The sequence below is a fragment of the Drosophila obscura genome, unplaced genomic scaffold (assembly GCF_018151105.1).
Source record: "Drosophila obscura isolate BZ-5 IFL unplaced genomic scaffold, ASM1815110v1 contig_29, whole genome shotgun sequence".
Lineage (NCBI taxonomy): Eukaryota > Metazoa > Arthropoda > Insecta > Diptera > Drosophilidae > Drosophila > Drosophila obscura.
This window is the reverse complement of record NW_024542816.1, coordinates 181,203-303,098: the sequence shown is the minus strand read 5'-3', so window position 1 is coordinate 303,098 and position 121,896 is coordinate 181,203. Positions and strand designations below refer to the sequence as shown.

General features: G+C 48.6%; 7 protein-coding genes and 2 long non-coding RNA genes across 11 annotated transcripts; 4 read left to right on the top strand and 5 right to left on the bottom strand.

Moving 5' to 3' along the window:
- Positions 1-877: 877 nt before the first annotated feature.
- Positions 878-23,086, top strand: LOC111075827. Of its 3 annotated transcripts, none has more exons than XM_022369320.2 (5): positions 878-1,131; positions 1,292-1,350; positions 21,002-22,032; positions 22,097-22,222; positions 22,280-23,086. In XM_022369320.2, the coding sequence occupies exons 2-5, from the start codon at positions 1,330-1,332 to the stop codon at positions 22,530-22,532; spliced, it is 1,431 nt and encodes a 476-aa protein (XP_022225012.2). In that variant the 5' UTR covers positions 878-1,131; positions 1,292-1,329; the 3' UTR covers positions 22,533-23,086. The 3 variants fall into 3 exon arrangements, with proteins under 3 accessions (XP_022225012.2, XP_022225011.2, XP_041450468.1); XM_022369319.2 differs by having other exon boundaries at positions 1,287-1,350; XM_041594534.1 differs by having other exon boundaries at positions 957-971; positions 1,287-1,350.
- On the bottom strand, positions 18,246-18,759 carry LOC121404653. The gene is made up of 2 exons (XR_005968122.1): positions 18,634-18,759; positions 18,246-18,579 (listed from the first exon to the last, which is right to left on the bottom strand). It is a non-coding gene; the product is annotated as an uncharacterized LOC121404653 (long non-coding RNA).
- A 3,765-nt stretch (positions 23,087-26,851) lies between the features above and the next one.
- On the bottom strand, positions 26,852-74,952 carry LOC111075820. The gene is given in 14 exon segments (XM_041594529.1): positions 26,852-27,673; positions 27,734-27,853; positions 27,920-28,103; positions 28,196-28,742; positions 28,744-30,870; positions 31,024-31,192; positions 31,194-31,509; positions 32,183-32,637; positions 32,670-32,887; positions 38,707-38,844; positions 71,944-72,100; positions 73,059-73,433; positions 73,764-73,893; positions 74,153-74,952. Coding segments are annotated over 14 exon segments (5,520 nt in total). The 5' UTR covers positions 74,550-74,952; the 3' UTR covers positions 26,852-27,486.
- Positions 36,407-36,996, top strand: LOC111075823. Its single transcript, XR_002607976.2, has 3 exons — positions 36,407-36,625; positions 36,701-36,845; positions 36,922-36,996. It is a non-coding gene; the product is annotated as an uncharacterized LOC111075823 (long non-coding RNA).
- Positions 62,612-63,569, top strand: LOC111075822 (cuticle protein 2). Its single transcript, XM_022369312.2, has 3 exons — positions 62,612-63,025; positions 63,124-63,357; positions 63,415-63,569. The coding sequence occupies exons 1-3, from the start codon at positions 62,754-62,756 to the stop codon at positions 63,527-63,529; spliced, it is 621 nt and encodes a 206-aa protein (XP_022225004.2). The 5' UTR covers positions 62,612-62,753; the 3' UTR covers positions 63,530-63,569.
- A 6,028-nt stretch (positions 74,953-80,980) lies between the features above and the next one.
- LOC111075828 (loricrin) lies at positions 80,981-89,339 on the bottom strand. Its single transcript, XM_041594533.1, has 3 exons — positions 88,932-89,339; positions 81,963-82,052; positions 80,981-81,583 (listed from the first exon to the last, which is right to left on the bottom strand). The coding sequence occupies exons 1-3, from the start codon at positions 89,248-89,250 to the stop codon at positions 81,066-81,068; spliced, it is 927 nt and encodes a 308-aa protein (XP_041450467.1). The 5' UTR covers positions 89,251-89,339; the 3' UTR covers positions 80,981-81,065.
- A 5,675-nt stretch (positions 89,340-95,014) lies between these two features.
- On the bottom strand, positions 95,015-100,484 carry LOC111075824 (LIM domain kinase 1). Its single transcript, XM_022369316.2, is given in 6 exon segments — positions 95,015-95,456; positions 95,519-97,166; positions 97,235-97,708; positions 97,710-98,541; positions 98,895-99,557; positions 100,260-100,484. Coding segments are annotated over 5 exon segments (3,894 nt in total). The 5' UTR covers positions 99,512-99,557; positions 100,260-100,484; the 3' UTR covers positions 95,015-95,133.
- A 469-nt stretch (positions 100,485-100,953) lies between these two features.
- Positions 100,954-103,885, bottom strand: LOC111075819 (mitochondrial potassium channel ATP-binding subunit). Its single transcript, XM_022369309.2, has 5 exons — positions 103,687-103,885; positions 103,145-103,532; positions 102,057-103,073; positions 101,376-101,981; positions 100,954-101,314 (listed from the first exon to the last, which is right to left on the bottom strand). Exons 1-5 carry the CDS (start codon positions 103,731-103,733, stop codon positions 101,111-101,113), a joined length of 2,262 nt encoding a protein of 753 aa, XP_022225001.2. The 5' UTR covers positions 103,734-103,885; the 3' UTR covers positions 100,954-101,110.
- Positions 103,886-104,049: 164 nt separating this feature from the next.
- Positions 104,050-108,391, top strand: LOC111075829 (pyruvate dehydrogenase phosphatase regulatory subunit, mitochondrial). The gene is made up of 6 exons (XM_022369322.2): positions 104,050-105,927; positions 106,009-106,306; positions 106,394-106,607; positions 106,672-106,825; positions 106,897-107,012; positions 107,086-108,391. The coding sequence occupies exons 1-6, from the start codon at positions 104,367-104,369 to the stop codon at positions 107,554-107,556; spliced, it is 2,814 nt and encodes a 937-aa protein (XP_022225014.2). The 5' UTR covers positions 104,050-104,366; the 3' UTR covers positions 107,557-108,391.
- The last annotated feature ends 13,505 nt before the right edge of the window (positions 108,392-121,896 follow it).

The window sequence follows — 121,896 nt, the reverse complement described above, 5'->3', positions numbered from 1 at the left end:
CAAGGAAAGTAAACAAACTTTGAGACATCAACAGAATTATGCAAGACGACAAGAAAATGGACGAAAGAGAATTGATTCTTATATTTATTTATTATTTTCAGACATTTCTTTGTAGAGCTTGTGGCAGTTCTTCTTAAAATTATGAAAACCATCGAAGTTCGTCTTCAGCAGTGTCATAATGGCATCAGGGGATCACAAAAATGTCGTATGATAATAATACAATCAGTTTCAAGTATTTTATTTCATGATTTTATGTATATTTTCACCTTTTTGCACAACCATTCTTTTTAGCGCCAAAATTGGATTTTTTAACTACAAGTTTTTGTTGTTCTTAGAGGTGATAGGCAGAAAAGTGCAAAAATGTGCAGTTAAGCGCAAAAGCAATTGAATATATCGAATAGACGCACATGAATCAGAGACCGACGCAACTTTTTGCCACCACTAGGGCCCTATGCTTAACCTATGTAAAAAAAACTGCGTCTTTGCCAAGACGCAAAGAAGCATGACGCAGTCCCAATGTAAACAGCCTATTAAACGGAATATCAATATCGAGGAATATCAACGTCGAATTTTTTGAAAAAACAATCGATACTATCGTGATAGTATCGGGCTGAAATAATTATTAAAAAACCATTGAAACCTTTCAGGATCTTGTCCATTGTAAAAATTAGATGCCACCTGTCGATTTTTTTTACAAATTTGTCTTCGTATTTTATAGCAGCCAATCCAAACATATCAAAAGCGCAACGACTGTAGCTCGATACTATCATGATAGTCTCAAACCCGTCGATAGTAGAGGCCATCAGTAAAATATCGATACTATCCATAGTGCCCTCGATGGTTTGACACCTCTTTTTCAAACCATTTTAAAAAAGCCGCGGACACGTTAACAACAGAGAAATAGTGTCGAATTATTTTCTGAAATCCGAAAAGTCCGCTTATTTATATATTTTCAAACAAAAAAATATCAAGTAATTGTATATTGAAAAATATATTGATTGCTATTGCCCTTGCGTGTTGGTCGTGCTCCTCTCGCATTGTTTTGTTTTCTGTTTTCTGCAGCTTTGCGCGCGCGCAACCACGGATCGTCAAAGAGAACTTTTCTCATCAAACAACAGCAATCATTAAATTGTAATAAATAATAAATAATAAACGTTAACTGCTGCCGCGACAGTGAAAGTGCACTAATGCGGCACGGCACACTCGCTTCTTCATTTTTTTTGTCAATTTTGTTTTTGTTGAGTGACTTCTTTCGTACGATTGTAAAATCAACCGTTTTTTTGCAGCGCAGCGCGACACCAAGGAGACAATCAATCAACTTAAACCAAAATGCAGCAAAAGGTGGAAGAGGTTAGTACCCGTAAAGTGATAAGTGCCAAGGAAGAACCCTTCCTGGGGAAACACGCCAGCGGTCTCCTTCCCACCACTTTTGTTCCTTCCGATCCTGTTTTCTTGGCGTCTGTTCCATCAACCTCCTCCGCTGTCCTTCTCCTGGTTCTCCGCCCTCGCGCATTGAACTCTGCAGCACGCCCCCGCATGCTGCCGACGTCGACGCTGAGGCTGAGGCTGAGGCTGCGGCTGCGCTGCTGCTGTTCTTGTGCTTCTGGCGTGACGTTCCACTTACTGATTCTCCACTATTTCAGCCCACAAAAACAACAATAATAGCGTGAAGAAAGGGAAGAAGTAGAGGAGAAACAATAGCAACACCAAAGAGAGAGATAGAGAGAGAAAAAACAACGTCCTCATTGTACATCACATCAAATGATTTTGTTTGGTTTTCCATTTACATGTTTTTGTTGTTCCTTCTCATTTTCTCCTTCTTCTGATGCTGCTTCTTTCCTTTTGGAGCTTTTGGTGCTTTTATGTTATTTGCTCTCTTTCTCCCACTCCACTTCCCCCCCTCTCTGACCACGCGTGTTCAATTGTTGGTTTTGTTTTCGTCTGCTTCTCTGCTTTTTTTTTTGACTCTGCTATTTGCACAGTTGCCATTTCCAGTGCCACCGCGTAGCCCCCATCGGAGTGCGGTGTGCGGTGTGTGGGGATTTTTTTTTGGGTGCCAGCAGCCCAGCCCCATGGCCCCTGGGCGAAGTGCAATCGCCCAGTCATGGCCGCAGCAGTGAAATTTTCTTTTCTATTGTTTCGCTTGCTTGTACCTCCCTCCTCCTGCCTTTGAGAAGATCTGGAAGATCTATTGAGATTGGTTTGCCCCCTTAACCAATCTCAATAGATCTTTCTTCTTGTGGACGGGGGGAACCTCCCATCAAGCCAAAAAGTGTGCCACAAATGTCAAGTTCGATAAACAATCTGTTTCAAAACGATTAAGACAGACGGAACAGCCGAAACAGCAACAAGAGACAGAGAAAAAGTTTCAGAGACGAGGCAGAAGTATTAGATACCCTTACCCATCTAGTTGGATTTTATTTAAAAAAATATGTGTTAGTTTTTCTTACAAGTTCTCGGTTTTCGACAGATTGTTTGCGTGGCAGATCATTGCCGAAACCATTGCCTAAACAACCTTACATCAAATCAAACTGTTTTGATGCTTCTCTGACCAATTGCAAATAGAAAACTTCAACTTCAGCTGCTTGTACACAAACCAAAGTTCTGTGGGATTTACTTTGCATAGATAGAGGTATTACGCGTAGACCGATAGGGACCGATAGGCAATACCCTGAGCAGACTGGGCATGGAAAGTGCTTGACTATCTGATCGGCGGCAAAAACCTTATCCAAACAGGTGACAAGTGACAGCAGAATAACACGACAAGAGACAAAGCCGACAAACGACAGAAAGACAAACAGCGAGACGGCAGCATAAATATAACAGCTGTTTTTACAGCTTAATCAACAGCAAACAGCATGGCCGAAATGAGAGGAGATGAGAACAAGATGAGAAAAAAGAAAAAAAAGTGCAAGAAAACAATTAAAATGAATTTTCGGTTTTGTTTCAAGAGAAGAAACACGGAACCACCAACATGAAAAGATCCAACCAACAGTCAACATTCAGCAGTCAACATTCAATGCCAGTTCAGTTCCCAGTTGCAAGTAAAAGTCGAAAAACCTGTAGAGAACACACTGGGCAGAGGTAGACAGAGTAGAGTGGGGCAGATATGAATGTCCGTGACCCAAATAAATGGAAACGAACGAAAAATGCCTCAAGAATTGCAATGGACAGCGGTTCCAAGATGACGACAGACGGTGGACGATGGACGATGGAGTGGAGTGGAGTCGAGTGCAGTAGTGAGGCAAGGGGCAGGCATGGTCAAGTGATTGAGACCGGCTGATGATTGGCCATGGCAGAAGATTGAGCTTGAGGATCTCGCCAGTGCAATTCAGGCCAAGCTGAAGATCACTTTACGATGAGATCTCGTGGGTTAGCCAGCCAAACGGATGGATAGGTTAGGCCTCAATTCCCTATAAGCTACAATGTACATACATACAAATACGAGAGGCCAAGCCGTGTCCTGCACAACTTTTTCCAGCAATTTGCTTCCCCCAATTTAGAAAACCCCAACTAAAAGCAAGAAAAACGAAAAACCAAAAAAAACGAGAAGGAACGTGTGAGTCGCTTCTGGGGACGCGACTCACTTATACCCGTACTCAGTCAGTATATACATTTTTGAGCTTATGATTTTTAAGAATTTTAGAAAAAAAAAAATTTTACATATTACATTTTTTTGCTACATATGATATCTACATCACATATACAATGTATATTCTACATCTAACATGTAGATTTTACATGTTCCAATTAGATTCTACATCTCCTCCGCTGGGTTGCTCGCGCACTGAACGCGGCAGAATGTGCAGCGAGAAGGAAATGAGATGCGTTGTCGTTGGCGGGAGGGGGAGGGGAAGCAACTGAAAATTAATTTCTTCACTTTGGCTATAATTATGATCCGAGCTGATTCAGATTCGGCAATCTGGTAGATATGGGCATTTTCTACGATACTGCGTTTTTAGTTTTATCGTATCTTTAAAACTGTGCCTGCCACAGATTTTCGACCTTTGTGTGGGCGGAAGGGGGCGGGGCGAAATTTTGAAATACACTTGTAGCAGTGTGATATCACATGAGTCTGGAAACCAAATTTGGTTGCCCTAGCTCTTATAGTCTCTGAGATCTAGGCGCTCAACAAGACAGACAGACAGACAGACAGACAGACAGACAGACGGACAGACAGACATGGCTATATCGACTCGGCTATTGATGCTGATCAAGAATATATATACTTTATGGGGTCGGAAACGTTTCCTTCTCTGCGTTACACACATCCACTTTTACCACAAATCTAATATACCCCTTAACTCTTTTTTGAGTACGGGTATAAAAAACCCCGAAACCGGTTAGAATTTGACGCATCATTTTGTTGCAGTTGTTTTTTGTTAGTCTATTAAAATTTCGCTTTTTTCTGCACTGCCGACATAGCGGACACAGCGGACACAGACATGAGGCGACAACGGCATTTTGTCGTACCTGTGGTAAATGTTCATGTTTTGCAATTGAAAGTAAAATGTTCGGGAAAACCGGTCCATAGAAAATGCAAATAAAATGAACACAAAGAGACACCCAAATGTTGATCCTGAAAGCTGAACGCCTGAAAGCCTGTAAGCCGCTTTGATAAATGCCTAATGAATGGCTTATTTTATTCAATTTTCAATCACACCAATGTAAATCCGACACCAAAAATAATAGCCATAATTATGAAGGAGTGGGTGGGGGGGTACTCACACACACAGACAGACACAACACAGACGGAAGACAGAGCTACCTGCTCTGGCTAGAGCCCCAAAGCGAGAAGATGTTGTGAAGAGCCAAAAGGCGTATCGGATGGCTCCACAGAGAGTGTTCTCTCCCTCCCCTCCCCTCCTCTGACCACCCTTCCGACTCCAGGGCTTCGGGCTGTAATTACATGCATCTAAAAACTGGAGGAATAGATGAATAAACGAGAAGGAACGTGTGAGTCGTTTCTGGGGACACGACTCTACTTATACCCGTACTCAGTCAGTATATACATCACTTTTGAGCTTATGATTTTTTAGATTTTAAAAAAAAAAATTTTACATTTTAAATTTTTTTGCTACATATGTATCTACACTACATATAAAAGTCTATTATACACTAACATGTAGATTGTACAGTTCATTCATATTCTACATCTCCTCCGCTAGGGTTGCCGCTCTGAACGCGGCAGTGTGCGAGCGAGAGGAAAATGAGTTGTGTTGTCTCGGCGGGAGGGGGAGGGGAAGCAACTGAAAATTAATTTCTTCATTCTGGCTATAATTATGATCCGATCTGATTCAGATTCGAGTCTGTAATTGGTCATCTCTACGATACTGCGTTTTTAGTTTTATCGTTTCTTTAAAATTGTGCCTGCCACAATTTCGTCCTTGTGGGGGCGGAAGGAGGCGGGGCGAAATTGAATACACTTATAGCAGGTGATACACATGAGTCTGGAAACCAAATTTGGTTGCCCTAGCTCTTATAGCTCTGAGATCTAGGCGCTCAACAAGACAGACAGACAGACAGACAGACAGACAGACAGACGGCAGACGGACGACAGACATGGCTATACGACTCGGCTATGATGCTGATCAGAATATATATCTTTATGGGGTCGGAAACGTTTCCTTCTCTGCGTTACACACATTCACTTTTACCACAATACCCCTTAACTCTTTTTTGAGTACGGGTGTAAAAACGACGCTCCAGCCAGCCGAACACTGAGACAAACACACGCAGCGCCATTGAAGATACTCTTAAAGCAAACAAAATGAAAAACAAAACAAAACTCGAATTTTGTCGTTAGGCGATGATCGCCGTGGGCCTGGGAGAAGGTGGGGGTCAATGTCTGGGGTCGACGACTCTTGACCTCTGGCAAGCGCTCGAAAGAAAATAATTAACACAGTTACTTGTTACTGGTTGAAGCTTCCAAAACTCTCCCTCCCCACCCCACTCCATCAGCCCCTCTTAACCCCACCAAAACTGAAACCGAAAAATACGAGATCTTTTGGGCCGTGAAACGGGAGCAAAAAGAACTGAGATTTGGGACATTTGGGATGTAGGCAGGAAGACCCACTCTAAGAATCGTCAGAAATCGCTAGCATACTTCAACTAAAGACAGTTTAAAGTTAGTGCATCATTAGAAAATGGGTAGATTCAAAGCAAAATCGAAATAGAAATCGGATAAACAGATGAGGCTCTCCTCTCCGCTTTGCTCCACATTCGGACTGTGCTTCTGGGAACCCCTTGGACTGTTTTCTTGCGGCTTTCTTGGCTTTCTTGGAACTGCATCTCTCTGTGTTATCTACGAAAACCTTTAAGATTTAAACAGAGTGCAGCCCACGAGCATGAACAATGGCAAATAAAACACATATTATGCATCATAAATTTCACCGTCCACCGTCAACGAATCAAACCGAAAAAAAAAAAAAAACCGGTCCAAAAGTCACTCGGTCGATTCTGACAATGAACCCGAAAGGCAAAGACCCAGAGATGGTGATGGGATGGAGATGGATATGGACAGACGGGAGACAAAGAGAGAGAGAAAGAGAGCCAAGAGATTCCGGAGGTGTAAAAGCGAAATGCTTACAACAACAAAAAAAGATTACGAAATCGTTTAAGCCCCACAAATCTGAATAATGATAATAATAAGAGACGAACATAAAGCATTTTATGTCGGATCGAAACTCAAATTCAAATACAAATTCAAATTCAAATGAAGTTTCAGGGTTTCTTATGAAAAGTGAATGGGGAAATGGGGCGAGAGGAGTAACCGTTAGCATTGTGTGTGTGTGTGTGTGTGGTAAGCGATTAAGTGCCCCACAACAATGCAATGTTTTCTTTTAGTTTTTATATTTTTTTGTTGTGTTTGGTGTTTTTTTGTATTTGTGTTTGAAAGTTATCTGAACTATATATTATGCGGTAATCCCCGATGCCCAATGCCCGATGCCCGAACCGAACTGAACCGAAAACCAATGGCGATATGCCGATGGCGATGGCAATGCCGATGCCGATGCATTCGCCCCGTTTCTTAATTAATTGATCTGACGTGGAACGTCGCACCGTGGACGTTGGACGGTGAGCGCGTTTACCGTTGGCTGCCTGATATAATTGCCGGCCGCAACTCGATTTTATAACTCACTCGCAACTCGCATATATAAAGAAATCAATTTGCCATAACCCAAAAACCATGTCAATCAAAGTGGAGGAAGAGGCAAGTCGTCGCAGTGTCGTCGCAGGTGTCGTCGCAGGTGTCGATTATCTCATAGATACACGACGGAAACGGTTGAGCAGGAGGGTGAGGTGGAGCCAGTGTTTCCACTGGTCTCAAACATACTCTCGTAATTGCGCTAATAGATTCTTCGCTATTAGTAAATCAAATTTGATTAGATCTCAGACGGGAGTCTTTAGTTTGTCTGTGCTCCGATTACTTACTTACCGATCCACCGTCGCTGATTGTCTTGGGAAATTGATTTTGCGGATCCGAAAATCTACCTTGAGCTGATAGATTAAATGCAAGTTTCCTCCCCATAATCCCCATTGTCATTCTCGTTCTTTTCTCATGGATCAGATCATGTTTGCGCTGTGTTTCGCTTTGATTCGCTTCGAAAGTTGTTTTTCTCGAGTCAACTTTTCATCTCTTCTGTGGTTCCATCGCAGCGCATCCCCAATCTACGACCCCCCCATCCCGCAAGCCATCTCAAGCCATCGATGAAGAACGTGCAAGAGAAATAATGAGATTTTACATTTTCTTTTTCTAGAAAGTTTCCCTTCCTCGTTTCCCGCTTATTGTTTTTATTGTTGCTGCTCAAAGAGATTTAAATTGTTTTTTCTTTGGATTCAAATTCACATTTCCCGCCAAACGTCGCGTCCCGCCGAAGAAGGAACTTTGGGGGCAAACGAAGCTGCAAGTTCATCATGGGAGAAAGAGAAACTTTGGGATTTCTTAGGGTTTTCCAGGGTTTTCAATTTACCTTTTAGCTGTGGCATGGCAAAGGAAGATTCCCCGATGTGAAAATGGCAATGGAAGCAAGATCTCAGGGTATCCGATCATCTGATCATCAGGGAATTCCATTGGGAGTGAGTACCAGCAGATAAAGATGACAACTGTATTGCATGTTGGCAAGATATTTCACTGGAAAGGCCCTCCGCCCTGGAGGCCAGCACTCCGAAAGGTGTTTGAAAATACTTTGATACATGGTCGTACTCGTACTCCTACTCGTACTCGTGTGTCGAAACTTTCCCCCATTGATGGTGCCATAAAGTGGGGGATGGAGCCCTACATGAACGTGTCCCTCACGTATAGTTCCCTCACTTTCCATACCATCCATACCATTGTGTGGCCCTCTTTTGTATATTGATACTCGAACCCCGTACCCCGTACCACATAGCAGGGGTTCAGCGGGTGGTGGGTGGGTGACCTACGGCAACATTTGGCGGCGTCTCCATCGCGTTTCTGTATCAGTGGCGCTGTGCGGGTTTGCATGTCAACCTTCACCCATTGGCACATATGAACGCACCCCCCCCGCGCTCCGTTCCCACACCCCACACCGACACCGACACCCACTCCACCACTATCCCACCATCGCATAGCTCGCTCCAGTGCACTCTCTCTTTCAATTAGCCATGGCCATGGATCCAATGGATCCAATGCATCCAATGCATGCAATGCATCCAATGGATACTTCGAGCACACCCGCTCCGAGTATCAATTAGCCAGCAGAAGAGCAGCTACATTGAGCTGTCCATCAGGACGGAGTGGCAGAGGTAGAGGTAGAGGTGCTGCTTTCGATTGCATGTTGGATTCCACTGCTCCTCATCCGTCGGAGCGGAGTGGAACCCCTGCGGATGCATTTTGTTCGCTCGACTTGCAAGCATTTTGTGCTACTTTACATTTTTCTCCATTTCCTGCCCCTCCATACCCCATGCCCCATCGCACTCGTGCAACAAATGATGAGGCATTTTTCGCACAGCTCTTTGAGGCATTTTCTATTGGGTTTTGGCCAGCAGCGTTGCCCTGCACTGAAATGAATGAAATTTGAATGAAAGTGACAGCCCCAGCGAGTCAGTCTCAAAGGGGGGTGGGAAGGGGAGGTGCTGCCGCTGGCTGGGCTGCCTCAAAGTGTCAATGGCAGACGATGGCCCGCACCAGCACCAGCACCCAGTCCCAATGTCAATGGCCAATAGAAATGGAAATGCGGCAAAAGCGTGTCGCAATTTTCATCATAATCAGCGTCATCATCAAACGCCACACTAGACAATGGCCACACAGTGTACGTGGGCTGTACTTTCTCCAATTGCAATTGAATTTTGGGCCCGAAGTGCCACCCGAACTGAACTGAACCCCAATGCCACGCCACAACACTCCTTATGTGGCAGTGGCAGTGGCCGTGGCCGTGGCAGTTGCCTGCAATTGCAGCAAAGCTAAGCACACAGCCACAGCACAGCCAGCACTTCTGCCCATATATCACATATAATATAAGTCAAGGTTCTATTGGCTTATTGCGGCTTATTGAATGATAACAGAATGATAACGATGAACCGGCATTATCAGCTCACAAAATTCTAGCGATAAGGTTATTCCCCAACCCGCCCTGCCTATGCCGCCTAGCTGTTACGTGCCTATTACCAACAATATACTATACTATACTATATACTCCATTTACCATATGCCAAAACCATATCGGTGGGATATAACTCTCAGGTAATGCATCATCCAGTCCCAAGCTGGTTGGCTGTGGCTCGTTACCATAATTCCAGGGCAGGGCTCTTGATTAGAGCCATTAGCAGAAGAATGCGGCATTTTATTTGGATGTTTAGAAGTGCAAAACGGGTATACCAGAGCGAAGCTACACTCCCAAAATGGCAAATGGCAAATGACCATAAAGCCGGGGCAGGTATTATGAGTGGGAATCGGCGACTTTATCTAATCGGAACACTGCTCCATTAGTGGAGCAATGAATGTCTTTTCAAACAGCACACACACACACACACACCACAGCAAATAGTCAAAGGGACAGATTTATTGGGCATTAATTATAGTTATGTTATCATCCATTCCATTCGTTTCCATTCCATTCCATTCCATGATTGTGATCATGATGATGTCTTCATCATCGGTGTTACATCAGTAGGTAATACCTCTGCTGACATCAGTAATGGCCTGGAATTGGAAATGTTTTCAGCCTTGTTTGGCCAGACGATGACTCAATTTAAACTGTTAACTGAACTTGAATATAGGCCCGAGTGTGTGTGTGTGTGTGCATACATGTATGTACATCGATAAGGGAATGATAGCAGATAACGCGTATCAGGAGCGCGAATATCACATATATGTACATTCCACATCGCTAGCGTATACCCACCCGATCCGTTGCTGCTGAGGATATGGGCATGTGTATGGGTACTCACGGAGACACCTGCCAGCAGCGCCAAGCACTTGTGGAGCGGTCTCCACAGATACTGCGAGTGCTGCAGCAGGGCTTGTAAGCAGCAGGGTGTACCACGCCCTGGGTGTAACCCCTCCCCTGTTGCTTGCGTACTGGTGGTAGGGGGTGCAAGTGCTGGTGGTGTCATTCTGCTGGTGCTACAAATTAAAACACAAGCATGTCGGCGCAAAGTCGGAGCAAAGGAAACCAGATAAGATTCGACGCTGCCTCAAAAGTAATTGAAAAATACAAAAAACAAAAAGCAAAAAACCCCTCTACTAATTATAAATGGCTGGCGCACAGGGTGACTCAGTCTCAGCGCCGACTACTCGCACCCTTTCGCATTGATACTTCCGCCGCCTCTCGATATACATTTATTCGGTGCTTATATTTACATTTATCGCTGCATTCCCGTCTCTTGTGTGGCATAACAGGTGGCATATACATAGGCATATTGCTTGGCCATTCGCAGCCTTTCGCAGGCCTGTAATGAAGCCATTTTGCAGAGCACTTCCGCTGCCGCCTGCATTTGCACTCGCATGACAATGCATTGGGCGTTTAACGGGCCCCGCATTACCACTAAGTAGCTCCATCATCCGTCACACAAACACAGTAGCATAAATAAGCCGCCGCCGCCAGAGACAGTTGGCCCCCATCCGCCATTCGGCCATGCCATTCAGAGTGGAGTGGAGCACACGAGCACAGCAAAAAACGAGAAGCTGTGAGAAGCGACTCTAAACCCCGTACTCAGTCTGTATAACATTTTTGAGCTAATGATTTTTATTAAAAAAAAAAATTTAATTTTATTTTTTGCTACATTATTACTACACTACAAGTATATCACCTACGTGATTGTACATACTTTACACTCCCGGGGTGAACGCGGCGGGGGGTTGTTGTCGGGGGGGGGGGGGGGCAACTGATTAATCGGCAAGGAAGAGGGGCCACGCCTTGGGGGGGGGGGGGGGTCAGCCAGGTAAACCAATGTTGCCTACACTAGCAGCCGCCCGACCCAGCCCCCCCCCGGCAGAGCGTATATATTAGGGGGAAATCCCTCTTACCCACCACTATATACCCTACTGTACGGGTATAAAAAGAGTCACCATTTGGCTTGGACTCCCCCATCCCCATCCCCATCCCCCACCGTCCGTCCGTCCACTGTTGTCCCTCTCTCTCTTTCCGTCTCTGCATTTGCATTGGAAATTTCTGCCTTTCGCGTAATTTATCTCTGACATGATTTGGCAATTGTCTCCATCTCAGGTCTCTCGTCTCGTCTCAGGTCTCGGGTCTCGGGTCTTGGTTTTAGATTTAGTTTTAGTTTTAGTCTCTCTCCCTCCCTGCCCCTCAAAGTCTCTTAATCTAGCATGACTCGCCAGGAAAGAGCCTCCATTTTGTTCCTAAAGCGTGGGAAAGCACTCTTCACATTTGTTATGCCTGTTATACGCGAGTTGTTATACAAATGTACGAAACTCCGATCCAAAATAAAATAGCGTAAGATATGGCTTTGTTTTGTTTTGTTTGTCTTGCGTTTGCTTTTGTTTATTGTGCAAATTGTGCGAAGGTGTTGGACTGTTTCGCGGTTTTACTTTATTTCGGGCATAAATTTCGCACTGTTATACTACTGTTATACAAGTCTTGCAATGTTTTAAAATTTGTATTCCTGCATTGAAAGTCAATGCATTAAAAATGCCAAAAATCTCACTGTTATAAAAGTGTTATATAACTGTTATAACTGTTATTTTTTTGCATTTCTTTTCGGATCTATTCGCTTATCTATTTACCCTTCGGTGAGTGTTATACATGTGACATTATCTTGTCATTGATATGGCGATGGCAAATGGGGATTGTACCTTGTTCGCGCTTAGCGAATCATCTATCGCGCTCCTCCACCTAACACTACCCCACCCCCACCCCCACCACCATCCCCACACTACTTACCATTATCGGTTCTTCAGAGTTCTTCAGAAGTGCATACTGTTATATGAGCGTTTCTCCCCCCGTCTGCCCACAAGGCCCGCGACGAGAGACTTTCCATTCGACGCGCGACCCATGCCATCCATGCCATCCATGCGGGTGAAAGGCAGCCACACGATGAATTTCCATAGCACTTGGTCTTAATAAGTATGCACAACCTTTCACAAAAAAAGCAACAACAGGTGCATGGAAATAGCCCAACGACGATAATGATAATGATAATTTTTACGATCCCTGGCCATGCTGACGGACAGCGTCGGACAAAATATGACGCTTATAAAGTGCAGTTAGCATGTCTTAAAGACGTCTAAACAGTTTACCGTTGGCTGACTGTCTGGCAGTTGCTGGCAGTTGCTAAGCGGCCGCTAAATGTCATAAATGCGGACAATGGACGACGTCGTAGCACATCTTGAGCAGAAAACCATTGGATCCATTTATGATGATGGACAGCGAAGCATTTCATTTTCATTCACAAAAAAATCAAGGAAAGACGAGAAGGAACGTGTGAGTCGTTTCGGACACATACTCAGTCAGTATATACAGCTTATGTTTTTTAGAATTTTAAAAACAAAAAAAATTTCATTTTCATTTTTTTGCTCATCTGCATATCAATGATTGACGCGGACAGCAGACATGGCTCCATTTGATGCTGATCAAGAATTATACTTTCACTTACCAAATTAATATCCCCTACTTTTTGTAGGGTATAAAAAGAAAATGGGGGAAATACCGCTGGCCTTTCATTCAAGATCAGCTTGTTGGGAGTGTGGGTGAGAGTGGAGTGGGAATGGGAGTGGAGTGGGAGTGAATGGGTAACAGTAAGCTCTAGCGGGAAATTACCAAAAACCGTTGGCCAGGGCACCAGCAACTTGGCACTTTCCCAAAAGCCGAAAGCCTCAGCCTAATGCCGCGCTCTGGGGAGTGTCGGGTGGGGTCGGTCGGTGAAATGGTCTCACTTTTAATCAATTCCAAGTCAAAGCCAAAGTCAAAGCTAATGCCAGGCCATGTCGCGAGGATCCAGACAAGCGCTGGTTACTCGATTGATCTATGGACCAGGGACCAGGGACCAGGGAGTCAGCACCGATGAAGATGAAGATGCCAAAGTAGAGTGGAGTGGAGATGCCAAACAAGTTGAACAAAGCAACTCAATTAACTGTGGCCCGTGTACCGCTGGAGTGTATCTTTAGAAGCAAGATCTGAATCGAGTGTGCTTGTCCGTGTCCGTGTCTCCGTGTCTGTGACTGTGTTCCGTACCCCTGCCGCCAAAACGTTTCGCAAATATTTGCCATTGTTTCGTTGGTTGTACATATTTCAATCAGCCAGCGACAGAAAACAGAAAATATGAAACAGAGTTTCAATTACAACAGCAAACAAGGGGCAGGGGCCGGGGCAGGGGCAGAGGCAGAGGCCCCGAAAAACATGCCAATTACCAGCAGAGAGGGTAAGAGAGGCGAGAGGGATAGAGATACATACATGCATACATAGATACTCGTACTTGTTCGCACAGAAGAAGAAGTATCTGTATCTGTATGTGTATCTGTATCTGTATTTGTATCTTTTACGTGCTTCGTGTAGCGTGGCTTTGGTGCGCCTCAAGTTCAAAATGCAGCGCACTGCTGCGCACGCAACTAGAGCTGCAGATGCAGATGCCGATGCCGATGGAGAGATCCATCAGATGCATGCAGCACTCGCAGTGCCCACTCGTAGCTTGTTCTCTTCTGTGGCGCCGCACACACAGTGCATGTCAATGGCCCAGCCCACCACACCACACCACTAAAAAGTTGCCTCAGAGGTTGTCGCCGATGACATAATGTTTGGTGGTGGTGTGGCCAACCGACTTTGACTCTTTCACTGCGACACTCGACTTGGACTCTGCCACTCGTCTACTCGTCTACTCTTCCACTCTTCTGTTATGTTATGGATACGCGCAGTATAATGCGGTGCACGTTTTGTGGTCACATGGCCAGCCGGCAATCGGCAATTGGCATGCCAGTGCTGCTCTCCTCTCCGCTGCACAGCATTTCAGTGACATAATTTGTCTCTCTGCTTGGCTCGCTCCGGTTGGCTTTTTGTCATTGTTTTTTATCCATCTCAAGGTACGATACGACTGGAGCGACTGGGGACTGGGACTGGGGACTGGTAGGAGAGAGTCGACTGGGTGAGTGGCGAGTGTGTGTGTGTTTCCCCGGGTGGGATTATGTCGCTATGTCGTTTGAATGGCTTGAAACTGCACCTGCCATACAGCTCTGGTGCTGCTTTACCACCTGTGGGTTACTCTCCTCTCGAGATCTATTGGGGATCTGCAGAGGAGTCCTTACCGCCGAACAGAGTGATCCCTCAAGGACATGCTCCACTGAAACTCTTCGGCTACCTACCGTGGAGATTGCTGCCAACAAATGTCAATAACGTTGACTTCATTTATTTCTCATTAACACAGACACATGTTGGGACGAGTTAGAAGGGATCTGAATCATATCTTGGCTTCTGAAATTCTAAACTGTGATCTGCCAAATCCTGCTATGTATTGCCTTATACCTTATAGGTAGAATACTCTTAGCATTTTGGCCTCGTTCGGTGGGTGAGAAGCGGAAAGGTTCGCCTATGTGAATCATGCGTGCCAAATGGACGACTGCTATCTTTTCCGTTGAGCGGTGAACTCCCACTTGCCCGTCAGCGGGCACTTAATTTAATCACTGACTAACAAACTAAACGGCTGTGTTTCCCCCTGTACCAATAAAACCGAGACCGAACCGAACCGAAAGCAGAGCCAACGCCAAATTAATGGCCAAACAATCGGCAATCAAGTTGTGGAAAGTAACGAGCCGAAATTGAAAAAACAAACTGTAGTTCGAGCCCCTGATTTGGCCAGGTCACGCATCGTAACATCCCCCTGCTCCTTAGGAGCCAAAAAGGCGCAGAAACGAGCCAAAATAAATACTCAAATGCAGGGGAAAATTCTCTTCTTCACTTCTCCCAAGTGATCCAATCGATGTGTGTGCTTTTGTGTGTGTGTGTGTGTGTTTTTATCAGCTTTTAGCCCATATTCCTTTGCCCATTGGCTTATCGCGAATTCATTTTCAGTAAATACCCTCCCACCTGCCACCTCCCATCCCCCCCTGCCGACGATAGATAAGGTTCGAATTCAAAGGAAAAGCCACGCGAGCGAACAAATTGCGCAGAATTTCATTTGGCCCAAATACGTTGCTGCTGCTGCTGCTCCTCCTCCTTCTCCTTCTCCTACAATTCCCGCACCATTTCCATTTCGCCATCTCTTCCATCATGTCTTCGCTTTTTGTTTTCGAACAATTTTCGTGGATTTTTCGCTAATGGAGCGCGCCCTGAGCGACCTGAACAAGACGTGACTTTGGCCATAATTCTTTTGGCCAAGATTTGGCATAGCTTGGCATCTAATGACAGACGTCGCTATCGCTGTCCGGTAACGGTCCACTCCATTCCTAATGGCGAATGCGCGAATGGCGAATGGTAAGTGGTAGGAGTATTGCTATTTCTATTGGTATTGGTAATGCTAATGCTAATGCGCCATATCACGCGTCATAATTGACACATGCTTCAAGTGCATCCGCCTTAGATTTCTCCCAACAATTGTCTTCTATTCTACTCTATTCTTCTCTTGTCTTCTCTTGTGTTGTCTTGTTGTTCTGTTGGTGTTTCTGGTGGTCTGTGTAGATCACGACTTGCTATAACTACGGGTAAAAAAAACAAAAACTGGGTCTATCAGATCGTGGCTAAAGCCATGCTCAAGCATTGCTGCTGGCTCTGGGCAACGGTACCGCTCAACGGCATGCAAGTTGGGCAAAAAAGATAATGGCATTGGGGAAATACTTGTACTTGTACTCGTACTCGAACTCGTTCGTACTTGTACTTGCAGATAATTCCATTTTCGAGTTGTGGAACAAATGTTCTGAAGGTATGCATGCCAGTGTCTGCATTGATCGGAATGGTGGGGTTGGGGAGCCCAAGAAAGTATATCAGCGGGTGTTATAACAGCAACAGTATGAGCTCTGACAGTAAGTTAACTGAAAAGAAGTTTACATAGAATTTCTGAGGGCTTAACAGACCCTGTTCAGAACTCATATACAGTATAGTACTCCATACTCCCACACTACAGATTTCTGCAATGAAATATTCTTGGTCAGCTTGTCAGTATAACAGTTGATGTGTGTATAAGATAATATATCAGATAGTATCAGTCTGTACTTTGATTGGCAGAGAGGACACAAAAGCACACACAGTACAGGAAGCGCTTAACGCTGCATTTTAGCCGGGAGCCATGCCCCCAAAATGTATAGAAGTAAGAGTATAACAGTATGGCAGATAATGCCAGCTGCTTGCTGCAGGACATTACACGATCCTCTTCGGGATAACATTTGAACTTTGAGGTTAAGTTGAGGAGGCCCCTCTCCCTTGGGCCCTCTTTTACTTGACGGATGGACGACTCCGCATATTGCCATTTGTTCATTATTTGAGTGCACTTTTTGTTGTTGTTGCTGCAACTGCGCCGGTCACCTGAGGAAAACGCTAAACGGATTGGCCCAAATATGTACATATGTATGAACATATGTACATATGTATGTATGTTCATGATGAACAACAGATCTAGTGGGGCGGTGGGAGGTAGTGCTGATCGCTCGCCTGGAAACGACAGCAGCAGAGCAGCTTTTGTATTTGGATCAGTTGCTAGAGGGAGATAGCCATAGAGAGAGGGAAAGAATTGGAGAGAGCAAGAAAGAGAGAGCGGGGAGCGCGGACAGCGGAGCCCAAGTCACGGTCACGTTTCTTGTCACGTTCTCCCATTGTTGTTGCTGTTCATTTCGTCTTTCGTTTCGTTTCCTTCATTTCTTTTAGTTCTGCTTCGCATTTCATACCCATTAATTCCGCTCAAGAATGAGTAGGTATATGTGTGTGTATGCCCCTTCAGTAACAGAAGGATGAATTACAATAATTATTATACATAGTATGTATGTATGTACATATAGTATGTTTATGTATATCTATGTGTCAGTGTGTTTCATCTTCTCATATTTGCAAGAGAGAGATCTACCAGCACTGGAGTGACGATTCCCATTGCAGGGTATCGTTCAGTCTGGACTCTAGAGTCTAGACACACTCCCAACCAACACACGAACTATCTTGTTTGTTTGTTATTTTCTTTGGATGTTGTTTTGTTGTTGTTCTCTTCTTCGTTTCGTTTCGTTTTGTTTTGCCAATTTGCCTTCGGTGTACTGTGGCGAGTCTTCTGCTGTTGCTGTTGCTGCTGCTGTTGTTGCTGTTCTTTGGCTGCTGATCTTAACAGCAGCAACGGGCAACGGGCAACAGCCAGCAATTTGTGGCCAGGGGTCCCGTGCTCTCTGTAGTACGAGCAGTTGTATCTTGTCTATCTTGTATCGTTCCCTGTTCCCTGTTTTGTTGGCTGCTGCCCCACTGCTTGTTCACGCGACCCATTGCAGGTTTGACCCCGGCGAATGTGGCATGTGGCATGCGGCTCGGGCTCTGACTTCCACTTCCACCTTGACTCCCATTCGCATTTCCAGTTGCGGTACATTTCGACCGGGAAACACAGGCAGAGCGCCCAGCCGAGCCGAGCCGAGCCGAGCTTGCGCGCCAAAAGTGACAGTCAGGCGAGGAGCAGCTGTCAACTTAACTTTAGGCAGCTGCCACCGATGTGGCTGCCACTGATGTTGTTGTTGCTGCTGCTGCTGTTGCTGTTGCGGCTAATGTTGCCGCTGTCATTGCACTTGGACGGCAGCAACAAGTAGCGCCTGTGGCCAACACAAAACGGAAGTTTTGTACAAGTTTTTCGTTGCTTCGTATTGGTTGTTGCTGTTATTTTTTTTTATTTTTTGTGTATATATTTGGTGTGTGTTTTTTATGCACTTGCCAGGGGGTAATATCATGTTACCAACAAGTTATCACACCAGACTCCATGGGGGGAATATACCTGCATATCATGTGTCAATGTATCAGCAACGTGAGCTCCAATTCATCTTCCTTCTGGGGGAACATCAGTGCCCCAGTGCAAGTTCCATAGGTCATACCCTACTGCATGTTCTTGGCTGATCTGCATATGCAACTCCAATCGAGTAGGACTGTCAGCTATCAGTGACATGACCCCTGACAATACCTTCTCAAATTTATGGAAACTACAGCTTTGGTCCGTCTGCAAGTGTATTCAATGGTGCGTGGTGTGGTGGGGGCCTTAAGTCGGACTTACTTTCTGGTTTTCTCCGCTTTTATTTGTTTGCGGCAAGTGAAAACGACGTCGTTAAACGCACATTTCGATTCGATTCGTTGTTTTGTGCTGCTGCTGCTGCTGCTTTGGCCTGTGCTGGCCCCGGCCTGCCCCAAACAATTGAGTGAAAATCTGCATCGAATCGATGGGCCACGGTGGATCGGGGAGGTGACAGGCGCTGTGACAGTGACAGCGACAGCGACAATCACTGCGCCCGCGACTCGAGCAGTCACTGCAGCGGCGGCGGCAGTGACTTTCGGCAGAGACACAACACAGCAACAACAACAACAGCAACAGCAACAAAACGGAACAAAAGAGGCAACAATCGCTCATGGCGGGGCACTTGCCGCGGCACTTTCTAATGTGACGACAACGACGACGACGACGACGGCGACAACGCGGAAGCCACAACGGCGACAACTGGCGACAACGCACCCACATGGAAGAGTCAGAGACCTGGGGAGACCTTAGCGCCCTCAGAACTGCAGAACTGCAAAACTGCAGAACCCCAGTGACGCAGTGACCCGAAAAAGCAGAAAGGCAGGCAGGCAGGCAGACGGGGGACTCCCTATCCACTCCCCCAAGCAACCCCCAGTCCCATTTCTCAGTAGAGACCATGTAAGTGCTTGAATTACGAGTCTGACTGCAGGGGAAGTATTAAGCAATCAAATGTATGCTGATTGCTGTGTGAAAGATGGCTCTTGGGTTGAAGAAGGGCTTAGATGCCACCAAGTACGAGTACTATACATATACGAGAAAGAGAGGAGACAGAGGCAGAGGGAGAGGGAGAGAAACTGTGGTGTAGCTTCACTTGAATTGGAATGGCCTTTTTCCGCAGAAAAGAAAGGATCCTCCCATCCCCCACTCGTTTCACTCGGCACTCCACTCCCCATTTGCTCAATTAAAGTGGCATTCAACAGAAGTACGAGATTAAATACATATGTACAAGTGCCACAAGTACGACAAGTACGAGTATGTGCAGGCGCAGGCATTCCAGCTAATAATTATCACATAATCGATGATTGTTTAGCAATAAATTCTAAGAATCTTAACTTTTGTAGATCTCTTGATTTAAAATAGACTGATTCCTATTGGCAGTTAACAGATAAAGTTAATATAGTTAATGGATTAAAGCTTCTATTACGAGTAGCATTACGAGTACTGCAGCATAGATTCGGAATGTTATATCTTCCCTGTCATGACATTTCATTGAAGAAATCTTTAAGAAAATCGCATTCCATTTGTGGGAGTTTTCAATCTCAATATATGTGTTTCTTGTTTTATTTATCTACTATATTTATGTATATGCATTTATGTATGTTCCCCAGAGATTCCCCAGAAACTATTTCTATGCAACATGCCACGAGTATTTGTTAAAATAGATTATAACAAAATACGTACATATGTGCATACATATTTATGTGTGTATGTATTGGCGAGTATTGTTTTGTATTGTGTGACAAAAACAAATATTGTGTTAATTTGACGGCAAATGAGAAAATTTATGCAACAATGGGAGGCACATAAAAGCACAAACAAAAAACAACAAAAGATAGCAAAGATAAAATAAAAAAGCAATACAAAATGGAAAAATGTAAAAACAAGCCTGAAAGTGAGACTTTCAAACACTTTTAATCTCGATTTTTGTTTGGTTTTGTTAGGGGTTTGGGTTTGGTATTTTGAAACTGATTTTTAGCCACAACGAACGAACGAACGAGCGAGCGAGCTAGCGAACGAGCAACCAACCGGGGAACCTCCCAATTAACCCAACAACATATTCATATTCATCCATCTACCAATCCAACAGTGTCGATGTCACGCATAATAGTCGGTTGGCTTGGGTTACGCTCTACCATCCACCCTAGTGGAGTGGTCCTACACTCCCAATCGCCCCCATACCACTCCATGGCATTGTGGTCTGTGGATTGTGTAAGCATCGGGGATTATTCTCCTCCCATTTCCCGCAAAGAGTTGCAGCCCTAAGACGCGAGGTCGATGCGGGTGCAACATCTTGGGTGTAGCCAAGCCTGAACCATCTGAACTGAATTAAACCGAAAGTGAATGGCGACAGAGAAACGCTCGCCTCTCGATCGGCACTCGTTTGCGTCATATTCGATTACACATCGAATCGAATCGAACCAAATCGATCTCTCCCTAGTTTGGCTAACGGTTAATTCGTTCCGATGCAATCGCATCGGTTCGGATCGGTTCGGATCGGATCGATTCGACCGGTAATCGGATGAGTACTTCCTCCTGCCGGAGGTCGTCGCACATCTCGGGTTTCACCCAACCATGACGAACCGTTGACTAAAGCCTTTTTCTTTGTTTTTGTTTTTTTTGCTGCTTGCAGAAAATCGATCCCCTGACACGCATTCAGGAGGAGATCAAGGAAGTGGTGAGACGCGAAGAGGAGTACCGCCAGCTGGCCACGCTCTCCTCCACTGGGGTGGGCACTGGCACTGCCACTCCGCCCCCCATCCAGGTGGACGAATTCGAGACATACACGATCAATGGCAACGGCAATGGCAACGACTTCGATCAGGATCAGGAGCCACAGGGACAGGAGCAGTTGCTGGATCTGGGCGAGGATGAGGAGGAGCGAGACCAGGGTGTTCTGGTCACGGCCCAACCGGCCTTGGCGGCTGTACAGACGACGGCCCTGCTGTTGCCCATCGACGAGCACTCGAACACACCCTCGCTGGCCTCCAGCGTCAACAGCACCAAGGAGGAGAGCCTCGATGGCCAGCACTCGGACGACTCTGGCATTTCGGCCTCCTCCCAGAGCAACAACAACAATAACAACAATCTGGTGAAGCAGCTGCAGCCGCTCAAGCTGACGGTGGTGAGCCGCCAGGAGCAGCGCTACATCGGTCCAAACTGCTACAACCTGACCCCGGAGCCGCCCCAGCAGAAGCTTATGACCCGCACCATCTCCACGCCGCAGCTGAACGGAGTGCAGCAGAAGCGGCAGTTTGCCTTCAGCGGCTCCACCAAGGGCGTGATGCAGCGCTTCATTGCCTCACACGGCAAGGTGGGGCCCAGCAGCCCCCTGAGCAGCCCCTCCTCCCCCCTGACCCTGGCCAATGGCAGTAGTGGCAACGTGAACGGGAACGTAAGCAGCAGCACTCAGACGACTCTAAAGCTGAACGCCCGCAATGCTCTGGCCTTCCTGGAGACGGGCGGCAACAACTCGCCGACGGTTACCCTGTCGCCGGCGGCCATTGAGCGGGACTCGGAGGGTCGGCCTCTGCGCCGCGGCTATGTGCCCGTGGAGCAGAAGATACAGCGGGAGCTGCAGGACCTCAAGTCGCGGGAGACGGAGCTGAAGCGTCTGCGCAAGCTGAGCAGACAGAACACCCTCAGGGCCTCGCAGGACAAGCTGTGAGTAAACACAGAGACCACTCTTAAGGGATAGATATTCAATCCAATCCAATCCATTTCACAGAATATTGAGCACAGATGATGAGGCCGATGGGGAGGCGGACGACGATGAGGACTCCGAGGAGGAGCACTGCTATGGCCCGGGAAAACTTCGCAATGCCCAGTCCACGCAGGAGCTCGACAGAAATGGGTGAGTAGAGTGCGGTCCATCTTCATCGAGGAATCTAATCGGGTTTTCTTTTTCCAGAAATGAGCAGGAGATTGTCCACAATTCACAAAGAACGGCCTGCGGGTATGCCTACATCATGTCCAATGGAAATGGCATTGGGAATGGGAATGCCAGCTGCAATGGAGGAGGCATGCGTCCGGCCATGTCGTTGGCCCAGCTCTGTGATCTGACGCCGGAGGAGGCCCCCTCGTCGCACCGCCTCATCGCACAGTGGGAGAGCCTGATCAAAAAGAACGCCGAGGGCGGAGCGGCCATCGAGGCGGTTATCTAAGCAGACCAACCACACCACACACCACACACACCAACAATCTGGTGCAGAGCAGACCAAATTATTATTGTAGTGTCCACGTAGCCACATATGGCACTTCTTCCCCCTTTCCCCATCCCCCTTCTGACGATCGTCGGCTAATGCCCCGAACCGCACGTCAATGTCCTACCGCTTGCTTAGCGCCCCACCCCACCCTCTCCCCGTTATCAACGAATTAATCTTAACGCCAACCGATTGAACTTGCAGCTGAAACTTCACCCGAAGCCAGAAATCCTGCACTTAATGCGATTAAAGTGTAATATGTAATTCATTCTGTGTACTGTATACTGTGTACGTAATGTGAATTTTTCGAGAACCTTGTTGTATATAATTCTTCATGTTTCCAGTGCGAGTGCGATTGCGGCAGCGGCTGCGGCTGCAGTCGACTTGCTAATAATTTATTACAAACAAACTTTATATATACAATACCTTATATGAATATATGTAAACAAAACATTAATACGAGTACATGTGTATGTACCTATACATGTACGAAACCAATATGCGAAACGATTCAATAAAATATAAAAAAATACAAACAAAAAAGCTTTTGGGTAAAGATCACGTCCTGCAGAATAGCCTGCAGATAGAACATTTGTATAGCTTTAAAGCTTTGAATTGAACGAAAGGGATTTACGACATAATTTGTGTAGCATACACAACGCATGTCAGCGTTTCATATCAGTCAGCTTTTGTCAGCAAGCAATTCGAATTTTTCGTTTCATATCAGTCAGTTTTTGTCAGCGAGCATTTACTATTTTTCGTTTTAGATCAGCTTTTGTTTATTTTTACATTTTTCATAAATTACAAAATTTTAAATCTCAAGCATCATCGGTTTCGACAGCTAAAAATTATTCTATGCATACAAGCATATATTTTGGAGGTGTTATAGCCTTTTTACACTGGGCGCGTCTTATCGATATCGGAATAGACGCAATGAAGCAGAAAAGGCGTTTACATGGCAGACGTGCGTCTTGAATTTTGTTTTGGGTGCTGATGACAGGAAAGTAAACAAATTTAGAAATCAACAGAATTATGCAAGACGACAAGAAAATGGACGAAAGAGAATTGATTCTTATATTTATTTATTATTTTCCATTCTTTGTAAGCTTGTGGCGTTCTTCTTAAAATTATGAAAACCATCGAAGTTCGTCTCAGCGTCATAATGACATGGGGATCACAAAAGTCGTATGATAATAAAACAACAGTTTCATATTTTATTTCTGATTTTATGTATTTTTCACCTTTTGCACAACCAAAATTGATTTTTTAACTACAGTTTTTGTTGTTCTTAGGTGTAGTTGCGCTGTAGCAGAAACCAAAAAGGGTAACGCAAAGCAACGAATATATCGATGACGCACATGAACAGACCGCCCAACTTTTCCACCACAGGGCCCTGCTTAACCTAAAAGCCCGCCGACGCAAGAAGCATGACGCACCCAAAACAGCCTATTAAACGTACACACGTGCATGCTGGCTGTCCGTCGGCTCGTGTCACGTCAATCCCAGAGTCGAACGCGATCGGCCCCAGAGCCGAAGACTTGGGAACGTACGCTGAAAACTCAGCTGCGTCACTTTCGTTGTATGAACTGGAACATCTATATACTGTACACAGAGCCCAATTCCATATAATTCAGTCCCCATATTATTTTCCAAATTTTGATTTAAAGTTAACTAATTAAACCAGTTAACATAAATTTGTATAATATGTAATGTATCGATCGTGTCGCAATACGCCGAATGAAATGAAAATACGGGCAACAACCAACTCTAGTCTGAGTATATTGCCGCGGCCTAGTCAATTGCTGTTGGAAGAGTCCTGGAAGTCGGTTGGCTTCCGATCGGGAGAGTCCTGCCAATCGATTTGCATCGACTTAATGTTGTTGTTGTGTCAACTTTTTCGGTTTCAGACAACATTACCGACTGATTTACTGCCACTGCCCAATCTTTTGTCGCGGAGCAATGTTAAAGACATTTTACATCTTTATTTATACGTAAAATTAACTAAAACAACAATTTTTTTTTTTTTTTGGAAATTTTTATATTTATATTTATTAAATACATTTTGTTTGTTTCATTTGTGGTTGTTGTTGTTGTGGTTGGTTTACGGTTTCTGTTTGTTAAATTTGTTGCCGTTCAGTGTGTGTCACTAATTGTACTCTGTACTGATTGAATTAATCAGATATCAGATACTATTTGGGTGCCATAGAGAGAGAGATAGATGAATAGATAGATAGTTGGAGTACAAGGCTAAGTACATCATTTATACACAACAGAAACTGAAACGAATGTCTGATCAACACTCGTCAAAGAACAACGTATGTGGATGTGGAAGTGTGCTAGTACTCGTATAAGGTGCACCCTTTGGGGAACCTGTGGGTCCAATACTGTGGTAGAGGTTCTACTAGTATGTATTTATGTATGTATGTATGTCTGGTTGGTGTTGGTTCGATCTTTACTGCTACGGAAGCCTCAAATACATCGCTATGTATGCGTGTGTGTAATGGTATTGGTATTGTTGTGGGGGATGCAAAAGATGGATCAATGCACATGCAGCTCTGTTGCTCTGTTGCACTGTTGCACTGCTACTCGTACTATGTGAAGTTGAAATCTTATTCTTAAAGGATGTATTGCAAATAAAATTGTACTCACTCGCACATGCTTACGATTAATCGTACTTTTATGATTTCGGGTGTATATATGTATGTATGTATTTCTTGTATATGTATTTACAAAAGCCGTTTACAAATTGACTCAGCTTTCATTACCGACACGTACTGTACACACGTTAGCCAGGTGCAAGGGAGTGCGGAAAATATAGGAAAACTATCGCCTCGGAAACAGGAATGTGATCTAAACTCTGCACATATAGTTATGTACTACCCGTACCCGTACACGTACCCGTACACGTACCCGTACTCGTATGAAAAATCGTAAATAAGTTACAAATAAGCCAAAAGATAAACTTATGTATATTGCACTGCATCGAATTGCTTGGGATTAGAAATTAGGCAACAAACAATCAACATATCGAAACATTAGATAAGACTAGCGTCATGCTTTGGCACACATATTTTTGGTATACTCTAACATAGCTCTGACTGGAAAAATAAGTTGTTGCACACATATCATACCACACAATATATAAATAAATACTATATAAATATAAATATAATAATACATATGTATACTCGTAGTGCTCGGCGGTACAAAGGTGGTACAGAAATGAAACTGCCAGAAACAATAATAATAATTAATTAATTATGTAGTTAGATAATGAGTCACACTGGGATCTGTCCCACTGGGATCTGTCCCACTGGGGCCACTGGCCCTGGCACTGGCACTGACACTTTGCTTCTCTTGGAACTGGAACCAAAAAACCATTGACTGCTCTTTAATATCGTGTGTATATGTATATATAGAAATATAAATAGTAAGTATATATATATATACATATAGCATTTGTTAGCTTTCATAATACATATATAAATGTGTATATATGTACATATGTATGCATATAGTTTTGCCCTTCGTTCGCCTTTGCACGCATAAACTCCCCGCAATTACTCAATTAGAAACTAACACTTAAAACCGACTTTTTCATATGCCTTGCTATATCCTTGCCCCGTCCATCCTTAACCCCTCATGCATCATCCATCAACCCTACATTCATTCATCGATTCGATCCAACCGAAAGCGCTTTGAGCGTCCTACTTCCGCGTACAAGAGAGTCCTCTACCTCTGACCTACAGCTAAGACAAAAAAAAATTACACGAAATAGCTCCTCCTCTTTGAATCGTCCTTGCTAAAGTTACACATAGATTTACATATTTAAGATTCGATCTCGCTCTCGTCTTTGCCTTTCCTTTTACTCGTCGTAACATAAAATTAATCAACAAATTTTTAGAGTTGCTTGCTGAAACTTGAAACTGTTTTCATTCTTAGTGTTATCGTGCCCTAAGCGATGACCCGTGCCCCCTGCTGCCTGCCCTACCGTCTGTGGAAATTGCAACCAGAGTGTGGTGTGGCCTTTCGTGGGGGCCTGGGTGTGTGAGTGTAAGAAGTGTGTGTTTGGTGTGGAGTGTGTGTGTGCTACAGAAAGTTTCTTAAGTTGCTTAAGTATCGATCGATAAGTAGTACAATCGATCTGTGTGTTCTACCGTAAACTCTAGCCAAACGTGAATTGCTCTCTGCTTGCTACTTCCTCTGGCAGGAGTAGTCCTATCCTATCCTATCCTATCCTATCCTATCCTATCCTACTCCTACTGCTGCTGCTGCTCACTGTGTAAACACATCTAAAAAAATGTTGTTCTCGTTCTTCTAGTATCGTATCGTATCGTAGTATCGTATCGTATCTATCATGTGTGTCCGTACTGTACTACAAGCAGCAACTGTTGTCAAGTGCTCTCTTTTATATCAATATCAATATATACATATATTTATATATGTATATGTATGTGTATATACTATATATGTTTGCCTGTATATATCATCATATCATCATGCTTGTTGTATATATGCCTTCTATATAAATATCTCGTTTTGTTTTGTCATTTGCTGGTATTGTCTGAATGTGCTACGTACTTTAAACGCTAAACTACAATAGTTCGTGTCTCAGAAGTGGGGGTGTGTATAGTATGTGTGAGTGTGTTTGGAAGGGGGTGTTGGGTATTTCTTTTGCTGCTGTTTTGTAGCTAGCAAAAAAAAAAAAAGTTGGGAAGAAAAAGAATTTGCAAGTTCTGTTTAAAACTATCGCATATACTCGCACATACATATAGTATGTGCATATAACTAGTGCATACGCTATATATATATATATGTATGTATGTATCCTCTATATGCTATTAATATGTAATTCTGTTTGGTTTCCTTCCGATCGCGATGACTGCTGCTCCTCCAGCTGCTGCTGCTGATCCTCCTAGAGCAGCTGCGCAATGACCGGCTCGATCAGACACATGTGCTCGGCACCGCGCACTGGCAGCCGGTTCAGGCAGAAGTGACGGATCATTTCCGGCACTGTATCGAAGGGACGGCTGAACTGCCCCAGGATGTACTGGCCCGCTTCGTTGCGCTGAATCCGCATATGCATGAAGCCCTTGGCTCCCCTGTTGGCACAAACGGAGAACGATTAGCAGTGGAAGTGTACTCGTCGGTCACACACTCACTTGAGAGAGAGCGAGTAATCCTGCTTGGTGGACTCGCAGTTTCGCACCAGAAAGGAGCCCTCCGACAGCGGACGGAGCGTTGTCTCCGCCTCGACGCGCGTAATGGCGCCGTGATACCAACTGAAATGCCACAAAACTCATCGATTAGCCATCTATTAGTTCGACTGACTGACGAGTATCCCTTACCCCTGCCGCTCCAGTGGTATGCTGACATCAATCAGATCCACGGCCGTCACATAGCCCTGGCAGAGATTCATGTTCAGCTCCTTGGCGCTATTGAGGCCCCGCAGGTCGAGGCTTCCGAACTGTTTGGCTGCCTGTCGCGGCTCGTTTAGATTCAGCGTAAGGTTCTGCCGGAATAGGGCTGTATCTGTGCGGGGAGAAGGGGTACAAATGTGTGGAATTAGCGGGATAATTATGTGTGTCCGCTATCGAGGGCTATAGAGGGCTATCGAGGCCTACCTAGCTTGCTGGCCAGCTTCTGATCTTCCCGCATCGAGTGGCTGGAGGAGGCCTGCGAGATGCCACTGGACTCGGTGCTGTGCATCAGCAGGTTGTTGATCTCCGCCTGGTTGGCGCGCAGACGCCGTCGCAGCTTGGGCATGTCGAAGGGCAGCTCGCCGAGGTCCACCGAGGTGGCGCTGCCGGAGGTGCACGCCGCCTCCTGTTGCAGCGTCTTGCGGCGCCGCAGCTTTGGCATGTCGAAGGGCAGGTCCCGCAGCTCCTGCGGTATGCCAACGTTGACCGATCCTGATCCAGATGCTGATCCTCCTCCTCCTCCACCGGTGGTAGTGCCCGTGCCCGAGCTGCCAGCGGCCGAGGATCCGCCGCCTGCGCCCTGGCTGGCGGGCTCTGCCCCAATGAGCTGCAGCTTGGGCAGCGTGAGGCGCTGCAGCGCCAGGGCCGGCGGCGGCTTACCCTCCTCACGCGAGTGCAGCGAGATGCCGCTGTCAGAGCCGAGCAGCTCGTCCGCCAGATGCAGCAGCGCCTTGTTGGGCGCTCGCACCTCCCCCCCGCTGGTTGCGCTGCTGCTTGGACGAGAGCGGAGCGGAGGTGGCGCCGGCGGAGGTGCCCGCCACGAGGACCTGCTCCTGCTCCTCCTGGACTGGGGCCTGCGACTGGGTCTGGCTCTGGGTCTGGGTCTGGGACGGCTGCTGCGACTGTTCGGAGGCGCTGGCCGAGGCCGGCTCCTGCGAGGACTTGTCCGAGATGGGACTGAGGATGTGCAGCTTCGAGTGCAGCAGCAGCGGCGCCGGACGCAGCGGGTAGGCCACGCTGGAGCTGCAGCTGCCGCTCTCCGAGCTGTGCGAGCTGAGGGAGCTCGAGTGGCGCGACTCCGAGCTGGAGGTGCTCCGGTTGCCCTCGCTGGTGCTCGAGCGCAGCGACTCCATGCTGCCCCCGCTGCTCGACGTGGCTATGGACTCCGTGGAGCTGTAGTTGTGCCCCTGCCCCTGTCCCTGGCCTTGGCAGTGGCCATGGCCATGGCGGGTGCGTCGTCCCGCCGATACGCCAGCGGCGTGGTGATGGTGGTGGTGGTGGTGCTGGCGCTGCTGCTGCGGGTGGGGCTGGGCACTGCGCCGCAGCTCCAGGACTCGGCCCGACTCCAGTACGAAGGAGCGCGGACGCCGTGCGGCTGCCGAGGCGGAGGCGGTGACGGACACTGAGGCGGAGGCCGAGGCCGAGGCCCCGGCCGAGGCGGAGTTCGAGTTGGTCGAGGGCGGATTCACGTAGGCGCTGTCGGTGAGGCTGTTGTCGTTGCTGGAGGCGCACATCTGCTGCTGCTGCGGCTGCTGCTGCTGGAGGCGCATCCCGTGGAGGGGCAGGCGCAGGTCGCGCAGCCGCGGATGGGCCGGGTTGGCGGAGGGCAGGTTGGGGGCGCTCTTGATGCTGTTCATGTAGCGCTCCTGCTTTCCGGGGAACTTCATGGGCAGCGGCGCCGTCGAGGGCGGCGAGGGCGTGTAGCCCCGCACCGGCAGCTGCTGCGTGCTGGAGGCACTGGCTCCACTCGTCGCCGCCGCCGCAGCCGCAGCCAGGTTGGTGTTCTGCTTCTGGTTCTGATTCTGATTCTGGTGATCCCCTTCGAGCTGCAGCTTTCCCAGCTCAGCCTGCACCTGGTGCACCTGGACGTGAGCGTGGCCATCGCCGCTCTGCTCCTGTAGGGCCTGGTTCTTCGAGTTCTTTGTTCGCTTGCACTCCAGGCGGCTCTTGGCCTTGGCCGCCGCAGCCGCCGCCGCCGCCGCCGCCGCTGCAACGGTCTCGCTGTTGCCGTTGCTCAGCTGGAGGAGCACCGAATGGTTAGTGATGCGATCCACCTCGTCCAGGTCGTCGTCCGACTTAGCTATTTTGCAGTCGAAGGCCGTCTCGTAGATCTGCCGCCTGCGGCTGGCCATTATGTCCGAGTCGGGGTCGTCCTCCTCCTCGTCGTCGTCGTCGTCGTCCTCCTCCTCGCGCTCGTCGTCCCCGTAGAGATCGAGCGTGTTGATGGACTGCGAAGCTGAGTGTCCGCTCAGTGGCAGCTTCTCGGGACGGGCCAGTGGCAGCTGCAGCGGCAGCGGGATCGGGACTGGGAGCGGGGCGCACTCGGCGCACTCGTGCACGCCATGCGGATGCACGTAGAAGATGCTGCGCGGCCGGAAGTACTCCTCGAGCTCCTCCTCCGGCTCATCGCTCAGTGCACCTCCAGCTCCGGCTGGGGAGGCGGCTACACAGGCTCCGCACACGGCTGCTGGTCCGAGCAGACGGTGCGGTGGCATCGGCGGCGAAGGCTCCGCTGGGGTCGCGGCTGTGGTGCTCTGGGCGTTCGCAGGAGGCGGGGGGCAGCACTTGAGCAGTTCCCCCTCGCCGGCGTCGCAGTGCTGCAGCTGCAGCTGGAGCTCGCTGCCAGTGGATGGTTCGGGATGGGACTGGGACTGTGACTGCGACTGGTGGCGTGGCTGGACGTTGCAGGTCTTGCGGACTAGGGCCAGGGCCCGGGCATGCCACTCGCGTCGCTTAAGGCACTCGCTGCAGTCGGACTCCTCCGAGGTGCTGGTGCTGGGCGTCTCGCACCGGATGATGTGCACCCCCTCCTCCGTGAAGCTGTAGCGCTTGGGCGTCGACTGGTCGCCGCCACCGGGCTCCTCAGACTCCTCCTCCTCCTCCTCGAGACGATCGTTGTCCTCGGTTCGCTCTTCTCCCTCTCCCTCTCGGTCCTGGTCCTGGTCTGGGTCTCCCGCTTCCTTCCACTGACCGTGGTCGGGGTCGTTGTCTTCCTTGTTGTCGTTGTCCTCGTCGCTGTCTCCTACTGCTGCTGCTGGTGTTGGCGGCTCCTCTCCGTTCTCCTGATGGGGCACATCCAAGCTGGAGCTCTTCCGGTAGCCACCTAGGCACGGTAGCTCTGCTCTCTGCTGTGGCGGCTCGCTGGCCGTCGACTGGCGGCACTTCTGCTTGGCCTCCTCCTTGGCCCTGTCCTTGTCCTTTGTCCCTGTCCCTGTCGCGGCTCTTGAGCAGATCGGAGTAGTAGTAGGGCGACGGCTGGCGCTTGCTGTACTCTGCCGCCGGGGCGACGGTTAGCTTGCGTGGACTGCGCTGCAGTTGGGGCGGCAGGGGGCGCACCAGATCGTCCGATATAGAATCCGGCGAATTGAGAACCGCTCCAAGAGCTGTTTCCGCAGCTGCAGCCTGGGACGGTGCCTGCTGTTGTGGCTGCTGTGGCTGCTTTGCCGGCTGCTTCTGGGGCTGATCAGCCTCCTCGTCTATGTCCGCTTCCTCGTCGGAGGACTTGGGCGCCGATGAGTCTGCGGGAATAAAAGAAGAGAAGACGATAAAGTTGGGACACTGCTGACATCGCTGACAGTTTCTAATTAAGTCGCGGTGACACGGAGACCCCTTCGGCCTTCTGCCTTTAGCCTCGAACCACGCAAATGAACAGAGTCGTCGTCCCCGTCGTCGAAGTAGTCTATTTGGCGGTTGGCTGAACCCCGGGACCAGCCGCCAGCCTCTGAGTATCCTTCCATTCTAATGGTAATGCCATTCCCCGACTCTTCGTCTGAGTTCTGCCCCAAGGAGAGAGCAGAGCCTGCCATTTTCCATTTTCCGCTTGGCTAATCGAAGCTGCCGCTGCGGCAAAAGTGTCTGCATCGCAGGCGAGAAACTTGCACCGCATCTTGGGCTCCACTTAATTGCCATCCACTCAAGGTCTCCTGGCCTTCAGGCAGGAGGCTCCTGCTCCTGCTCCTGCTCCCGCCCTTTAACTAGTTAGGCGCCTAATGAACCTCAACAACTTTTGAATTAGTTGCCAATTGCATGGCATGCTCGAAGGAGCTTTGGACGTACATTGCAGGCATATTCAGCAGACAGATATTTTGCTCTTAGAATTAAATGAATGCTGGTCCCCCCTCCCTTTGTCACCTGCGAGTACGCGTATCTTCCGTATCTGCCGCATCTGCCGCGACTCTGTTAAACACTCACCCGAATCGTAGTGGCTGTTCCGCTTATCTTTCCGTTGCTGCTGCTGGTCGTTGTTGTTGTTGTAGGTGGAATGCCGCTGCTGCTGTTGCTGCTGCTTCTGCTGCTTCTGATGCTGGGAGCTGCGTGGCGTGGGCAATGTATGTTGCAAGTTTTTCGGCTGCTGCTGCTGCTGCTGTTGGGGCTGCTGCTGCTGCTGTTGGTGGCGCTTGTGGCTGGGGGCCGTGCGGCGCTTGGCCTTCTTGTGGTAGACCTTCTTGTGGTGGCGCGTGTCCTTCGGATCGGAATAGCCTTCGATCAGCTTCACTGAGGCCTGCTTGATGTTACTGTTGGGCAGCGGCGGATGTTGCAATGTTGCACGCTGCTGTAGCTGCTGCTGCTGGTGCTGCACTTGTTGTGCCCCAACTGGCAACGTGTTGTTGTTGTTGGTGGTTTTGTTGTGCTGCTGGTGGCTGCTGCTCTCTGGTGCACCGATTGGTTACCGATGTGCGTGTTGTTGTTGTTATTGTTCAGCTGCTGCTGCTGCTGGGTTGCTGTTGCTGCTGCTGCTGCTGTTACTGCAGATGCTGTCGCTGCGGTTGCCGCCTGCTGAATGGGCAAAGTGGACAGGGGCACGGGTAGCGGTGGTGCTGGTGCTGGTGCTGCCGCTGCCGCTGCTGCTGCTGCTGCAGGTTGCTGCGTCGCTTGTTGGGCTTCCCCGAATGGCAGCTGTCGGAAATAAAAAGAAGGCGGGGGCAGGCGCCATTAGCATTTGTTTGCAACTAATTTGATTTGCATTTCAGTTTCCAATTTGTTGGCATTTAATTGAAAGGGAAATGGCGATGGAACCAAGGCAAAGGGCAAGGGAAATTCAAATTGGAAACTCGTCTGCGCGTTTGTAGGTTTTCCCATAGTACACACACACCGTACTTATCTATATACATATATATATAATATATGTGTGTGTGTGTGTGCATTGGGGTAGTATTTAAATTAGCCGAAATCATTATCATTGCCGCATGCCTCATATTCCGAATTCATATGCCACTCGGAGCATACAATTGTGGATGGATGAACGGTTGAATGGCTCCCCGTTGCCTCATACTCGTTGAGTCGCTTCTTGTGTAGTTTCCCTGTGGCCAGAGACTCGTTGTTGTCCGGCTGCTCGATCCACTTCCGCTGCCAGCCTGACAAATGGCTGAGCATTACAGAACTGACACTAGCAGGATAACCCCCCCCCCCCCCCCCCCACCGCATCCTATTGTATGGCTCCTGTTCCGTTCCTGTTTCTGTTCATTATATTGAACATAAATTTCCGCTTACACGACCATCCCAGACCACATCCTACATCGTACATCCCACATCCTACATCCCACATCCTACATCCTACAGCCCACATCCTACAGCCCACATTCTACATCCCACATCCACATGTATATGGATATTCCTGTTGAGCGGAAATTGATGTTTGGCCACAGGCGACACAAGAGGCAGCAGCATCCCTGGCAGCAGTTGCATGAATGCAGAAGGAGGGGCAGGAAGGAGGAGCAGGAAGGAGGAGCAGCAGCAGCAGGCAGCCATTGTGCGCCAAAAACATTTTTAATTGAAACTCATAAATAAGGAGCTCTCCTCTATTGAGGAGGCTTCCCAGTGGCAGGGGGGGGCACAGAAGAGGCTGCTTGGATAACAATTTTTAATGAATTTGAACTTGAAACCAAAATGCAATGCAGATAGCTGCTGCCTGCTGCCCCTTTCCCCGTTTCCTTTGGGGCACAAAAGCTGGTTGCCACAGAGACGATGCAAAGGCAAGGCAGATTGATAATGGGGTGGGGTGGGGTGGGGTGGTGTGGTGTGGTGTTGCCTGGGCAGGGGGGGTGGCGTACTTGTTAGGGTTCGTTGGAGCTATTCTTATGTGTGTGTTGTGTGCCTGCCCCCGCCCCTCCCCGCACCAAACTCGTTTAAACGAGTTTTTTTGCCGTTTAAATATTTGCCTTTGATTATCCACATACGATATAAGCAGACACAAACCCATCCACCCATATGCATATACATACACAATATTACATATGTACATTGTATCCCATTTACCATATTTCCATATTCCCATTTACCATTTAAGCATGGATACTCGCTACTCGTTACTCGCTACTGGTACTTGTTTATCCTCATGCACGATTGCCCCCACCAATCAGTGGTGTTGAGGGCCAACACGGGATGTGCGGTGGGGTGGGGTGGGGTGGTGCTGGGCAAATAAAGAAAAACTGTTTGGACTCAGTCTTGCAGTCGGCATGGAATGGAATGGAATGTGCGGTCTGCTGAACGACGCGTCGTTGCCGCAGCAACGTGATTTTTATGCCAACTTTAATGAAAAAAAAATACAAATACAAAATAAATAAAAAGACCAATCCTTATGGTGGCGGCGTACGTGTGCTGCAGGCAGGGGGGGGAGATGTGATGAACAAATGTCTGGCTAAAGACTAATGCTCCTCATCCTGCTACTCCTTCAACTACTCCGTCGACTGTGGGATGCTCCTGCTGTCTGATGGACTTTGTTTCATTCGCATTACTTATCCCGCATTTTGCTTCCTGCCTTTGTACAGCACAAATCAGTCTTCAGGACAATATTTTCAAACGGATTAAGCCACTAAAATCCTCTTCCCTCATTGGCACTTCCCTCTCGTTGCTTTATATCCTTCGAAAGTTTTCATTTGCATCAGTCATCTAAACAATCCCAAGACTATGCATTTGTGGCCTACAGGGTATCACTGCAGTGTCCTGTGTCCTGTATATCATTTATTCAATCATCCATCCTACTCCTGCAGCCAGACAAAGCGACGTACGAGTGATATCTAAGCTGCGGTTCCTCCTCTGCCTTCGCCTCTGCCACTGGCATTTCATTCGGAGTTTCAGTGGGGCGGTGGGCCACATGCCACACAGAGTTGCCAAGTTATTAAAAAATAAACATAAGCCATGCAACACACACACACAGAGCTTAGACACAGAGCTTTTGTGAGTGTTCGGAGTTTTGCTCACTTTTCTTCTTCGTACTTTGTTATCAATAAGGTATTGGTGTAACGCAGGAAGGAAACGTTTCGACCCCAAGTATATTTTTGATCAGCATCAATATACACGCGCCGCCCCCCCCGCCTGGCGCGGCCTGGACTATATTGGTCCAGGCCGGGGGGGGGCCCCGGGGGTTTCCCCCCCCCGACAACGGGGGGGTTTCTTTGTTCCGTTTTTTGTTCGTTTTGTTTTTGCTGAGTTATCGCTGAATATTACTCCACGGAGAGCAATACTAGCAACCCCCCACTCTCCTCGCTCTAGAGACCCCCACCCTCCCATCGCCCCTCTGCCCAAGTGAGGGAAACACTTCAGGAGTCCCAGACTCAACAGCGTTCCACATATCGCAAAACTGTCGCGTCGCGTCGCCCGCTTCTCGTTTTCCATTAAAATGCGAGTTTTTCGCCAAAAAGGAAAAATAGCAACAATGGCACCACACACCAGCACACCCCCACACACACACCAGCACACACACCAACACACACACACACACGCTTAGAGTGAAAGCCCCCATTATGGCATCATCACATGGCTATGGACACGCGTATCTCGTCGTCATGAGGTTATGGGGGTATTCGTATACCCAAAACTCCCCCCCACTCCACCCATTCCTGCTGTTTACGCAACACAAAAGTCAAAACATAAAATTACATTAATAATTGTGCGTGAGGGGGTGGGGAGGGGGAGAGGCGACAAAACGAGCAACGCCACAGATGGAACGGGACAGAGAAAGGAGAACAACCCACAGAAATGATGGAAAGATTGTGCGAGGTTTCCTTTTCGGAATATTTGGGATATTTTTGTTTACGATCTACCAATTTGCCAGATATCGTGCAGATTCCCCCTCTAAAACTCGACTCGAACGCATACCCGAGTACTCCTCCTTCGGAAGGAGAGGCAGAGAGAATTGAAGAGCGCGGACAGCGTAGTAGGCAACGATACGGATGCAGGAAAGAGAGCAAAATCAAGCACGGACTGGATGTGGATGTGGCACTGGGGATAGGGATAGGCACACAAAAGGAGCGCCGCCTACTGTGGGAGGAGCCTTCATCCGAAATATCACAAATATTTTATCCCACTTGAACAAAACAAAACCGAGATAAATACTCGCAGAGTAGGCTGCGGAATCGAGCAAAAGCGAAGACCAAATTCAGGTACGGAAAATATTATGGGAAATATTCAGTCGGTCCCCAGGCCTCGTCTGGGGAACATCAATTTTAACTTTTCGGAAAACAAAAAACAAAAAAAACAAAACAAACGGACTATTCAAAAAAAAAAAAAAAATACAAATACAAAAATAAAATAAATAATACTCAAACAAGAAACAAAATTTGAAAGTGTTGCGATTAACGGTAAACGGTCATCGGTCAAATGACTCAACGGTTAATCGGTAAAACGGTTCTACGCGTACGTGGACAAAATTCAAACTCTGCCGCGACTCTTCAACGTTTCTGATCTCTCGCCTTCGCCTCTCTCCCGCAGGATCTGTCTGTCCCGGGGTAGCGAAATGCATTCTCGCATTTCGATTCGCATGTAACACGACAAAGAGACACGAAGCAACTTGCAGTAAACACACCTGACAGACTGAGCTGGTTCGCTCAATTAGAACCATTTATTATCCGGGCAGGTAAGGATACTCCGGCTGGGATGCGCTGGGCTGGCTGCCCATTAATCCCTTCATTCTGGCTTCATTTCGAATGCAGGATGGCACCGGCCCAATGCAAATGAGATAGCATCCTGCCAAAGCTCTGAAGGAAACGGACCTGCTGGGTGCGGGGCACCCACTCCCATACGCCCATCGAGCATGGAGACGCAGAAGGAGCAACGCGTTCCTGCGTGAGTTGAGACTCTTTTGGAATTGGCCAGTGGATGCTTCTACCTCTACTTCTGCTTTCCAATCACAGGCAAAGTACCCCCTGATGGCACCGACATCGATGGCTTGCGGATGTTCGTGGATCGCATCAATATTATTACCAACACTAAACATTCGAATGGGTGCTGGAGCTCGGTGGCTGTATAGTTGATTGGCGCTAACATTAAAAAGAGTTATCAAATTAAGTAGCGACTTTTCCATTGTTTAGTGTGGGCGGCAGATGCAGAGGTTGCTTGGGGGGGTCTTGCAGTTTCCTGTCAGTTTTCTGTGTTCCGATGTGGCACATAATTCAACTCCTGATTGCCTTCCTTTGTGGCACAAGTGGGCGGTGGAAGGTCGTCGCCGCAAATCTTATGTCGCCATCCCCTCCTGCATTCCTTGCTCGCTCTGCAAAAATCTCCGCAAATCACATTCCATTCGGGGACTAAACAAATTTCAATAAAATGAATTTCAAGTGGCAGGCAGGCAGACCGACTTCTGCTTCTTCTTGCCTGCTGCCTCCACTTTTTTATGTGCCTCATGTGGCGCTGCTTTCATTTTCATTTTCATTTTTAGTGGCAATATGCAAAATGAGAACAAAACACCAAATATTTTTGCATGGGCCATAAAAAACAGAACAGAGTGGAGGGGTCTGGTGTGGTGTGGAGGGGGGTGTGGTGTGGAGGCTTGGAGAAGATTCTTTGTCGTGTATTTGATTTGTGGCACGGGCCGCATTTTCTGCAGCCTGAGGTTGCCTCTCCCTCTCTCTGTTTCCCTTTTTGTCTCTTCCCTAATGCTTTGCCATATCTGTGGCCATTTTTTATGGCCAGCCAGCCATCAAGTCCCGCCGCAGGGCTCCGCTCCACTCCTCTCCGTTTTGTTGCTTGTTGGTTGTTTGCTGTCGATGGCCGCTGCCCGATAGTCTGTGTGTTATTTTTGCGTTCTTTCGTTTTTCCTTTTTGCAATATTTAGCCAATAGTCCGTGCATTGTTTGAGCAATGCTTTGTTTGTCCTGCCACTGCCCCTGTCATTGCAGGATAAGAGTTCGAGTAAGCCAAGCAGTGCGAGGCAGCTGTCATGGGGCAGCAGGCGCACGACTCAGGGAATACCCTTCACTTTTCTGTCAATTGGGACTGGGGCATATCATATATAATATAATTAATATGAAATTATTATATGTGCATATCCAGTGGGATGTGAAAGGTCTTAGGAATAAATTAAATCTACGTGACCATCTCAGGAGTCCCAGGCACCCATTGGATCCTCATTGGAGCCCATTGGAGTGCTGCAACACAGAAGCCAAGGCACTGCTGCGCCTCACCTTCTTCCTCAGCCTCAGAAACGAAATGCAGCCAGCCAGCCCTTATTTCCCCCTCCTGAATCTGAATTTTATAATCTCGGAACTGGGAACTGGGATCTGGGATCTGGTATCTGGTATCTGTGGTATCTGTCGCTGGGTGGTGCATCTGCTGCTGGAGCGTGCAGTTTATCAATTATTTTTATCAATTAGCTGTCCAGAGCAGCTTAATTGCCATTCCATTCGCCCCCACCTAATGATGAAGGACAAAGCATGAAGGATGAGGGATGAGGGATATGGAATGTGGATCTGTTTCGTTGTGTTGAATGATGAACTTACAAACTCCGCTTGCTGGGGACTGGGGATTATCCAGTGCTCGGGATTCGCTGGTATCGCCTCCGCCAGGCACGGATCGAAGCTGGACGGTCGTTTTTTAACAAAGTCTACGGGCAGGCTGTAATCATCACAGATGGCAATCTGCAAAAGAGAGAGACACACAAAGAGAGATAGAGAGATGCATTAGAGTAAGAGAGTGTGGTGGAGGTGGAAGGGGGGGGGCACACATGAGTATGCTAAAAATAAATGTTACATAAAATGCAGGCATCAACATTGAAGCATTGAAGGAGAAGAGGAAAACAACGCCACAAATTGCACGACACGTGCAACGCAGCACAGCACAAAGTGTGTGCCCCTGCCACTGCCCCGCCCACTGCCACAGATTCAGAGTGCTTCAGAGTCTTCTCGAGTGCCGAGTGTCCTGAGCCAGCGAATGTCTGCGTCATCAAAAGTGCACAACAATGGCTAAATTACAGTTAAAATTAAAAATGGCGACGCTACCTTTTGCGCACCCCTCCCAGCCCCTACCCAGCTTCTGCCTCGGCTGCCAGCAGCCATCAGATGCACAAAAATGTGGAATGGAATGGAATGGCATGCAGAATGCCAAAGCCAAAAGGAAAGGAATCCTCGTTAAGTGGAGAAAACAAAGGCGCACCGACGGGCGAACAGAGCAAAGGACAGAATTCAAATGGACTGCGGATTCAACCCAGCAACGGATTGGATTGGATTGGACTTAGCCTTCGGACAATCGGAGATCCTCTGCAGCCAGCAGTCAGCAGCAAGGGCAGATACAGGTACAGTTGCCCCAGCTGGCTGTGCCACCCAGAATTCTGTGCAGCTTTGGAGGCTTCTTTCCCACTCGAACTTCGTGCACAAATAAAAACTATATCTGAAAGCTGAGTGAGAGGAAAACCGAGTCATGACTCATGCAGCTGGCACTGGGTACAGTCGCGTCAAGGTCGCCGGGAAGCAACCACTCAGACGACAACCACTCGACAAATTCAATCAGAGCCCCAAGATGTCCTCTGTCTGCTGCAAATTGCACGACCAAGGGGCAGGCAGGCAGGCAGGTATACCTGCCACCGTCTGCCACCGTCTGGGGGCTCTGTTAAATGTCAAGCTTCCATTACGAGTCGTAAGTCGTACCTCGAAGTACAATTGCAGGCGATAAAGTTGACGACAATTGCGGCAATACCATTCCCATCCACAGCCACAGATGGAGTCGGTGCCGCAGCCCGAGTTCGGGCTGCCAGCACGGATGTGCCGTGGCTCACGCGCCACTGTGGTGTCCCCGGGGACATCGACACATCTGCGGTGGAATCGCTGGGCGCAAGGGCCGGAGCACAGCACAGATGCCGCCTCCTCGCCGGCATTAAAATCAATCCAACAGCGACGACAGAACATGCTGCTAATAATTTCCACGGCTGTCTGCCAGGCTCCTGCCAGACTCCTGCCTCCTAGCTTTGCCTTTGCCTCCGACGACGACACTTAGGAAAATTACAAAAAAACTTCCACCGAAAGACAACGAAAGGAGTAAGACGCGGAGGCGTGCTCAGGTGTTGACATGCGAACGGCGTGCAACGCACTGAGCGGAGAGCACGCAACGGAGAGTAGACCCAGAGCAGAGACATCCCAATGGATGGAGGATGGTGGAGGGAGGAGGGAGAATCCGTAACTTGGGCCAATTTCCAGTCCTTTCATTCCAATGGCCCCTAGGGCTATCGTTCCGCATAGAGTGGCGGATGGGGGGGGGATGGTGTGGGTGGGTTCGTGAGATCCTCTTGGAAGCGGAGCAAAAGGAGGATCCTCTGCTGCAGGCATTCTTACGTATAATGTCTGGGGGATATTCCGTGGAGAAGGAAATGGCAAAAAACCAATACAATGGCAATGTGGCATGCCACCAATCAAATTGTGTCATCTGAAATGTACCTACGCTTTCGGTGCCAGTTTTTACAAGTGAAAGTTGGGTAATACAGCAAACCCCCCCCGCCCCGCACCGCCCGCGCCACCCTTGATGACTCACTAAGCAGCCACTCATGCCCCATGCACCATGTACGACCATGCCACAGACTGTAGTGAGTGCCAAGAGTTGCCAAGAGTCGCATCTCCTTTTGGCCAGCCATAAATGGGGGCGGGGCAGCATCCCGCCTCATTGCCTCATTGCCTCTGTCTGGTTGAGTAAATATCATAAATTTTAAAGGCGGGCATTAATGGGCAGCCACAGAGAGCGGCCACAGTGGCAGGTAGCCTTGAGGCAGGCACAGGCCATCCACAGTTTGGGACACGACGTCTCCTCCATGGCGCATAACCGCAGGCACTTTGGCACAGCGCCCGCCCCGAATACTTGGCTGCAACATCGCATCCGTGCCTCCGTTCCGTTCTGCTGCTGCTGCTGCTGCTGCCACATGTTGCCCTTGCAAGTTGCAACCTCCTGTGTGGCTTTTGTGTGACACATTCTGGCCATTCGGGCAGGAAATGAAGCTGCTGGCTGGCTGGCTGGTTGGCTGCCTGGCATATTGCGGAGATTGCAGTTGCAGCTACAGTGCCACCCCCCCAGTAGCCGCCGGAGGAGAAGGCATAAGGCAGGGCAGGGGCAGGACAGGGCAGGGCAGGGCTGGGCGTCTTTTGTCCGGCTTTGGGTCCTGGCAGGGTTCCTGCTTATTAGAAGAGAGCCACAGAGCAGAGCCAAGCAGAGAGGAGAGGAGTCGTAAGGTAGATGTGGCAGAAGGTGCAGGGATCGGAGTGCTCTGAATTTCTGCTGATTATGCAGAGACAGCCACTGAATCCATCGTCAAGTAACATCCCGCCGTGGCATCTATTTAAAGATGCCCCAACCGAACCTTTCTCTCTCTCCCCCACTACCCCACTTCCCCACTCTCCCATTCTGTGCCGCACTTTTGGGGCATCTGTCCGCTGCTGTCCGCTCGCCTCGTAATCCATGGCCCTAATCCAGATGTTGCCTTCGCTAATTGGCAACAAATCCAGGCCAACTTTGACCTTTGCCATTGCCTACCAGCGCTCCTCCCTCCGCCCCCCAGCCCGCTGGCAGTTTGATGTACTGATTGAGTGATTGATTAATCGATTGGCAGCCCTCCCTCCCTGCCTTCCTCCCTTCCGCTGCTCCACTGCTCCACTTCCACTTCCCCTTGCCCCTTGCCCATTCGTTTGCTGCTGTTTTCGCTGCTCGTCGGCTGTTCGATTGATTGATTAGTCGGCGGTTTGGGGCCATACGGCAAGGGCTAAGGTGTAAGGGCTATGGGCCACTTTCAATTACCAATTACCAACAAGGCTGACACACCACTCGCAACCCCCCCTACCCCATGACCCGCCTGTCCATCAGTGTGGCGGGCCTTTCTGGCCTTTAACGCCCAATTGATTTGTTTGGTTAATGCGTGCCGCATGCCCCATTCCGCCTGCCTCCTGCCTCCTGCCTGCTGCCTTTTGGCTGATTCTCTGTGCTCTGTGTGCCAGTAAGCGCCACTCCACAGTGCCCGACAGTTTTCCCTGTGCCACTCTTCAACTACTCCTACCGCCCTTCCTCCCCCCTGCACTTATCTACTTCTGTACCTCCCTCCCCCTCACTTCTTTTGGCTTTTGGGTAACTTTTTAATAGCTCTTCGGACGGCTCTGGGCGGTATTTGTGCGGCATGTGCGCTGGAAAGTATGCAAAATATTTTTAATTTTTTCTGCCTCTGCCTCTGCTTATGCCCCTGCCACAAGCAACCGCGACCTCTGCTGCAACCGACAGAACCATTAAAAATGGCCGACACGGCCTCGTCAATTGTACATTTTAGAGCAGGGTGGAAGGAAGCTGCTGCTGCTGCTGCTGCTGCTAGGAAGAGGGCATGGAGCGGGGGGGAGAACGGAGCAAAACGGTAAAAAGCAAAGTTTCAAGTGCTCCCCAGAGCTCCCACCCCCCACTTCAGTGGAAGAGAGAGGTTGAGGGAAGTCGCTGAAGGGTGTCATCTCCAAAGCATGCAGCCCGCCGTCCCCGTCCACCCCATCGTCATGACTCCCCAATGAGTGTGCGGAGAGGCGGTGCATGGGTCAGGTGGCACGGGGCATCAGCGGACATCAGCCAAGAGCGGACTGAAGCGGACTGAAACGGACTGAAGGCGGTGGCAGATCCTTCCCTTTCGTTTCCTGTCCCTTTTTCGGGGGGGTTGTACATAAATTTTAATTAAATATTTTGTTGGTATTTCTGACGCTGTTTCTGTTGCTTTTTAAAGGCCCGACACTCGCAGCAGCAGCAGCAGGAGAGAGAGAGTGGGGAGGGGGGTGCATGGGTGTGTGTTGCATGCACCACTTGAAATGCTGTGCCACCTGACAGACACCAGACGCCAGACACCAGACAGCGGCCAAAGGGAGGTGGAGGGTCTATAAATTTCAATGTCGCAACACCCAAACCACTCGTCGATGGCGGCGATGGCTGCGTTGCCTGCGATGCGTGCCAAACAGACAACATTTGACTTTGCCCCAAGAGTCAAGGGTGGCTGGGCAGGGCCAGGTCCCACGACCACGACCAGTAGAGCAGGAAAGCAGAAGAGCAGGAGGCATGAGCAGGCACCACCAGTAGGCAGTGACGGTGGACAAAAGCTGCAGGCGCAGCAACAACAACAGCAACAGCGGCAACCCCCGATGTGCCGCCACATACATTTTTTGGCCAAAATGTAATGAAAATCACACAAAAATCCAGCAAACGGCAACCGGCAGCCAAACGCAACAACAGAAATGCGTGCCACAGCCACGAATCGGGGAGTACCCTGCCCCAATCCATGCACTCCCCTTATTCCTTTCCATACAAGGGATCTCCCTAGGATTATGGCTGGAAAAAGGTAGAGATGGGCTAGATAGTAGCTCTAGTCTCTGCTGCAGGCCACTGAATGCTAGTATTTCGATTATTAATCGATACAATCCCGATATATCGGTCTGCGTAGGGTAAGCCACAGGCAGAGAAGGGAAGGGACAGAAAAATGGGGCCACGGCAGAACAGGAAGAAGAAGAAGGCAGCCGAAGAGCAACCGTAAAATAAATAAATTAATTTGTGGCCGCCCCCGCCCCAGCCCCAGCCCGTTACCGTTGCCTTTGCTCGTTGCTGACCCAAGGCCGGTTGAGTTTTAAATACTACACATGTTGCCACCAAATGCTGTTTTCCACCACTTGCCGTGGCACCCACTCACTCTGCATGGAACTCTGTGGCAGGCGAAGCCAACTTCCTTTTCCTGTTCGTGTTCCGTGTGTCCCTGTGTATCCTTTCTGCACGAGTACGAGTATTTTCTGTGTCCCTGCCACCTTCCCTGCCACGGGCACTGGCACCCTTGCACCCTTCTGTTGCCACCACAGATGAGCGAACATTGGAAATTGTTCTGCTTATGGGAGCAGAAGTTGAGCTGAAGCGGGTGGCTGAACGATGAGAATTGGGGATTGTGTGGGAGTAGTGCCATAGCGGACTCCCCTCCCCTCCCCCCACTTCTGTAGTTTTGTGAACTTTGCAGAAATGCAGTGACCGGAAAGTTGTAATATCCAATCGCCACTTTATTTGCGAACATTTCGGCCTCCGCTGCGCCTCCGCCCCCCCTCCCAGTTATTCCAGTTTTGCTGTTGATTGCTGTGGGTGGTGGGTGGTGCGGTGGGTGGCTGGCTGGTTGTAGTTATTTAAATGGCGATTACGTGGCAAGAGCCAAATGAATTGCCAACAAAGCAAAGTGGCAATAATTGAGACCCCAATGGCCATTTCATATCGGAAATTGCAGCCACAGCCCACAGCCCCCAGCCCCCAGCTCCCAGCCCCCAGTCCTGGATTCTGGCCCTCTGCTGTGGCGGATTGTCGGCTCGATTCAACCTCAAAATGCAATCAGATTCGGCCCCAACCCCCCACGCGGTTTCCACAGGTCAGCAATCGTTGAAAGCCTCCCACATGGAACCTTTGCCCTCCATGGACTCCCCAACACCTCCCAGAGTTGGACCCTTTGGAGCGAATTTGGTGCTGAAACTTCTGTTCTTTCCTTCAGCTCTACACACTGACACATCAACTATTTTGGGTCAACGAACCCACCGTTCACAACCGACGCGCTGGGTAATTAGCTGACCGACCCCCTAGGCCTACGAGCACGCACATTGCGGGACTACCATGGACGGAACAGACCTCCCACCGCCAGCCCGGCCAAGCCGACACAAGGGCCCCCGCCCCGGACCCCGGACCCTGTGGGGGGAAATCCGACATCTGATGGCAGTTTCAGTTCCACTCGCAGGACCCCCAACTATGCCACCCCCAAGCCACCGCAACCACCGAGTGAGCGAATCAAGCAAATCAGCCAAGGAACCAAGAAACCAAGAAACCCAGAAACTACCCAAGAAATGCCCACGTTCCACACCCTCCTCTCCACTCCTCTCCACTCCCCTTCACCCACTCTCCCTCTCTGTTCCTTGATGGCATTCCTTAGCATATGGGTCCAATTACGCAGCATATCCTGTGTATCTTTCTTTTCCCCATGCCATCCCATCCCCCCATCCCTGCCCTCCCTGGCGCTGGCGGCGCATCAACAAACACTTCACGCCTGACATTTGACAAGATGCCGCTGCGCGCCCCAAAGGGGGGAGACGGTGTGGGTGGGGGCACCAGAGGGAGAAGCAAAAGAAATCCAAATGCGAAAAAATGGCAATAATATTTTTATGGGCATAAATAATACAACAGTCAGAGGGGTGGAGGGGGCCCCCACTTCCTTCTCTCTCAGTCTCTTTTTGTGGTGTTTTTGGGGGACGGGCGAGAACTGTTTTTCACGCCATTTTCACGAGGGAGGGTACTTGCCCCTGCCACATGCCACATGCCACTGGGCTGGCTTCTTGGGCTAACCGCACGCATTAAATGTTGGCAAAGTCGATTAAGCCTTGTCCGTTGTGCGGCAGCCACTGAAAGGAGCAGAAAGGACACAGAAAAGGACAGCGTGGCCAGCCAAGGACACACTGAGGGAGTCTCTTCCACTTCCACTGCCACTGCCGAAGCACAGTTAATGTGCTGTCTATGACTCAGCCACAGCCACAGCTGTTGGGGGAAAACGTCTCACCCTCAGTGCCACAGCTCCCACAGCTCACTCTGCTCGTCCTTGTCGTCCTGCGTCATTACTGGTCGAGAGAAAGGGAGTGAGAGAGAGAGAAAGCGAGCGAGCAGCAATTTCCTTGCCACTTTGAATCCCTGAAATTACAATTTGGGAGCAGCAGCAGTGTCCTGTCCTGTCCTGCCCTGCTCAATTGATTTCTGCAAGTAGAATCCTGCAAAGTGATCGAAAGAGATCGGAAACTCTCTTGGGAGAGGCTTATCAGCAGGATCTATGGGGCAAGGGATCCACTAAGGAAACACTGGCGGAAACTTAAGCAAACAAACTCCAATCTCCATCCGCTTGTGGAGGGCCCCCGCTATCCCAGCTATCCCACCAAAAGGTTCAACTTTTCCGTGCCCGCCTCCTAAGCGGATCAACATTTTCCATTTAGCAAAATATTCGAGGAATTTAATTTATGGAATCTCCCCCATCGCGAGGGTTTGCCTTTGGGCAGACGCAGGCAGACGACGCTGGCCGTGGGTGGGGGTGGAGGGGGTTAAACATCAAGAGGCAGCGCATAATGCTAAGCAAATACGATAATATTCCAGAGGATAGCCCAAACCATCCCTTACATTTGTCCCCCATGGCCCTCATAGCCCTCATATCCATCTGCATATTCATGCAGTCGATCCATCCACGAATCCATTCACTCATCCACTTGCCACAAGACAAACACATAATCGCTTAGACGGACGGACTGTCGATGATGGGGAAAATAAGGCAAAGTAAGCAAAAGCAAGCAAAAGTAAGCAAAAGAGAGATATTTGCTGAGCCGCTGATGTGCCGCTGACAGGTGTCTCGCTCTGATGAGTGCCTCCGCCTCAGCCTCAGAAATGCGACGATAAAGTCCCATCCAGACAGGATGCAGGAGGCACAGGAGCCACTTGAATGGGATTTTATCCTCGGCAGCAGGCAGCGGCAGCAGACGAAAGGCGACAGGCACGAGGCTAAAGCCAAAACAAAGCCCCAGAAAATGTTTTCATTTTGCTGTCGAGACGGTAACGGTAACAGTAACAGTAATTTGTCTGCCTGTTTACATAGGTATAGGTGTCTCCCCTGTCTGTGTGTGTGTGTGTGTGGTATCTGGTTGGCGGGGTGAGGGGATATACAGCTCATTAAATACAAATCAGCTTAAGCAGCAGCCACATCGAAGCGAAAGTCCAATGCATTTTGCATACCCTGTACTCCATCAATGGGGGGAAACAAGAACTAAAAGCACTCACAGTTCCGTTTGCTTATGGGAACTTTGTACCACACACACACATGTATGTACAAAGGGAATGCCTAGTGGAACAGATCTACGTACATACGTATGTATGTATGTACTTATATTTAAATGTGGCGTAATGGTAATTCGTCTACGCATATTCGTAGCAGCCAGCACGCCTTGCGAAAGTGGGGAGTACATCCCAGCCCGAAGGCGCCCACCCTGACATACAGCAAGCAGCTTGAATGCAATTAAAGGGGCACTGGCACTCCTCTCCCGTAATCCAGCAGCTGCTGCTGATTCTGCTGCTGCTGCTGCTTGGGGGGATACACATGGGACCGCAACGAAATTTCACTTAAGCCGCAGGTAAGACATGGAAACGCTTATCAGACGTGGTGCAGACAGGGAGGGGGAGTGGGAGGAGGAGGGGAGACAACTCAATTTGGGTGCGCGACCAAAGTCAATTTAAAAAGCAAAAAAAGCAAACATTATATTGAAGCGCCACTCAATCCAGCGAGTCCCCAATTTTCCATCTACCCTGCAGTTAAGCCACATCATCATCATCATCATTGCCAGGATGATGGTCGTCAACGTCCAGACACTAATTAGTAATCCTTGACACGAGTTTCTTTGTCATTAAATATGCTACATGCGGCACAGCACATAGCACACCACACCCCAGTCATCCATCCATCCTCTCAGCTCAGCTCAGCTCTGGCTGTATCCTTGGTTGCAATTTGTCCACAGGTATTACTTGCGATGAAATGGAATAACTTTGCTGTCTGCTGTCTGCCGTCTGCCGTCTGCTGTCGTATCAGGTTTATGGCAGAGTGGGAGTGGCAATGGGCAATGGGGAATGGGCAGCGAAAGCCACCTAATCCTCACTCTGCGCTGGTCTCCACTGTCTCCAGAGCCCCCAACAAATATGAGTCACAACATCAACATCTATGGAGGAGGAGAAGGACTATGGTCCAAGTGGAACAGTCATCATCATGCGTGTATGGGAGATGGAGAATGGGAGGGGGGAGACGTGACTGTACTCGCTTAGATCGATAGCGGAACGAGGCTAAGCCCAGAGGCTAGAGCCAAAGCTCTGGCTTCCGCTCTGGCAATCGCAGCTGGGCCACTCGGCTGGCAGCCATTTCCATAATCTCACCATTTGTAATTCATAGTAAATATGAAAATTTGATGCGAATTTGCAGCGATTTCCTCCAATCTCTGCCCCCCCATGCACACACACACACACACACATCTTAGAGGCACCCCCTCCAAACACCCTCCCAGGACAGCCCCAGACAGCCAGGAGACACTCGTGTGAGGGGCCGGCAAATCCAGCGACATAAATCAGATTTATACTTTTCCTCAATTGTGTATGCTGCCCACTTTGTGAGCTTGTGAGCTGCAGGCCCCACACAGTGGGGCAAAGAGTACGCGTGGATGTGAATATTAGAAATTACCAGCAAAATACTGGAAAATAAAATACAACAAAAAATCTATTGAGTAGCGTAAATTATTAATATCTAACGAGTCTTACTGCACTTTGCATTGGATTCTAATCTAAGTCAGAGGTCTGCAAAAAGCACACATGTGCAGGTCTGTGTGCCGACTGCTGCTTCACTTGCAATAAAATCGTACGAGCTGAGCTTTACTCATTTCCGTCTTTGCTCACAATCAATACGAACGATCACTGCTGAGCCGAAGCAACAGACACCCGAACACCCGAACACCCGAAACACGAACGAGCCAGCCAGAATAAGCGAAGGCACAGCTTGAGCGCGCATGCATGCGCATGCAAGTGCGTGTCCGTCAACGCTGAGTGAGTTTACTGAGTAAAGTTTACTCGGGTGATTTGTATGTGTAAACGTATTTGCAATCAGCCGATTGATCTGATTTGAGTATCTGATTCTAATTCTAATTTGATTCTGATTTGTTGGACCCGGACGAACACTGCGGTGAGATCTGCTATCCTTGATATGGCACTTCCTCTCTCGTTTCGCTCAATTCGCATCCAAATTATGAGGCTTGCACCACTATAAGAGTCTGCCCCCAAGTCGTTAGGGGGAGTGAGATCAGTGGGCAAAAACCAAAGGCAAAGGCAAGGGCAGGGGCAGGGGCAGGGGCAGTACTTTCGTTTCAATTCGATTCTTGGGCTCCTTCTTTGCTTTTTGCCTCTGGCTGTGGATTCTGCTTATTGAAATGCCATCGACGTCCATGGTGGAAGATGAAAGGTGGATGTGGCATGTGGGATGTTGACGCCGTTGCAACGGAAATGTAACTGCAAAAATTCAAACAGGCAGACGCAATTTGTTGCGCACATGTGGCGACGCGACGCATATTCTATGTGTGCGTTGGTGTGTGTGTTGGGGCAGTGGCAGGGGCAGGCGCTGGTGCCGGTAACGATGACGCATAATGTGGCACATGTGGAACCACCTCTCTCTCTCGGGGGGACGGTGTCTGTCTGTCAGCCGCCGCCGCTCCCCTTTTTGTGTGAATATTTTATGAAAACATAAACAGGGGACGGCAGAAAACTAGATTTTTCCACACGTTACAAGTGCGAAACCAAAGAGAGTGGGAGGAGTGGGAGTGGCAGTGGGTGGTATGGGTACAATATATATATTAGCATAATTCACCATTTGAGCACGCTGCTGGCGCATGCTGCCGACTGCCAACTGCCGGCCGAACGGTCAATCGCTGGACCAACCGCACAGCTGCGCCATCTGTTGGCGTGGCGCGTACGTGACAAATCAACGAAAATGACCAACCGACCAAACGCCGATGGATTGCAGGATTCGACAATGCGGGGAGCGGCTGCGGCTGCTGCTACGGTGCGGGTGGTGGTGGTGGGGTAACCGCAACACGAGTTACCATTTTGGCTGGCCTAAAAATACAGCTAAGCGCACTTTACATAACAAATACAACAACGGGATACAACGGGACTGAATGCATAGACATGCAGGATACGACGACAGGAGCAGGGCCCAGGGACCAAGGCCAGGGACCAAAGACCATGAACCCACGGAACAGGCATAAATAAGCAATTTACGCAAACTGTTGCCCGGCTGTCATTAGGCGTTGTTGGGGGAACGCAGAGTGCCACTCCACCTCCCCCCTCCCCACACTTATTACGCGTCCTGTGGTCAGGTGCAGGTTGGTGATGGCATGGGGCATGGGGCATGGAATGGCAGCCTGTCCATAGAAAATTCCATTCCCGGGAATCCAGGGGGCAGTATGGAAATGGGAGGAGGCAGTCCTATTTGTTGCAAGACTTCAAAAACCAACGAGAAGGTTTAAAAAATTTTTTAATAACCGTGGGTGGGGGGGAGTAAACGGGGGGGGGGACCCAGCGAGGGCGCCGCCCGCACCGGCAGAGGAAATATATATTGGGGAACTTTCCCCAACACACACCCAAAAACGGTTAAAAATAAAATATCATTTCATACATTCTCGTATGCCAGTTGCCGATGGGTTGCCGACGGTTGGGGTTGGGTGAGGGAGGGCTATCCAAAAGGATGTTCCTGCCTTTGTCAGTGTGGTTTGCTCCTGTGAGAAGTTTGCTCCTCTTATCAATGAAAGTCACTCCTCCTCACACTCGTATGTACATATGTACATATATGTGTGTGTGTGTGTGTGTCTGAGGCACCTCCTTCCAGCTCTTACTCATGCTATTTTTCTATTTCTACCGTTAGTCATGTCCTGTCCTGCGTCCCTCCTCCCCTCCTTCCTCGTCCGTTTTTCTGCTGTTTACTCGCCTCAACACTTGACACATGACAGGACAAGCAGAACAGCAGCAGAACAGCAGCGGCAGCGGCAGAAGAGCCAAAAGCCAAAACAAAAGAAGTTTCCTGCTGAAGGCGACTCACGTACCCGAAAGGAGATGGTTGCATAAGACCGACCTGCGACCTCTAACCTCTATCCCCCTCCCCACTCCAACACTTTGCCGAAAAGTTTTTTCATTTTGGCGTGAAAATTTGTAAACATCAGCAAAATAAACGGAAACTTACAATGGGAGGAGAAAGGTGGCAGGCAGGTGGCATGTGGCAGGTTGCATGTGGCAGGTGGCAGGATGGAGGGTCCAAGTCGTACCCGCCCTCCCTTTTTCGGCCGAAAAATACAACAACAAAAAGGGGTGAATATTTAATAGAGCTGGCCCCAGACTTTTTCATTCACTGTGATGCTTGCTCCCCCCTCCCCCTCGATTCTTCTTCCATTTTCATTTACCAAATGACAAATTGCGCTGCGCTGGGCAACACGAGCACCCTGCGGAGGAGTGCGAGTAGTAGGAGTATGAGTGGGTGGGGTACGGTGGGTTGGCGAGGGGTTGCCACAAAAGGTGTTTGACTTAACACTTGTTGTTGTTGTTGTTGTTACACATGTTCCAGTGTCGTGCAATTTTTGTGCTTTCATTCCCACATGAAGAAAGTTCTGAGGGCGAGCCCAAGCGAGAGCGAGCGACCTTTCAACGCAATTTCCATTCGATTACACTGGGGAAACATTAGCCAAAGATTTCCCTTTTTCTGCTTCGTGGAGTGGCATGGAGTGGGGCAACAGCAAAGAGAACACAACTCCACTTTGGAGTGTGGACTGAGGAGGACTGTGGAAGAAATGTAATTGAAATGGAAGAAGCTAAAGGTAAAGGTAATGTTTAATGTTCCTCAAATTCGTGTACTCGTATTAACTGCGGAGCTCCGCAGAATATGCTATGAGATCATTTGCCAGGGCAATTTAAAGCTAGCAATTTTGAATTTTTAATCGAAACACCACCCTGCTGCACTCTACCGTATCTGTATCTGTATCTGTTTCGGTATCTGTATTGGCAATGCCATAAAAGCCTTATTTAGTGGAGCCCGAGAAAGAGTACATATGTATTTCAATCGAGGTTTAGCAGAGTCCACCAGAGAGAGTCTTGTTTATTCTGCACCTGAACTCAATTTTAAACGTCTTTCGGGTTTCCGAAAAACCCAGCCATGGGCACACTCCACGTAGTCCACACTTTTGAATCAATCGAAGTGCCTAATCAATCGATTTACTCTCATTTCTTGGCACCTTTTTGGAGTAGCTGTCAGGGATTTGTCGGCATAGTCATCGTTCTGGCTGGAGGAAACATTTTAAAATTCAGTAAACGATTCCGGCCGCACACACTCCACACACCAGCCATGCCTTGTCCTCTTGCCCCTGCGCCTTTATTTATTTTCCTTTTGTCATCCTGTTTATAAAACATAAACTCTCCGCTGCGTGCGTGAACTTGTCAACTTTCAATTGGCTTATCGGCAGCGAAGAGCTTTCCCATTTCCCCCAGCTACATCCATCCCATCTAATTGGGGATCCAAAATGAATGACAGACACTTGCGAACAGCAGTTTACAACACTAAGAAAAAAAACCACTGACGGAACTCAACACTTGATGTGAGGTGTCGAACGAAAGGAAGGACGAAGGAGGGTCTGGTCTGACCTGGCCTCTCTCTCTGCCTCTGTCTCTTTTTTTTTATCTCTCAGCCGATAAGCTGGTTACTCAAGTCTTCTGTCTCCTGTTCCAGTGTCCTGTCTCCTGACAAATGTCAACGCAGCACGCGCCAAATGCATTTGTCAACACTGGCAGCATGGGGCATGGACCCTCGACATCTTCCTCCTGGCAACTGAGATTTGCAACAGCTGCAATCGACAAGTGGCACGCTGAAACGCGAAAGAAGGAGCCAACACCCAAGGTTTCCTTTTGGGGGTGCTGAGAGTTTTGCATTTGTCGCTGCTTTCAGCTTTCAGCCCGCAGGCAAGGGGCAAGGACAACGACGAAGACGAGGACTTACAGGACAGGACGAAAACCATTAATCATTAGTGCAAAAATAAGACTGCCTGTCTATGGAGCAGCCAACAGCCACCATTCTCACAGTCTGCGGGTGGGGGTGGGGGTGTGGGTGAGGCGTGAGTCAGGCCATCATCATCCATGGACTGGCTGCACTGACAGAAATAACGCCGTCTCTCCCTCTCCAAAGATAAACTCTAAATCGATACATTCGAAAATCTGTCGTGCCTTGAGCATGTTCCTTTGGTCATGGCACATTTTAGACGGCGAATAAATGTCATTCCCACAGTTCCACGAATTAAAAAAATACCCAAAAATACCTACTATACGTATTTACGTAACATACTTTACATACATGGATGTTTGCGTATCTGTTTTGGGCAGTGTAGAGTGCGGGACGTCGCGTCGCTAAGCGGCTTGTGTCGCTTTCTTTTTCTGCTGGCCCTTTTCTTTGTAGGCAAAACCCCTCCCACTGCCCACTCCCACTGCCACCCCTTGGCCCATCGCACCTTTCCGACATAACAACAATGGGGGGGGTGCATCATTGTGTGAGGCCTAAAATGTTTTTTATCTCGTGTTCGACAGACGTCTGCCAGGTCCTGGAAAATTGCGGAAAATCACTTCATGAAACACCGACTACAGGCACCGCAGGGCAGGGGGCTACACAGATAATTTATTATTCATGTCCTTATATGCAAAAATTCTCGAGTGAACCCATACTTCCACGTCCACGCCCCCACGCCGCCCCCGCCCGACTGCCACACACTCGCATCCCGCTTCCCGTGTCGTACATTTTTCAGTGAACATTTTTTATTTTGGTGATTGTGAGGCAGGCGCTTATATAATTTGACAGTGGCTGGCATAAGTAATGCGACAGTAGTCGCCTTCCCTTCTTTGGGGCAATTGTTGAACGAACATTAAATAAGCCTCAAATTGATGGCCCTGCCATTTGTTAATATTACGAGGATGTCTGACCAAAAGCCAAGAAAAAGGGCAGCATCCTTTGGCATGCTCTTTGATTACATTTTCTCCTCTTCCCTTCTACTTCTACTTCCTCGATTCGGTTCGGTTCGGTTTTTCTGTTTGTACTGGAAACTCTCTATGGTCCTGTCCCTGACACGCCAGGACCGGAGAGATCCGACCCGGCAACGCCTCCTGCAACCGGAAAAGTTTTCCCTGCCATCTCATTACATTTCATTTCATTTCGTTTCGTTCCATTATATTATAATATATACTCGAATATATGTACGTATGTATATTCTTTTTTGGCTAAATTCATTTGCATATTTTTTTGGTTGTTTGGCGGCTCTTTTCATTAAGTTCGACTGTCAGGCAGGACAGACCTCGAGCTCATTAAAAGGCTTAAAAGTTGACACCGCCTCCTGCCTGCTGCCTCCTGCCTGCTGCCTGCTGCCTCCTGCCATTACCACTGCCCATTACCCCGCCTTGAATACCCATGAAGGCAAAACTGTTTAATAAATAAAAAATTGTATTTAAAGAGACAGAGAGAAACAGAGTTTGAGAGAAAGTTTGACTAATTAAAAGCCTCGAACTAAATTAAAATCATTTGCCGTGGAAGATATTCATACAAAAACAAAGAAATTAACTAGTTAAGAGAAAACCCATATCATTAATTTTTTATGGGAAATAGTTTATTGTATGATTTGTCGCCCTGAATTGTTAGTCAACAAAGTAAATAAATACATAATAATTTCTAAAAATAATAGCAAAAACCGTTGCTAAAGTAAAATAATAGTAAATAATAACAGTAATTGATTCAGGCTCGAGAATATGTTTTCCAAATAAGAGTAATTTTTCAAAAGTCTTCTTTTGATTGTGACATTACGTTAAGTTACCAAAAGCAAAAGTGGATTTTCAGCTTGGGTTACAATATTGCAAAACTTTGCGAATTGGGTTAAACTATCTGCATAACATTTTATGTAAGTACTAATAGAGATTCGGAAAAATGGCTGTGATTTTTTTAATAGTTAGAGAGATAGTTGTGGACGATCTTTCCTAGAGCATCATCTTTCTTACAGTAGATAATTATAGAGGAAAAATAGGAGTAAGAAAAATACTATAAAAATAATGATTTTAATTTTAATCTGTAAATTGGTTAAATTAGTTAACATTTAAACTTAGAAAATAATATGGGGACAGAATTAAATTGAAATGGGTTTTTATTGAATTTTAGTTTTTTTGGCACGGCAATAATTTAAATGTACTATTTGAGATATTGGGAATGGTGAACAGTCTTCAGGTAGACTGGTATATGAGATGTCAAAGCGATACAATCCCAGAGTCAATTAATAATAATACCATTTCATTCTCAAGAAACCAAAGAGCATTCCCATGGAGATCTTACGACTCCTCCGAATAATCTAAACGGTTCTTGCCTTACACAACACCAGCTCTCTCTTCCCCTATCTCTCTCATCGGTCACACAGGCACGCGAGGACACGCACAACAAAACAGAAATAAAACAATCGGCAAAAGGGAAACGCAATTCCAGCACAGGCTCCAGGTCCGCTCCAGCACGCGCTCCCAGCAAAGGTGTGGTTGCCGCAGAGTTGCCAGAGCAAATTAATGGACACAATGGGTCAACTATAAATTACACGCGCTCTAATTTCATGCAACAAAAACAATGGAGTGTGGCGTGTGGCGAGTGGAGAGGCGGCTAATATGCAAAGACAATTTAATTAAATGCGCAAATAACAAAACCAAAGCCGAAGCCGAGAGGTTGCGGTAATAAGAGAGAGATAGATAGGCAGAGCGAGAGAGCAAAGGACGGGCCCATGCAATGGCACGTAGTCAGAAGTCAGAGCAGGCTGGCGAGGAGGCTGGGCGGGTTGGGGCTGGGAGCTCAAGAGAGCTTTCCCCAAAACGATGAGTCATGAAGGTCATGACGACAGAAGCGCGCTGCCAGCGGCAAAAGTCGCTGCCAAAACGAGCCGCTTTGATTAGTCGTCGTAAAAACAAGCGTTTTTTGCAGCACTGGTTGTTGTTGCTGTAGCAGCTTGACGACGCGACTCCCAGACAGTTTGGCGCTCTCTCTCTCTCACTCTCGCAAAAAGAGAGTACAGTGGCAAGGGATATGCAATGGAGGGTAAGGCTTCAACATAAGTTGCATTCCAGGATATTGGTGTTAGGCGGACTGCACACCTCATATTTGATATACTTTGCACAGTACTATGGCAGAGAGAGAGAGAAGCTCTCTTGCTTACCGTTGGAGGGCAAGGAGAGACCAGGGGCAGATGAAAAATCAATTTCGCAATGTTACGACAATTTTGACTTGCGCACATGTTTTGTTTGTGTTTTTGTGTTTTCGTGTGTGTTCGTGCTTCGTGTTCTCGTCACTTATTATCATTATTCTTTCCTATGTATATTTCGGTGCGCCCTAACGCACAAGCATTAACCACTAAGGAGAGCTTAATTATTTTGCTAATCAATGGCCAGTCGCGAGCCCGATTAGCGGTTAAATTAAGCATTTTTGACGCTGTCCTGCACGCTTGTGTTGTTATTGTAACTGTTAATTTGGATAACACTCACTCACCTCTCTCTCCCATGCTCACTCTCACTCTCTTCCACTCTGCTGATATGTGTGTTGTGTGCGGCTACGGTGCACACTGAGAGAAATCACCCGCTTCGCTTTGCCTTCTTCTTCGTCGTGTTATGATTGTTCTTGGGCCGCTGCCTCACTCACTCAATAACAACAACAAAAAAGTATAGAAAATATTAAACAACTTAATGCTTTTGAACTGTTTCTTCCTGAGTCCCTTTTATTTTCGCGCGCTCTGAATTGTCCGTTTCGTTCTGCTAGGGACACACAGTCCACTGTCGCACTGGTTGCCGTTACTGTTACTGTTACTGCTGCTACTGTTTGGTTGCTTTTGAGTTGCCGTCGACGACGGACGGGACAGCGGCGCCCGCGTGACGATGCGCTGGTTGCAAGGGCTGATGCTGAACTGTTCGCGAAAGTGTGACTAGCTGCTGCCACGTCGGCTCTGGGCTCTGTGGAAGCTCTCGCGGCAGCGGCAGCAACCCCCAACGCAGGACAGACGCTTGGCACGTGCGGCACGGCACCCACAACAGAGGAGAGAGCAGAGGAAAGCGATGGCGAAAGCAGAAGAGCAAAGCGGAAATCACAACAGCAGAAGCAACCCTGCGCCGGTCTCTGGCGGCCTGCTGTCGGCGTCTGCGCTAAGAGAGCGCACAATAACGGATCATACAGTCTGGCTGAGAAGTGTGTGAACAGGTTGGGACACATAACGAAGAGGAATTCGGAACTAACAAATATCCTTATTTCCATTGGAAATGTGTAATGTTTACAAAACTTTGCCTCTAGTTACTGTTAGCACACTTAATCTCAGCGGTGCGTTAACTTACCAAGCGCACTGTGGCCAGAGCAGATAGCAATGGAGAGAGAGAGAGCAAGTGGAAGCCATCGCAAAGCCGAAGAAGCGAAACGAACGCTCGAGCATAGAGCGCGAGCGAGAGGATAGCTTACTTTAATGCGGCTCGGGTCTGGCACTTGTGTAATATTAGCAATTAACTAACTGAAAATGGGGTTGATTCCTGAATGACCAACACTGGGGGGCGTCGGGTCGCTGCTGCTGCTGTGTGGCAGTGCGGGGTGGGTGGGGGTCGGAGGGAGCTCCGGTGGATGCTGCTCCGAAATCCGAGTCCGTTGAAATCTTATTACGCCGAACCGTACCGGCCGGTGCAGTGCAGAATGCACAATGCTGCCGGGCTGGGGGTGGGGTGGGGTGCAGTGCGGCGTGCGGTGAGGTGCGGTTCGATTGGTTAATGACTCGAATGCTTCCAGTCAACGCAAATTGGCCAAAAGCAAACGGCAAATGCAATCGGGCTAGCTCTCAAAAGACTGTCAGAGGAGGGGTGTACAGGGGTAGGGGTAGTGGAAAATTCCGTATAACTGCCACATTTCATCTCCAACCCACGCAACGCCCATCGCCCACTGCTGGACAGCAATTAGCACGAAACTGTAGACATAACTTCTGCGATATTCCCACGAACGACTAAGTAAATTTAATGTTAAATCCTCACATAGAAAGTATATCTTAAAGGATGCTACGAGTATTCCCCACTCCCTTAGCGCCCATGTTTCTACCTGGATCATGCCTCCCCCCTCTTTCTCGTCACAGACTGACATGCGTACGTTTCAATTATTTGGTGGCTTCTCACGCGAGATGCTCCAGTTCCACGGTTGCACCAATAAATCATTTGATTTGTACACTTGCCCCAAGGCATTGCCATTGCCATGGGGGGAGAGGGTGGGAGGATGAGCGGGCGAGCGGTAAAGGCGTGGCAACACCAGGGGACCAGTTGTAGGACCTTTGGCGGGGTCGCACGTGATGTGCGTGCCTTCCGGTGCTAAATCAAGGCAAGCGCTTTCCAATTGTCTTATGTACCTTTACCCTGCACAGGTCCCCAGGTCCACATCGAGGTCCAGCTGCCACCCAACTTTACCTTCCACCTGTCCCTTCCCCTGTCCCTGTCCCTTCCCTTCCTTATCATCTCTCCCAACCCACTTTTGACCTGCAGGAAGCAACTGTAGTTAATATTTATGGCGATTTAATCTTCTCACTTGAGCGCTGCTCAGTTAAGTTTGATAGAGACACCACCCCAACCCCAACCCCACCCCCAAGGGGAGTCAGGCCAAATGGAGAATCCAGCCACGAGTATCTGTCTCTCTCTCTGTCTCCCTCTCTCTCTCTAACTAAGAGGCTGACCCTTTTTTTCCTGGTGGCCAGCTCGGAGTTTGTTTTGCGTGTCCATTTAATTTCCGCCTGGAATTGCTTAATCAAACATAGCACTGGGGATAAACTCATCCTCTCCCACCTAAGCCCTAAGCACCCCACCCCCATCCACCCATCCACCCAGCATGTATGTATGTACAACATATCCACCAACCATTCGCCAACTCTATTGAGGCCAACCCCATCCTTGAGTCTGGACAAATCGCTTGAGTTTCATATGGACAAGCGCCAAAGTTGGCTTAATGAGTAGTTTAGCTCATGTTCCCGCTGCCATCCAAGGTCCATGCAGGGGGTTCCATCAGCAGGATATTGGGATGAGGCTGCTAAGGGTAGGGGGCAAGGGCTGGGGCTGGGCCTGGGCCTGGGGCTGCGGCTGCGGCTGGGGCATGTGTGTGTTAAGGAAACAGAAATGTGCATTAGCAACAAATTGTTATTGTTGCCAGGCTGTGGCCGATAAGAGTAAAGTTAAAGTTGCTTCGATGTGGATGTGGAAGTGGAGATTCCAATGGGCAGAGGGGAACGCAAAGCCAACTGCTGAGGTCATTGGTCACTTGGCCACTTGGCGATAGCTAAAAGAGGAGATGAGCCAGCCGTCAAGAGATATTCTATCTGTTTCGGAATCGAGCAAAAGCACACAACAAATCCAGGTGGGGCAAGTATGTTGGGAAATATATTCATTCGGACTTCAGGCCCCTCCCACTGGGGAACATAAATTGAGTGCACAGATGGAGAGGAAAAGAATGGCTTTATATAGTATATCTTCTTGATTTGCGTTAACAGATTTAAATATATTGCAAGTGAGTTCAATGAATGAATGATCGCATAATCCCCTGTCGCAAGGCCTGACTGATGGTGGCTTCTGGGCTGAGATGATGATGATGATGATGATTCGTTCGGCTGAGCATTCAGCCAAGTAGCAAATCGATGCAAAATGGGGGGACGGCACATCGAGCCCTAATTTAAATTAATGACACACAACAATTGGATACGCCCTCTCTTAAAGGCCAGAGGGCATGCTCTAGCTCTAGCTCTTGCTCTTGCTCCTGCTCCTGCTATTTCTGTTCCTGTTTCTCTGTCGTCTTCGTTTTCGCTTTCTTTGCTTTACTTTCAATTAAACAAATAGCTGAATTTGACATTTTTTCCGTTGTCTGTTGTGCGAGCGTAGAAAAGTTCAAAGGGAAAATCATAAACGGAAACAGAAACAACGGGGCAGGTCGATCAGGAGAGGAGCGAGTCCGATAAGAACGCTGACAGCAACAGCATCAAGACAGAACAGGAGAGGAAAACCCCATTAGCCCACCACCCCTGGCAGCTTCTCCTGCTCTGCAAAGCACCCAACCCAACCCAACCCAAAGCAACCCAAAACAACCCAACCCCCCCGCTTGGAAGTCGATGACTACTTGAAGTTCTTATCGCGGCACAGGCATCGAAAGCAGCTATGGGAACTATGGAAGTGGAACAGGCTCCTGCTCCTGCTGCTGCTCCTGCTGCTGGCCTACGCAAATGTTTGCGTTTCTCCAGCTCCCTTCCTGTCTCTCCTTTATCGCTGCATCTCTCTTAAAGGCGATTACTTAAGTTCCAATAGGGAAAATGTGCAAAAAATGAAGAAATTTCTGTTTCATTCATGATTTCATGATTCAATTAGCCACAGACGAGTGCGACTCCGCCCACAATGATGTGTTCTACCTTTCGATCTTCTGCTGCTATGGTTAAAAAATTAAACCAATATTGAATCCCACGACGAATCCTACGAGACTGAACAGAAGCAACTGCTGTGCAAGTGCAACTAACAACTATCGAGCAGCTGTAACGAGCAGCTGTAACGAGCAGCTGTACCGAGCAGCTGTAACCGAACAGATGTACCGAGCAGAGTACTGTCAGCCGTCAGTCGTCAGCCCCGTCAGTGTCAGATGCATTGCACGAGTAAATTACAAGTTCATTTGCGGCTGGCATTACATCCGCTTAAGCGCTTAAGCCGGGGACTCGCAACACGAAAACTTTGCCCCGCTGCTGCATAAATTATGTGAGTAACAGAAGAACACAACAGAACTGTGGAGGAGGAGGAGGAGGAGGAGGATGACAGGTAGATATGCACTCGTATTCCGTATTCCGTATCTGTAGCTGAGGAGGGAACTGAATTGGTGTACAGGTAAGAGGTAAGAGGTAACTGGTAACAGTCACCGTTAATGAAACATAATGAGACGGCATTAGCGAGTGTCGTAGCAGTAACTGTGCATTATACACTTTCAGGCGTCAACGAAGCGTTCAATTTGGGGGCTGACATCTGGGCTTTGGTTAGGGGAGTTGTGGGGCTGCAGCTGGACGCCAACTAGCCGGTGGGGCACAGTAAAACAAAGCCACTAATGATCGATCTTAGCCCGAAGCATCATTAGCATTGAAGCCTCACTTTTCACGCTTTTATTCGATATGTTCATCATTTATTAATATTATTATTAATTAATGAAGCTTTGCCTGCTGCCTGCCGGCCTGCCTGCCAGCTGGCTCTTTGCTTTTGCTGTTTATTCTTAGCTATCAAAATTATTAAGCAGCGCCAGCGAGCAGCAATAACAAATTCACTGCGATCATAATTGATCATCACATCATAATTGCGGATATACATACCAAGCAAGGGAATTGAATTTGGCACCATGGAAAATCCGCAGAATACTCGTACATAACATAACGAGCCATTGGGGCTTGGGCTTGGGGGGAACCAGTTTCTAATTCGAATTCGAATTCTAATTCTGTTTTTGGGTTCAACTGCAGTCCGTCCGCGGGCGGGAGAGCTTCACGATGCTACGCGATGATGTTGCAAAACTATTTTTAAACATTAATCCCCCACCTAATTGGGAATGTCTGGTGTACTGTGTGGATTACTACACACGTAATACGCTTGCCACACAGCAAAAGTAAAAGTTATCCATCGCCACGAACATTTGCGAGTACATTCTGTGTTCGATCTTGAACGCTGACCACCCGCCCCAAGGGGGAATACACCCATTTATCATCATCAGAATATTGAGAATCTCTTGGATGGTGCGGCTACTGTTTCTTTATCTCTATCTTTATCTTTTTTTTCTTTGGGTTTATCATCGCATCCACAACAGATCTTAATCTCCATCATCTGCTCATCAACAGCAACATTAACAGCAGCTCAGCTAAGCCCAGCTCAGACCAGCTCAGACCAGCTCAGCCCATCGTTTATTGTCCAGCTCTCAAGTTGTTTTGATAGAATCCGAGATGGGGCTGCCGCTTGTTGTAAAATGGCCCTCGAGTGTGTGAGGAGGGCACTCGATTCGCTCCATCCACGAACCGGAACTCCGCAAGAGTGTTTTTGTACTCTTCTACTCTTCGCCTTTTTTGATTTCTGCTTATAATAGCAGACAGAAGCGGCCAGTCGGGTGAATGGGGATCAAAGGAAGAGAGAGAGGGAGACTCTTACATGGCAAATGGAATACGAACTTGAACCCCCTCTGCGACTTCTGCGAGACTACGCCACTGACTGGCGGAGTGGCCGAGGGGCAGAGAATGGATGCCATCGCTGCCATTGCTATAATTAGTTTAGGCGCAGCATTTTGACCAAGTTCCAAGTGGCATGTACCGCAACAGCGGGTTGCACTCCAACCTCCGTCCTCCACCTCAGCCGCACCCAAACCGACCCACCAAGGGGTGGGTGGGCCAAGTCCACCCGCGACAAGAGACCCAAGAACAAGACAAAGACACATTCCATGCAGGAGACGACACTCTGAGGAGTGGCAGAGAGAGAGAGGGAGAGAGCGCAGCGAAGCGAAAAACTATTCCAAAAATTGTTCGTTGATGCAGCGGCAGTCGTGTCTGCCTTTTGGGCTAATTAAATGGCCAAAAAACAAACACAAGCCGGCAAAAAAAAAACCGTCCAAGAAGTTGAACAAAAAACAATTAAAATTGAGCACGGATTGCTCCAGTGGCTGTCCCCGTGTCTGTGTGTGTGGTAATGTTTGTTGGCCGGGCCAACATCGTGGTCGAGACTATAAAGCCAAAACGCTTCGACAGAGCCAGCAACAGTCGCCGTTCAAGCGTTCCCCGCGCTCCATCTGCTGCTCTGCCACCTCTGCCACTCGACTCCATTAATTTTGGTGATATTTTTTTTCTTGTGTATTTTTTTGTGTGTGTTTGTTTTGAGCGCGTGCAGCATGTGGCGCTCTCTGCTGACCGTTGCCAGCCTGCTCCTGGCCGCCCCCGCCTCGACCCTGGCCGGACGCCTCAGCCAGCGTTATCTGCCCAGCACCCAGCCCCAGTCCCAGGCCTCGCAGCTCCATTACCACGGCGTCAGTGGCCAGGGACATGGACGCTCTGCCGCCCCTGGAGCTGCTGCCTCGGGCTATCAGCGCCAGCAGCAGCAGCCGCAGATTCCCATCGTGCGGAGCGACTACCAGAGCGACGCCAGCGGCAACTACAACTTTGGGTGCGTACCCCAAGGAGCAAGCGAAACCCACAGATAAAAAAAAAAAAGAAATTTGCTAATCCAAATCCACTACTGGCTCCTCCATCCTCTCTGTACAGCTTCGACACGGGCAACGGCATCCATCGCGATGAGACCGGAGAGTTCCGTGGGGGCTGGCCCCACGGCTCGCTGGGCGTGCGCGGATCCTACTCCTACACGGGCGACGATGGCCAGCAGTACACGGTGAACTACAAGGCGGACAAGGACGGATTCCACGCCGAGGGCGCACATCTGCCTACATCCCCGTCAGTGCCCGCTGCTAACGCTCACGCACCCGCCGGTGGCCCAGCTGGGTGAGTTGCAGCAGCCAGCAGCCTTCAACCCCCTCTCTCAACCTCTCTTATCTACAGACGCGCATCCGGAGGCTCCTATGGCGGCGCCTATAGGGGATCGGCCTCGTCGCATGTCCAGGCACCGAACACGCGGTATCTGCCGCCCGGCTATCGCCAGCGCAGACACTACTAAGGGCGGCCTCCCTTTGCCAATCCCGATCCTTGATCCCCGATCCGATCCGATTCCTTTTTTTGTTGTATATTCCAAATAAATTGACAATAAACTCCCCACACCCCACAAAACACTCGATGCCGCCATTTAATGTGGAATTCCATCAGCAAAATTGTCTGGGAAAGTGGTCTCAAAATCAGGAAACTTCCCAATTGAAAATCCCTGCCTTAGAGCTGGGCAAAGTCCGGCAACTAATTCGATGAGAACTCAGGGTTTATCTTCCAGCTATGCCCCATAATCGAAGCGCATTTTGATCCCCTATTATCCGCCCTTATTACTCCCTTGCCACCCGCACCAGCAAACAGCAGCAGCAACAGAAGCCGCCTTCGTATCTAATTTGGGGTAACAACTTCTTGGCCACGCCCCAGAGTGTTGGGGCATGGGTCCGCCCTTTCGCTGTTCACCTCTTTTTGGCCTTTGACTTTTGCCGAAATAAAAGAAGTTGCCAATACAAACACAGCCACAGCCACAGAAAGGGCAGAGACTGAGGCTAAGACTGAGACAGAGACTGAGAATGAGAGAGACTCAGACTGAGGCCCCAACCCAAGTGCTGATTAATATGCAGTTAAGTTAAGGAGTTTCGAGTCGTAAAGTCTGCAATCAAAACAAGCTCAATCCTTGCCTGCCCACCGCCCACCGCCCACCGCTCACCGCCATCGGCCACTCAGCGCCGCTCAGCGAGGGAAACTTGAACAGGCGACAATGGCATTAATCATAAGTAAAGCCAACTTTTGCCATCGTCTGCGGCTCTGTCGTCTGTCCCCTCAGTGCCCCCCAGTTCCGACCCTCTCCTCACTTCGAGCGGACAACAGCAGCAACAACTGCAAAAGAATAAAAAGAAGAGCAGAGGAAGAGCCATTCAATTCCCTTGCAGATCGCGGTTGGAATTTACTTATTTTATAGAAAATACTTTGCTCCATGGAGAGCCATATCTGGCCATAGTAATTGTTTCTATATCTTTGTGCGAAGGGCATATTTAATTACAACGGCGTTCGGTTCATGTTACCCTGTGCCACCTGTACCCACTGTACTCCCGGCACGGTTAGACCACAGAATAGAAATGTCAACCGCTGAGCCTTTGCAAAAGTCCCATCCCCCATCCCCCATCTCCCATCTCCCTTCCTGTTCTGCTCTTCCCTGCTCTTCCCCTTCTCCTGCTGTCAGGTTTCTTTCTTCCATTGTCTCTAAACTTTCTTCTGCTGTTCTTTTTGTATTGTTTTCGGTTATATTTTCGCTGATTTTGCCGCATTCTGCTGCTTCCTTGAGCTATTCTCGTGTCGCCTTCTCATCGCGTTCTCTGCTCTGCTCTGCTATCTGCTTTTCCCTCTTCTGGGGGGCATTTAGCATTCGCATTCCGTTTTAGCATTAATTAAAATTACACAGAACCGCTTGGGGCAAACGACGGGGCAGGGACTGGGGCAGGATGTTCTCATAAATTAAAGGCGCTTATGAATTTTATAAATTATTTTCCATGTTGCGGCCCCGCTTCGGAAGCTGAACAATTGCTTGGTGGGGGGTGGGGGGATGGATGGGTTCGCTACCATAAGAGAGCGTAGAGTATGTGTGTGTGTGTGCGTGCCTGAAGTTACGCAGCAGCTCCGCTCCCGCCTTCGCCATCGCCTCCCAGGGATCCACTGCAATCATTTGCATGCATGTCTGTGCATGTTTAACTACATGTCGAGTGAACGCTCTCCCCTGTACCACCAACTGCACCCCCCCTGCCTCTCTGCGCTCTTCGATGAACTCACTTAAATTTATGCCAAAACAATGACACGCCATAAATTTAAACGGATTTGGCATTGCGCCTCCGGCGAACAGCGAACGGCAACCCTTAGCTAAGGGATGGCGCCGGGGGCGGTGTACGAGATGGCACGGGGGAGGGGGCTTCGAAGGCAGGCTGACACTCTCTAGCGGCACAAGCTTGTGCCCGCCCATGTGCAACGAGCTCCCCATCGAGGTGGAACACCGCTAGCAGGAATTATCAGAGACTTTGAATGTGGATATCGCTGACCGATGACCGATAAATATCTCTCATCCATCTGCTTAGCGTCGGAGCTGCTTCCAAGGCTCTCCACCATGCGAAAGATCATGAAAGTTCATATTGAGCTACAACTTAAAGCTTCTGGCAACTCATGTGCGTTGCTTGCGTGTGCAAGTCCCTGAGGGGAGAGCCGAGAAGGGTGGCGTGGCGCCACCAGCTGCCAGCTGCCACTTGTCTCAGTCAATTTCAATGTTAATCCACCTGTGCGGAAGCAGGCTGGGATGTACACGGTACACCTCTGAGTGAGCAAGAGCCAGAGCCAGAGCCAGAGAAGTGGAGAGTGCGAGTAGGAGTACGAGTCTGTTGATATTGATATGGCAGTTGCACGCACAAGACGCCGCCACGCACTCGCCCAGTCTGCCCCCTCCAGCTCCCTCTGTTACATTATTTAGCTTTAGCTTTAGCTCTAGCTAAAGCTCTCTCTCTCTCTCTCTCTCCTCTCAGGATGTCTTCATCTCTTGTGGGTTCTGGGCTCTGGGCCCTGGGCTCTGGCTTCTGTGCGTGGTGCTCCGTGCTCCGTGTTCTGGGTGAGTCATCGTCATTGGCAATGCGAGAACGTTGCTACCCGTCCCGGCGGACATCATTTTCATTAAAATTTTAATGGCCCCTTCCCCCGCCAGTGTGTGTGTGCGAGAACCTCTCCTCCACTCACTGTCGGAGTGTATAACACGTAATATTATAAATTTAAGAAGTTATGGCCAAAACTAAAGTGCTCTGGGCACTCTCTGGGAGAGCAAAGGGTTGGGGTTGGGGTTGGGGTGGGGGGTGGGAGGGGGCTACAACTTTGTTTTTAGTTCTTGCATAAGAAATGTGGGAAAAGTCGAGAATGTCGTGATGCAATTGTTAAGGCAGCAACAGCAGCAGGAGCAGGCAGGAACAGACAGGAACAGCAGACAGAGGGAAACTCGTCTAATCAAAAGTTAATTGATTAGCAAGGATGTCGAAGGACACAATGGCCAGGCGGAGCAACTCGGCAAAAGGTAATTGATTAGCAAAGGGAAAGGGGGAAAAAGAGAGAAATAGAGATGGAAGAATACGTTAAGTGGGAGGGCCCAGGCTCAGGCTCAGGCATTGCTCAGTGGAAGCATCGCAGTGGCAGGAACTTCCAGCTTCAGCTGATCAGTTTTGCGACTGAAATTAAACTCCCGCTAAACGCCAACTGACAGTTGACTGACAAACAAATTCAATTAGCCCCCGCAACTATCCCAAGAGCTGAAGTTCCCCGACTGGGACTTAAGGTGAAAATCATTCAGGGAATCGGCTTTAAGTGATTCGAGTTAAAGAAGTTAATGCGATTTGCCTTGCAGATTTATATTCACACACACACACACACACACAAACAATTCGTTTCAGAGCGAAATAAATCGAAGCGAAATGGAAAACAAGAATTTCCAATAAACTAATTTGCACAAAGCGCCAGGGAAACTTTGCCCAGGCAGGGCAGACGACAGTTGACGGGAGGGAGGGAAAGAGACACAGCCCCAGAACCAGGCGGGGATTTTGTAGTGGGACCAACTGGCGCTGAGCAGGGGCTGGGTCTGGGACTGGGTCCGTCTGCTCCACTCAAGCTGGGAGCAGCAGTATGTTCTCGTATTTGTGTATGAATTTTAAGCAGCTGCAACAAATGCCAAGCCAATAAAAGGGATAAAATTGAAAAGCATTCGGGACACACGCAATTGGAAGGAGGAGGAGGAGGACAGCCCCTTGTGTGTTTGTGTGTTGGCCACACTGGGACGTATTAACAACCAACGGTATTCGCTGGCTCGCCTTGCCTCGCCTTGCCACTCCCTCCACTTCGTGAAATATTCACCAGAAAGCGCCCCGACAGCTTGCAGCATCTTGGGTGCGTATTTTGTATAATAAATTAGCATCGCGTCTCGTATTATTGACTGGATTTTGAATAATAACACACAAAGGACCAGGGACCTGCCGCAGCAGAAACGGAAGAAACGGAAAATGCTGAATCCTGAATGCTGAATGCTGAACCGCCCAAGGTGCAGCCTCCGAGGAGAGGCAGCCATGTAACTGTAGCCGCAGCGACAAATGCAGAAATCAGAGCTGAGAGAGAACCCGGGGAGCACCCAACTAGGAGTAATACCAGCAGGCCCCGCGGCACAAAGAAAGGGCCATGTAATGCCATTCGGCATGGAGTGGGTAGGGTAGGGGGGAGCCGTCACACAGAACTCAACACAATTGCGCACATAAATTTAGTGCGGCGTGGCGGGGGGGGTGGCAGGGTGTATGTGGCAGGCACACTCAAGTCTGTTGCACGGCGAGATGGATTAATGCTTGGAATGGAATAGAATGGAATGAACTGCTGAAAGTCACACATTTAGGAACGCGAGCGATGGAACGATAAAACAGCTGATAAATGGCTGGGAACGATGGAAATGAAACGCCGACTGCGTTCCGTTTCAAGCCAAGTTTTATCCACACATTTCGCTCTCAACCAACAACTGCAACCCAATGGATCCTGTGCATGCTTGGTCCAAAAAACTTCTCCGACTTAAATGGAGAGAATTAAATCAAACACTTGATCTGTAGGCATCAGGATCCCCAAAAGCACGCACACTCGACTGCTTGCTTGAAAGTTTTCTTGTTCCACCACTCTGCACCAACTGTACCAAGGGAAGGAACTTAGGGAACTCTTCCCTTGCCCTCTACTCTCCATTATTCAGAATTATTTATTTCCTGTGATTTTGCTCATGTGTAGGGGTGGAGCAAGAAAATCTCATTTGAATGTGAATGTGGAATGTGAATGTGGAAAATGTTGCACAGAAAACGCCTGGAACGAATATTGCCGACATTATTTTTTTTATTTAGAGCGCCAACCGTTTGAAGGATTGGGGCACCCAATCTGTACCTCCAGCACCGTTCCTCCTCCTGCCACCTCTCCGGTGAGTGTTTGATTAAATTTGTAGGCGAAACAGCTGGGGGCTGGAGGTGGCACAAGTTTGGGGGGGCATCGGAAATTAACTCGTTTCATGGTGCTGGTGCCCCTTTGATTGAAACTATTGCAAGACTGGCAGTGGGACTTGAATGGAGAGTGGGGTGGGGGTTACCTCGAGCTACTTAATGCCACGTCCATGGGTCAAAATAGAGACAGCAACGGAGTGGAGGCCAGGCCTTCAGTTCTTGCAGATTGCTGACTGACAAGGCAATTCCACGTTATTGCCAACAATAATTCACACGCAACAAACGGCAGTCAGGCGGCAGATCAGGCTGCGGGGTGCGGGAGCACCAGAAGGGTGGCAATCAACAATTGTTGCATGAATAAAGCGACAAGCGGCCAGGACATTGGGGGCTAATGACAGCCAGCGCACACACAGATCACTGAGCAATCTCCGAGCCAGAGCAGCACCAGGGATGCTCCAAGCTCCCCTCCCTTCCCTTGTCGCCTCTAATGCTCAAAATTGTGCTATCAAAAATAATGCGTAGGCGGGTAATGTCCGCCCCCCGCACCACCCGCCCCCCTTGTAGCCCACAACAAGGACCGACTCGTTGCCGGAAGATAACGCATTAGATGATGGAAATTATCCGGGACAATGGCAGGAGACGAGAGATGGAGCTGCCTGTCGACACTCCATTGTGGCAGGCAGGCGCAGGCAGGCAGGAAGATGGGAGGAGAGTGGGAGGAGAGTGGGAGGAGATGGGCCAAAGGTGAACAGTGACAAATGGAGGGGCTAACGGGGAAGAGAGGGATGGAGCAGAGACGGGGACATGAATGAACCGAAATGGGTGAGAAATGGGCACCCAAAAGATAAGACTTTAAGGGTTTGGGGCATAAAAAATAATATATTACCGCGAATCCATTATCCCCGAGCCAATTTCAATTAATATTCGACAGGGAGGGAACTTCAGCACACACAGAATACGAGTAAGCTCGCATACCCGTATTTGCAATTAAAACCAGAGCAAGCGTAGAGGCAGCAAATGGAGGAGCTGACAAAAGAGAACTCCCAACTCCCAAACAGTGGGGAAAGAAACTGCTGAAAATGATTGGAAATACGAGTATTTATGCAAAGATTATTCAGCATCAGACCGATTTTGCGCTAGCCTGAAAGCCGATTCAATCCGAATTCCAGCCTTAAAGGATCCATCCAGACATTTACGGACACGACATACAAGAATCTCCTTCAAACATTAAATTTTGATTGAATCAATCGCCAATCAAACCTTTGGGGTCAATCTCATTTCAATAATTGCATTCGAGTCGGGAAAAGTGAACCGAAGCCAAAACCAATTCTCCAAACAAGAATCAAAATTCCCCATGCCCCATGAACCGTTGAATTGGGTGATGTGATGTGATGTGATGTGTGCCCTGGCCCTGCCCTGGAAACAATTTTGAAGTTTTTATTAACGTGGCAGTGGAGGGGAGTGGAGGGAAATGGAGTGAAGTGGAGTGGGCGTTGGGTTGAACTACTTAAGCTGCCAGGGAAATTTTCAAGTGCCATTTGTCTTTGTCTCTCTGGTGGTTTTCCAGTTGCCACAGTGTTTGCATTATTTCCTGCTTGTTGTTGGCTTCAGATTTTAGGGGGGAAAATCCAATTGACAGCGACAGCCACAAGTGGCTGGGGATGGGTGGGAGTGCCAAGACTTGGGGCTCGCAGGAGATAGGAGTCCCATGATTAGTGAGAGTGCCCCAACGTGAGCCCCACGTGAGCCCCAACGTGAGTCACGGGATAGTTGTCATTGTGCGTCCTGGAGTACATAAATCAATGCTCTGTGGCTGGGGGCTGGTTGATACGCTTTGCCTGGAACTGCCACACCTGATAAATCCATCAAAATCCAATCCATCCGGAAGTCCCAGCAGTCAGAAAATGATTTGGGAAATGGGGAAATGGACGCCTGTCGGAACAAGAACTTGTCATACCCTGGCTGAGAGTCGTATGTTTGCGATGGCTTAAACTGGCCCAAACTATTGGCATTGATATATATATATGAATATAAATATGGAACATTGTCAGCCCTTTTAGGGTATTTCAGGCTTCGATTCCTCGAGTCCCAGCAGCCCTCGGCTGCTTACTTATTTATTGGGCGAATTGTTGCAGGTGGGGCAACGTTTTGGATTCTGTATCGTGTTCGGTTTCGGTTTGCTGTCCACGCAGCTTATCGAAACGGACAGCTGGCAGTTGTACAAGCTCATCCAAGATGCAGGCGAAGGAGCAGAGCAGAGCAGGAGGAGCAGGGCCTGGACAAGCGTGGCATACGCGATTGGATGATGATGATGATGACGATGAGCCAGCGAGACAGCGATACAGCGATTTGAAGTGCTCTGCAGACAGCAGAAACCGCAGCGTACTTAGACGGCTGATAAATGGTTGCCTGTCACTTAGCCGCGCGTCTTGATGGAGTACTCCATGCCACACACCCACCCAGTCGCCCACCCACCCCAACCTGCAGCGGCAGCAGACAAAGCCGCCTTGAGGCGTGCTAAAAAGTACACAAAAAATATAAGTTTTAAAACGAAAAATGGCATTATCGAAGCAGAAGCTGGAGCGGGAGCTACAGCTAAAGTTTTGTGCCTGGTCTCGGGATAAATGCTGAAAATCGACCATATTCACACCACTGCCTGCCGATGTGCGAGTTACTCCACTGAGTTTAGAATGTCTTTTGGATAGAGATAAGAAAGTATCCCATCCCAGGTATGCGCTTATCGTTGCATGGAATGCCGCAGCTGAAGCCATACGGGTACTTCAGTACGAGTACGTCGCGGGGGAGGGGGCCGGGGCCTTGCCTTAATTGTAATTATACATTTTGCTGGCCTGCCCGGGGCCTGCGTAAGGTTCAATTTCAATTTAACTTTGTTATCGGCTGTGGCCCCCCATCCACCATCCCCCATGGAGTATTTTTGGCTGCCAAATCAAATTCGACGCTCAATTAAAATTCAATTTGTTGCGCGCCCTTAATTAGATTCTCCCACACCCCTGGCACCGTTACTGGCACCGTCACTGGCACTGGCACTAAGTGATGGATGGATGGATGGATGCAGGACGATGCGGATAGGGATAGGGGGATAGGTGGGTAGGGGTATGGGGTCCAAAAGGGAGATTGAACTTTCCTCCGAGACAGACAACGCCACCTGAGACGGAGCCAGCCGGCAGACGCATGCCCCCAGCCCACACTCTTCGGCAAGTGGCAGCAGCCCCACTAATTAGGGCTCTGGGCTCTCTCTTTCTTTTTGGACACTTCAATTAGGTGTAATCTATGCGCATAAATTTGCAGCGCGCAGCGCAGCGACACGATTGATGGCATGCAACATGTGGCGGTCGCAGTTGCCAGCCGCCCTCAGGGCTAATTGTCTTCCACCATGCCGGTCAGTGGCAGTACTCACCTGCTTCTGCAATGTGTTGGAGAGCTCCTCGAGGCACTCCTTGCGCTCGAAGCGCTCAAACTTGAAGCTGTTCGATCGGTAGAGCTCGTTGTCCTCCCGCCTCCGGTTGCGGCACAGGCGGCGCGTGATGATGTTGCCACTGCCACTCAGGCGGGGTCTGTCAAAGGCAATACAATTGTTTCGGATTAGTCAAGTCGTATGGAATGAGCCTGCCGTTCCTTCCTGCCTCAGTCTCTGTATGATTTCTCTATAATTATTTATTTATTTTAGTTATTTCTGTTCGGCTTGCAGAGTTTGAAGCAGGAGAGGAATCTTTAGCATCAGCTGTTTAACATGCAGAGAGGGAAACAAATCCGACTCTGAATGGCATATTAATCCTGTATATAGTTTGTGTCTCTGGCTGAAGAGTTTCCAGCTCAAAACTTTGCTCAGAGCCGAGTGAATCGAGTTAACTGTTCGATGCCCAATTCAGATCCCACACTCAGATCAAATCAGACCAATGAAATTCTCTGAATATATATCCTTATATTGAATCAATATTTTTGCGGGAATTTACTCTGAATTAGTTTTTTTGGCTGAGATTGGATGCTCGTGCTCTGTTTCTCTGTGTTGCTGCTGCATCGTTAGCCCTTCATTACCCACCATAAAAAGTTAAACTACTATCTAAGCCACCCAGATGGGGCAGCAGCCCCAATCCCAGGCCCAGGCCCAGCCACGTACCCGCAGCTCGTTAGCTGGCGCTTCATTAAAATTTCACACATTTGGGGGCCTGCTAAAGAAAACTCTGCTCCACTTACCCCATTGCCAGGCGACGACTACAAGCCGCAGAAAAGTTGAAGGCAGAGAATTTAAAACGGAATGCAGCGGCGACCCACTTTGCATTTGGGTTCATTCAACGCCTGCTGCGGGCTCCGGGCACTTCAATGGAGACCAAGTGAACCCAATCCCAACTCTACCGCAAGGGAAACAAATGAAAAACTAAGGAAACTAAGTGGGGAAAGGGAGGGAACGAGAGGCGGGCTGGGGGCTGCGGCACACAAAAGCACAAGCCACTGGAGCAGACTCAAGTGGCAGCCACTTGGTGGCATCCACTCGTAACTCCAGATGCCACTCACCCGCAAGGCTTGCAGTGCGTCATGTGCAGATCCCAGTTGAGGTGGAAGTTGAACATCCGCAGCTTGGCCACCGCTCGCTGCCGCAAAGAGATGTCCGGCTGGGCCACGGCCCCAGCCCCAGCCACAGCCCCAGCCACAGCACTGGCAACGGCAACGGGTCCAGAGCCAGTTGCAGATGCAGATCCACCGGCCGCTGTTAGGGTGGGTGCTCGCTGCGGATTGGGATACATCATCACGGTGCCGCTGGGCGCCGAGGTGGCAAACAGGCGATGCGAGGAGCCAGACCCTCCAACGCCGACGGCTGCGTGGTGTCCATGGTGTCCGTGTCGATAGTACTGGTGGTGGTCCTTCAGGGTGTAGAAGCCGCCAGAGGATCTGCAACGAGACGAAAATTCAAGGTTCTCTTAGAACTGCAGTCAAGCCTCATTCATGGAGCCACAGAATCAGAGTGCTACTCCCAGAGTAGAAGCAGAGTTTCAATGAAGCTTCAACCATTCAAATGTTAAGGGGAACCTCGGACTGGGCGACCTGTGCAAAGTACAAAGAGGATAAAGCGAATCCCTCGAATGTACTGAGTAACAGTACTCAGTACCTCTTACGGAATACGAGCAATGTAGCATGTAGCATGTAAAATGTAGTTTTGATTATCCCATTGAGTAGATTAAGATCCCAGCCCTGAGTTTGGAGTTGGATTTGGATACTTACGACATATTATCGCCGCTCGGATCGCCGACGCAACTGGTGACGGCGCCCATGCCACCGCCGCGTCGTGGCCGGCTCTTGCGCCTGCGTCGCCGACGCCGTTCCGAGGAGGCGGTCCGCGAATACATAACATACAACGGTCATTGTGGGTTTTTTTTTTCAATTTATAAAAGATTTAAAACTGTAATTAAATTGCCATTTTCACTGCGCATGCTGGCTGAGCTGACTTTGCGTGGCGCCGGATTTGGGAGCGGCGTTTTTTTGGGCCCAAGGGTGGGCATTTTAAGAAAAAGGAAAAATAGCAAAGAAGAATGTAGCATGTAAATTTGGTTTTGGGGGTGAACTGTGTGCCACCGCCGGGGGCTCCTGCGTCGCCGACGGGGGGGCCGCGTGCTGGCTGAGCGACTTGCTGGCGCCGGATACGGGCAGCGTTTGGCCGCTGCTGGCCAGACGCCGCCCAGTGGCATTGCAGCCCCCGGTGGCAGTGACAGGGGCTGTCGTTGCTGTCCCACCAGCGGCGGGTGCCGCTCCTGCGGACGGCGCTGCTGCTGGTGCTGCTGCTGCACTGGGCAATCCCTGAACGGCCACCACCAGCTGCCCATCGCCGAAGCCACCCGCCGAGTTGATGGTATCGGTGGACTGTGGTGTGGCGGCGCTGCCGCCACTGGCTACAGCCCCTGTGGAAGTGGCGGTGGTGCCGCTGGCGCTAGTGGCATTCGGCTGCTGTTGCTGGCCTTGGGATTTGGTGTTGCGCAAGCTGTGGTTGACTTTCCGCCACATTCGCTCCATGTTCCTTGTGTGTGTGTTGTGTGTGTGTGTGTGTGTGTGTGTGTGTGTGTGTGTGTGTGTGTGTGTTTGATTCCCAGAAAGGTCTGGGGCGGGGTTTGGTTTCCTTTTCCTATGCAATTTGAACTAGCTACGAGGATTGGGGCTCTAGGGACCTCCTCCGGCTGCCTTTGCCTTTGCCGTTGCCGTTGCCACCGCCTCTGGCACTCCTCCTTCAGTGGGGCGTATTTTCTGGTGGTGTCTTCTTAACGTGTCGAGGAGATGGCAATTGTTTTGGGCTTCTCGGAATTCATTTACGCTACCTGGCCTCTGCTCCAGCAACATCCTCACTCACTCGCACTCACATACACAGTTACAAAAAAGCTACGTAGCAGGAACTATACATTGTTGTTTTTTGTTTTTGTTTTTGTTTTTGTTCAAATTTGTCTTAGTTGTTTCACGATTGTTGGGGTACTTCCTATGTGGGGGGATCGTTGTTGAGCATTCTCGTGTAACAATTTTGTTTGTTGTTTCGACTTTGTTGTGGAGTTGGAACTATATTTTATTCGTTGGTGCAATTGGTTTTTCGATTTAAGCTGTTGGTGTAGTTTTCAAAATGGTTTGTTGTTGACTTGCTCTAGTTTTGGCTATAATTTCGTTTACTTTTGCGGCTTTTATTTCGTTCTTACTCGTTGGTGTAATTTCAAAATGGATTGTTCTTGAATTTCTGCCATAGTAGTGGGTTTCGATTTGTTATTTTTTTATTGTTATTTCGATATTTGTTTGTTGGCTTAGTTGCAATTTGGATTTTGGCGCTTGTAGATTTAATTTCGATAATTGTTGCTGCAGCTTCGATTTGGGGTTGCCAGCTTCGATTGACGCTGAAAGTGTTTTTTTTTTTTTTCAATATATTTGTTGTATTTTCTCTTCGAATTGTTGTTGTAATTTCGAGTGCAATTTTTTCTTCTTTGTTATTTCGATTTCAGTTTTTGTTGTTGTTGTTGTTGTCTATGGAATAGCGGAAGTAGAAAACAATGAGCCTGAATCGAGTCTAGTTTCCTCTCCCTCTCTATCCCATACCACTCTCTCTGTCTCTGTGCGTGTGTGAGCACCGCATAAAAATCCTTTTGTCATGCACTTTTAGGTTAAGCACGCGATTCACTCATATTTTGTTGTCTTTGTTTTTATTCTTGTTGTTGTTGCTACTGTTGTTATTCTCGTTGCACTTGTGAATGGAATTTTATTGTCAAACCAAACGGGACGACTGAGAGAGAGAGAGAGAGAGCAGCAACTCATTCTCGCGCACACCTTGCGGTGAAGAGCAGGAAATTGCGCACAATATTTGTGTAATTTTGCGTTAATAATAGGCAATATTACGAGCCCCGTTGTCAGGTGTTGCTGCTAGAAATAGTCCGCCCGGTCCAGCTGCTCCCGCTCCCGCTGCTACTGCTGCTGCTGCTGCTGCTCTTGCTCCTGCTTCCGCTGTGGTTAGCGCCCGGCTGGCTGGCTGCTGGCACGTTGACTCAACATGATTTCTGTTCACCAGCACACACGACAAAAAAATAAAATAAAATTGTGCACACTGTGGTGCGAAACGCAGTTCAAACTACAGGAAGAGATTTCAGAAAGCTTTAAGCATCACAGCTGGAGCGAAACAAAGAATCCATTTATATTTAGGAATCTTGCAATTCCTTAACTTCGACTAAAACTTCTTTAAGTTCTTTTAGAAGTCCTCGCTATCAAAACAAGATCTCAAACACTGCAGCAATATTTCATGCCCATCCTGAACTTCCATTCATTACATTTAGAAACCAACTGAACTGGTACCACTGTGCATCCGAGAGCAACCATCGCAAAAAGAGAGACAGCGAGAGCGAGATTGAGAGTGAGCGCGCTCTTCGGGACGTGCGTGGGCGCAAGGCACGGCAGTGGCGCGACAGAGTAATCGTGTCCTGTCAGGGTCCTGTCCTGTGCTGTGCTGTCCTGGAGCACCCGTGCGGTGCCTCGTGTTGCCGTGTCCTGTGTATAACACAAACACGTTGCTCTGCAAAGGAATTCCATGCCATGCCATGAAATGAGGGAGAGGGAGAGCGAGTCGATAACAGCTCACAGGCGCTTCGCAGCCTCAATTCAGGTTTTTGTTGCCTACATTTTGGGACCAGAACACACACGCACACACACACACTGACACAACCACGCAGACCGATGGGCTTAGCGTACTAGAAGCGTAATTGCGAAAAACACTTGGAGTTTTTTCTTTTGTTTAGCTTGGTATTTTAGAGTATAACGGCAAACCAAATTCACATTTTTATCACACAAATCGGCTGCGCCACTTGGCCACAGAGGAGCAGAGCAGAGGCCGCTGCCACTGTGATAAGCTTCAGTTGGCTTACAAATGGCCAACCAGACAGCGGGAATTCTCCGACTCCGACCAGACACAAACCATGGAACGCAGGCGTCGCAGTGCGCCATCTGTGGAGAAACAGCAGTACTTTGCAATTACTGGCAAACCATGTATCGATATATCGGTATCGATATCGAAAGCGGCCGTTATTTTTTGCCTTTTCCCTATTCATGGGATCCTCGTACGAAGCCCCTATGACTCGCAATCCATCCCCTTGGTGGAGGGGAAAATTCTTGCAACTCTTGGAAATCTTCACCAAAAATCCTCACATTGTTTCACCAAATTTGCATGCCATTGAAGACTCCGGTGAGGCCCACCCAGGGATAAAAACTTAAAAGGAAGAAAATATCTTTGATGGTGTTTTTTTCGATTTTGTAAAGTATTTTTAATTGTTTTTCTGTTATCATCATTATCATCATCATCATCGTCAGCCTCAGCTCAGCCGTTCATTCTGGCAGCCAGCCATATCCATATCCATATCCATAGCCATATCCTCTCGCCTTAGTCGTACCACATACACATATCGCTATATATGCATATACGTACATATGTATGTATATAGTCGTTTGTATATGTAGTATGTATGTATGTATTTATGTGTGGTATAAAGATTGATACTCATGCTAAATCGAATCATCGTCGGTTTGCTTCGTCTCAAAAAATGTTGGGCTATTCATTACAATTACATACGTGACTTTAAGTTGACTTTAACATTTAGTTGACATCAAACACACAAATAAATATATTTTATAGTTGGTTTTTGTTTTGTTTTTGTTATATTTTTTTGCCTTTTTTTTCGTTCTTTTGTTGTTTTGTAATATGTATCGTACTTATATAGGGTTGATGCATTATGCGATATATGATCTATATTATATAGCACTACTGTATTACACACACACGCACAGGTTTGTAAACGTTTTTCAATTTTTTTTTTTGGTTTCTTTTGTTTTTTTGTTGTTGTTACAAAGAAAGTTTCGTTTAGTTTCCTTCTTAGACTTAGATTGCTAAAACGTTGGTATTGGCCTATTTTATGATTTATGTACGTACTTTTTTATACCCTAGCAGGGGTATTATTTTCTCTTTCTCTTTTCCTGTTTATAAATGTATATGTATGTATGTATGTACTCGAACGTATTTTTTGTCAATTGCGAATGTGAGATTTGATTCGTTTTGGGGCCGCTGTTCGTAGGAGTGCGGATAGTATTGGGGATCATTTGCCATTGTTTGCCATCAGCACACACATATCTATTGCCTTCACTCGAAATGCCTCTCTCCCTTTCGAAATGGCAGAGCGATAGCATTGATATCCCTCTGGTGTAGTCCACTGTTTCTTGCTATCCTGTTTTTATTCCGTCTATTCCTTCATGTTCTTGCTAGGCTATATCACAAAATGTGTTTTTTTTTGGTTGTTGTAATTTTTTTTAATTTCTTGGTTATACTGAATATAGGGAGGGAAATGGTATCGAAGCAAACGTGCCACTAGAGACGGTTATACAGAGATTGACAGCTACTACTTCATTGCCATAATGGGGCTAAGCCCCGCCTAAACGGGGCCGCAACCGATCTCCATGTTCCGGCCCCGTTAGATGAGTAGCTATGTACCTTGGTATTCCTGAAAGAGTTGGCAGAACGACTCGGTAAAAATCCCCTCGGAATTGCTTTTGTTTCTAAGCTCAATGTAAATCTAAATACCTTTCAGGAATACCGCAAATGTTCCCGCTATATGTAGGTTTATTTATGTATTTTTTGTGCACACGAAAATTGTATATTGATGGATATCCACCCTGTTCCAGAGAATGGCTCCTCACCTGGCACAAGTACACCTTCTTGTTCTCTTTTCCCGTTTTCCCGATTTCCTCCAATGCAGTGCGCTGTACGCTATTCGCTAGTAAAAAACCGCTAGTCGTATGTACTAATTAATGTACTATTATGCGTGTAAATTAGTTTAGTTTGGACTGCAAAAAAGTGCAGTCGCGATCGACTGCACAGTCCCACACAAAACGCAGGCCGTGTACACGGACTTGGACCTGATCAAAAAACACATTTCATTAAACCCTGTTTCAAATATTTATTTTTGGGTCGAAATGTTACCCGATGTGGTTCGGGTTAGGTGTTTGGTCCTGTGCGTTTTCAGTTATCGGCTCCCATATATAGAGCTACAAAATTCGCTTAATCAATCGCTTGGCCAGCGCTAAAACCCCCATTCAACTTCGAAATACATACTTTCCAAAGGGAGCACACACAATGTTGCCAGACTTCTTCTGGTAGGGTAGGCTGAGCGGAAGTCTGGCAACAACGCAACTGCAATTGCGGTGCATGCCTTCCATCTCCGATCCGACAAAAATATGGCTAAAATTCGACTGCCCTGCTGCTGCTTATTTGTGTGTGATTGATTTGATTCATCTGCGCTCCACGGCATTCGCTTAGTTAAAAAATTTGTTTAAAATTTTACTTCGTGGCCAGACAGACAGATGCCCAAGCGCCCATGGTTTCTGTTTCTGTTTGTGGCTCTGGTTCTGGTTCTGGTGTTTTCTTCTCTGGTTTCAACATCAAATATATTTTTAAATATTATTAAATATAGTATTTTTATATTTATATTCCGATTATGGTGTATGCATACGTATGTACAGTTCTCTTTAGCAATAATAATAATTGCTCTTTCTTGTTTCCGTCATTTCGATTTTCTCCATTATGCGTTGCAATTTCTTTTTTTCTTTTCATAATTTTAAATTAGTTAAGAATACAAAAAAAAAAATAATCAAATATCCTATATATGTATGTGTACAAATGTGTAAAAGAATTAAAGTAATATTACAAAAAAAAAAAAATAATAATAATAATATATATTTACTGGGGTTTGTCCCCCTCCCCACCTCGCATGCGGTGGAAAGGTGTAAAGTAAATTAGGCAACGTCTAGTCAAATAAATTAAGTAATTAGTACAAACTAAAGGTAAACTTATGATCGAAATCGCTCTCGATTGAGCCTGCCTACATAACAAAATCTATCATTATCGTATAGTATTTATATGTAGATCTACGTGTATTCAAAAAAAGGAAAGTTATCATCTAATATCTAGCAAGTGTATTTTTCTGTTTTACTGTTTCTATGATCTGTTTTTTAAGTGTATAAGTTGTAGGGTTTTTATTTCTTTCTTCTTTTCGTGATCGAAATATTTCAAATTTTCTTTCGCTTCTCGGGGCTTTTCCTCGTTCTCAGCTCCATTTCTTTTCGTCCACCCATAAGTATGCTACAAAAATGGTTCATCTTATCGTTGATTGTTGGTGTTGTTGGTGTTATCGTTTCACGTTCTACCGCTTCCGCTACCGTTTCCACTTCTGCTTGCGCTTCTGATTTTATTCAATTTTTTCATTTTCATTTTCTTTGGGGATCTTCTGGTGGAACATTCCCCCAGCGGTTCATCAATGCTGCTTACGCCTACAAAATTATGGTTGGTTGATGATTGATCGGCCGGTCGGCCGTCATTGACAAAGACGGAGACAGAGAGAGCTTTTAATGCTGGCTACTCTCCTACCGTTATCGTTACCACCGCCGCCGCAGTCACTGGCTGCGGTTGGCCCAAAAATAAAATGTTGCCTCCTCTCCATCACTCACCTCACATACCCACACAGCGGACTCCAGCGGGAGGACGGCGTGTGCAATGGGTAGGGAGGGAGAGAGACCGAGAGAGAGAGTCTTAGCGAAAGAGTGTGCAAAAGAGAGATATAAAGAGAAGGAGAGATATCGATCACACACACGCACACACAACTCTCTCAAAAGTGCTCCAAAGCTCTGCGCAGCTTTTTACAGTAAAACGGACATTAAGACTCGCGCTCCTTCTTCACCTTCACCTCCTCGCCCAGTATGGTGGTGATCTCGCCCTGCATGAACGCCCACGGTATGGTGGAGTTGGCCAGCGGACAACGGTCCCCGCTAGGACAGTATACCTCGTTGCCAAGTCCCTGAAATAGAGAGAGAGAGAGAAGAGAAAGAATCAGTAAAAATCAGCTCCTTGAAGAGGGTGGAGGGAGACCAGCTCATAAATACTCACATTCTGCCGCTTGATGCTTTCGCGGCTACAGGGGAAACAGAACTTGTGATGATTTACCGACGGACACTGGACAAAGTGTGTGTCCTCTAGTCGCTCCTGGCACAGGGTGCACTTGAGCGTGGCATTCTGGGCGGCCGCAGCCGCTGCCGCCGCTGCTGAATTTGATGCTGCACTGCCGCCCGGCGCCCCACTGATACCGGCACCAGCTCCTCCGCCGCTGCCCATGCCTGGCGTGCCCTGACTGCCGCTGCTCCGGGTCCGGGATTCACTGCTCCGCTGCCATTGCTTCCGGACGGGCCGCCACCGCCAATGCCGGAGCCGCCATTGCTGCCCCCGGCCGAGCTTCCGTCGCCGGCACCCGCGCCAGGCGGCATCGATGAGGGTCCACCGCCGTTGCCAGGTGTGGCACTGCCACCGGACAACTGAGAGTTGCTGCCGCCGCCCGGTACGCTCAAAGAGCTGGCTCCTCCACCGCCGCCACTTCCGCCGCCAAGTCCACCGGGCACGGACGCCTGCCCGGCATTCGCACCGCCCACCTCTGTGCTTGTGACGGTTGTGCTGGACACGTGCCGGGAGCCCGACGAGCGCCGACCCGACGAGGAGCCTGTGTGAAAACGAAAAGAGACGGAACTGGATTAAACATTAGTTTCAGATATGACAATGCTTCTGTTCTGTCCTAGTGATTGGCTAACAAACAAGAAACCCTGCATTCCAATATCCAAATAATTCCAATTCCTGAAATGCTTTTATATGGGAATAAACATAAGTTGGAACGATCTAGTCTCAGTCGATCACTAATTGCTACAAATATCCATGGAGTTCACTTTTTGGTTTCTGATTTGCATCTCAATTCGTCCCATCTCTATATATTATCGTGTCATGCGGCAGCCCTCCTCGGTCGTTTCTGCCTGATGTCGTCTCACAGGATCACTCAACAGCCATGACATGACAACATTACTCGATAAGATAAATGAACAACTAACCCGAACTATTCGGCGAGTGTACGCTGCGTGGGGGCAGCGGTCCCGAGGGCGGGCTAGATCCATTTCGTCGACTGGCCGGGGACAGGTGCTCTGAAATGTACAGCGGATGGGTGTTTGGATTAGGTAAATGTATATTCTGGATGATTATAGATACTGGGGTTTTCTTTTTGTATGTATATTTGTGTGTATGTCTATATAGATGTACAGGTGTAGCACTTTCGTGCTCATTCATTTCCAAAGCAGTCAAGTCCATTGTACAGTGGGGCCTTGGCCCCTCTACGCTATATGTAATTGCATGCGCATGTGAATGTGTGTGCGTTGCCTGTCCACACCCACTGTGGTGGTCATGGGACAACAATGGGACACGCCGACTCGCGGACTGACGGCCTGGCCTGGCACCCGTTTCTGCTTTCGATTTTTTGTCATGCGAATGAATGAAAAATTAAATGAAATTCTCTTTCTCTGATTTGAAGAAACATGCACACGTATGCTGGTTAGTTTTTCTATTTTACTGATATATGGATAGAACTAAGCTGAATATAAATTTTGATCCCCAAATACTACTCTTATAAATCATGGATCGGCCTCAAATCAGGTTTCCTTATGACATTAACTTTCAAAGCAAAAACATTTGCAGGAATACCACTGCTGTTTTCTGTTAGCGTTTTCTTGCGTTCTGCAATGTAATTTTAGAACTTGGCACTAAAATATTTCTATATACAAAGGCACATACAGACATATTTTTATATAACCTGGCAGCGACAGCACCAGTATCAGCAACAACAACAAGTTTCATTCACCAGCAAGCCCCAATACCCCAACCCCATTCAAGATATATGACGTCACAATGGCAGCACACAATTGCGTGTCATTGTGTTGTGTGGATGTTTGCAGTCTGGTTCCACTGTGCAGTTGTGCCGCGCAGTCCCAGCTGGTCTTTTTTTTGTGTGCGTCTGTTTTGTTTTGTTGTTTGTTCTGCTTTTGGCAGCTTCTTCTTCTTCTCCTCCTTCTTTATTCTGCCCATTCTTCTTTTGCTTCGTTTTTGCAAACGTCAACGTCAGTTCAGTTGGCAATGTGCCCAGACGACGCGACACGACACGACATTAACGAAACGAAACGAAATGAAACGAAACAAGCTTTCTGTTGTGGCTCTGCTGCTGCTGCTGCGAATACGTCACAATCACAATGCTGAGGCAGAGACAGAGGCAGCGACAGCGACAGCGGCGGTTTACATGCAACCAAGTGAGAGAGGGAGAGGAAGAACGCGGCAAATTGCAGTTGTTGGCCCGAGCCGGTTTCTCCTTCTCCCTCGTTCTTCTTCTTCTTCTTTCAGCTCCTTTTCGCGTTTATATTTTGCATGCATGACATGCTATACTGTGTATGTATCACAAGTAACACGCACACACACACACTGCCATGCAAAGGCGCGCCCGAATATTATGTATACCCCTTGCAGAAAGTATGATGATTTTTACAACACTTTTGTAAAACAAAGTATTTAAATATTATTCATACTGATCTTGATCATCAAGTCTGCCTTTTTCTATGGAATATAATCCCACAGTTTTTGGGGTATCAAGGGTATCAACAGACTCGAGCCTTAAAGTTAGTCGTCTTTCAGTGTTCAGCTAGTGTTGCTTTAGTTTTGCTGTGACTGTGCTTTGGGTTTTCATTTTTCGTCACGTCGTGACATGACGACGAAGCGTGCAAGTTTTAACAGGCCCCTGCTGCTGCCACATCTGCCTGCTTGTTAGCAGCGCTGTTAAGCTCTGCTCTAGCACGACTCCTACCGCTTTTCGTATGCATTGCACGCGCACGCGTAGCCACAATTTACTTTTGCTGCTGCTGCTACTTGATATTGAAAAAAAGAAGGCAGAGACGGCAGCAGGGCTCTTTAATTTGTATGCCCAACGGGCACGAGCACATGGCTCAAATGTCGACGACGCTGTCAGTTGGAGCCGCCTGGCCGGCAGCCGCACAGTGGGCTGCATACGAAATGGCCAGCGGATCACAGCATTGTGAGTGCTGTTATAATTATTTATTTGAAAGACAAAAAAAACTGTTGCTCTGTGGCTTAACTTCTTACGCGGCAGTGGCTGTGGCAGCGGCAAGGCAACATGGCTACAAAATTGGCAGGGAAAGACGTTGTCGACATGGCCAATTTCGGGGTGTCGCCCATTGTCGTCGTGCATGTTGTGTGGCCTGGCCCGGCCCGGCCCCAACATGTACGCATGAACGTACATACGCATATGTACATGTATGCATGTGTTTGTGGCTGATCGTGTGTTCTGAATGTGTGTGCGTGCGTTGGTATATTTATAGCATTTGTTTATGTTTTGCATGCGAGAGAGTGAAAAGCAACAACTGCAACCATAAATGCCACCGAGATCAATGCAACGGAGCTTCCTCTCTCGACCGAATCTATCACTTTCGCACTCACGCATTTACAAACTCCTTGCAAGACAGAATGAAGAGAAGAGAGCAGAGAAGAACAGCACATGGCCCATTGAGAAGAATGTGCAGATAGTAGAGTGCACGCCAGAGAGGGACAAAATGCCTGCGCATGTTACATACAGTTTCGAGAATGAAGGCAGGCCAGGCCGTGCAGCGGCAGCGGCACAGTGGTCCGCATCCAATTGGTATGCAATCTTTGGAGAAATAATCACGTTTCACTTTCGGCCGCTTCTGGTTGTGTGTCTTCTGTTTATAAAAGTGTTGTTACCCCATGCAGAATCCCAGTTCCCCCAAATCCCACACACTCCACACACCCCATGCCCATGCCCATGCATTTGCATAGAACAAACAGCACACATTTTCGCGATGCCAGTTCTCCGTATCGAATATGATTTCTATTTATAGATCCGTTTTAGTTTTCTGCCCGAAACGACGCACACATTTTGCCTGTCTATGGAACCATATTCCGCGATCGACAAATTCGCACTACGCCCCAGCAGCGGAGCAGCGCAGCAGCAATGATTCACAGTTTACACTTGGATTACGGATTACAGAGTCAGATAGAGCTATGGAGGAGAATCGGGGGCACACAGTATAAACTATTCAATATTTATACAACTTTGTATGGGAATAAAAAGAAACCATATTGTTTATATGAATGGAACACACAACCTCATCATCACACATCGCACATTCCCCCAGATATCTGCCTACTAGCACACCCCTCCAAAGCTCTTTCTCTGTGTTCCGATGGGAGAAGTATGTTATTGTTTATGAGTTGAATTTCGTTGGGCAATTCCAATTATTCGTCTCATGGGCACATACACTGCTATACTTTGATTCGTAGCTTGAAAGCGCTACGATGAAACGGAAAGTTGTCCCAAGTGGGGTTATTTTAAGTGGATTCATCGATTGGTTTTGTTTCCTCTCTCCTAATGCCAAACCACTTCAACAGAGCCCCAACCCTCAGTGGCTCCTCGAATCGATATGAGAACAAATATTTATGCAACGCAAAGGAAAATCATATACAGTACAGACGGAGATCTAATGAAAAATAAACAAATTTCTCTGTCTCACATGGTGTCCAACACCAACACTAACGGCACCGAGAGGCAGAGAGGAAAGACACGACCCGGTACCAGGTTTCGCTATCAGTCAAAGTTGGCCATGGACGATAAGATAGTAGAGGACGTGGATGGGGGAGACCCCGTCGGACAGACCGGCCCGTTCGTCCATCTACTTCACGATTAGATACTACATAAAACAGCTGTGTGTATAGAACCGGGCCGAAAGCAAACGAAAGTGTAATGGAGTGGTGAGTGTATATGTATACCCTGTACTACTGTACCAATCCTCCGATATCCGTTGCTAATATACAGGAGTGGTTCAACGTATCACCAATATATTCAAGAAAAAGATTTTTTTGAGTAGAGATGATCTGAAAGATAGAGCATGAGAAAAGTCAAGCTCCAAAATCGCTCCACGACTCGAGTCTGCGGGAGAGTAGTGGGAAAAAGCTCTACCATGGAGATTTTTGTATTCGTTTTCCGTAAAATAGAATGTGGCGGCATAGGCTGTTAATGCTGCTGAATCATGGAAAGTTCTATTGGGCCACTTATCGATCAGTAATCGATTAGTTATCAGCATCAGTGATATGATATGATATGATATGATATCAGTACCGGTACGTTCCCGTGAGAGCACCGCTGGCTCTTTAGAATATTTGCCTTTCTGGTCGCATGTCATGGGGTTTAGGCCCCTTATCGAGCAGTTTTTTTTTTGCTTATCTAGCCACATGGTCGGCTCCCTGAGATATGATAAGATACATAGACATAAATACATATATATGTACATGTATCGTATGTATGGAACGATAAGGTCGATGGCGCAATCTCATCCCCGATAAGTTGCTTATCTATAACAGCTAAGTGCCACTCGGTTGACACTCTCCCCAGGGAGAATGATGCATACATATATAAAAATAAAACTGTACGAGTATAATAAAAAAATCATTGTCGCTTTCATTCACAGAAAGTCGTTGTAAGGGCGCATGACTGCGGTGCCACTGTGCGAGGCCATCAGTAACAACAGTTGAAATAATGCATCTATCTTATCAGCAGCAGTAGTGCCGCACCGCCCCCCATCAGGCTCAGACTTGTTCACGTGTTTAACGGTTAACAGCGGCCATGCACTCCACTACACTACACTCCACTCTGAGCTCTATCTAGCCATCTCTGTTTCGCACGCCGCTGTGCAGACTGATTTTGATGCTGTTGAAAGAGAAAAAGAATACATACACACAGGTACATACATAAATATGTACATACATAAGCATTGCATGCCTGCCTAATTACGACTCCTCTACCCCCAAACACAACCCCCTTCTTGGCATGCACAGACAAATTCCTGGCGAACGCATTGGAATGGTCAGTCGGTGTACACTGTACACACACAAACACACACACTGGACGCACTCGAACTCGTTAGGAGGGGATACATACACACACATGCACAGAGAGCATACACGAAGCACTGAATGAAGATGAAGTCGGAAAGAAGCCCGAAACGAAAAGGAGGTGGAGCCCATGGGCGGGTGTGGGGATGGCGGGGGCTTGGAAACGAGCGTGCGCACGTTGTACAAGTTTTTTCCTGTATGTACCCGTGGAATTGTTTTGTTATATTTTTAGTATACATCCATGTCATCCAAGTACATGTATACGCGTATACATAGCCGTATAGGGAATTTTGGTCATGAAACACGCACACACACACATACACATAGGAAGAAGTGTAACGTAAATACGTAATAAGCTAATTTAAAAAAAAAAAACTCAAAAAATGACAGTGCTGCAAGTATTGTTTCTTTTTAACAATTACAAATTACTAAAGACATACAAATTGTTGTATCGTTATGCGTACAGATTTTCAGATTTAAATGGAAACCTTTTTTATTTGTTGTTTAAATTATTTTTGTTCTTCTCAAATCATTTCCTATCTTGGCCCACTGTGCGTAGGGCAGATGACGGCATCGGGCTCTGCCTTTTCCCCCGCATTTCGGACTACTCTAGCTGTTGTTGTTGTCGTTTCTCTTTTTTCTTCATCTTTCTCGGTTTTTGTTCTTCTACTAAGTGATTGTTGTCACTGCAGTATTCCCATCCCCTTCTGTCCCCCTTTACGCGTTCCATAGTACGTATACAAACTAAAAAAAATTTATCTATACTCCGGTTATCGCACATAGCGTAAAACAGCACAGAAACGCCGAACAAGACGAAGACGAAATAAAAACCAAAACAAGTTTAATGACGTTTTGCGCGCGCACTAAAAGGAAAAACAAAAATATATACATATATACACACACAACACACATACAGCTATATGTACATATATGCGGATACACACAGAAGACAGAAAACCAGCAGCCGAAACGGGTTTTCGGTCAGCAGCAGCAAGTGAGAAGAAGAAGAAGAAGCAGTGACAGAGAAAGACCGATTGTTGGGAATGGCGGTGTGGGGTGGTTGTCGGGGGCACACACAGTTACATGGGGCAACGTCAGCGTCGACGAATTTTGCACGTCTCTGTTTTTATTACATTCTGCGCGTAGCGTCTCATCGACCGCCCTTTTGAGCGATTACGATTACGTACGTGCATGTGACAATGCTCGTGTATTAGTGTGTTAGAGCTGTGGCGGGAGCCGAGCCGGACGCATACGAATACGTACGTGTACGTGTACGTGTGTACATGTACGTGAACGTGTGTGCATGTTATGTAGTGCGCATGCCAATGGCAAGGGTTTGCAGCCCCATTGCCAGGCGAGGGTTGCATTTTGCTTCTCTGTTAATGTGTGTAGGTGTATGTATTGGATACATACACACATCTGTTGTTGTGGCCCAGAGCCTGGAAAAGCTGGCTGCTGCTGCCTGCGCTTCCAACACACACACACACACACACACATACGCACTGCAGCGGAACCAGGGTTCTGATAAGACGTAAAACATACTGGATGGATTGATAAGAGGCCTGCCTGCCTGCCTGGGTACGTACCCCAGCGTTATCTAATCTCCCCGGGACCTGGTTATCAGCCAAGTACACTAGCAACGACACCGCTAGCCGCTCACCCGCCATCCTCATCCAATCGTACTCCACAGCCAACCCACCACCGAAGCCCTGCCCTAAGCCCAGTTCCTCATCGAGTTCCATGCGGCCTGCGTCGATAAGGAGCCCCACCGATAAGCGATAAGCGCCCCTCTTCCTCCCACCACCTTACAGCAATGGCAACAGCAACAGAAATCACGCTTTCACATTCTGGCCTGGATTCATGCCTACCTTATCGATTGCTCCGCGCTCTCTTCCCTGCACAGACTGCATGCACACAAAGTGCCTCCCCCCGGCTCACACGATCTATGGCGTAATGATAGCACCACCAGCACATTCATTCCTACTGGAACAAGATTCGCTCTCTCTCTCTTGCTCAACCCATTTTATTTTTGTTTTCTGTTTTTGTGGTACGGTACTCACCGCCTGCTTTGAAGGTCGAGGCATCGAAGCTGGGCGCCCGCACCGGCTGCTGCTTGTCCCGCAAATTAAGCTGCCGCTCCGGTACGTAGCTGACGGCAGCGGGCAGTGATTCTCCGCGTGTGAGGGGCGGCCGGACGCCGCTGGGATCGTCGATGGCGCTCCTCTTGACGCCAGGTGGACCAGCCGCATCCGATGGGACGACGGCGTGGGGGCCATGCGGCTGCTGCTGATCGTCCACATCCTCGGAGGAAGGACGCTTCAGATTGACGGAAAGGGCGGGTGGTAGCGTGGGTCCATTGCCGGCTCCACCGCCGGCCATACCCCCGCCCCCTACGGGACTGTTGCTGCTGTTGTTGTTGTTGTTGCTGCTGTTGCTGCTGGGCCACGGAGGCGGCCCTCTGGGCCGAGTTGGGTGGCATATGGTGGGGTGTCATGTGGGAGATGCGAACAGGTCGCACGCCGCCGGACCCGTCATGCGGCGACGCCTCCAATTTGACCGGGTAGTCCATGAGGCTGGTGGTCTGCTGTGGCGGCGGTCCGATCCGTGGCACGGGCATCTGGTAGGCGGCCGCCACGGCGGCATGATGCATGACTGCAGCCACTGCCGCAGAGCTGCTACCCAGCGAGAGGGGTCCGCCTGGGGCGCCGGACGGACCAGGTCCGCCGGCACTGCTACTGGGCGCTACACGATGCGATCCTGGCACCTGGAGGCCGGCAACTGTCTGCTGCTGCTGCTGTTGCTGCTGGAGGACGACCACTTCGCCGTTCTCGTGAGCACGCTTGCTGCTCGGATGGAGGCGCTTCATCTGGCGGGCGGCGTCCAGCACCACCTCGATCCGGTCGGCGCCCTCATAGTTGACGCAGCCGCGGCACACCGCCTCCGTGAAGTCGTTGATCATGGCCCAGGGCATGCGGGGCAGGTCACATAAGTAACAGTGCTGTCGTTTCGTTTGCAGCGACATTTTGCGATGATTTTGATTGAAGAGTGGTGGGAGGGGGCTTTGCGGGGGCGATGCGATGGAACACTGGAAATCCGCCAATGGAATGCACACTGACTGGATGTGCTGCTGTTGCCTCTGCTGCTGCTGCTGCAGTTGCAGTCGACGACCCAAATTTACGCGCGCAAGTCGCCCTACTTTTGGCGTCGGCGTTGGCGTCGCTGCTGCTGTTGCTCCTCTCACTAATTGTTCTTCTGGGGTTGTTCTTCCCTTTCGGCTCTATCCTCCTTCTTTGGGCTTCGTTTGGGTTTTTTTGTTAAGCGTTTTGTTTTCTCAATCGGTTTCGATGCGAATGCGAATGTTCAGATATTGCCGTTGCAAAGATTCGGATTCGGATTTGAACTGGAACCGGCGACGCATTGCTCTTGGGCACACGGGCGGCTGCTTGTTCATTTTATCCCCCTTTATCCCCTTCACGCACACACACACACACACATACACCACTCTCTCGTTTCTTGTATGTTTCGTGCTTTGCCTTTTGTTATTGATTTTCGCACACGCACACGTACATGGGCCAGGCCATCACACACATGGCCATTACTTTACAGTTGTTTTTCATTTACTTTTTACGCTTCTTTTGTTTGTTTATATTTTTGTGTATTTTATTTAGCACCACACAAAAAAAATAATGAAAATACAATTATTTTTGGGGGACTTCGGTTGCGGGCTGCTCTCCTCTCTGGTCTCATGTTTTTTTCATTTGATTTTTTCTATTGCGCTGCGGCACTCACACACACATATGCAGATGTGTACGTACGCGTTTACGTTTTCTGTTTCTTGTTCGTTTCGTTGCGCTTGCATGCGGAGCGGGACAGATAGAGAGGGAGAGAGAGAGACAGAGAGAGCAAGACACGTACAGCCGACGACGCCAAAAAACGTGGAGGGAACCAATCGAACCAAATTCCGGAGAACGTACTCAACTCGACGCACTTCTTAATTATTTTATTCAGTATTTATTTCGAAAAAAAAAACAATTGCAAATAACAGCGAGCACGAGATACACGGCAGAGTAATCGGCACGACGGTCGCTATTTTCTGTTGTTGCGCTGTCGTTGTTCGCGGTAGGTATATACCGAATGTATGTATATGTGTCTTTTTTTTTTGATTATATGTTTGTAGGTGATTTTTGTTTTGCAAATATTTCAATTTGAAAATTTTTGTAGGATTTTTCAACGGACTTTTCCGAATTCATTCGACACTATTTTTCTGTTTTTTCCTTGTCCGCGGCACGTTCATTCATGTTCACGAGAGTTGGGCGACATCCGAAACATGTTTCATCATGTTCACAGTTTCGGGGGGCGGCAAGGCCGTTTCTTTCAAATACGCCCGCCTTCAAATGTTGCTGGTGCTTAAAAATGTTGCTCGGCAACAAGACTCGGAAAATATAAGGTATGGACAGCAGGAAAAATTTATTTGTTCTGAAAATTTACAATTAGGAATTTAAGGTGAACAGGTGGGGCTCTTTAACTTGCCCAGAGCATAATAAATTTATACAAACTCTTAAAATATTAAAGCCAGTACTCAGAAAAACACCGCGGGGGGGGGGGGGGGGGGGGGGGGGGGGGGGGGGGCGGGGGCGGGGACATGGCCCAGACTCGAAATGTTGCTGGGGACCTAAATGTGGACGGAAAACATGCTGTAGACAAGGTAAAAAATTTAAAGGCTGCTAATAAATGCTGCGAAGATTATGTTGCGCAGTAAATATAAATAAATTTTCGATAAAGCTATGTTGGCCAGTGCTTGAAAGTCGGTGAGTTTTTTTGATAATTGAAGTATGTACTTTACCCTGTTTTTCACGGATATATGTTGCCAACGTCTGCTTGAAAGTTGCTGCTGTTCTAGCAGCATGCGGACGCAACATTTACATTGGACTGGCAGCGCTGCCATTCTGCAGCGCAATTCGGTCTGGCAGCATTTTGGCGTTTTTAAATTTGTCGTTGAAAACGGCTACCCCCTTGACGTCACACTCGCTTTTCCTGGTCCTAGATGTGGAATATGCATACATATATGTATAATACTTATGTACGTAGTATATATTGGGCTGACTGGCGGGGGTTGGATAAACAGTTGCGTACGTGCGAGCACGTCATAAGCAAAAAAAAAACCAGTCCGAACGTTTTCCTCGATAATATAGATACCCATTACTTTGTTTCTGTATTCATACATATGTATACATATGTCAAATGTCAATGGCACGGAGACTGAGGTTTATCTTCAAAATTGTCGATGCCACAGGATGTAGCCGCCAATTAAAACTTTGCCATTATGAATGGTGATCAAGAAAGTATAAACTTTCGGGGGTGGTAGTATGCCCCATTTAGTCCATACCGTACTGGGTATACAGAGAGCAGGGCTGCCAACTATGGTGACGACTATTGGGGGTGGGTGTTGTGTGTTGTGTTCGTGTTCGTGTCATGGGATACAGGCAAAGTGTACATTTGTATGTACATATGTTTGTGTGCTTTCATATTCTGTGTATGTATACGTACATGCATGCACGAAGAGCATGGGTGGGTGGGGGTTGGATGTTGAAGGGACACGACACTCTTTGGGTATCGATACACGAATGTAGACCTTGAATATGTCATTGCATGCGCTGTGGGCTTTCTTCTCTCTCTCTCTCTCACGAGCAGCGAACAGCTGATTTATCAGAATTAAGCTGCGCCGCGCACTATACTGTGCAAACATACATACATACATATGTACATAGTATTTATATGGGGACGACGGATTCAGGAAAAAGGAAGTGAAGTGAAAATGTGAAAATCCATTGCGCATGTTTACGAACTGCATTGATTTCCATTGTACAACGTAGGCAGGCATCCCTCTCTCTCTCTCTCTCTGTCTCTCTCGTTGCTTGTGTGTGGGTGTGTATGCATTGTCCTGGGCTGTTGGCCTTTATCGATCCATTTAAACCATGGTCTGGGACAAATTCCACGATGGATACAACCTGTCGTGCTGTGTGGTATGTACATACATACATATGTAAATATACCCCACTCCACGCACATAAATATGTGCATACATATTTGTGTATGTATGTATGTACATTAATATGTACGTACGCCAGTGCATTTGCGTAGGTGTGTGTGCGTGTCAGGAAGCGCTTCCTGGAAAAGTGCAATGCGTAACGCCGCCAGATACACACGACACGTAACGACCTCGTAACGGTGCATTTGTGGCTGTGAGGGGATGCGGAGGAGGTGGTCCTGTAGGATAAGTAACTTCTTTTTTTACCCTTTGCAAAGGTTTATTCTAATTTTAAACAGAACGCAGAACATCGAAATTTATGATACTTTCTCTCCTCTCACCTCTCACACTGTATAAGTACAGGGTATGTCTTTGTCGAGGCGGCCTTCGTCTATGCTGCCACAGTGCTTACTGAGCATCTGTTTAGCAGAGCACCCACGCAATGGATAAATTATTCAACGATTATAAAGTGTGTTTCTGAATTTTTTTTTTTATTAAGTTTTCAATTTTCCCTTTTTTTAATAACAGAAAAAAAAATTAATTCCAATAAGGAGGGAATGCTGGTAGGTTGTGGGGGTTTGGGGGCGTTGGATTTTCTTCCAGAATTAAATATAATAATTATCAACTGCGTTTATATGTACATATGTATTTACATGTATAAAAATATCCACAAATATTCTTTTTTATTTTCATTAAATACTAGTTAAAGATTTTAGTCAAACATTGAGAGGCGCGAGTGTGTGGATTTGTGCAGAAACTGGTATACTGTATAACACCTGCATAACAGTTGCATTTCACACACTTAGTGTTATATGGCAATTTGAACGTTAGAAAGCATTGTGTTTAGTCTGTGATGCAACTGTTATACTGTATAACAATCATGTGTCAGTTGAAGCACACGATCATTATGCTGTCATATCTAGTTATTATACCGTATAACACACACACTCCAGTGTCATATGGAAATGAAGCTATACCCCATACATATCCACATTTGTATATTAATTACAAGCATTTTATATCGTATATCAAGTACAGCATAACAGTTTTCTGTTTTCATATTCCTTCAACAGAATTAAGTAGTAAGTATGTTTGTTGGGTATAACAGTTAGCAATGTGCGTGTGTGTGTGCCTTAAGATCTTAAGATGCCTTCTTTGAGCAAACGTTTTCGCATATACATATGTATGTATGTATGCACTTACATAATAGTATTATTATTATTGTAGTACATTCAAGTTAGACTTTTGTTTCTCAATACAAAATGCTATTAATTATTGTTCATGGGGAATCGATCGAAATATAATAAATTAGATTTAAGCACTAACATGGAATACAAGTACATACACACATATACATATGTATGTGTATGTGTAGATATCATATATGAATAGTCGATTTTTTTTGGAATTATCGTATTGTATATATATAAAAATACACATTTTAACCACAATTTTCTAATAAAATGTATGTATGTAATTAATGTCTTTTTTTCTTTCATTTTGTTGGGTGGGTTCTCTCCTCGCCAAATACATATAGTAACATAGTAAGTATACATATCTCTCGCAATCCCAGGATTCCATCATATTGCATCACTGGGCATGGCACAAGTTTACGTTTCATCTGCTCGTTCTCGTTCTCGTTCGGTTAAATCGTGTAAAATGTCTATTGCTTAGCAGTTTATACTAAATATACTTAGTAGATGAGTGAATTTTGTTTGTTTGTTTCTTTTCGTTCGGGGTTAGGCCGGTTTAGTAACAGTCGGTTCGGAGGAGCCTGTTACAGTAACTTAAGCACTAGCATTAGTTGTTCTGTTTGGGGGGTTTTGGGATGGGGAGGGGGGGGTTTCTATTCGATTCTATATTACATTATACAATTGGATTTATAACGCGTAATTTGTAAATATTGCAACTCGAATTTGTTTCGCTTTTGCGCAGGCACTTAACCTTCGTTATGATTCGTATCCATTCCATGACGGAGAGCACTGCACGGGTAGAACGGTTATCGGTTTAGCTGGAGCATTACTGTTATACGTGTCCACAGCTTCTTCCTATCGTTCGCATACCGCTAGTCGATTTGTGGATTCGGTTGGAATGTGTTATATGATGTGTATGTGTGTGTGTGTGTCTACCTTGTGCGTATAACAGTTAGAGCTATTGTAGCTGTGTATAACAGTGGAACCGCTGTTTATAACAGCTTACCGGACTTTTCCCATCGCCTTCTCTCTGTATAACAGCTAGCAGCGCGTGTTGAAATGATTGCGCACTGGCGGTGGCGGCGGTGGTCTCCTGCGTCTCTCCCCGGCGGCACCACCTGCCACACCGGCCAGCCCGGACCGTCCATGACCATTGCTGACGGCCGCCAATGTGGGCGCTCCACCTCCACCACCAGCTCCTCCACCGCCGCCTGTTGCCGTGGCTGCCTCCTCGCGCATTTTCTGTTTCTGGTCGCTGAGTCGTGCCCCCAGACGATGCACCCTTTCCGGACTGAGGATGTTCAGACGGGTCGTCTTCGACGAGGGCTGATGCGGCGGCTGCTGCTGCTGATGGACGGGAACAACTGCAAAGAGAGGAATAACGTTAAAGATTGATTCACAATTAATCTTAAATATCTGCTCGTACCGTTGCTCAGGCGCTGGGCCGTGGCCGCCGTGTGCCTTTGGGCCAAATGCTTGCTGGGTGATCCAGGCCGGGGCCGTGTGGGCGACGCATTGCAGTTGCTGGGGGGCGTGTGTGGCGGCTGGGCATACGAACGACTGAAGGGGCCTTTGGCCGGCTTTGCCTTGTGGCTGCCCAAAGGCTGGCGCTGGTTGCTGGACCGTTGGGGCGGCAGCGGCAGCGTCATTTTGTGCTTCTTGGGCAGCCAATCCGGAGGGACTGCTGATGCTGCTGTTGCTGCTGTTCCCGGACTACTGCCACTGGCCATTGGATAGAAGAGAAGCGGAGATCCGGACGGAGCTGCAGCCAAGAGTCCATGCACCTCAGCGGGGCCGGTGATCTGGCTGCTGCTGCTGGTGGTGGCGGCCTTGCTCCGCTTGGGCGCCGGTGCCGGTGTTTGCTTGCCATGCCCGCTCGTGTTCGTGGCCAGATTCTCGAGGGATTCAGCTTGCTGGAGCTGCTGCTGTGTCGCTGCCGGCGGATTGCGGCGCCCAAAGATGGGCGTCTGATTGATCCGCTGGGTGCGAGGCGGCGGCGGGGGACAGTTGCCATTGAGGCCGGCGGCGGCGGCCTCGTGCTCCAGCCGCTGGAACATCTTCAGGGCCACCGGCGGTGTCTTGAAGAAGTTGCGCATAGAGCTCTGCGATTGGCTGAAGTTGCGGCGGCTCGCCTCCTCCAGGTGCTCGAACTTGCTGCGGCACTGGTACAGGCGCGTCCGCATATCATCGATGGCCATGCGGTGCTCTGGCTCAGGGGCTGGGGCTCGCGGCGGGGACACTGCTGCTTCAGCCTCCTGGATCGCCTCCTCCTTGGGCTCGGGCAACGTGGGAGTGGGAGTGGGAGCATTCACCTCGTGGTAATTGAGGCTCGTGTCGCAGCTGGAGTCCACATCCGAGTAGTTGTTGAGGTCGCGCACGTCGTGCAACTGCAGCTCCGCGCCGGGACGCAGATCGACGAGGTAGCCCTTCTCGCCGAAGGGTCGGCACTTCTTCAGGGCTTGCTTGAGGGCCCGCTCCGTCGAGTGGGTCTCCGGGGTGACAGTGCGCCGCTCCTCCTGGGCGCCCAGGAAGCGCTGCCGGCGACGGGCACGCATGCTGTCCCGCAGCCGCTCGCCGCTGGGCGAGAAATCCTTCCCCAGATGTGGCGACTTGGGTATCTCCTGCGGACGAATGACCAGGTTTTCCTTTTCCTGATTCGACGGCGATTCGAGGGCATCGTCCACATCGTTCGCATCGATGTCTGGGCTCTGGGCCCTGGGCTCCTCAACAGAATTGGTCACGAGCACATCGAGATTGTCCAGACTGCGCTGGGAGGTGGGCGACAGGGCGTCCTCCGAGCTGAGGTAGTTCTCGTGGAAGTTCTCGATCTCGTGCAGCAGGCGGACGGGCGGCAGTCGCTCGGTGGTCAGATGGTGGCGCAGCTGCTCCAGCCACACGTGCAGCGTCTCGAAGCTGGGCCGCATGTCCGGATTGAGGTCGCAGCAGACGAACGCCACCTTGACGAAGGCCTCCGGACAACTGGAGCAGAACTTCTCGCGGAACTCCTGCTGATTGAGGCTGAAGTCCGAGTTCCTGGGCATGAAATCGGGGTCCGCTTCCACGCGTCCAATGATCTGCAAGGGAGACGTGTCACATGTCAGATTGAAGAACGGCTTGAATCAGTTTGGGACTTGTGGCTTACCTCACAGAGCATTATGCCAAAGGAGAATACATCGACCTTCTCGTCGTACTTGAGGCCCTTCATCATCTCCGGGGCCATCCAGTAGGGATTGCCCACCACCGTGTAGCGTTGCCTTCGCTGTCGGCTCTTGCTTCGCCTCAGAGTGCTGCTGGGCGACATGGCGTCGCTGCCTCCAGTAGCTGCCACAGTAGCTCCAGTTACAGCTGCAGATGCCCCGCCGTACGGCAGACGCGGTGCATCCACACTCCGGGCGAGACCAAAGTCGGCCACGATCACAGAACGATCCTCGCGCACCAGGCAGTTCATCGAGTTGAGGTCCCGGTGGATGATGTTCATTGAATGGAGGTAACTCATGCCGCAGGCAATGTCCCGTGCGAGGCAGACGCGCTGCGGCCAGCTGAGCGACTCGCTGGAGTTGTGCAGCAGCTCCTTGAGGCAGCCCCCGGCCACGTATTCGGTGACCATGTGCAGCTTTCTTGTCCTTGTAGAGCACTCCGATGAACTTGAGCACGTGCTGGTGGTCGAGCAGCCGCAGCACGGCCACCTCCTTGATGAAGTTGCGCTGTGCCTCCTCGTCGGCGCGGTGCAGCTCCTTGAGCACCATCACCTCGCCGCTGAGCCGATGCGTCACCTTGAACACCTTCCCGAAGAAGCCCTCGCCCAGCTTTTCGCCAATCACCAGATCCGAGGCGCGGAAAATGCGCTGCGGCTTCTGCACGACGCGGCAGCTTTGCGTCCGCGACAGATCGTACAGCTGCGGATGGGCCGAGTGCTGCTGGGCGGTGTGCTGGTCATCCAGTAGCTTGGACATGCTCGAGCAGCGCTCCTTATCCTTGAACTGTGTCATGTGTGCTGTTGTGTGGATTCCTGCCCCGGCCCCGGCCGCTGCCTCGGCTGTCACTGCTGATGCTTCTGCTGCTGCTGCTGCTGCTGGTGTCGTTGTCATTGTCGTTGTGGAGGATGTGGCATTCGTGGCCTGTCGCAGTTTCCTCGCCTTGGCACTCTGTTCGGCCCCAGTACCAGATGATTTGTAGAGACGCTCCCGCTCTCGCCCGCCCACCTCCACGCTGGAAGCCGATGTGCTGAGCGGCAGGACCAGTGTGGAGGCGGAGCAGGCTCTCTGTATGTCCGCCTGGCTGCAGGAGCGGCACACCTGCACCGGATCGTGCTCCACCGTGAGCTGCAGCATCTTCTCGTTGCTGCGTATCAGCTTGTCGATCTGCTCCACCGAAGAGTCGTTCACCGGCGTTCCATTCACCTCCAGGATGCGGTCCCCGATATGCAGATTCGTCAGATTCACATCGATCCTGTGCACAAAGCGAACACACAGAGGTGGGGATTAGAGGGGGTTGCTCAGACAGGGGGGGGATGAGGATCGGCCTACAGATTACCTATAGATTGCACCGCAGCAATGATCCGCCACGGCGCTCAGCCACGCGAAGGCGTGCGCGCCCAATCGGCCGTAAAAATTACAAATTAAACTTTTTTTCGGCATATGCAAGCATGTGTTAGAAAGAGATGGGCAGATGCGAGTTAGAAAGAGACAGGAGATGGTATGATGAGACAGAGGAGCGGCGCCCGAGCAACGGTTATTAAAGGCAGCGAGGGGATCAATGGAGAGGGGATGGGAGAGAGAGAGATCAAGGGATAATAAGCTTACTCTGTTATCCGAACGGAGGGACAGCCATCGTCCAGGGAGACCCCATCCACGCGGAGTCCGGTCGTGGCATCCTTGGGTATCTCGACGAGGCGTATGGAATGCATCGGCTTGCCGGCTGTCGTTATTCGTGCCTTGGCATCCGCCGGCATCGGCTGGCACGATCTCTTCCCGTAACAGTGGCCGCAGTAGAGCTTCGATCGCTCCACCAGCGCATAGGACTCGCCCTCGCCGATGAAGGATCCGCAGGCCGTGCAGCAGAAGCACTCCGGGTGGAATTTGTGCTCGCCGGCGACCATCACGGGTCCCGTAATCACCGCCGTGCACTGCTGGCAGGCATCGCCGAACCGCGTATAGTAGTCCTCGCGACAGTAGAGCAGGCCCTCGCGCTCAAAGTACCAGTTGTGGAGGTGGCTGTCGCACACGGAGCAGCGGAAGCAGTCGCAGTGCCACTGCTGCCCGAGGGCCATCACAACCGGCTCCTCCTGGTGGGGCAGCAGCTGGTCGTGACAGTTGCCGCACTGTGACATTGCTGCTCCTGATCCTGCTCCCCGTGCGCCTGCTTCGCGGGCCGATGCACCATTGCCCCCTCGATGGCGCTGGTGCTGCTGCTGATGCATGGAATGTGGAATGTTATGTATCTGTTTGCTCCCGATTACGTTAACACTGCAGTAGAAAGAGACAGAATACAGAGGGAGAGAGAGAGTGAGAGTGAGAGCGAGAGAAAATAATTCTGGTATGCGTGTGCGGGGAATGACTTTCATATGCATTCAAAATGGCACAACACCTTACAGCTGAGCTGAGCAGAGCTGTGGTGCCGCGCAAGGTAACTGTAGTTGTTGTGTGTCGTCCCGTCCCGTCCCCAGCCAAGGCAAATGACGAATGCGCCGCCAAACACAAAACAAAAGCAAAGGCAATGCACAGTGGTTGACACACTGGAAATGGTATACGTTTCGTCACATTTGTACATATCTATCGGTAGCCACAGGTAGTTACTCAATGCGTAATGTAATCCGTATGAGAACAGCCTACAGGAACCAACCATCACATCATCACATATGTATTTTGGTTACACTTCATTAATTAATAAAAGAGAATCACTTGCTAGAATTCCTGTGTTTGTTTTTTGTTTTGTTTGCAGTCCAATTGGAAAATCCATGCATACCACTGTGCCAAGTTATTCACGCACACATACACGTGCATGGCTGATGCACACAAGTTCAAAAATGTGTGTGGGGGAACGGGAATCCTAATGCTTCATCTTCTCGTTTTGTTGTTGTTGTTGTTTTAAACAACTTTTTGCCCGCATGAGCGTCTATTGTTATTAATAATATACATAGTCACACACACACACGCACACACACTTACATAATTGTTTGTATGTATCGGTACTGCTGTGGATTTAACGCATTTCCACATTTGTTGATATTCTCCGTTTAGTTGCTTTGAATCCTGCAGTCCAGCTAACATCTTAGGACTAGTGCCACGGAAGGTGGAGGGTGTGTGGGGGCTTGGGCTATAATTTTAAATAATCGACACAAACAAGAAAAACAAAAAAACAAACCAAAAATGAAACTAGTGACCAGTGTGACCGCGGACTTATCGAACAAATATACCGCCTGACCCTCAGAAATATACCTAAATATACCATCACATGATCACAATGTAACGTAAATATACTGACGGACACGACAAGATGCGTGTCGAATTCCTCGATTTTGATATTCGATTTAATATTACTAGCTAGTTAGCTCTCTCAGCCCTAAACAAATAATTTTATCGAAGTCATGAATCAATTTTTGAAAAGATTGCTTATTTTTAAGGAGTCTGTTTTATTGTATTGTTTACATGCTAAGGTTCAAACAACAAAGGTCATAAGTGTTTACGAAATGTGACGTCAGTCACATATCAGTGATGTTCTGTTAACTCTGCTCTGTTAACCGTTTTCTGTTATCATTTAAAGGAATTTTTTGAAATATTTCCAGGATTAATTAAACCTTAATTAAAATTAAATAGATACATATATGAAAATACTGGTTTCTTTTTTGTAACAAAAACAATACTGTCTTCAGCGTTTTATTTATTGTAAACTTATCGTAAGCGTCTCGTGCCAGGGGCTATTGTTGGTCAATTGGAATTAAAAAAAAATAGAAAATAAATGAAAAAATTAACAATTTCATAAATTAAATATACGGGGAATCATTTTCATGTCGTTCAGTTCAGCCTTGGGCCGTGCTCGGCCTTCCCTCCTGCTCCTCCTCCGCAGAGGGTGCGGGTACGGGTACGGATGCCGCCGTCTGCGTCGTGGCTGCGACCGCCTCCACGGCGTGTTCCTGCTGCTCCTGGATGTCGCGTCGCTCCTGCTGGCGCACCAGGGCGTAGTAGAGGCCCCGCTTGGCCATCAGCTCGCCGTGCCTGCCGGACTGAGAGGGGAGGTTAGCATGAGTATTCAGCGATGGGGGTGGGGGGCGTCCGATTACTCACCTCTACAATGTGTCCCTGGTCGAGGACCACAATTAGATCCGCATTCCTGATGGTGGACAGACGGTGGGCTATCACTAGGGTCGTGCGGTTCTGCACGACCGTGTCGAGGGCCTTCTGCACCTCCGCCTCGCTGGTGGCGTCCAGGGCGCTCGTCGCCTCGTCCAGTATAAGGACGCGCGGATTCTTGAGCAGGGCCCGGGCAATGGCGATCCGCTGCCGCTGTCCACCGCTGAGCTGGGTGCCGCGCTCGCCCACATGCGTGCTGTATCCGTCCGGCAGAGCCGTCACAAACTCATGCGACTGCGACAGCTTGGACGCCTCGAAGACGTCCTTCTCGCCGGCATCCGGCTTCCCGTAGCGGATATTCTCGAGGATCGAGGTGCCAAACAGTATGGGCTGCTGCTCTATGAAGCCCAGAACGTTGGCCCGCAGCCAGTAGGGCGATATGTCCGACAGCTTGTACCCGTCCAGCTTGATGTTGCCCGAGGTGGGCTCGTAGAAGCGCTCCACTAGGGCGGCTATCGTGGACTTGCCCGAGCCACTCGCCCCCACCAGGGCCACCGTCTGGCCGGGTCGCAGCGTCAATGTGAAGTCCTTGAGCACAACCTGAAGCGAGCCACAGAACGGGGTTTATTTGGGGGCCGTTCATTTGGCCATGGATAGGGACCGACGGATACTCACATGGTCCGGCCTCATGGGGTAGGAGAAGGACACGTTCTCGAACCGTATCTCTCCATGGAGCCGCTCCTGGGGTATGACATAGCCACGCAGCAGGTCCACCTCCGGCTCCAGCGAGAGGAACTCGAACACCCGACTGCCGGCGGTCATGCCGCGGATCATGGTGCCCAGGAGGATGGATCCCTGCGAGAGCGACCGCTGCACGCCCTGCGAGGCGACGAGGAAGGCCATCAGGGCACCGGGCGTGAGGCTCTCGGTTGACATCAGGTGGCCGCCCATGAACAGGGTGGACAGCACGAGGGTGTTCAGGAAGAAGTTGGTGAGCCCCTGGAAGACGGCAATGCCGTAGCCCAGCTCCTGGGCGAGGCGGGCGGCCTCGTTCGTCTCCGACTCGAAGAGCTGCATCTCGCTGTACTCGCAGGCACTCGAGCGGACCGTCCGGATGTTGGAGAGGGCCTCCTCGCAGACACCTGTTGCCCGCTCCGCCTGGGCCTGGGAGCTCTTGCTGAGGGAGCGCAGTTTGCGGCCCAGATAGGACATGAATGTGACCACGCAGGGCACGCTGGCCAGCGCGATGGCGGCCATGTGGGGAGAGATGAGGAACAGGGAGATGCTGCCGCCGATCAGCTGGGCTGAGCTGCGGAGTCCCTGGGCCACGAACTGCTTGAAGGAGGTCTTGAAGTCCTGCACGTCGGCGGTGAGCCGATTGACCAGCTCCCCGGTGCGGTTCTCGTCGAAAAAGGAAATGTCCTGCAGCACGATCTGCTTGAACAGATCCTGGCGCATCCTGGCCGCCACCTGCTCGCCCACGCGGCTCAGCAGATAAATGTACACGAACGTGAACCCCGACTGCAGCATGTACAGGCTGAGCAAATTGGTGGCCGGCTTGCTCACGTCCCTCACAAACGAATTGTGGATGGGGTCCATCACATAGGTGTTGCCGTAGCGGGCCAGCGTGTTCACCAGATCCCCCAGGATGTTCGGTATTCGTATGTTGATGAAGGCCACTATGAGGGCTGCCTGGACGTGGGTTGGACATGGGAATATAGACTGAAATTGGCAACGGGAGCCCTATAAGCTCTAACACTCACGACTATGGCCCCTATCAGCTCCCATAGATGTGGCTCCAGGTACGACCAGAGGCGCTTCCAGTCAAACTTGTGATCCTCCGCCTCATCCTCCGCCAGGCTGTGCTGCATGCCCGACAGGCGGCTGCCCTCGCAGTGTACGGACGTCCGTCCTGCCCACCAGCTGCGTGCGCCCAGGCCCAGGGTGAGACTGCCACCGCCCCAGAGCAGGGCGCGTGTGGTCTGTAGCAGGCGGCTGGCGTTCGTTGTGGTCGGAGGAGGCGGAGGCGTTGGCCGCACATCCTTTTTGACATGCTGTCGCAGGAGGCGTGTGGCATTCTGAAGGCGGCTGCTCAGCTCCCGCCGGGGCAGTGTTAGTGGCAGTGGAAGGTGGGGCAGCAGGTGGCATCGACTGTAAACAATCAATGACAGCGATAAATCAAACTGATTATGATGACATAAGGGGGGCTCGAGCACGCACGAGTCAACCTTTGGACAGGCGCCGTGCCATGGCTGGCCATGGCCATGACGGGGGGGCTGTCTGGCCAGCCAGCGATGCCATTTACCTGAGCGGATCACTGCGGCTGCAGTTGGACACGAGTAAGCGCAGCATCTGGGGCCTCGGTTCGTCTCGCTTCACTTATAGATGCAACAAACAAAATACCACCTGTGCAGCGATTTGTACCTTGAAATAGGGCTGCAAAACCATCGATGGGCTATTATTTTTTAAATTATAAAACTTTTCGATGCAAATGTTTTCCAGCCCTACCATCTGCGAGTCTGGCAACCTCTCAAATTTTTCATTTTGCAGCACTTGCAAAACGGTATATTTACGGTATATTTTGAACATGAGAAGGTATATTTCTGAGGGTCAGACGGGATAAGTTCGCGGTCAGCTGATTTGATAGAAAAACGTAAACAAAGTGCCAGGGCTGCGGTGATAAGATAATACCGATGGCCACCCTGCCCTGGTATTGTAGCGCAATCGTCTTTTAATTAAATTGCACACTTTCAGCAGTCGTTAGAGATTTTGCACCTGCCCCCAGCACTAGTGTCCCTCTAGATCAGCCAGCAGACAATCAACGTATCCCGTTACATGCCCAGGTGCATTCCCCATCTCCTGTCCATCAATCCCTGCCCGAGTCCGAGTGCGTAGTGATATTTCGGGGTCTTGTGACACCTGCGCTCGGCGTGTGTGGGAAGTGCCCGGACCCGAACCCGAAACCGGACGCGGAGAGCGAGAGCCATGTATAGGGTGGTGATCGGAGGACTGGGCCGCTCGATCCCAGCCGGAGGACATGTGTGGAGTGGCCACAGTGGCAGGGCCACGCGCTCACTGAGTGTAGCCGCCGGGCACACGGATCCTGCCGATGAGCAAGTCTTGCGTAAGCGCAAGTTCCAGCCCCAGCAGTCGCCCGATGCGAGCGAGCAGCTGGCTGGCCAGCTGCCCGGACGGGCGCGCGTCGTCATCTGCGGCGGCGGCATCACGGGCGCCTCGGTGGCCTACCACCTGGGCCTGCAGGGCTGGGGCGGCGAGACGCTGCTCATCGAACAGGACCGCGTGGGCGGAGAGCTGCCGTGGAGCGCCTGCGGCCTGGCGGGACGCTTCGAGCCGAGCTACACGGAGCTGAAGCTGGCCGAGTACTCCATCGATCTGATCAAGCGGTTGACGGAGCGCGGCCTGCCCACCGGTTGGCGGCAGGTGGGCAGCCTCAACCTGGCCCGCAACTTTGACCGGATGACCTCGTTCAACCGCATGAAGTCGCAGGCCGTGGCCTGGGGCATGAACTGCGAGATCCTGTCGCCCGAGCAGTGCCAGCAGCACTGCCCGCTGCTCTCGCTGGACGGCATCCAGGGCGGCCTTTGGATACCCGAGGACGGCGTCTGCGATCCCCATCTGGTGTGCCACGCCTACGTGGACGAGGCCCGCCGCCTGGGCGTCCAAATCGTCGAGCACTGCGCCATCAAGAAGATCCACAGCGAGCACGGCAAGGTGAAGCGGGTGGAGACGACGGCCGGGGACGTCGACTGCGAGTACTTCGTGAACTGCACCGGATTCTGGGCCCGCGAGGTGGGCACGCTGTCCAAGCCGGTGGTGAAGGTGCCCCTGAAGGCGGTGGAGCACCACTATCTGCACACGCAGCCCATAGAGGGCCTCGATCCGAACACGCCGTTTGTGCGCGACTTCGACGGGCGCATCTTCTTCCGGGAGTGCGAGGGCCACATCCTGGCCGGCGGCTTCGAGCGCGAGGCGAAGATGGTGTACGAGGACGGGATAATCCCCCTGTCGCAGACGGCACGCCAGTTCCCGCCGGACTGGGACCACTTCCACGAGCTGCTGGACGCCCTGCTGGTGCGCGTGCCCTCGTTCCGGCAGGCCAAGCTCGACAGGCTGACCAATTCGCTGCAGGTCTTCTCGCCCGACTGCAAGTGGATACTGGGCGAGGCGCCGGAGATCCAGAACTACTATGTGGCCGCCGGCAACAAGACAATGGGCGTGTCCGCGTCCGGCGGCATCGGCCGCGTCCTCACCGATCTCATCACCAAGGGCTCCACGTTCCTCGATCTGCACATCCTCGACATCAGCCGCTTCCTGGGGCTGCACAACAACCGCAAGTTCCTGCGCGACCGCTGCAAGGAGGCGCCCGGCAAGCACTTTGAGATCAACTACCCCTTCGAGGAGTTCCAGACGGGACGCAACCTGCGCATGTCGCCCATCTATCCGCAGCTGAAGGAGGCCGGCGCCGTCTTTGGCCAGTCCATGGGCTACGAGCGGGCCAACTATTTCGACCAGCAGGACAAGAAAGGTGGGTGGCAGGCACTATGAGTAGGGGGTACATAGTTCTCGCTGTAATCTGTGTAATCTGTTTAATCCTCCCCCTTCATAGATGAGTTTGGTCTGCCACGGTTCCGCATTGCCCAGACACGAACCTTTGGCAAGCCGCCCTGGTTCGACCACGTGGCCTCCGAATATCGCGCCTGCCGCGAGCGTGTCGGCATCGCCGACTACAGCTCGTTCACCAAGTACGACTTCTGGTCGAAGGGCAACGAGGTGGTCGAGCTGCTGCAGTATCTCTGCTCGAACGACGTGGACGTGGCCGTGGGCTCCATCATACACACGGGCATGCAGAACCACAACGGCGGCTACGAGAACGACTGCTCGCTGGCCAGGCTGTCGGAGCGACAGTAAGCTATGGAGTGCACTCTCTTCGCCATGCTCCGCCTCATACTAATCCATATCCATATCCATATCGAATCCGTGTTCCGTCTTAGCTACATGATGATTGCCCCCACCATACAGCAGACGCGATCCATGTGCTGGATACGCAAGCACATGCCGGATCACCTGAGGGCCAAGGTGAATGTGGCGGACGTCACCTCCATGTACACGGCCATCTGCATCCTGGGCCCCTATTCGCGCATCCTGCTCTCCGAGCTCACCGACACGGATCTCACGCCCAAGAACTTTCCCTTCTTCACCTACAAGGTGAGTTCTGGCTGGGGAGGTGCTGCACTGATCGGCAATTCCTCCTATTCGCATCTCATTGCAGGAACTCGACGTGGGCCTGGCCGACGGCATACGCGTGCTGAACATCACCCACACGGGCGAGCTGGGCTACGTCCTGTACATACCCAACGAGTACGCGCTGCACGTCTACTCGCGGCTCTATCAGGCTGGTCACAAGTTCAACATGAAGCACGCGGGTGAGTGATCAGTCGAATCGAACCCGTCCTCTGCCATCGTTATGCATCCTTGCCATCTTGCCACCTTGCAGGCTACTATGCCACACGGGCGCTGCGCATTGAGAAGTTTTACGCGTTTTGGGGCCAGGACTTGGACACCTTCACCACGCCCCTGGAGTGTGGGCGCAGCTGGCGAGTCAAGTTCAATGTGAGAATGGGGCGCACGGGGGCTGCAAAGTACTCGCCATATTCCTTGTGCTCTTGTGTTCTTCCTCCTGCAGAAACCCGTGGACTTTATTGGACGGGATGCCCTGCTGAAGCAACGGGAGGAGGGCGTCAAGCGCATGTATGTGCAGCTGCTGCTGAACGATCACGACCACGAGGTGGACATGTGGTGCTGGGGCGGCGAGCCCATCTACCGGGACGGCGTCTACGTGGGCATGACCACCACCACCGGCTACGGCTACACGTTCGAGAAGCAGGTCTGTCTCGGCTTTGTGCGCAACTTCGATGAGCAGGGCCGCGAGCTGGCCGTGACCAATGACTACATCCTCTCCGGCCACTATGAGGTGGAGGTGGCCGGCGTCCGGTTCGAGGCCAAGGTGAATCTGCACTCGCCCAATCTGCCCACCAAGTTCCCGGATCGCGAGCGCGAGGCCTACCATGCGACGCGCGACAAGCCCGATCAGGCGGATCTCTTGTCCTTCGGCTCCAATCTGACAACGGTGACAAGGGGCGGCGGCGGCCCCTGAGCGGATAGTCCAGGACAAAGTCCTCATCCCCGATAGCCATATGCTCGGGCATCGGGCATCGGGCATCGGTCGTTCGTTCGTTCGTTTCTAGATTAACTCGAGAGTCTCAAAAGCCAAGCGATATTATTTTGACGTAGTGAATGATATAAAAGGAGACGGGCAGAGGGAGGGCCTGCCAATATGTCGGATTGGGAGACAACAATAATAATACTTGTTTGCTCAATCATTGAATCTCCCTACCGCCCCACCGCCCTTCCCACAGCTGATCTGATATGATCCGATCTGATATGCGCCTCTCTTTCTGTTTAAGTATGATTTCTGTTTTGTTTTCCTGCGTGTGTGAACGTGCGTCAATTAATCCAGATACAATAACCCCTACGAGCATAGCCCATATATATATATGTTGTAGCTATAGCCATACGGCATGTACATATATGCACATATATTGGATGATATTTCGGTGATTTTGGAGTGTTGTTGCACATTGTTAAAACAGGCACAAAGCAATCTTTCTACCATCTACCATCTACCAGCTCTGCTTCAATTGTTAATGCTGGATGCTGGCACTTGGGCAAGTTTAAGCCAAAAAATGCTTCTAGTAGAAATACCAAAAAGAAAGAAAATTAATTATTAATAATAAATAACACCAGAGGGAACGGGTGGAACGTCTGGGGGTGACGATCTGAGCAACTATTCTTTAAGGTTTTTACTAACACAACGTTCGACAGTTTCTATTTTTCGTGTGGTGTACATTAATGCTGGTGTACAGATATCATATTGAATATATTTGTTATTATACGTATGCATTAATAAATGAACAGTTTATACATACATATAAGTGTGCGTGCCATTGTTAAACGGTGTGAAGGCATCGCGCGTAATGCGGCAGCGCCACTCGGTCTAGGTTCTGCCATTTTGCCTGGAAAAGGCACACTTAAAAGCTGTGAATGGCTGATGGTAGGGTCATTGTACATTAACTCTGCTGCTGAATAAATGTGCAGTGAGGGGATAACAGGATATTGTCGTAGCGGCGGTGTAAGTATCTCTCCCACTGGCTTTATGCTAAATAAATAAATAAATAAATCAATAAATAAAGCAATCAAATGTGCCCTGTAGGTGTTCCGCAGCACCTTTAGTCGTAGCTTCCAAACAACTTACATATGCCCCGTAGATGTCCCACTGTAAGCCTCATTTCAATCAGGATATATTTGACATTGAAACAAACAAAAAACACTACAAAAACTTTAAAATTTACACTCACATTTAAAAATTGATTCGAAATATATTTAATTTGATTATTTAAAAGCTAAATGTTTCATTTAAATATGACTTAAATGTGGGGGGGGCTTTTTTTACCATTTTTCTCTGGAGTTGTATGATCATATTTAGTGTCAAAATCTATGCCTCAGGGGAGGAAATTAAATGCAAAAATCTAGAAGGACGAAGAATATAAAAATACGAAGTGGGTAGCCGCTGATCAGAAGTATATGCTGGAACTGCCCCAGGATGATGGCAGTAATCTTCTGCTGCACTCGAGACAATCATTGGGGAGTACATACGAAATATATCTGCAGAAATGGCGCCACTGCCAGCGATTTGTCGCCGCTTCTCCATGGAGCGACCACAAATTGAAATTGACCCCAGACGCGGACTCGAACGCGGCCTCGAACGCGGACTCGGACTCGGACTCCGCCCTGGACCCAGTCAGAGAGCCAGTCAGAGAGCCAGAGCAGTACCCAGGACAGGGTGAGTGAAGCGGAATGTGTATTTGAATCAGATCCTGGACATGCTCGTACATATGTATGCAAATTTGGTGATTGCTCTCTCCAGATGCAGCGGCAGCGACAGCGGGCCGCCGCCTGTTCCAGGTCCATCCAAAACAACAACAACAACAAGCAACAAGTAACCACAAGACGAGGCCAAGACGGTAGGAGCAACCACACAATAAATGGGCATAAATTACCAGACATGATGGAGGAGCGCAGAGGAGCCAAGACGGACGCCGCCAGTTCAAAATTGATCATTTCTCTTCGGGATGTCCCTGGCTTTGGCAGTGGCTGTTGCTGTTGCTGTTTCTGTTTCTGTGGCTATTGCACTGGCTGCTGCATTGGCCATGGCTATGGCTATGGCTATGGGGGTCTGTCTCTGGCGCCGGAGTGCGGCGTTGCCACTTGAATTTTTGATTTAACAAATGCTCATTTGTAAAACGGCAACGAGAACAGAGAGCTCCACACAGCACTGCTCAGCTCAGCTCAGCTCCACAAAAATTCAAATGTGCAGCGATGGCAACAAATCAAGCCAAGCAAAGGCTCAGGCGAAGAGCCGGGGCAGTAGGAGCTGGCGGAGGCAGGCGGGGCATGGGGCAGACGGCAGACAGCAGCTGGGGCCAGGCCGACCGAGCAGATCAGAGCCGAAACTTTTGCACAACTGGCAACAATAATAATGTCACGTTTATCGTGTGCAGCTAATTACTAACAAAAAGATAGTTTGTAATCCTACACAGCAGACCGGAGACCGGAGACCAGACCAGACCAGGCCAAGAGCCAGCCGAGCGTGGCCGAAAGTGCCCCTAGGATAAACCAACAGCAGCAGCAGCAGCATCAGAAGTCCAATGGGATGGGTGGAAGGGTGGAGGGCAGAAACAACACCAGCGACGACGATGACGACCACCAGTAGCCAGTAGTTGGTAGTTGGGGCTCTTGGAAAACTTTGTGGACCAAGCGGAAGGAAAGCACAAGGCAAGGCTGGCAGCAGGCAGCAGGCAGCAAGCAGCTCCGAAACTTGGCCAAAACATGTGCACAAATCTTTGGCCAGAGTTTTTGGGCATTAGCACACGCCTGAATTTCTTAGACAAACACACACATAGCCATAGACACACGGGCAGGGCAGGGCAGCGCAGGGAGGGAGCGAGCAGCAGCCGGAGGAGCCACAGCAGGACAGGAACATCAAACACCAGTGGGAAGCCCTACTTGGAAAGTGTTAAGCATTTTATCATATCATCATATTACCTCATCAGACTACTATTTATTGTATTTAGGGATTTCCTCTATTGTTCCCGTTCTATTATTTAATATTATATTTATTTAATATTATATTTAATATTTATTGTATTTAAGGATTTCTTCCATTGTTCCCGTACTTTATATTATTTAATATTATATTTAATATTTATTGTATTTAAGGATTTCTTCCATTGTTCCCGTACTTTATATTATTTAATATTATATTTAATATTTATTGTATTTAAGGATTTCTTCCATTGTTCCCGTACTTAATAATATTTAATATTATATTTAATATTTATTGTATTTAGGGATTTCCCCTATTGTTCCCGTTCTATTATTTAATATTATTTTTATTTAATATTATATTTAATATTTATTGTATTTAAGGATTTCTCCATTGTTCCGAACTTTATATTATTTAATATTATATTTAATATTTATTTTTAGGTTTCTTCCCTTGTTCCCGTACTTTATATTATTTAATATTATATTTAATATTTATTGTATTTAGGGATTTCCCCTATTGTTCCCGTTCTATTATTTAATATTATTTTTATTTAATATTATATTTAATATTTATTGTATTTAAGGATTTATTCCATTGTTCCCGTACTTTATATTATTTAATATTATATTTAATATTTATTGTATTTAAGGATTTTTTCCATTGTTCCCGTACTTTATATTATTTAATATTATATTTAATATTTATTGTATTTAAGGATTTCTTCCATTGTTCCCATACTTTATATTATTTAATATTATATTTAATATTTATTGTATTTAGGGATTTCCCCTATTGTTCCCGTTCTATTATTTAATATTATTTTTATTTAATATTATATTTAATATTTATTGTATTTAAGGATTTCTTCCATTGTTCCCGTACTTTATATTATTTAATATTATATTTAATATTTATTGTATTTAAGGATTTCTTCCATTGTTCCCGTACTTTATATTATTTAATATTATATTTAATATTTATTGTATTTAGGGATTTCCTCTATTGTTCCCGTTCTATATGTCAGATCTGTAATATTTAATATTATATTTAATATTTATTGTATTTAGGGATTTCCTCTATTGTTCCCGTACTATATATTACATCTGAAATTTCTGAATATTTAATATTATATTTAATATTTATGGTCATATTTTATTAGTATGAACCAACAACAGAAAATTCTCTATGCACAGATTTGTTTTATTTATATTCCAGTCTTAACTACCTAATTATTAATGATAAATGACTAATGATATTCTTCATTATCGCGGTTTAAGGTATTTTAAAAACACATTTTGGGGGCACATTTTAGAGGTAAATTTTGGGGTTACTTACATTTTGGGTGTAAATTCCAAGTATGGGAAATTTGAGATCGATTCAACCTGTCCCCTTCCACCTAGTCACTGTCGTGCAGTGTAATTATTCCTTAAGTTAAGATCCGTGCAAGATCATTTCCATGCACGCCAGAACTGCATTATGCTCTGCCTTGTGGTCAGATTTCGAAGAGAGAAAAGTCCACAGAAGTGAAATCCGTAGAATAATCTGGGACTCGTTGAGTGTCCGCTGTAGCTGGCAGTCAATATTTGATATGCCGCTGGTCAGGGGGAAGCATGGGGATGGGTTCCCGTTCCCGTTCCCGTTTCGAATGTTTGCACAAAATTAACAAATGCCCGGGCAGTGGCAGTGGCAGTGGCAGCAGCAGCCGGATTTGTTTCGATGGGATAATGATTTCAAATCTCCGGCCAGAAGTAATGCGCCTCATTAGAGGTTAAGCTTCTGGCATCTCCTGGCGTCTCCTGGCATGAACTTGGACCGAGGCCGAGGCAGAGGCCTTGGGCTCTGGCTCTGGCTTTGGCTTTGGCTTGCCACTGCCGTGCCGCCACATCCTTCGCCCGCTGGGATTTGCCGGAGCTTTGTTTGCCTAATTTTCCACGTTGATTTTCTAGCCGCAAAACAAATGAAACGTCCGCTGCATATTAAGCATCTAATTTAATTTGCGGAGATATCGGAGAGGAAACGCCAAGCCGAAACGAACCCGAACCCGAACCGTGGCAGAGGCGGGGGCAGGGGCAGGACAACCCCTGGACCTGGACCACAATGTAGCTAGCCAGACTCCCCTCCCGTTTGCTTACACCGAGGATGAGGGATGGGGGATGGGGGATGGGCGATGTGGGCTGTGGGCTGTCTGGGAGTTTGCCTAAATGCTTCATAATGAAAATCTGTGATATCTTGTGGTTCGTTCGGCTTTGATTTCAGCTCTAGTTCTATTTTTTTTGTATTTGTTTTTGTGTTTTTGTTTTTTGTTTTCTTTTGTTTGCTTTTTTGTTTCGCCCTCGTCCCGCACGGCCGGCCGTATGCTTCCTCTCAAGTGGCTGATTGTCTGTCAATAGTCGGGCCGGGGGATGGGATGGGCTGGGCTGGCGACAAGTTTCCCTGCCCCCGTGTCGGTCTGTGGGGGATTACAACTTTCGAGTGCCGGGCACGTTCCACGCTCCAAGAAGTTATTAGTGGTGACCTTAAGCCTAAGCCTTTGATTGCCAGAATCAGAGTCAGAGCCTCCCGCTGCCTCCCGCTGCCTCCCTTCCACCCTCCCACAGACACACAAAAACTGAAACCAAAACCAAAACCAAAACCAAATCAAGCCTAATTTGTTTATGAGATTCTTATGCGCACTTTGAGCAAATTGCATTTGAATACACTTCGCTTCGGTTTGGGTTCGGTTTGGTTCGGGGTTCGTTTTGTGGTTGGCGATTGGATGATGGGTGGGTTGGGTGGTATGGGGTGTGGGTGGTGGCAACACGCTTGTGTCGGTGATAAAGTCAAGCCACTCTGAATGGAAACATTTTAATACGCGCTTACACAACGCACAGCAGCAGCCAGCAGCCAGCAGCAGCCAGCAGCAGCCAGCAATGCCACAGTGGTGCAAGATGCCATCAGAAACTCAGCTCTTGGGCATACCCAAAGCTATATGTTCCATATATGTGTAGAGCAAAGAAAAAAATCGAATTTTATTAATTTTATTTATTATATATTATTTATATTATATATTATCCCATACACCCGTAAATTATATACCCATTGGTACCTACCTACACATACATACATATGTATATGCTTTAAAAGATGTGACCATTCGTTGAGCTTGGGTTAATTAATGTCTGTGAATTTGCCTAGAATTAGCTGCATTTATTTTAATTTTTTTATTTATTAATTTATGAAATTAATTATTTACTGTCCATTTTCCAAGTTATTAAATGGGCAACAAAAATCGTTTGCTGCGTTTTTATGTGTTAAGTCCGCAGACAGCAAAAACTTTTGCTAATTTGAATGGGTTTTCCGCTGGAAAGTGAAGTGAATCTTGTGTCCATTGGCCAAGTTAGTCAGCTTTCAGTGGATAGAAATTTAGGAAATAATTCCGGCACACACTTATGTGTTTGACTGTCATCGACTGTTAATGGTGGGAAAATATTGGCTGCAATGAAAATTTCCTCATACTCGTATGTGTCGCTGGAATCATAAATAGGATCGAATAAATATGGATACAGACTCTCGAGAATATGGAACATATATTTAATGTATGCTGCGATCTATGATCTCCATTACTTGCATCACAATCCCTTTTGGTAGCTTTGGGTGGAGGCACTTCCGTATGACCTGTGCACGTAGGCTGCTGGGACACTGTGCCAGCAGACAGTCAGCAGGCAGGGCCGTGTCTGCGGCACGCGCTCCGCTTTCCGCGCCTTTGCATGCGACGAGTTTGTCACTGTGATTTATGCGCCAGAGAGGGTTGCATCATCGCGGCCGTGGCGGCGGCGCTGGGTGGGGGCGGCTGTGGGGTGGGGTGGGTTTGATGAGGCAAGAACATCAGTGCGCGCGGGCAGGCAAAAAGGCAGCCAGTCAGCCAGTTGCAGGCGTCAGCAGGATGCCGCCAACCGCCGATTTTGCTGCCGTCGCAAGAGATGTCTCGCTCCGTGGCCTGCAGGGGGGCAGTGGCAGGAGCAGGAGGGCAGGAGATGACAGTGTCATTGGCAGGGACTGTGTCAGTTCGCGCACTGCCAAGTGCAGCCACCAGAACCGAATCCAATATCCAAATCAGATCCAGAATCGCATCATCCCAGCATCCCAGCATCCCGGCATCCCAGCATCGCTTTCCGGCCAACCCCCGAGCATCAGCGCCTTGGAGCAGGGGCAGGGGCTGGGGCTGGGGCACATCCCAAATCCACGCCCAACAGTTACAATTGAAAATTTTATTACACTTTTATGGCTTTGGGAAATTAAATTGCTGTCAACGCATAGCAAATTAAGCAGAGCAGGGATTTGCATAGCCAGTCAAGAGGTGTGACCTCTCCCTCCCTTCGCCTTCGCCTTCTCCTTATCACCCTCCTTCCCCTTCCCCTTCTCCTGCTGCTGTTGATATCGTTATTATTGCGAATACACGGGCACGGGCACGGGCACGGGCACAGGGACAGGGACAGCCATAGGATTAGGTTATCTCCCGCTGGTTCTGCGGTCCTTAAACCTTGCCAAAACATTTGATGGCCATCACTGGATTAATCCGAACGAGGCGGTAGGTAGAGGCGGCACCCAGCCTCAGCCTCAGCCCCAGCCCCAGCCCCTCTCCCACCAGTAATTCAGAATTGGATTCAGAAGAGAGAAAAGTTTCGCCAGAGACCAGAGAATCTACGAGTACACTGATAGAAAAAAGGCATAGTAAAAATAACTACATTCATATTTGAATTTAAAATGCGATTTTTAATACAAACATACTAAAATTAAATAGAATTCACTTTATTCAAACATAATTGTATTAAAATGGCTTTTTTAATACGTAATATTTCATCTTAATCAAACACTTTAAAATAAATATAATATATTAAATTTGTGGTTTAATATGTTTCATATTTAAATTAAATATTATTTTACTTATTTCAAAATTTTTGTTTTAAAATCAAAGGAAAACTTTTTCTTTTAAATATTCCATATTAAATGAAATTAAATACTTTGTATTTATTTTAAATAGGTTTATTTTTTTTTTTTTTTTTTTCCCCCAAAAAAACCAAAAGTGGGCCGGGGAGGCCGAAAAAAAAAAAAATAAAAATTTCTTTGGCGGGGGCATAATCACAACCAATAGTTCTACTCATGTTGCGATTATTTCTAGTTGAAAACTTTGACCAATTCACAGTGTGAATTTCACACCATGAGGTCTTGAAATGTAGTCCGCGTAGGCAAAATAATAACAAATTAGTTTAAAATTGAAATATACTGAATATAAATATGAAACATATTAAATTTAATCATAAAATATTTTTAAATTAAATATGAAACATATTAGATTTAAATATTAAACATATAAAATTTAAATGTGAAACATATTAACTTTAAATATGAAACATATTTAATTTAAATATGAAATATATTCAACTTATACATATATAAAATATATTAAATTTAAATATTTTCATATTAATATCAAAATGTAAGTGAAAAATATTCAATTTTAATACAACCACTCTTGGATGAAAATCAATGGCATAAATGTAGGAAAAATATTAAATTTGTATTTCTGGCTTTTTTTATCGGTGTAGCAGAGATCCAAGCTGTGGCTTTTCCAGCTTCTGAAACTCATTGAAACTTGGGAATGGGGGATTGCAGTTCTCTGGATGGATCTGCCAGCCACTTAGCCACGAGTCACAGAACTCCAAGTTGAGTCTGCATTCCTGAGGGAAATAAACTCCAAACCTGGGAAATGTTATTGGCTTATTTGGGGGGAGGAAAAAAAAAAAAAAAAAAAAAATTTTCTAATTTGAGGGAAAAAAAAAACAAAAATGCATTGGGAACCCCGAAAGTTAATCTGAATATTGATGGGGAAAACCAATAAATCCATTTACATATACAAGATTTATTCATATATATATGTATATATATATTCACATTCATTCACGTACTGCTGAGGATTCATTCCACTGCTGGGCAAACAGTTCATTGGATTGTTGCGGCTCTTCCCTTCGGCAGAGTGTTGAAGTCTGCCTGCCACTGCTGGCCAAGAGATTCCGCTAAATATGAAAACAATAATAAAAAACCTTGCGACTCATTGTCAATGCTCCTTTTTACGTATCAAATGCAAATATACACAAAGATCTTAATATTCCAACCAAAAAAGAAATAAATAAAACTAGTAAGAAATACATCGACAGACTCCACAACCACGAAAATAATTTAGCCTAAAGTATAGTAGACAATAGTTTAACAGTAAGAAGACTGAAAAGATACCACATTCTCGATCTCCCCGATAGATAAATCCAACACACTGAAACGAAGTTATACATATATAATAGCAGGGCTCATTGGAAAACTGCTATTTCTGTTAATTTAATATTAATTATACAATTTACTTATTGTTTAAGCACTTGTAAATAAAAGGAGGGAAAAAAAAATATGAAAACATTTCCCGGAAAATCCTGCCCCATCGGCAGTTGCAATTTCCCTGGTCTGCAGAGAGATTTCCTCTGATTCGATTTCACTGGGAAGGAAACTTAAAGTTCGCCACAGCCCAAAGCCAATTTGCAATTTGATCTTATCCGGACACACAAACGGACACCCAGGGAAAAAGGCTGGAAAAGGAGGAGCAGGAGTCCCGCATGAAAAACTAAACACACGGCAATCAATCGATTAAAACCAAAAAATGAAATGTAAAAATAAAAGGGGAAAGAGGAAAGGGGAAAGTTGAGCAACATTTGGAGTCTGTGGGGCCAAGGATCGACTGCGAGTGCTAAGGCCGAGAAGGTCCTGCTCTCAGCCAAGCACGCCCCAGGGAGAAGGCGGGGACCAGGGCTGGGACTAGGCCTGGGACCAGGGACCCGCAGCAGTCGGAGTCAAAGTCTGCTCTGGCTTTAACTAATGCCCCGCTTATCTTGATATTACTTTGCCATAAAAATAGAAGCAGGGGAAAGGGTCTTTGAAGCAGAACACAGACTAGGACTCGGACACGGACACGGCCACGGACACATGTCATTTGTTATGTGGCCAGTCCGGGGTGGTAGCTGGGGAGGGGGAAGGAAGGACAGGGAACTAGAGACCGATGCAAAATGTTGTAAAGTAGCCAAAATGCGAAACAACAAAGGACACTGGACACTGGCCACTGGCCAGTGAGGATGAGGAATCTCTCTTGGCATGCCAAGACGCAAACTCAAAGAAACTGAAGTCTGGAGTCCCGATATGTGTCGTCCTCTACCCCTGTGCATGTGATACGAATCCCTGCCCCCCGTCTTCCGCCCAGATCTCGATATGATGGACCGAAGCGAATGCTGCGGGTTTCCGTTGATTTTCGCGATGGTCCCTGCCCCTGCCACTGCCCCTGCCACTGCCACTGCCTCGGCAGCCACGCGCGTTTCAAATCCCTTTAGTTACAGTGTTTCAAAATTAAATATTTACATTTTGGATGCGGATGCGGCATGCAGCATGCGGCATGTGTGCATGAGGATGGGTGGACACTTGGACATGTGCATGGGGGGGGGTGGGTGGGTGGGCCCGTCTATGCCTCTATCTGGTGGTGGTCTGTCAGTGGATTTATGTGCATATGTATCGCCTCCTCCCCCCGCCATCGACCTGTGGCCAGTGTCCACTTGTCACGTGGGCTGCATGGCAGCACATGGGCGGCGTGCTTGGATGCCAGCACTGGATGGGAGTGGATGGGAGTTCAGCTTCCCTCTACCCTCTGTTGCCCTTTAAAGGGATTTTTCCTTGTCTAAAGGGACGGAATATGTGCACCCCTCCCCCCCCCTCACCCCCCCCAGCCCGACGCACGCCTCTGCTCTGCTCTGCTCTGCCATATGATTGCCGCATACCTCTGCCTGGGCCCAGTTTTCGATGTGCGCTTATTTAGTAATTTGTTTGTCTGCCGACTTAGTCACGGTTTATGGTTGACGTTTATTTTATGAGCGTGAAAAATATATCACTGGCAAAGCACACACCACCACCCCACCCCACCCACCACCCCCCGACCATGGCAGCAACCAGCAGCAGCAGCAGCACTACCCCCCGCTGAGCTGTGGCAGGTGGCCCTGCTGCCACTTCCTCTTGAGCCAATTTTGATAAGGTTTTATTGATGGTCGAGTTAGTCTCGCTTCGTGCCACAGAAATCTATGTGTGTGTGTGTGTGTGCCCTCCCTCCCCCCCCCGTTGTTGATTGAATCAATGGGGATTAGATCGCTGAACAGGGGGGGGCTATCACAAATGAATGGCCAAAGTTTTCCCTGCACTTGAGACGAATGTGCGCAGATATCTTTGGATCTAGGTACAGAAAGTGCCACACAACGATCCACCAGAAATAAATCCCCTCTATCAGCATCCACATATTCAGATTTCAGCACAGTTCAAGTCAAGGATCTCTCCTCTCTCCTCTCTCTGTGTGCCTCGCATCAATTATGTGTGGAGGGTGCAGGGTGGATGGCTGGATGGTTGGATGGATGGATGGATTCCTTAGAAAGTTATTGGCCTATAAACTAATCGCATAATTGCACAAAAGTAATTATCCTTGGGCTCATCCTTAGCCTTATCCATTGTGTGCCCCGCAGTCACTGTGCCGCACACATTTCCTCAGCCACATGCATCCACATCCTTCGCTGCTACTCAGCATCATCCTGTGCATCATCTTTATCTTTATCTGTATCTGTATCCGTATCTGTATCATCCTTTCTTCGGCGCTCTGATTTTTCCACCTAGCTGGCCAACTATGCGGCTCATCTGCTCCGTTGCACGCCGCAAGGAAGTGCCAATGCAGGACGATGCAGGACGACGCAGGCCACAGGCTGCACAGGCAACAACAAAAACAGTTGGAAAAACACGCGCACACACACAGGCACAGGGCCAGAGACAGGGCCAGAGACAGAGACAGGGCCAGAGACAGTGGCATTGTTTGGCCAGTCAGCAGCAGAGAATCAGAGCAGCAGATGAAAAGATACAGGATAACAGAGGAAGAAGGGCACAAGGGAGGGCACAAGGTAGGGCACAAGCAGCCGGAGAAGAGAAATTAAAATCAAGCTGTTGATGGCAATCACACACTCGAGGTGAACTCAAGTGATGGCTGATGGATGGATGTCCTGCTGCTGCCGCTGCTGCTGCTCCGACTGGGTTGTGGGATGTATGCATCACTAGCCACAGCTACAGAGCTCCTCTGCATCTACATTTACATCCTCCACGTCTACATCGTCATATGGCCAACTGTTTCCGGCTCTGCCTCTCCGCCTGTGCCTCTCCGCCTGTGCCTCTCTCTGTCTCCGGAATCACTGACTGTCGTTCTCCATTTGTCATTTGTTGTTTGCCATTTGCCATTTTAGCATTTCTTTCCCTCTCAGATCCGAGCTCCGAGCGGGTCGTTAGGGTTGACATCCTGAAGCGGCTCAGTGGCTCAGTCGCTCAGTGGTGGCTTTGTTCGTTGATTGGTTTGTTGAGCGTGCACTAATTAAGTTGAAGAGCCGACTGCGCAGATTCCCCGATAAGCGGGAGGACTCTGCTCTGCTCTGCATAAGCAGGGATAAGCCAACGGGCAGGGCGAGAGGATCGCGGGCCAGGACACAGCCGATCGATGGCAGTAAAGTTACTCAGCTAACGAGATCTTTTCATTGGGTATCGCTGTGATTATTAATGGGATGATGGGAGGAATCCGCATTCCATCCCCGATGACAGGATGGAATCCTCAGCAGTGAGGATCACATCACAGCCTTGGGGCCAGAGCTCCTCTCCGTGGAAGACTCTACGAACCTCGAGTCTTGGGATGGCAGGGGGATGGGTGGTGCTGCGCTCCCCTCATCGTTGCAGGGAAGTCTGATCGCAGTCTCATTAGTGGATCAGTCGCAGTACCAGAAAATGATCCGTTGAAACGGTTCATGGCGATCAGATCGGGGCAATCGCTTCCACCGATTCGGGAATGGACTGCATTCTCTCGCAGTCGCACCCCCAGCCTCCTTGCTGCTTCTGTTTGGAGCGTTTTGAGGCCAATTAGCTGATGCCACAAAATGAAATCATTTCTCACAGCTAACCGCCGCTGCAGCGGTTTGTCTTCGCTCTTCGCTCTTTGGTCTTCGGGGCCAGGCAAAAGTAATTAATTGCCAGTTGATTCTGTTTGCAGCAGCAGCGATCCCCCTACCCCCTACCCCAACAGCACCCCCAGCAGCTCCCTCCTTCCCTGATGATGAGCACATTTCCAAGCGGACAGCCAATCGAAGCGAAAGTTTTGCCCACAGTCCGAGTCCCAGTCCCAGTCCCAGTCCGAGTCCGAGTCCGTGGCAGAGTCTGAACCTGGGGGAACCGCACCGCACCGCATACTTTCTAAAGCAATTATCGAATGCCAGTGTGTCAGACTCTATTCCAGAGTCCAGCTACAGCTACAGCTACAGCTTCAGCTCCAACCTCGACTCTGACTCCCGGGCTGACTGCTGACTGGTGACTGCTGACTACGGGCTCTCGACGCCAGGGCGTCGCCAGGGCGTCTTGGAGCTGGGGCCCACATCCATCGTCAATTGGTTTGTGGGCCGCTTGTAGTTTCATGACGCCAACAACGCCTCATCGTGTTTGGTTAGCCGCCGTCAGAGCCGCCACCGAAGCGACGCCACACGATGGCTGCCCAGGTCTGGCCCTGGCCCCGGCACTGGACGCTCCTCGTGATCAGCATCGTGTTTGCAAATATTTCTACGCATGCCCCCCCACACTCCACGCTCCAGCCCAGTGCGGTGGGGGTCCAGCTCCTCTCCTGCGCACTGCAAGTCCAGGCCCAGGCCCAGGCCCAGTTTCCAGTCCCCCAAATTGGCCTTGAGGCAATGATTGGCTGGCTGCTGCTCCCGATGCACCCGATGCTCCCTCTGCAACCTGCAGCACGGGCTGGGGCTGAAGCTGAAGCTGCTCCCTCTCTTGCCCCTTGCCCCTTTCCCATTCCGTTTCTCTCTCTCTGCTGCGTTCCACTCGCACTGATCCCAGCTGTCGTCGCTTGTTAGTGCGCACGCGTATCGCTCTCTCTCTCTCTGCCTCTCTCTCTGTCTCTCTCTCTCTCTCTCTCTCTCTCTCGCCGTGCTTATGTCTCCTTCTCTCTGTTTTAATCTCTGTCTCTATCTGTGGCTCTGTCCCACTCTCGCGCGCTCGCTGCATCTGCCACTGGCACCACCGCCTGTCTCTCCGCCTGTCCCTCTCTCTGTCTCTCTGCCTGTCTCCCTGTCCCTCGGTCTGTCTGTCTGCCCGTCTCTGTGTGTGAGGCGTTGATGGCGATGGCGCTGAAGCTGGCGCGCATGCGCAGAGCGCAACCACAAAATCGCATTGCCAGCCAGCCCCAAAAGAGCT

Bases quoted from the DNA above. Each gene is read 5' to 3' on its own strand.
- LOC111075827 (XM_022369320.2), top strand. From the start codon at position 1,330: ATGCAGCAAAAGGTGGAAGAG. The intron at 22,033-22,096 runs GTGAGTAAACAC...TCCATTTCACAG, and splicing joins AGGGCCTCGCAGGACAAGCT to AATATTGAGCACAGATGATG. The intron at 22,223-22,279 runs GTGAGTAGAGTG...TTCTTTTTCCAG, and splicing joins CAGGAGCTCGACAGAAATGG to AAATGAGCAGGAGATTGTCC.
- LOC111075822 (XM_022369312.2), top strand. From the start codon at position 62,754: ATGTGGCGCTCTCTGCTGACCGTTGCCAGCCTGCTCCTGGCCGCCCCC. The intron at 63,026-63,123 runs GTGCGTACCCCA...CTCTCTGTACAG, and splicing joins AGCGGCAACTACAACTTTGG to CTTCGACACGGGCAACGGCA. The intron at 63,358-63,414 runs GTGAGTTGCAGC...TCTTATCTACAG, and splicing joins CCCGCCGGTGGCCCAGCTGG to ACGCGCATCCGGAGGCTCCT.
- LOC111075828 (XM_041594533.1), bottom strand. From the start codon at position 89,250: ATGGCCGGCGGTGGAGCCGGCAATGGACCCACGCTACCACCCGCCCTT. The intron at 82,053-88,931 runs GTGAGTACCGTA...TGTACATTTCAG, and splicing joins CTCGACCTTCAAAGCAGGCG to AGCACCTGTCCCCGGCCAGT. The intron at 81,584-81,962 runs GTTAGTTGTTCA...GTTTTCACACAG, and splicing joins ACACTCGCCGAATAGTTCGG to GCTCCTCGTCGGGTCGGCGC.
- LOC111075819 (XM_022369309.2), bottom strand. From the start codon at position 103,733: ATGCTGCGCTTACTCGTGTCCAACTGCAGCCGCAGTGATCCGCTCAG. The intron at 103,074-103,144 runs GTGAGTGTTAGA...ACCCACGTCCAG, and splicing joins AGCTGATAGGGGCCATAGTC to GCAGCCCTCATAGTGGCCTT. The intron at 101,982-102,056 runs GTGAGTATCCGT...GGCTCGCTTCAG, and splicing joins ACCCCATGAGGCCGGACCAT to GTTGTGCTCAAGGACTTCAC.
- LOC111075829 (XM_022369322.2), top strand. From the start codon at position 104,367: ATGTATAGGGTGGTGATCGGAGGACTGGGCCGCTCGATCCCAGCCGGA. The intron at 105,928-106,008 runs GTGGGTGGCAGG...CCCCCTTCATAG, and splicing joins CGACCAGCAGGACAAGAAAG to ATGAGTTTGGTCTGCCACGG. The intron at 106,608-106,671 runs GTGAGTTCTGGC...ATCTCATTGCAG, and splicing joins TTCCCTTCTTCACCTACAAG to GAACTCGACGTGGGCCTGGC.